This window comes from Aplidium turbinatum, chromosome 12 (genome assembly GCF_918807975.1).
Source record: "Aplidium turbinatum chromosome 12, kaAplTurb1.1, whole genome shotgun sequence".
Taxonomy (NCBI): Eukaryota; Metazoa; Chordata; class Ascidiacea; order Aplousobranchia; family Polyclinidae; genus Aplidium; species Aplidium turbinatum.
Genome location: NC_137483.1, coordinates 8887563 through 9002367, shown reverse-complemented (window position 1 = coordinate 9002367; position 114805 = coordinate 8887563). Strand labels below are relative to the sequence as shown.

General features: G+C 38.0%; 10 protein-coding genes and 1 pseudogene across 15 annotated transcripts; 5 read left to right on the top strand and 6 right to left on the bottom strand.

Annotated features, from left to right (window-relative positions):
* The first annotated feature begins 1420 nt into the window (after positions 1–1420).
* On the top strand, positions 1421–5670 carry LOC145781107 (uncharacterized protein K12H4.2-like). Its single transcript, XM_082592863.1, has 6 exons — positions 1421–1699; positions 2053–2195; positions 2447–2742; positions 4394–4533; positions 4963–5117; positions 5197–5670. The coding sequence occupies exons 2-6, from the start codon at positions 2167–2169 to the stop codon at positions 5447–5449; spliced, it is 873 nt and encodes a 290-aa protein (XP_082448989.1). The 5' UTR covers positions 1421–1699; positions 2053–2166; the 3' UTR covers positions 5450–5670.
* A 904-nt stretch (positions 5671–6574) lies between these two features.
* On the bottom strand, positions 6575–18159 carry LOC145780766 (mitochondrial carnitine/acylcarnitine carrier protein-like). The gene is made up of 8 exons (XM_082592394.1): positions 17997–18159; positions 17659–17751; positions 17214–17350; positions 16872–17080; positions 15114–15186; positions 8228–8337; positions 8033–8154; positions 6575–7585 (listed from the first exon to the last, which is right to left on the bottom strand). Exons 1-8 carry the CDS (start codon positions 18096–18098, stop codon positions 7526–7528), a joined length of 906 nt encoding a protein of 301 aa, XP_082448520.1. The 5' UTR covers positions 18099–18159; the 3' UTR covers positions 6575–7525.
* Positions 18160–21314: 3155 nt separating this feature from the next.
* LOC145781300 (ER degradation-enhancing alpha-mannosidase-like protein 2) lies at positions 21315–34174 on the bottom strand. Of its 2 annotated transcripts, XM_082593077.1 has the most exons (11): positions 34098–34174; positions 33528–33678; positions 31604–31709; positions 31178–31303; positions 30674–30885; positions 24755–24896; positions 24326–24450; positions 24065–24209; positions 23572–23693; positions 23326–23497; positions 21315–23014 (listed from the first exon to the last, which is right to left on the bottom strand). In XM_082593077.1, exons 1-11 carry the CDS (start codon positions 34163–34165, stop codon positions 22710–22712), a joined length of 1674 nt encoding a protein of 557 aa, XP_082449203.1. In that variant the 5' UTR covers positions 34166–34174; the 3' UTR covers positions 21315–22709. The 2 variants fall into 2 exon arrangements, with proteins under 2 accessions (XP_082449203.1, XP_082449204.1); XM_082593078.1 differs by lacking the exon at positions 33528–33678 and having other exon boundaries at positions 21317–23014; positions 34098–34151.
* Positions 34175–34177: 3 nt separating this feature from the next.
* On the bottom strand, positions 34178–36509 carry LOC145781301 (polymerase delta-interacting protein 2 pseudogene; annotated as a pseudogene).
* Positions 36510–39178: 2669 nt separating this feature from the next.
* Positions 39179–46520, bottom strand: LOC145781302 (uncharacterized). Of its 2 annotated transcripts, XM_082593079.1 has the most exons (6): positions 46378–46520; positions 46063–46168; positions 45627–45824; positions 43734–43823; positions 41571–41720; positions 39179–40423 (listed from the first exon to the last, which is right to left on the bottom strand). In XM_082593079.1, the coding sequence occupies exons 1-6, from the start codon at positions 46449–46451 to the stop codon at positions 40388–40390; spliced, it is 654 nt and encodes a 217-aa protein (XP_082449205.1). In that variant the 5' UTR covers positions 46452–46520; the 3' UTR covers positions 39179–40387. The 2 variants fall into 2 exon arrangements, with proteins under 2 accessions (XP_082449205.1, XP_082449206.1); XM_082593080.1 differs by lacking the exon at positions 43734–43823.
* Positions 46521–49564: 3044 nt separating this feature from the next.
* Positions 49565–50133, top strand: LOC145780868 (small ribosomal subunit protein eS17-like). The gene has a single exon (XM_082592518.1). It carries the CDS (start codon positions 49623–49625, stop codon positions 50040–50042), a length of 420 nt encoding a protein of 139 aa, XP_082448644.1. The 5' UTR covers positions 49565–49622; the 3' UTR covers positions 50043–50133.
* Positions 50134–50543: 410 nt separating this feature from the next.
* On the bottom strand, positions 50544–52370 carry LOC145780561 (protein FAM200C-like). Its single transcript, XM_082592187.1, has 2 exons — positions 51842–52370; positions 50544–50650 (listed from the first exon to the last, which is right to left on the bottom strand). Exons 1-2 carry the CDS (start codon positions 52368–52370, stop codon positions 50544–50546), a joined length of 636 nt encoding a protein of 211 aa, XP_082448313.1.
* Positions 52371–60646: 8276 nt separating this feature from the next.
* LOC145780560 (guanine nucleotide exchange factor MSS4-like) lies at positions 60647–61033 on the top strand. Its single transcript, XM_082592186.1, has one exon. It carries the CDS (start codon positions 60647–60649, stop codon positions 61031–61033), a length of 387 nt encoding a protein of 128 aa, XP_082448312.1.
* Positions 61034–70308: 9275 nt separating this feature from the next.
* LOC145780798 (ubiquitin carboxyl-terminal hydrolase 11-like) lies at positions 70309–85452 on the top strand. Of its 2 annotated transcripts, XM_082592438.1 has the most exons (21): positions 70309–70336; positions 70754–70889; positions 71108–71246; positions 71934–72052; positions 72816–72925; positions 74596–74776; positions 75104–75201; positions 75433–75879; positions 76744–76864; positions 77152–77236; positions 77553–77685; positions 77977–78158; positions 78365–78461; positions 78903–79021; positions 79478–79584; positions 80083–80206; positions 80869–81038; positions 81695–81812; positions 82244–82399; positions 83033–83135; positions 83550–85452. In XM_082592438.1, exons 1-21 carry the CDS (start codon positions 70309–70311, stop codon positions 83726–83728), a joined length of 2952 nt encoding a protein of 983 aa, XP_082448564.1. In that variant the 3' UTR covers positions 83729–85452. The 2 variants fall into 2 exon arrangements, with proteins under 2 accessions (XP_082448564.1, XP_082448565.1); XM_082592439.1 differs by lacking the exon at positions 70309–70336 and having other exon boundaries at positions 70578–70889; positions 78900–79021.
* A 296-nt stretch (positions 85453–85748) lies between these two features.
* On the bottom strand, positions 85749–91273 carry LOC145781069 (monocarboxylate transporter 7-like). Of its 3 annotated transcripts, none has more exons than XM_082592805.1 (8): positions 91053–91273; positions 89823–89966; positions 88831–89006; positions 88092–88219; positions 87410–87606; positions 86971–87098; positions 86602–86830; positions 85749–85965 (listed from the first exon to the last, which is right to left on the bottom strand). In XM_082592805.1, the coding sequence occupies exons 1-8, from the start codon at positions 91255–91257 to the stop codon at positions 85832–85834; spliced, it is 1341 nt and encodes a 446-aa protein (XP_082448931.1). In that variant the 5' UTR covers positions 91258–91273; the 3' UTR covers positions 85749–85831. The 3 variants fall into 3 exon arrangements, with proteins under 3 accessions (XP_082448931.1, XP_082448932.1, XP_082448933.1); XM_082592806.1 differs by having other exon boundaries at positions 86971–87095; XM_082592807.1 differs by having other exon boundaries at positions 89823–90040; positions 91053–91176.
* Positions 91274–93090: 1817 nt separating this feature from the next.
* Positions 93091–96550, top strand: LOC145780558 (uncharacterized). Its single transcript, XM_082592185.1, has 2 exons — positions 93091–95555; positions 96331–96550. Exons 1-2 carry the CDS (start codon positions 93091–93093, stop codon positions 96548–96550), a joined length of 2685 nt encoding a protein of 894 aa, XP_082448311.1.
* Positions 96551–114805: the final 18255 nt, after the last annotated feature.

The window sequence follows — 114805 nt, the reverse complement described above, 5'->3', positions numbered from 1 at the left end:
AACTGGTACAGTGAGCTACAGAAGACAATTAGTAAATGTAACATAGAGCATATTTGAAGAATACTTCTTTGGAAAGAAAGTTGAAAAGTTACCAGAAAGCTGTTTTTCTTAACAAAGCCTTTGCGGTAGACTAAATGTACAGCAAGTATACGGGTAGTTGAATTAACAAGTAACCATAAGCATGCAGTGAGTATCCAGGCCTGATGCTGACAGCGCAATGCAGGTTAACATAACAAGATTTATTAAACTACTATCGATGCCAATTGTTATTTTACGATAAACAGAGATTGTTTACGATAAACAATAGCCCTTCTATTGTCATACGTAATAAAAGCCTTCATATCCCCTTCTTTAGATATCCCTGGTTTTAATAACGGTTAATAACCGGTACTGTTAATCAACTGAGTAGGCCTAGTTGTTTTAGACCTTATTTTACACTGTATAGTGTAAATATAGCCAAATAATCGTGTTGCCAGATAAGGAATTCTGTCCTAATTTAAGAAAAGTTTAAAGCTGATGAAAACAAAAACTTGCATTTTGGAATTTTTTTTTAGTTCTGGGTAAAGATCAGTTCAGTTTATTGTTTTGCAGGCGATAAACAAACAAAAAGTACATACGGTACAAATTGAGTGTTTATCAGCACAACAGGATGGCAACGAAAGACCTGTAAGGTCATCTATGTCAGCTGCCACCCAGATCAAAACCCTAACCTTATTCCTAAGTCTAACCCTTACCTTATTCCTAAGTCTAACCCTTACCTTAACCCTTCCTAACTTTAATCGTAACTCTGGCAACACCTGATCGTAACCATGGCAACAAGTGGGTAAAAATAGTCACTTTGTTAATGTAAAAGTAAGTCGAAGTACGGTTAAAATCGGGAAGAAACTTACAGTAAAAAATGTGGTAATCTGAGGACAAATGTGGTAATACAAGTGGTAATCTAGCTTTGTGAAAGTGGAAGCACTGCTCATTGTAACTAGTTTAGAGTTAGTAGGCTACAGTAGTTCACACAATCTTTGGTTATAATTAGCTTTCAATAGTTCAGTGAATGCAATGAAGAGAATAGTTCAGTGAATGCAATGTCGCTGCAGCAATCCTCTCAATGGTCTATAAACACTTTTAACAATTAACAAACAGGAGCTGTGTTTGAAGATTGATCTGTATTTTTTTGGCCCATGGAGCTGTTTCATGTCGAATAGTTTCATGGGGGACTGGGTCAAGTCCTTAACTTTTAAAGCTACTCTAGTACCCTGGCCTAGCTTAAGTGTTCACTGTCATTAAAATTTTTCAGCTATGGCTAGAATATGAGCAGTTGAAGGATGGGCTTTATACTTGGCTAGCGACCCACAAAACAATTAACACTGGTTTAAGAAAGGTTATACCTATGATATCTTTAGACAGCTCTAGTTTAAGCAATATTACTAGTATCTTTAAGCAGTATTACTAGCATCTTATGACAAATAAACATGCTGAGCTATCTTGTACTTGAAACTCAATCAATGCATTTTTTTTATAACTACAGAGAGGTATTTCACATGGCAAGTGGAGATATTGCTGGTGATTGGAAGTTTGCTGTTCAAATTCCATTTTTATGTGAAAGACATGCTACTATCGTTTGTAATTCTTTAAGAATTGACAAAGAACCACGAAAATCAGAAGTATCTCGAACTTTTACTCTTGAAGGAAATACTTTGAAAATGTAAGTTGATGTGAATGTATGAATTGAAAGATGCTGTTTGTGTCCAAATAAACTTCTGTATTATTTTCTTGGGTTCTGTTATTTATTTCCATGTTTTTTCTCATACTTTGTGCATATATCCGTAAACGTTGAATCAATGCAAAAATAATAGATTTTGCTGTCTGGGATTGGAGCATTCTTTATTTAATATTAGAATATTCACAATGTCCTTGTTGGGAGATAGATGGGCATGTACTAGAACTTTAGAATGGAGATGAATATTGTGATAAGATGTAACCGTTGACTGCTTGATGTAGAAAATATGCAAACTTTGATATAATGCTCATTACCGGTACTCCTGCTTATTATTTTAGAAGCTGGGTTGCAACAGAAGCAAGGATTTTGAGAGTGTCTGTCAATTCTTTGTTCGATCTTCTTTCTCTCGTACTTGATACCATTGACCAATTTGACCCCGAAGCAACACAACAATGAATGTTTTATTGCAAAGTTTCATGCAGTGAGTTTTTTCGACTTGCGTGGTACCTTTTCAATTCAATTTATTTTTCTTTGTCAGATTGCAAAAGAAAAGTTACCTGTTTTGAACTACAGTGTTGAGTATAGTTTTGCGTTGGGAGACTATTATTGATTATAATTTTTTTTTGTTTAATGACAGCAAAATAAGGTTTTTATTTGGTTGTTGCATCATTTCAAATTTAATCTAGTTGCATTTTCACACTGTATATATATAAAATGTTTCACGTTTTGTAGGCTTGAAAGGAATCATGTCAGAAAGATGATCACTGCTGCTTCATTGGTCAGACAATTTGCATCAACTCAAGTGAACGCACGTGATATCTTTTTACATGGAAACAAAGTGCTACCCGAAAAACCTCACTGCACATTGTGTCTAAACGAACACTTGCCACAAAATATACACTACAGATCCAATTATTTTTTGTCTTATCGCCATTACAGTGACGCTACTGACACGACAGAACCAATCTCTTCCAAAATACAACATGGTTCCCAAGAAGAAATTGCCTCAAAAGTTCATTTTAAAAAAGGTAAACAATGCATTAGGTCCAAATATACTCAGTGCTGTAGACAGAGCTATTGTCAACGCATTGTGCTTGGTCTGCTACTATTCGGAGAAATCCCAATTCAGAGACAGCCTTTTTTGGAGAAACCTTTTGGAGATTTCGAAAATCTCACAGCGGCATATGTCTATTCAAAGGAATTCGCTTATTAGCTAGTGGTTATCGAATAAAGTTTCAACGAAAATTTGTCAACTGAAGTTGCTAAATAGGCTAGATATCGCTACAGCATATGCGCAGAAGATATCAGCTAATTTACATCTACTTCATTAAAACAATATCTTTCTTGTTCGCATGGGTAATGGGTGGGTCTGCTACTATTTGGTGAGTTCCTAACCTCTAACCCCTAACCCTAAAATGGCAATGATAATTAGGCTACGGTACCCGATAATTTAAAAAAAAATGAAAAAATCATCGAATAGGGATCGGACTCACCGAAACGGGTCATTCCGGTAATGGGTATGTGAAGGTAAACACAAAAACTGCTTATCCGAATGATCCCTACAAATTTTCTAAACAAACAGATACCGTCGCTGGATTTAAGAAACCGAATCGGTTTTCTCCAAAAAAGGTTGTTTCCGCATTGGGATTTCTCCAAATCGGCTTCTCCGAAACAGGCCATTCCGCATTATGCTTAATGTTACGAGCATAAGTGAAGACTTAATATGCAATGTGAGCTGTGTAGTTAAAGATTTAAATCAAATGGATGGGAAAGCAAGAAAGTCAATCTATACATACACCTAGCATTGCATTTAGTGGTCGTGCCAAAACATGGCCGTCTGATTTTGGGAGATGCTGAACCGACTTCCTTTTAACCATTTAGTACAGTGGTTCTTAAACTGGGATGTGAAGATTCTCCAAAGGGGTCGCGAAGGTGGTAGGCTGTTGCACTGTACGCCATGAACAGAAATGTTGGCACCACCTAACCCTGTGTCACAATTATATACTGGAAATGTGAGGGAGTTTTGATTGTACTTTCCAGCGCTTATTTATGGGGTTGTTGTTTATCCATTATTCCGTAAGAACGGCTGTTTGTTACGTATTTTGGTGTGAATTTTTTTCTTTGCACTTACAAGTGTAAACACACAAGCTCGGAATTAAACTGGGAACCTGACATACAATGTGCAGTTGTGCACTGTCTTTAACTTAGCCACGAGTTAAACCGCTGGCTTTGAAAAAGCAGCTACATTCTTCACATTAATGCGAAGAAAAGTAGATTGTGATCCACTTAGTCTTTTGATTTACCGGATGAATAATGGAAAATAAACTTTGCTTTAAAATCCAAAACATGTAAAATTTATGTTGTTTAACTTTTATTTATAACTTTAACGAAAAAAGGGGGCACAAAGTTTTACCAGTGACGTACAAGGTGGCGCAGCCAAAAAAGTTTAAGAACCCCTTATCTAGCAGGTTCAGGTTTTGAGCAGATTCCAACTGAACGATTGGCAACTGCAAGCAATCGCTTTGTTTTCATTCAACACAGGACTAAAAATGAATTTTTCTGCCAAAATGTTATTGTTGTGGAGTGTGGACTCGCTTTGTCAACCGAAATGGCAGTAAAGATGAACCACAAAATCTCAAAACATCTTTTTACTTTAAAATTACTTCTCAATGTTTTTAGGAATTTTGTCTCTGGAAGATATCCGTCAATTTCTTATCGATGAAAATGGACGTGATGTGGTTGTCATCAACCTGTCAGAAGACCTCAACTACGTCACCTACTTCATTATTGTAACAGCTAATTCAAGCAGACATTTAGTTGTAAGTTGACAGAAAAACTTCGGTATATCAATAACAGAAATACGATATATCTAATAACCAACCTGATATGAATGCGGATTTTTATTGTTAATTCTGCAGTGCATTCTACTAACTCCCATGATCAATTACTAACTCCGAATCGTAGAGCCACTATAGGTTAAAGCTAACCTGGTTCCACCAATCATAGTTTGCTTACAAATGTACACATTTTGATGAAACGATGATGAACTACTTTAGGAATGCAGGGTTAGCAGTAAGCTTGCATCCCTGTTAAAAATATTCTGTTATAGCTGTAAAAGTATCAGCTAACAGTGAGGGTTGACTTTATGTGTATTAACATTTTGAGGCCAGATTGTGAGACTTGTATTCCTACATATTTCAGCTATGTATTTCTGAGCCAATGTGCCAAACTCTTTATTTGTATTTCAGCACATGGCTGAATCTCTCAATCGCTTATACAAGCAACAGAAACTACCGACAGATCCTTTCACACGAATCGAAGGCAAAGGCTTTGCGAAAGATTGGCAGTGCATTGACTTAGGAAACTCAGTGGTCCACTTTATGCTGGAAGAACCGAGAGAGAAGTAAATGATTTCGTCTGTTGTATTTAATCACTATTTATTTCGTATCACGTATTCTTTTCAATAAACATTTTATTTGCAGGTATCAGTTGGAACGACTTTGGCTTTTGGGTCCTGACTACGATGACTTGCTGAAAAATACTCCCAGTCTGGAAGAAATGTTGCAACGTGTCTCAGACAAAGGTCTTTTTCTTCTTTCTGACAAAGATGATGCGAGTTTTGTGGATGATACTGAAATTGTGAATCCATGGGAAATGGATTATGATAAGGACTCAAACGAAAAAGAGAAATCTAAAAAGTCATGGGACGATGACGAAGATGCTTACATCATTTAATGCAATTACTTTTCTCCAAACTAACACTCAAGTGTAGACCACACGTATTTACTATTTACGGAAAGATGCAGAACTTTACAAATGTGATTTGCTATTTGCTAGCTCCTATTGTTATGAACACTTACAATGGAACTTGTGGCAGTGACCAGCTATCGTAGCATTGCCATTATTTTTTTACACGCACGCAATCATTTTCCAATAAATGAGTCCTCACCACCTGACAGTATGCTTGGCTTCGTAAAGAAATGTGCCGGATTGGAAGTTCGAGTAGAAAGAAGCAGTGCCTCCAGCCTCACTGTACATTGTACAACCTGTTATTCATGGTGCCCGGTAAGTTAAGAGCTTGTCACGCATTTTGGTCGATCGATTTCTTTTAGTAAATATCGTTGCCTCTCCTTTTTTCTTTGTCGGTACAGGCCACAGATTCGTGGTGGAAATCTTCATATTTTTATGGTAGTTAAATCCCCGTAGTTTCGCATACTTGCAGAGGCTCTGAACCAGTGATGCAGACCCGGTCACTGAGTTTGACATAGTGAAGTTTCCGATGGTTGAAGTGTTGTTGTCTGTGAATTATTCCATCAGCTAGATGCAGATGAATGGAGAGCAGACGTTGAAATGTGTTGCTCAAGCGCACAACCTGAGAGTCGAACCAACGCTGCTTGAACTTAGTTTGCAAAGTCAGGTGCTGTACCGACTGCACCATCGGGCAGCATTGTGGCACGACACTTAAAAATTTCTTGATTTAAAATTATCGAAATGACGTTTCATCGAAGACTTAGCCTATGGGGGGGAAATAGTTTTACGTAGCCTACATTGCCCATAGTTCTTAGTGGATTTAACACGAAATTCCGTTTCAATTAAAGTTCTTGTTTCGATAAACTGTAGCAGGCCCAAGTGCCACACACAATCATGGCAGCCCTCTAGAGAAATTATAAAAAAACAAAGATATTCAATCTGTATAATCCGGACTCTACGTCAGTAGGCTTGCAACTTAGGAGGAACGATTTGGTTTGTCTAAAGCAGGGGGGTGCAACTGTTTTCATCTGAAAACCACATACACATATCTGGATTAGACCATGGGAAACACCTTCATTTTACACATACGTTGTCTATCAGCGATTGGCATGAAATTCATATAATCTTGCTTTATTCTTCAGCTTGCGAATGTTTAATGCTGCAAATTTGGCATTCTAAAAGGTATATAAATAATTCAAATAGCTCGATAAAAATTTGCTACCAACTTACGCATAGTGTGACAAAATGAACTCTGCTTTGTACACTTTTGAAGTGCTAAAGCACGACAATAAAATTATTTGTTTATTTCAAATGCAGCATCATTAAGTGGGTTTCCTTCATACTCTCAACAACATTAAAACTTTTCAGTCATTTCAGTGTATTATACAGCGGATCCATTATGCCGCACAGTAAAACGTACAGGTATAACTGACTTTCTGATGCACTTCACCTCTGCAAAAAGCATGATTAAAGCTTTCTACAGACACATGGTTAACAATTAATCTTTAAAAAGAGCAATAATGTAATTCAGAGACGTACGGTGACCATTTTTATAGGTAAGCCTATTCACTTTTTTCCAACAGGCTTTAAACACAGACTAGGTTTGTCGTTTGCTCAATAGCTATTCGGATCATATCAAAATAAACTGATGTGATGTAAAAAGTCACTGTGCAAATCAAGCATGTGTTTGTCAGTTTTTAAATTTTGTAAATACCCAAAAAAGTGGTCACCGTAAGCCAATGACATAATTCCGTTTCTGATAACACCATTTCACTGGACACCAGTGAACACTATGCTTTGTATATTAACTAGTACAAACAGCACTGTTTTCTGTGATCAAGCTTCCATAGATCAAGACAAAAACGTAGTGTTCAAGCGGACGAACATGAATTACATCGCACCAGCGCACCAAAGATCCTGTGATGGCACAATTCTCGTGCCAAAATTTACCTAGTTATGAAAAATTGCATACCAAAGGGAAAACACATCGTTAAAAGTATAATAATCATTGATAAAAAGTCATAAATTATTCCCAAAATTCTAACTTTAATGCGAAACATCTCATGGAGGAAGAACGTAGTTCAAAGTCTTCATGGCAGCTTCAAATCCGAGAAAACAGCACTGCGAAAAAAGCGATTTAGTTTTGAAAGTAACATTATTATCAATATTTGCTTGCCTTTCTCCAGCCCCCTCATCACGGTTGTGACACCCCCAAAGAAGGTTTTATAATATCTGGACAGCCCCCCAACGATGAATCTAACGTATTGTATAATGTATCGTATGCACGAGAATTTCAAATCATCGTACAAAGGTTTCTTTCTCGCCGTATAAGCATGAAAGTCTCTTAGCATGTGTTTCAATGAAAAGTGTATTTCTACATCACTAAACGATTACAGTATGTCTAAATCAGCCTCCAGCAAAGCACTCCAAAATTATGACCAATAAACCATACAAAAGGCTGCTTCAAAGAAAAATTGGCACGTTAGCTTGTCAGCCATAACTAGACTAATGAAACATGTTGCCCGAGTTAGGAAAGAATAGAAAAGTAAGATGTATATCAAAACTTACGGCATTTGCTGGGAACGCTCTCAACATGACAGGCACAAATCCTTTGTACATCCCTCTCACGCCTTCTGTTTTCATGACATCCGAAAAAACATCTCTTATTCCATTAAACTTGCCTTCGGGAGCTGAAAGAAATCTCTGTTAATAAAGTATAGAACGGTTTTGTATCTGCAGAAGTTTACTACGAACGGTCTTCACCTGTTTGAAATCTCGACTTCAAAACATCAGGCGGTATGGCCACGGCCCAGTTGAATATCCCTGCCATGCCACCAGCAAACAAAACTCTTCCGATGCTCAATTTCGATGGACTGAAAAAAAAACAACATTAAAAAAGTCTGTTTATGTTTAATGATATGACGAGTATATAAACATTGCAGCACAAGTATCGCTCATACCACCGACCAGTGAACACTGTAGGGTGGAGCATGGCCAACTAGAGATGCGGCCTGATTTGTCACATTTTGCAGATTTTGATTACAGCTACTGCTAGTGCTTGACTGACATTTTTTGAGATGTTTTTACTTTTTGCGGTTTCCTAATGACAAAAAACTTTTTTGTTGCCTTGGGGAAGCAGTAGCAAATGAGAAAAGGTAAGTTGAAATACGCAAAATCAGACTGTTATTGAAAATTAACAGTCTGACTAAAATTTACAAAATCAAATTTTCTTTGTTTTTCAACATCTGAGGATGTTAAAACCTATTGTGTCATCTGGGAAAAAGAATAAAGAAAGCGTAAAAATCTAATTTTTACAAAAATTTATTTAAACGTTCGCCAAAAGTTAGAAAAACCTGGAAATTTCTGCAAAATGTGACAAATCAGGCCATATCTTTAGGTGGCCATGGGTGGAGTGAATTTCACTTAATGTTTTGGATTTTGATTTAAGGTGTTGTAATGTTGTCTTTGGGCCTAAAAAACAACCTCAAACATAATTTTGGTTCTCCTACCCCTAAATTGACCGTCCTACCTGAGATCAAAGGTCACGCGAGGTCAAAATTGCTCTATCTCCACTTCTACTGGAGCTAGAAATCTGTTTAATGGCTTAAAAGATTCAGAAGACCCATGTTTCTATCTGTTCTAAGAGAACTTTTTCTTCTATTGCTAGTAGAATTTGAGTAAACAGCTCAAATGTAGTTTTTGTGGTATTTTTGCATATACAACATTATAGTTAACGAACTGCAACAGCCAAAATAGTAAATTTCAGCAATTGGTTGGATTGTTGTTTGAGAATAAGTGTATTGAACATCGAAATATTCTTATCAGTAGCATTGATGAGGAACTGAAGTTTGAACTAAATATGAAATTAATGTTTTGATGCATTTAAGATGACATTTTAATGGTTGAAACTTGAAAGGCATGAAATTATTGAGAGAGAGATACATTTTTTGCCAACAAGTCACACTGCGTACAATAATAATTATTACACAAACAATCAAAATTTAAATTGAGCATGAACTAACCAGCAACAACAGGAAGGCTGCGAAGGGACCACCGACAGGTCTTCAAGTCAAGCAGCACCTAATGAAAATCCCATTGCTTGAAAATGAAAATCCAATTGCGCTTTTAAACACTCAAAAAATGTCACAAAACATTTCGCCTCCCTTATATTTAGGTCCTGGCTATGCCCCTGGTAACTATAATGAAAAAAACAAGTGGTTTTTATGCAATCGTATTCAATGTAAAATTGCTTTTTGGTGTTGAAAGAGGGCATCAACTTCCATGATTTGATCTTTTTCCGGATCACACCATCCCGTCTTTCGAACCTAGCCACATGCATGGAAGCTTTTGTTACGAGCTTCACATGACGCTCTACAGCTTGATTGTGGCATGGGTGATCATTAGGGTGTACCTTAAAAAAAAAAGTTTGATAATTTATGCTCTCACCCCCTACATTTGTGCCATTTGACCTAAAAACAATGTCTGTTAAATTTGAGACAGATCCATTGATATTTAGAGGTCAACCTGGGACTTTGTAATTTTATACTGGGTCATTCCATGCCAAGCGTTCTAGACCTATCAGTTTGACCCTCTTCGATTTTGCTTAAACTTGGTTAAAATGTTATTTGGCATGATTTAGCCATGCATTACAAATTTTAGCTCAGTATCTATTATAGTTTTGAAAATGTGATGCTTTAAAGTTTTAGGTAACCCCTAAACTTTTCCACATTCGGTTTTTTGGATCATTTTCAATTAACCATATCTTTTTCTCCAAAGGTTATATAAAATTTAATTTTTGTAAAATGATTCACTTTTAGCAATATTACATGATGACATTGTCAAAATACAATTAATTTGCAGCATAATGGAGTAATCAAGCCTCAAAGTAGCTCTTTTCTTCACCAAAAGCAAATTTTGTGCCATATTTGGAAGTCTGTAACTTTTTTATGAAAAGTAGGATGGTTATTATATTTATCATGTATGCTCTTTCCCTACCAGGCAACGACTTCACTAAGTTTGATAAGTAACATTATATTTGTTAGAAGGTTACAATGCATCAAATTGTGCACCCCAAGCAATAAAGCCAAAATAACGCCATCTTGTGGTATAAAAATACCCCTGTAAAAAGTGTTTACAAAATAAACTGTTTAACCATTTGAAGAACATTAGCTAAGGAACTTGAGTACAAAGTTTTGACTTTGTCACTCAACTATAATATCATTATACAGGGTGACACAAAAAAAACGTTCATCAGTAAAAATCAAATAACTTCCAAAATTTTATTTAGATTAACCCAAAAATTCAGCTACATTAGGTTAAGTATATGTAGCAGACATCTCCAAAGTTTCAAGTCTATACCACAAAAACTCTTTGTTTAACTGGTGCTCAAAAAATGTGCTCTAAATGAGCTCCCCGTTGCTGCAAGCACATTTGGATCCGGCGGGCAAAGTTCTCGATGACCCTCCCACATTCTTCCCTTGGGATTGCTTTTATTGTTGCTGTAATTGCTGCCTTTAGATCAGGAATAGTCTGGGGGTTGTTGCCATACACTCTATCCTTAAGGTAGCCCCACAGATAAAAATATGGGGCGTTCAAGTCCGGTGAATACGGCGACCACTCCGGGTCACACCTGCGGCTGATCAGTCGGTCAGGAAAGCGCTGCTGTAGCCATGCCAATGATTGGTTTGAGGTGCGGGGGGTGGCACCATCCTTCTGGAACCACTGGAGGTCCCTGACGGTGGTTCCAGCAGGATGGTGCCACCCTCCACACATCAAACCAATCATTGGCATGGCTACAGCAGCGTTTTCCTGACCGACTGATCAGCCGCAGGTGTGACCCGGAGTGGTCGCCGTATTCACCGGACTTGAACGCTCCAGATGTTTATCTGTGGGGCTACCTTAAGGATAGGGTGTATGGCAACAACCCCCAGACTATTCCTGATCTAAAGGCAGCAATTACAGCAACAATAAAAGCAATCCCAAGGGAAGAATGTGGGAGGGTCATCGAGAACTTTGCCCGCCGGATCCAAATGTGCTTGCAGCAACGGGGAGCTCATTTAGAGCACATTTTTTGAGCGCCAGTTAAACAAAGAGTTTTTGTGGTATAGACTTGAAACTTTGGAGATGTCTGCTACATATACTTAACCTAATGTAGCTGAATTTTTGTGTTAATCTAAATAAATTTTTGGAAGTTATTCGATTTTTACTGATGAACGTTTTTTTTTGTGTCACCCTGTATATATATCAACTGTACTATAATATCATGAATTGTACAAAGTAAATTGTGACAATACAATTAATATGCACAAAATTCTTGGCAAAGAATGATTTTTAAAAACTAAATTTAACCTTACGGTGTTTGCCTGTTATCGCCCCACCACATTTGCTTTTTGACTACTCCGGCTCGAACCTCCTACATAGGGTTAGGAAGCAGATATGTAAAAAAACGTTAGAACAATCTATTGAGGTAGATGAGCAATGGGTATATAACAGCAAACGAGTATGTTGACCGCCTCCCAGTTCTTGTTTCTGGTAGAAGAGATTTTCACCTCCATTTTCACTTAAGGAGCTGAAAATAAGGCTTTTTTGCTTGGGGTGCACAATTTGATGCATTGTAACCTTCTAACAAATATAATGTTACTTATCAAACTTGGTGAAGTTGTTGCCTGGTAGGGAAAGAGCATACATGATAAATATAATAACCATCCTACTTTTCATAAAAAAGTTACAGACTTCCAAATATGGCACAAAATTTGTTTTTGGTGAAGAAAAGAGCTACTTTGAGGCTTGATTACTCCATTATGCTGCAAATTAATTGTATTTTGACAATGTCATCAATCATCATGTAATATTGCTAAAAGTGAATCATTTTACAAAAATTAAACTTTATATAATACAGTAGAACTCGGTTAATCCGGATTCGGTTAATCCGGATCTTCGCCTAATCCGGATGAAACTGGAAGTACAAATGATTTGTAATCTTTTTCTTGAGAAACGGCTTCGGATTATCCGGATTATTTAATCCGGATCTTCGCCTATTCCGGACAAAAGTTGCGCTTTCTCTATCGCTTTATCCGGATTTTCCCGACAGTTTTGCCATTTTATGCTAAAACGTAACGTGGCTTATTGCGAGAAATTTCTTATCTATCGTTCCGCTAATGTGACGCAACAAATTATTGCGGATTTCTTCTTTTCATGAACAGTAATCCCTCCTAACGCAAAATTCGTGCGCAAATGCTCAAACTCGTACTGTAACTTGAAAAGATGTCGGTGGAATTTTCGGCGGTATGTCGGTGATGTTTTTCCAATAGAAGACTTTGTTTGATTTTTTGTAAGTTTTCCAAAGAAACTTGTCTTCTGTAACTGTTTTCAAAAGTTTTGAGTGACTACAGATTATTCCGACACGCATGTCTTAAGATATAACTTTTGCCAGTGTGTTCTTGCGTTAGACGCAGAGTCTACAAATATATTCGTTTTACATGCATACTGCATTTCAAAAGAATTCTATCGCTAACGTGGTGATCGCGCGTCTCGGAATTGGCAGATGACCACACTAATGCGTTCAATTTCGGTGATTTTTACCGATACCCTTCTATCTAGGTAACGTCAGGCTTGATAGAACCGTCATCGGTTAATCCGGATCTTCGCCTAATCCAGATGGAATCGCCGGTCAAATCGAATCCGGATTAACCGAGTTCTACTGTATAACCTTCGGAGAAAAAGATATGGTTAATTGAAAATGATCCAAAAAACCGAATGTGGAAAAGTTTAGGGGGTACCTAAAACTTTAAAGCATCACATTTTCAAAACTATAATAGATACTGAGCTAAAATTTGTAATGCATGGCTAAATCATGCCAAATAACATTTTAACCAAGTTTAAGCAAAATCGAAGAGGGTCAAACTGATAGGTCTAGGACGCTTGGCATGGAATGACCCAGTATAAAAATTCAAAGTCCCAGGTTGACCTCTAAATATCAATGGATCTGTCTCAAATTTAACAGACATTGTTTTTAGGTCAAATGGCACAAATGTAGGGGGTGAGAGCATAAATTATCAAACTTTTTTTTTTTAAGGTACACCCTAGACTGATCAAGTTCAAGCTTGTTTGTTTTGAAATTTTGTATTGCATCATCATTTATGACTTTGGTTGTGGGTAGTTCTATGACATGAATTTCATTAAAATTTACCATGTTGTGGTAGAACTCGGCGTTGATATTGATCTCTGGTGTGATGAATTTTCGAACAGTTACTGTGCTCTCTGCAATAGATTTCGCCTTTGCACATTCATCATCTGGGGTCATTTCAACATATCTTTGCTTCTGCGTAGCGATAGCACAAATATTGACAGCTTGCGATCGAATTGTATCATCATCGTCAGCCATCATCGAAAGAAGAATGTTTTCGGGGTGAGCTGAGAAGCCATTACGTATCAAAGTTTTTGATGCAATGTCTCTTGCTTGCTTCTAGGGAAATTGGTTGATTCGTTTGAGCATGCGAAAATAGTTGACAGCTACTTTATTTATTTTAGAGTTTAGCTTGACATCAAACCAACTTAGGAAGTAGACTTTTAAACAAAATTCTACCAGAATTCTCAAATTTTTGCTCGGCTTTATTTGGGAAGTGTAGCATCATGCGACATGCAAGTGTCAACCATCTTGCATGTGACAAGCCACCTACTTAATTCAAACTGTGCTAAGTCATTCTCAAGTTTTCCAGATATGACAGCCAAACAAAATTGGTATGCATAAAATTGATCGGAACTCAAACTTTCCATAACTTCTTTTGGCAATTGAGGAAATTCAATAGAAGATAATGGCTTAAACTTAACCACATGCCAATCAGACACTAAACCATTTAGCTCTTTGCCAATTGGGCCTGAAAACGAGTCGGAGTTTAAAGAGACTCCATCCAAGTGCTTAAAGACATTCCTGAGAGGTAGTTCGTTGGTATGCAGGAGACAGATTGCGAGGGTCTTTGCAGCAACTCTTCTAATGTGGCAATGCTGCAATAGTGTTTACCTGTCACAATTGTTGTTTCATCTGAGCCTATAATTGACAAATTGTTTTGCAGGTCGGTATTTTCCAGTGCTTTGTGGATAGCTTTGTGATGCTCAAATAACAATCCAACCAATTGCTGAATTTTACTATTTTGGCTATTGAAGTTCGTTGACTATAATGTTGTATAAGCAAAAATACCACAAAAACTATATTATTGCTGTTTAGTCAAATTCTACTAGCAATAGAAGAAAAAGTTCTCTTAGAACAGATAGAAATATGGGTCTTCTGAATCTTTTAAGCCATTAAACAGATTTCTAGCACCAGTAGAAGTGGAGATAGAGCAATTTTGACCTCGCGTGACCTTTGACCTCAGGTAGGAGGGTCAATTTAAAGGTAGAAAAACCAAAATTATGTTTGGGGTTGTTTTTTAGGCCCAAAGACAACATTACAACACCTTAAATCAAAATCCAAAACATTAAGTGAAATTCACTCCACCCTAGACTGAACAGTGAACACAATAAGTAAACTTAATGGTGAGATCCAATTATGACAATCATGAGGCTGAAACAAGTACCACGGTAATTTCTTACTGCACTTGGCTGCCAAACACAGTAATACATCGTATAACATTGAGTGCTACATCAACCTTACTCTTGTCCAGGTGGGGTCAAAGCATTCTTTATCCATTCATAACTTGCAAAGTACATTCCACTGGCCGGTACATCTGCAAAACAAATTTCAACAGAAATGATTGCAAAAATGCTAAATCACATATTTTTATAGTAACATCAAAAAGAAGTTTACTTACACAAATGTTGTGCTCATAGGCTCATACAGACTGCAGGTAAATACCCACAGAAAAAATCCTCCTTGATAAATATTACCCAGGATAAAATACATCTGATAAAAAAATGAAACTACAGGTATTTTGGTGCAAGAAAAGTAAAATTTGGTTCAACTTAGTACTCAGATGAATTTTTTATGAAAGTCGGGGTACACCAAGGATCGGTGCTGTCACCTCTTATATTTGCTATCATGGTTGATGTTGTGACTGAAGGGATAAGGGAGGGGTTGCTGAGCGAAACATTGTATGCGGATGACCTGGTCTTGACCAGTGATAGCATGGAGATTGGAGGGACTAGAAAAAAGGTTTGCGAAAAGGAAGCATTTGAGACAAAGGATATGAAGGTAAATCTAGAAAAAAACGAGTGATAGTGAGTGGAGCAGAAGGTATAGTTGTATAGACCAAAGTCGACCTATGCGCAATATGTGGAAAAAAAAATGATAAGAAATTCGATGCAATGTAGTAAAGTACCGGTAAGTGGGTACATGCAAGCTGTGCCAATGCAAGGAGAGCTACAGCAAGACTAGCAAATTGTTTTGTTTGTAGGAAATGTGACAAAGGAAAAGATTTAGTTGAGGATTGCAAAGAAAGTTTCTGTTATAAAATTGATCAGTGACTAACTTCTGTTATTTGGGTGATTAAATAAAAGAAGGCGGTGGATGCAAAGCTAGGGATTGTAGATCATAGGGACGCGAAACTTCATCCGCTTTTGGCTTATCCGCAACACTAGAAGGGTTACGTTTTTTTCTAATTTACAAAATATTTTACTTTTTATGGGTTATGTAAGAACAGTTAAGTTGGTTTTAAAGCAATTTAAGGTTTTTAGTTGAAAGCAAGCCTGCATTAAAGCGTAAAAAAAATGTCAAATTGGCAATTGACCCTTCTAATGTTGAAGAAACAACGGAGTTGCGCATCCCGTAATGTACCATCCCTAGCAAAGCAGCTGTGACAAGAAGGACAAGGCTGGGTTGGGAAAAGTTCAGGGAATGTGGAGATAAGTTATACGAAAAAAAGTTTTGTCAACAATGAAAGGGAAAGTCAATCAGAGTTGTGTGCGGTCTGCAATATTGTATGACAGCAAAACATGGATATTAAGAGATAGTGAACTGGCTATTGTGAAAAGAACGAAAAGGGCAATGATGAGAGCAATGTGTGCAGTAAAAACCAAAAAAAAAGACTGAAGAATCGATGGACATACTAAAGATGAGGGAGATTATTGGACTTGCCAGGGCAAACAGAGTAAGATGGCATGGACATTTACTAAGAAGGGAGAAAGTTTTCTTCGAAAGGTATTGACTTTGAAGGTAGATGGGAAGAGGAAATGGGGACGTCCAAAAAGAACATGAAACAAAACAGGTGAAGAATGAAGCAAAAAAAGTCAGACTAAAGGTAGATGCGATAGATAGAATGAAAAGGAAAATAAGAGTGAAGACAATTGCTGCAAGGAAAAAAATCGACCACCGCCACTAGTGGGGACATAACCGAATTTGAATGATAATAGTGGGGGGAAATAATTTCCAGGTGGATTTTCACCAGGACAGATTTTTGCTGATTTCCATTCTTACCTCTACATAGTGTCAAAATTGTTCCTCTGTATATGCTTCGAATGCCACCCTGCCTGTACAGTTTCTTGGCACAATCGACAGGTCCATTATATAACTTTTCACCAGCTCCTTTCTGGATTTGCAGCAAGCATTTTATTCGTTCTCCTGGAGCCATGATCACCGTGGTAAGGATCCCGGATATTCCTCCAGCAACGAACAACTCAAAAAGGCTAAATATGTACTTTTTTCACTAATGAATCTAGATAAAAAGGATTAACAAATCGTAGCCTATGTGAAGTAAATAAGCATGGTAGTTTAGCATGATCAGAAAATATTTTTGATATAACACATTGGTCAACTTACGAAAGTTTTCCATCTTTGTCTGTTTTAATTTCTCGTACAAGATTCTTTCCTACTCCAAATCCAAAAAAGCTCAATGCAAAAATCGGAGCAACACCTGTTATTGGGGCTGCCATGCCCTTATATAGCCCTCGTACGCCCTGTTATTTCATAAACAAAAAGTGAAACTTTTTTGCAAAACTCTACTATACAATTTGAATAGTATATAACAATCGCAAATTCACAACAACTAAAACTATTTTACCTCAACATTTTGGACTGTTAAATTTACTCTGATTCAGTAATTTTGAACCATCAATTGCAACCTACATTATGCTACACACTCCAGTCTTGTTTTTTGCATCAAAGTTACTTCCTCAATCGGCTTAAATTGTCACAATGAGGTAAAGCACTCTACAAACCCTTCGGGCTCAGCATCACAATACTACAACTTCTCTTTTAGATGTACCTCATGTCTTATTGTTTTGGTAAAGCAATCCCAAGTTCCTGTAAACAATGGGGGTTGGCCAGCAGCAGGGGCAGGCATGGTTTGAAGGCGAACCTGGATTAATGTAAATTTGAAATACGGGTAAGATATGAAATGCATTAAAAAACATTCTCTGTTAGTGCAGGTCAGCTTGTTTGGCAAATTTAATCATATATACATTTACAAACACAACATTTAGTTTACTTCAGATAAAAACATAAGCTGCTTTCAAACATACAAAAAAGCCAATTCAAATTTCAATTATAGCTTTTGATTTCTCCATACACAGTTTCAGTTACAACTACAACAACTTAGCATACCTTTATAGTGTCAAGAGGATGCCCACTGGCAACTGCACAAATTCCACCAAATCCTCCAGAAACAAAATCTCTCCACATGCTTCCTTTTTTCACTTCTCCCATTATTACAATAATTTAAAAATTATTTCTTATAAAAGTGATAATTAGGTAACTTTTGCTATAAATCGCATCACAAAACATATATTAGTCAGAAAACACGTTTGATATTCTCAACAGATAAAACTCAAGTTCAGCTAAAAGCATCAGTGATCAGAAGTCAAAACCAATCCAACCACTTTTTATTTGAAGTTATCTGGTGCGTTGTGATTACTATTGTTAACACTAATTCACTTTCTATAACATGAGACACTCTTCCGGAATAAAGCAAGCTAAACTATCACAAGATGTTACAGGTGATAATCTGCTTTTATAGCCACATTTTGTTTACCAGATTCGACTAGCTACTTTAGAGCAGGGTTTCCCAAACTTGTTTGGGCCATGGACCACTATTTGTGAATCTGTTTATTTGCGGACCCCCAATTCCAATACAAAGGTAAAAATGAATAAAACCGAATTTTGTTTTCTTAAAAAACTGACATCAGTGGGACGGATGGGATTGCTTCTTATTGCATGAGTCATCAATTCTGGGAGTTATTGTGAAAGGCAGACTCATAAGTTAGGGTCCACGGAAAGTCTGAACCTGTAGGCGATTTTGTCTTCATGTTGGTAAGAGCTGAAAATCACACATGTAGATCGTGGCAAAAGGCAATACAATTTTAGTTGCCTTTTGCGATAGCAATAGGTATTCCTCCACAACACTCAACCAGAAAGATGCAATAGCTGTTTGATTGAAACTAAGCATTAAAGTTCGACGAGATGATAATTCGTCGAATTTTTTTTCTTCGCGTTCTGACAGATCAGTCTTTGTAACAACAAAAGGGTTTAAAATCCAGTCAAAATTCTCATATGTCTCTTTTAAAAAGTACTTCTTGAAATGTGCAGAAAGCAATTCCAAATGTTGTATAACGTCAGAGAAAATCAACTCTGTATTAATTAAGAACTGCGGCAATTATCTTTGACAGGGTACGTAGGCTACTGTACAACGTATATGTGTGACTTGTTAATTTCTTGTCATATCGCCACGGACCACCTGTGCAGTCGTCGCGGACCACCAATGGTCCGCAGACCACAGATTGGGAAACCCTGCTTTAGAGGGTTAGATCAGATAATGACTACCGGTCTAAACTTGCTAGAACACAGAAATATGTTGCTATAAAATAACTAAACATGCGAAACTGATCTTCATAGCTTTAAAGCAAGAATAATTAAAAACAACCAAATGCTTAGTCTGCTCTAAAAGTAAAATCTTACAAACCCCAGGTTTAAGGTTTGAGTGTAGTGGACCAGTAAATTGTAAAACAATGCCAGGTGTGAGAATAAAGGTGACTTATGAACATGGTTAGGGCTGGAAGTGAAACCTTGACAAAATAATTAGTTTAACATAGAGACAATAAAATACCTGGACGACTTGCTTTACTAATTTTTCTTGCAAGTGGACATCTGGAGGGTTACTACGAAAATAAAAAACTAGCAGAGCTACAAAATATTTTCTTTGCTTTTACATAGCTACATTCTCAGCAAAAAAACTGCTAGGTTTTGCATGAAATTTTGGGTGCTAGAAACATCTTTCTAATAGAACATCATTAGAACCTCAGTGTGAAGCTACTTCTTGATACCACTGTAGCATGAAGTTTACCATTGCATTATTATGGCCTAAATAATATTAAAAAAAACATGCTGTCACATTTCCATACATTTATTCTAGCAATGCACACTTTGAGCATACAGTACATGTCACATAAGCTGATCCTCCTGGGTAAGCGACATATAGCAGTAGATCTCACGCTGTAGTTGCACCAAATTTTGTTATAACATTATGACCTTCCTGTTGTCCACCTTTTTTTACAGCAAAAAATCACCTACTTCAACCATTCCTAGTTTGACATAAAAAACTGCAAATGCAATCTCTTAGTTGTAGACTTTGAGTCTTGAAGCTTACCAACACAATATTGGAAAAAAAAACTCTTTTGATTAAATTATTGCAATACAATCTTCAGGGTGCAGTAGCACAATCCGCCCAAAAGCGAAAACTGAAACATAGTACTACAGTAACATAAACTCAAACAACATGACCAAGCCATTCTAGAAGCATAGAAATGAGAAGCGACCTTTTTTGGAATGGACTTTGCTCCCTGTTTCTATTTCACACTGATTGACTGTCACGAATGGCTGGGCACTGGGCAGCTGAAACTTTTCAGGCGAAAATGTGGGTGCAAGAATTTACAAACGTGCAGTAGCCTGGCTGCCTCGCCTTGATTACAACGCAAAAGCATGGCAGAAGTCAGATTAAAATCACTCACATTGTACAGTAATAAATTTATTCTCTGCGGCACACATGCTATGCGAAAATAGCGACAACCTTCGAAGGTGTAATAAGTCATGTGAATAGCCCTATACCTTTCTGCAGCCCCACCTGTACGAAATTACGTTTGATAAGATTAACCAAACGCATTCAAACAAACTATATTATGTAAGATCGACGCTGACTGCTATTAAAGTTGGCTGCCATAAAATTGAGCCAAGCAAAAATCCTCAAGCCTTTTCATTGCGCTATGCCTATAAGCAGCCGAGTGGTTGTGAGAAGATACTGTATCTCAAAACGAAGAGTTAACCAAGTGAATTAGTGAGGCAATTTTTATGAAAAAAACATGTTTTGGATAGGCAAATAATTTTAATACCTTGGCTGGAAAAGTTTTTTTCCATTGTGGTTGCCTTTCAAGGCGCGTTGATCAAGACCCAGCGAGAGAGCAAATTTTCACACATTGCGAAAATAGCATTGAATTTGAAATTAGCCTACTAACTGTTGGACAAGCATTTTCTAATCTTAGAGCAAAATAGTGATGTTAATGTGATTTTTTCCAATGTTGCAATAGCCTAAAATTGCATAGATTAGTCAATCTCTTTGGTGGATTTTGCACATTAATAAAATGTTGGAAAAACTTCAACCCGGAGGATAAATAGGCCTATGCTCTCGGCCAAAGCACTGCTTAGCAGCCCATTTACGTTTTGTCAAGCAAAGCATGATCTAAAAACTTTTTTTGCAGCCTAAATCTTAAAAAAACAGAAAAGCTTCACGAGTCATCCCTGGGCGACACCAAGAACTTTAGTATTTTTCGTGTTGTCAAAAATAAATATAACTGAACCGAACACTAAACATAGAAATTCTAGAGTAGCCTACGTAGGCCTACTTGCAAAACACTGGGCTGGGCTACTGCCGCGCAACGTTTGAACAGCTATGTGTAAATCCCGGTGTGGTAAAATAGTGAAGCAGATCACTTGGGCTGTCGGACGTGAATTTATTTGCTTCACTTCCACAAATTTGCAATTAGCGTGAAGACGAGATATAGGTAAATATGGTTACCCTCAATAACGGAGACAACACTGCAACATAGCCGACTACAGATATAGGCACACCACCTTTCATGACAACCTATTGGCCACAACTTTAATAAACTGTGCATAGAATTTAATCTCACCAACATTGCACATGAATTTGAGTTGAAAAGATCGGGATAATCTACAAAAATCTTGCAATAAACAACAAAAATTGAAAAGATGTTTTAAGATCATTTCCAAAGTGATGATGCTTTCCCGCGCATCTATATAAGTTTCGGATCGAAAACGCTCAAAGTTCGATATGAATTTCCTTTCGATATGAAAACACAATGTGAATTTAACTGCACCGTTAACTGAACAGTAGACATACTCCCTTAAACAAAGCACAAATTGGAGCAATAAAAGTTATTTTTGGCGCACCACTTTACGTTGCCTTTCAAAGGTTACATAAGAATGCTTAGCTATAGCTAAGTTGAATTTTCCAGTTCCCCCACAACAAATAAATTAATCTCGTACCACCAAGATTTATTTCCGACAATAATGATTAAAAACAACTAAGTAGGCTAATGAAGATCGTCCCAGCGATAATACAAAGCAGTAATTGTTATGAAGTAACTCAACATGATGGTGTAAAAACATGTCTTTCGTAAACCAGGTCTAGTCTAAAGAAAACAGAATACGCGCCACCCAAGACAAATAAGGTGAGCTAGATGGAAAAGTTTTGACACTACATTTCCTTCACAGTGTTTAATCGAACATACATCTTACATTGAGAACATTTTTTCTAAAGTTTAATTTTGTAGGTTGTATGTAGATTTGAACCAATGACACGGACAAGATTATCCAGGTTGACAAAGTAAACTTCCCACTTGTTGACGTTCCCAACAACAAATCAGTCGTTTTGTCATTGATTTAACGTAAGCAGACGTTGAATTAATGTAAAAAACGCTGAATTGCTGTCTACACTCTACATGGTAACAAACTTTAAATTATTTCATTCATTGAAAAGAAAAACAGTCTTTAAAATAATACAACTTTGGTACTTTTGGTGTTCTGTTAAACAATACGCTCCTAAACGCCCATCCTCAACCGACTTTGCATTACCAGGTGATCATCGATCACAGCATGGCTTCAACGTTTGTAGCGTAGCATAATTTCAACAAATTCTCACTTCAAGACAATCTTCGTTTGTCAATAAATGAAAAAGAAATAACAGACCTCTAGGCGATAAGTGTCACATTTATAACGATGGTCACCGGTCAGCTTGTCTACGCCATTTCAGTCGTCAACGAATATTTGACCATACTTAGTCAGTCTCATGTGGAACGGTTGGGCGCGACAACTTAATTCACTTGTGTCTCTTGTTTTATTAAAAATCGTATTTTCATCTCTTGGTATGTGTTCGTGATAAGGTCCTGGGTTCAAATCCCGAGTCCGGTGGTTGATTTTAAATAGATCTTCTATTTTGTAGTTTCTCAGCAAGCTGTAGATTTCCGAATGTTCCTGCTGTCTTTTCATCGTATGGCAACAGTGCAGTGCACTAACATCTATTGGATGGGCTTCTGTGTTGAAAATATACCCTCCTGCAAGAAATAGCTTCGCTTTATTTGAGGCTGTACATTTATCGCTACAGCTGATGGATAAATGCATTTTCCATTTTCAGGAAATTCATGTTTCCATTTACGACGAATACATTTTTTACAGAATCGATGATCTTTCACAGCACACGACACTTTTTATATCAGAATTTTTCAGCTATATGCAAGTCAAGACAAAAGTCACTCATGCTCATAAATTAATTTAACCCTCCAATAACATACTTCATAAGACCACTGATTTTGATTATTAGTTGTGAGATATTTATTATAAACTGAAAGATGAAAACCACCCTGACCTCCACCAAGCAAACATTCCTTTCCGTCCGAGAACTTTCTCAAGGTAGCGCCCTTCATTGAGGTCAGCAAAGGATTGTCCGGGTCGAACAAAAGATAGAGGTATTTGATAGTTTCAGCGAGGAAGAAGGACTCCATACGGTTATCCAAAGTGTGATCTTGAAGATTTTTCACCTGCCAACAAGAGAGCATTATCGCTTCATCAGCTGTCGTTTTGAATTCAAACATCTGCAGAGTTTTGCACTCACGGTGGCGTATCCACATTCCGTTTTTGACACGGTGTCTATTGCACGCAGAGCAGATCGTCCGAAAACTAGCAGAGACGGGTCCTTTGTGGCGCGGTACAAATACATTGTGCTTTCTATCAACTCTGCGAAAAACAAAAATCAATCATTTCTACGAAAGATAAAAGTCTCTCTATATATAAATATCACAAATCACTTTCAGCAATCTTTGGGAGAATTTCACCGCAAAACAAGCGCAACTTTTACCGGAAACGCAATATCTTCACATGTACTTTGGTGTAATGTTCTACTTGCAATCAAGCTGGAATGCCAATAATTAAAACTATGGCCGTGTGGTCGACGGGTCCGTGCGTTTCCATAAATCGGACCTTAAATCAGCTGAATATCTTTAGTTTAACTCTACAGCCAGAATGACAGCAACTAAATATTTTTCATTAGGTATAATAGATTAGATATACACTTTTGCATTGCTCGACCGATTGTGAAAACTATCTACCTGGTCTTAAAGGATATCCTTCTCGCTTTTCAAAAGGCAGAGCGTGGGTGACACTGTATATCTCTGGCGTGCCGCCGTACTTTCTCCAAACGGAATAGTAATTGAGGATCGTTTTATAAGCTTCTTCAGTCTCACCATACAACGTCTGTGAAATCAGACGCGCTAATTGAATTAAGACTAGTACTTTTAAAAAAAGTGTAAGTAAAAATACATTTCTCCAGAAACTAAATCGAAGCAACGATCACTGAAAACTATGCTTACTTGTAGCCCAGGCCAGAATGCATCCAATGACTGATGTACAGGCATAGTGATAGCTCCAGACTTCATGTTGGCCCAGAAATACCAATCCCCTTGCTTCAGGTGTTTGTTTATAGGTTCAAGGTAATCTGAATAATGTCAAACCATTGCATTAAATTATGAAAAATATAATTGTGAAACGAACAAATTTCGTTGAAAATAGAGTTTTGGACAAACGAGTGAACCCGGTAATAGAAACGTTACAATCGACGATTTGATCTCATGGCACATTGTGACTCAGTTATGCTCAAATAGAGCGATGATGCGATAATGATAATATTAGCAATGTCTCCTAGGTAGTAGGTAATCAATAACCGATAAAGCAACTTTTTCAATTTTTCTAAGTTTCGATTAGCTTTCTAATTACCACGTAGTTCACAACCGTATTATCACCTTTGAACATTTTCATCAGCTCAGGCATGTTCAACAATATCGCCCCTTTCACTAAGTATTCAAAGTAGGAGTCCACTCCTGCACCGATGCCCGCATCGAGCGCCGTCCACTTCCCAGTCGAAACGTCGATGTGGTTTCCTAACTGATGAAAATTCAGGTAATTTGTTGTAATAAAACAGGTATTTTTAGCCAACATTTCTCAGGCATTGTTCAAGAGAGTGAAGCAACGGGACGGACAATAACGCAATCAAATGTTTGGTATGACCTACTTGTCTAACATTGGTTAATTTTTATAAGTGATTGTATGAGGCAAGGAAAATTGGACATGATTTCATCATCTATATTCGGTATTCCCCCTCTTCAGTGGATGAGACCTAGCATTTGTCCACGCTAGAAGGGGTCCGTCAGCTTTTGCAGCCCTTTCGCCATGCTTCTCGGTTGTTGGGATTGATTCTATCCAGATTGCTTACACTCATGTCTTTTCTCACAAATTCTAGCCATCTCTTTTTTGTAATACAATTTGGGTAGAGAGGTAACTCTTTTGCACCATAAACAGACATAACTCAGCAACAACACTACATTTAACATTATAAAACAAAAAAAACAAAAAGCGAACGTTTTCGGCTAGTCATAGAGCCCTTTTCAAGCCTATAAGAAAAAATACATATTAAAAGAAATGCCAAAGAATCATATAGTATCACAGCAAAAATATGGTCAAATCTAAACATTTAAGAAACTGTCTCGCTCACACAAAATGACAACTGAAAATTACACAGCACAACGGGTCAAGTATTTGAGAAGTAAAAACTAATTAATTGTTCAGAAAAGGAATCAGGCAGAATTACGCAAGATTGACAGAAGCACAACACGAGATAGTGGCACAAACAAAGAAAATGCGAGAAGCACAAGACGTGATCAGGCCTCGAAATTCGTTTTTGTTGACGGCGGACAAACGTGTCCGGTCTGAGCAGCTATCTCGGCGGACAAATTAAGTCTCACGGCGGACACACCAGTTTTAACGTCGATCGTCATACTTAATCCCTTTATCTTGATAAATCTTCGCCATTTGAGAATCATAGCTACGGTTTAGGCTTTTTAAAATTTCAGCAAAGTTACTCTGAAAGGCTTTCATCAGACCAACAACGTGCGCTTGACGCCGTGTAGCTACTAAATATGATGATGATGATTGTTAAAAATTTGAATTCTATGGACTTTTTGTGTCTGATGCAAATAAATAATAAAAAAATAATACGCCGCATAACTGATTAACTTCCGCCGAACGAGGTCGTGTGGCTTCTTGCGTCACAATGCTCTGGGCACGAGTCGGAAAACTCTAACGCGTAACGCTACTATTTTCTGATGTGCAAAGTTTCACTATAGGCTTTTTTCTTTAGGTTTATTTTTACATGTTATGTGAGCGAAAGTGACGAAAAGAATAAACAAAACATTAGAAAAAGCACAATTATTTTTCCCCTCTCCATGATGCGGTCGCCTTTTCAAAATAGTATCAGTATTCCACGAGACCACGGCAGGCTCGGAGTTATAATCAGCGCAATCAAGGCCATCCAAACATATGCTTATGATGAGAGCTTCCATAGCATCGATCTTCAAAGACGTGCGCCAATCTCCACGAGATCAGTGCTTGTCGTTAAGATACGTGATACCGAGATCTATTCCGTGTCTTTTCTCCAGACCGGCTAGTTGAGGGAAAAACGTAAATGCGAGCTCTTCTTTAGCGATGAAATATGCGATTTCAAACAACCTCTTTTGATTTTTTTCGTTGTCACTCATATTGTTGATGGCCTTGATGATCGGAAATTGATGGCTTGGGGTAAACGATATGTTGTGATCTTGGACAAAGCTAATCCTTACATTCGTTGTTCATTTAATATATGCGTCTATCACCACTAAATTTCCTAGTAGTAGGTTCATCGCCCTCATTCTCACTTTCAGAATTTTCCCTGGGCCTTTTCTTTCTTACTGTAATACCAACACTTAAGTTTTGCTGCATCTTGCTGTAGTAGCCTACTCTTATAATCTAACTTTGTAACCAACCTTGCCTTATCAATATTACTCGGAGATCAAAGCCAGACATTGTGACGTAAGACTTGAACTAAGTTGCGCGTGATTAGTGTAGAAGTACCGGTACTCCCATCGATTCTTAGCAAAAAATTCACCTTTGTTACGCTGATTCAATGTCATCAATCGTTAAAGCAACGTAAAATTCGAAAGTTTTTCTGCTTGAATGGAAGCTAAAAGATACAGTATTAACTTTTTCTAGATGCGCGCTTGGAATGCGATAATTTCGCATTCCCAGCGCAAATTATATTCTTGCAACAGTTGTTCGTGCTATGCAATGACGATTTGTATCGCTAGTTTCTGCGATATTTCTCGGCGGACAAATATGACCGATCTAGAGGGTACTTCCCGCGGACATCACATGCTGTGACGGCGGACATGTCCGCCGTGTCCGCCGTGAATTTCGAGGCCTGCGTGATAATTCAATCAAAAACTGTTAAAAGATAAGAAGCTCCGCCAGCAAATAATTGCCTGTTGAGCCCTGGGTTTAAAGATTTGATGATCAATGCCTCGTGAATCTTGGTATCGAACTCGGACAAACACTTACGAACAATTTTGAACGACTGCAATGACGGTTTATTGTTTGAGCACGATTGGCAGTTTCTAATATGGTCTTTAATTGCACTGTTTTTATTAAAATTAGCTAAAGTCAAATGCTCTCCCACTCTAGTCACCAAATGTCGCGTGGTCATACCAATGTATGACGATCTCGCATCATGCGAGCAAGTGAACTAATAAACGACGTTTGAATGATGATGATGATGGCGTATGAGCGATCTTTCCAGGCTAGATTGGAGGGCAGGAAATCTTCAGCCACTCAGCAGTCGCGTCGTCCAGGACCCTCAGACTATGCGCACCGTGTGGAGGCCGGTGGGTTAGGCAGTGGTGGATGACATGGTATGCGGTCTGTTCCGTGGCACCACACTCGTATTCTGATGAAGGAGCCAGGCCCCACTTGTGCATGTCCGAACGAAAGCGGCCGACGCCAGTTCGCAGGCGGTTAAGCCTGACTCACGCAAGCCTTGTGAAGGACATCCCTGGTGGATGGGGATCGGCATCGGGTATGAAGTCACGGAGCGTGGAGGTGTGATTTTGCCACTCCGTGTTCCACATGTGGTTCGTCCAGTGTGCCGCACTTAAACCAAGTTCTTCTGCGTTCTTAAGGAGTTGTTGTGCGGCAGGCACAAAGGGGCGTCTTGATTTCAGCCGCTGCTTTATAGGTGGTGGTCTCTTGAATGTTGCATGGAGGAGATGGTCCGGGTCCAGAGCGCGGCGAGCGAGAGAAATCGTGGCTCCTTTACGGCGTAGCTCAGCGGATTGAATGCCTGCTAGGATGGGTAGGTAGTCCGTTGGAGTGGGACGCAGGCATCCAGTCACAGTACGCAGTGCGTCGTTGATGGCGGTACCAATCTGGTGGGTGTGAGAACTACGACACCAGACCGGCGCGCAGTACTCAGCGGTGGAATGAACAAGGGCTAGGGTAGCTGTACGAAGAGTTTTAGCACCAGCTCCCCAGCTGGAACCCGCCAATCGCCTCAAAAGTGCAACGCGTGTAGATAGTTTTTTGCGCAGTGACTTCAAGTGCCGGCGGTACGTGAGTGACCTGTCCAGGGTTATGCCGAGGTATGTAGGTTCGGCACAGTAGGGCAGGCGTTCCCCATCAATCTTGATGTTTATCTCACGCTGTGCCTCCCGGTTGTTAAGGTGGAAGGCCGCCGACACTGTCTTTGCTCAGCAGTCCTGCACACTGTCCTGCACTCTGCAGGAAACTGACAGTCAGTGGAGAGGAACCTCAGCCAAGACATGCAAACACTATCAGCATACCTCCAGAAACGAAAGCTACAGCTCAGCAAGTCAAAGACAGTGTCGGCGGCCTTCCACCTTAACAAACGACGTTTGAGCATAAGCGGAAAGGAGTTTTAGACTTCAACTGAAAATAATAACCTGCTTTAAATGTTTTATAAACGGGAAAAATCTTAACGTTAAACTTCAAGGCAATAAATCTGGACAAACTTGTGGCAAAACGTTTGGATTCCTTACCAACAAACGGGATTGTTAGAAAGTTTTTGAAATCAGGCTCCTCAACTAGAGACGTAGTGGAGACTGAATTCAAAAACCCCCTAAGAACCTTATTGAAAAACCAAGTCGGATAATGATTAGCACCAAAGTACGAGCGTAATTTATTAATTTCATTATTGAAACAGTCATTGTTCGAGCAAATGTCTCAGGCTCGCGAGATAAGGCACTTGATCAAAGCAGATTTGTAATTTGACGGGCAAACAGCGCTGAAATTAAGAAAAAGATTAGTGTTTGTCGGTTTACGCTAGACCCAAGTATCAAACCCATTACCATTTATCTTAATTTCTACATCCAAAAAAGGTATAGTCTCCGTGGCTTTTTCTACAGTAAATTTATGTTTTGATGTTGCGTATTGAGTACTTCAAGAAACTGTGAACAAGAATTATCGTTATCAAATATGGCAAAAATGTCGTCAATATAACGTAAGTAAAGTTGGGAAAGAATTGAGAAGTATTTTTAGAAAAAATCTTATTTTCGAGGTGGGCAAGAAAAAAATTGGCAAGAGTGGGACCGAGAGGCAAACCCATAGCCACTCCGTCAATTTGCTTGTACATATTTATCTTTGTATAGAAACATGCCCTCTGTGGCTGAATGCATCAATTTGATAAAAATGTCTTTTTTGATGAGCGGGTGATTTGGCTGGTCTTCTGCAAATATGTAATCCGCGATAATGTTGATGGTTTCTTTTAAAGGGACCTTGAAGTTTAACGTTAAGATCGTGCTCAAACAATAAACCGTCATTGCAGTCGTTCAAAATTGTTCGTAAGTGTTTGTCCGAGTTCGACACCAAGATTCACGAGGCATTGATCATCAAATCTTTAAACCCAGGGCTCAACAGGCAATTATTTGCTGGCGGATCTTCTTATCTTTTAACAGTTTTTGATTGAATTATCACGTCTTGTGCTTCTCGCGTTTTCTTTGTTTGTGCCACTATCTCGTGTTGTGCTTCTGTTAATCTTGCGTAATTCTGCCTGATTCCTTTTCTGAACAATTAATTAATTTTTACTTCTCAAATACTTGACCCGTTGTGCTGTGTAATTTTCAGTTGTCATTTTGTGTGAGCGAGACAGTTTCTTAAGTGTTTAGATTTGACCATATTTTTGCTGTGATACTATAATGATTCTTTAGCATTTCTTTTAATATGTATTTTTTCTTATAGGCTTGAAAAGGGCTGTATGACTAGCCGAAAACGTTCGCTTTTTGTTTTATAATGTTAAATGTAGTGTTGTTGCTGAGTTATGTCTGTTTATCTCTTTTTTAGAAAATCTTATTCAGAAACAAACATTCAGAATCAAACATTATCAGAAAGGAAGATTTCGAAAATCTCTGTCTAAGCGGCCGCCTTCTCGGGAAACGTGCTCGTGGCAGACAAAGAACAACATTTATATCCAATTTCAATACATCAATCAGCCAACCAAGAACACTTTGGGACACTGCGCGACAAAGGGAACACTGGAAAAATTTACGAACTGAGCATCTAGTTCATCAAAGGCCGCATCGGCTATGATACTGTTGATGATGATCTCTTTTTTGGTAACCCATTTTTCTTTCCCTGGACAGAAGTCTCTTTTGCCATTACTGCAGCCTTGTCATGTCATAACTTGGATGTTTGTAAAGAAAAGTCAGCACGCTGGTGTAGTTCGGTCATGTTCTAGGTTTTGGTTTACCAAAAGCAAATGCCGCCCCGCGGAAACTAAAGTCATCCCAAAGTTGTCGCATCTTAGCACTTTCAAGTTTCAATCCAACCTTATGCATACCTACCAAGCCGATGCTGGAACGGGAGTTATGTAACGCTCGCATCGCTCTCATTGCCACGCCCTCGAAGCTTTGATCACCGGTTAGCCTTGAAAGTGTGGCGAACTCTACTATGAACGTTCCGACGCCAGCAGTGCAGGTGATTGGTGTTTCGTTCGGGTCTACTCCGTGAATCAAGTTCACTGTTCCGTAAGGCATTCCAGTAGCGGTATCAAACGCTGGAAGCAGAAAGAAAGTTAAAGCAAGCAAGTTTAATTTTACTTTTCGACAGTTTCTGCTAATACGCATATACGTACCTGCTAATACGTACCGTACGCAGGATAAAGTCTACTTTATAATACTCGAGAAAGTTATTAATTTACAAGAAATAAAACCACAATTTTTGTGCAGTAGATTTAAATTGACTTATTAAAGAGATTGAAAAGTTATGTAGGCTAAAAACTTGACAATTGATTGAAGAATTCTCTAATTAAACTGTAGAAATTACCTTCTCCTGTTGGCAAAGCTTACCTGGTAGCAGCCTACGTGCTAAGTCGACAGCAAGCCTCAACAAAGGCCCATCACAAGGCCAAGCTGGCTCGACCGTCATGCCAGCTTGATTCGACATCAGATGGGCGGAAAGTAAGCCACCGACAACTAAAATGAAACAAAAAGATATCACTGTGAAGCTTTAACAAAAATTAAACAGAGGTCATTGCTGCGTTAAGAATATGACAAAAAGGCTATGCACGATAGGCTATTAATTAAAGATCATAACTTTATTTTTGATTACTTTGAAACATAAAGCTCATTTTGTGAAAATGAATCTGATAAATCTGTAAAGAAATAGTATAATAATAACAACAGAAATCAAAACTATCGAAGAAAGCACAATCGAAAGTAAAATGTTACCGACTTGATCGTATGTTTGATAAAAAAAAGTTGTTCAACTCCAACCTCTTATATTGCTTTCGAAAACAGAGACATTTAAATTCATGTTGAAGTCCAAGTTGTCAATAAGAACTTCAGCTACTCTTCGAAACTCGCTGTAGTTTCCAAGTACCTGAACAATTTGAAAAAAAAACAGCTCAGGGAAAAAAGACTACTTTGTTGGGTTGAGCCACAAACCAACGAAATCAAGCAACAAAGAAAATCAAAAAGCAGTAACACTTTCGAGGGTATTAGCTCTTATCAATGCTTGAAAAACAGATTTACAGTCAGAGATGGGCGTGATCTTGATCTTGAAGATCACTTTTTTTTGGTGATCTTGATCTAAGATCACTTTTTTTCGTGTGATCTTGGTCTTGAAGAACAATAAGATCAAGATCACTTTAAAAGTGAAGTTTACTTTCTAGATAGAGGCTTTTTTTTGAACTCGTATTGTACAAAGTAGTTAGTGGCAACTACTAACATTAAGCCACTGTTAATATGATATGTGTCCAACAAAAGACGATTTAAAGTCTCCATCTAATCTGGTCAGTGTTGTTATTTCAAAATTGAAAAAGTTTTCTGTGTTGGTCATAATAAAGAAGTCAACTTCCGTGTACTTTATGTTGACGGATAATAAAAATGATTTCACTTTGTTCACAAATTCCATGTGTGAATTTTAAAGAAATGCTTGCTTTCTTTGACCCAATTTTAGATGTTTCAAAAGTCTAGAATGGCGGTGTCAAAAAATCTGGACTCTAGCCGACTTTGGTCATGCAAAGTGGTTTATTGTAGGTGAGCAAATCAACCAGACCAAGACTTGTTTAAGGTCTGAGTATGAAGCGGTTTGTTTGACCGTAAACCTCTAAACTTTTTTGATAGCAGACAACAGTAGCAAGGTTGCCAGATGGATAAACGGTGTAATAAACATTGACATAATACAGTGAAAGTTAAAACTACTTAGTAACACGTATAAAAACTCCCACATGAACCAGACAAAAATTTGGTAAAAAATGATGCAGTTTAAAGTTTATTTTTATTCATTTATTATAAATAAAAAGTATAAAACTAATTGCAAATTTTGCGACTTTTTTAGTAGCCCACTACTGTAATTAACCTCGGCCTTGGGTGTGACGTTGCGATTCTATGCAAACTACGTCAACAATTGATAGGCCAAATAGCAAGTCACTAACTTATTACAATTCTTAGGCCAGCGATCGAGTAGTTAAAAGTAAAAGTTAGCAATACCAACTATTATACCCAGGTTAATTGCTTATAGTAATTATTTTTTGCAACATCATTGATCAAAAACTTCTTTTTTTTTCAAGTACACAAAAAGTGATCTTGAAAGTGATCTTGATCTTCAAGATTACGATCTTGATCTTCAAGATCACATAGTTTGGTGATCTTGATCTTCAAGATCACCAATACTGGTGATCTTGCCCATCTCTGTTTACAGTACACTACTCTGAAATAGATGCTAGAGAATAAATTACATAACAAACATTTTTAACAAATAAAGAGGTTTTCCTGGAAAACAAATGCCTAACTGAGCCCTCTGGTATATTATCGTACTTAAACATTAATTTAGCAACTTTTACTTTGTATAATACAAAGTAAATACAAATTGTATTTATATGTTTTTTCAGTCTGTATATATGCCAAATAATTAAATGTGTTGTTCATTCAAGGGCTGCATTTCAGGATATTCACAGCATGACACACAGGCATGGTTTATATGGATTGTTACATTGGTGTAAGATTGCATTGTATACTGCATAAGATAGGGCTTGAAGAGCCTAGGATTATGCTTCTGCTAAAACAGTGATAGCCATGATAAAATTTGGTGACCTTGTGTAATAAAACTTGGTTGTTGTTGAAAAGTGTGGACACCTTAACTTTGTTGTACTTGTTTCATATCAATTGGACAAGTTATAAAAATACTTTATCTTACCGCAAGCGTATCAAGTGCATCCACTAATGTCAGCGAATAGCTCCCCCAGGTGTTGACCCCATCACAGGTCAAAGGTCGCAGTTCATCATAGGGGTATGCATTATTGAGATAGCCATTATATGCATGATAAAACATCTTCTTTACATGATCTCTAGTAGTACAAAGCAATGGTTGCAAAGTACAAGGAGTTATCAATAATTTACAAACTCACTTTAGAACATTGCAGCATAATTTATACGAATGGAGCTTCTTCTACTTCAATAAACTTGTCTATATAAATTTATGGTTAGCCAGGTCAGGGTTGGTGAAGAACTTAAAAATCAAAGCTGTAAACTAATGTAGTAGACGCCCAATAACGTCCATTTCACTAGAAAATTTCATTTTGTGATGTGAAATTGTTATTCTGTACTGTGCTACTAACAATAATTTATCACAAACTGATATATCGAATATAGATTTCATCATCATCATCAGGTTTTGGTTTTTCATGTGCAGGTTTTGCGAGGCAGTTCCACACTCGTAGGCCCCACTCTTTTGTAAAATGAAATATCACAAATTAATGTCACTTACTTTTCTTTTTCATGATCTGCATTCACAGACAAAGTGTACATTAGAACAAACAGTGTGAAGTAATACATGATATTGCAAGATTCTGGAAAAACAATATTGCAGCATGTAACAATATTCAGCTGGACTTGAAGTTCTGCTGTGCAACAGCAATGGCATTACCTTTTTCATAATGCAATAACTTGCATACAATTATACCAGAACAATCTTCGAGAAAGTTTAATGCATTCTTATGAAACTGAAACATGGATGCTAAAAGAGGCAACAGTGAAATACAACCCAAAAACTGTTTTTGTACCAAACAGACATAAATAATCTTAATAACCACATGTTACAAGTAAAACACGTATTAAAAAATTTCAAAGGATGCAGTTTTTTTTCTTGAAAATTTTTTACCAGTTGGCCTATGTGCATTCTAAAATCTAGCTTGTTTAACATGTTGAATATGATAAAAAGTTGTTGCAACCATCAGTGGGAGTGCAAAATCGACTTTTATGTTCATGATTTGGTTAATGCGCATTCTTGTGTTGAAATGATAATTGTTTACTTGAAAATATGTTTCAATAAAAAAATTTTGAACAATACACAAAATTACAAATTTCTAGTGTGATTAATTACCCTTAATCAATATTTCACTGGTACCATAAAAACAAGAAAACTAAAACTTGTACAACCACCAGTTTGTAGTAAATTCAAGCTACTCATCCAAATGAGAGTAGTACATACAAACAGTAGCAAACAACATTCCACAAATAGCACTATTGGACAAAGTTTTTTATTTATTTCTGCAAGCAGTAGGCTATAACGCAATCAACACAAACATAATTGATGTGAAAACTGTTGTGACAAGAAATAAACAAACAGAGGTACCAAAGCAAATGGCCAAAATCAAATATATTTGCAAAAGAGTTGTCTTCCAAACAAACCTGCATTAAAGCGTGAACTGAAAAATAGCTACAATTACGTTGAAACAATCATACATATAATTCATTGTACATTCTGACAAAGCAAGACAAACCCATGTGATTAATATCTTTGAGGCCTTATGCTTATAGCAGTTGATACATTGTATAAAAACAAGAATGTTATCAATACTCACAAATATCAATTTTAAAAGCAGTAAGGACAATTCAAACGTACTGCTTAAAAGCACCTACTTGTCTAATGTCTATTAGTGTACTTTCATGCTAGTTTAGATTTAAAGTGAATACTTTTGTAGAATAAATTGCCATTTGTTGTGAAAATAATGCTTTCCTCAACCTTTGCCTATTTAACACATAACTGATATTAAATCTTTGTTAGTCAGCAAAAAGGTCAAGTGGTAATTATATCACAAGCATTTAACACTATTCACTAACAGATGAAGTGTCTGGGTCTGTTGAAGTTTTACTTTCAAGGGAAAAAGCAGGAATTCTTACATCAAATTGTTCACCATCCTCCCTTTCCAAACGAAAGGTTCCCCACATTTGACCTGATGACGTTGGCAAAGACAATGGTCGACTTGATACTTGGAAAGCAGGTTGTTCGCTGCTTAAAATTGGCTCTCTTCCCATAACTCCAAGTCCTCTCCTTGTGCTTACTGTGCCATTGGTTATGATACGCCAATATGATTCTCGTAAATGTGCATTGGTGCCACACAAATTTTCTATTCTTACACAATATCTCCACCAGTATTCGCTTGGTTTGACTCTGTTTGGTGATTGATCAGCTCCAAGAAAAAAAGGTATTGCTGTTACTCTGATATTGTCTGTTGTTTCCCTGTGCACGTTACTTAATTCTAAACAAACTTGGTTCTTTTTTTGCCAATTATTAAAAGTTTCAGTAGCTTGAAGCATTTGCTTATTGCCACGGTTTTCTAAAAATTTTTCATACAAGTCATGATGCAACGGAACTTCTTCACAAGACAAGTAAGGAATTATATCTTCATGAGAGACATAGTCAATGCCCGGAATTGTGTAAAACAAAGGCCGATTTTCACTTTTTGGGTTGGTTAAAAAAGTTACTGCCTCACTTGAGTGACAAGTAAGGTTTGCACTGTCCCTTGAATCAACTAAGACTTGGTAGTAAGTTTCCATCTTTGGAACGGATTTCTTTGCTGCTCCTTCATCGTCTTGTTTAACAAAATTAGTTAAATCTTGATTTCTTTCGTAAATATGAGCTGGCCATGAATGTAAAATAATTCCCCTATATGCAAACACTCTATGCAAGAATGTTTGGCCTATTTCATATGTGCAATCTTGTTTGCTTTCCTTCAATACACCCACATGCTCAAGCTTTGTTTTACTGCTTAAACTTTTATTAAAACTGAGAGAAATACTAGTCCATGGAATGTTAACAAGCAGTCCAGTTTTACATGAACAAACACTAACAACACTTTTTAATTTAAACCCTAGCGTGTTCATGTCTTATGATGTCATTTCTGTAAAAACAATTTAAATCATGTGTCCGTATCTACTGTATTAGGGTATTGTGGGTGCAACCTATTTCTCAATCTTTTCAGGGTATGAAGTGTTCTGGGGACAAAATAGGTTGCATACGGGTATTGTCACCTCGCAAGGTCTTTCTTATGACCTTGGTGATCTCGTAAAGTCTTTTGCTTCCTTCCTTTCTCATTTCACTATGTAATATACCAATGTATTGTCATGATATCTTGAGAAAATATAAACCAGTTGTTGTTGTCAAACTCAATGATGATGAATTACCGTACTTCAGCTTTAATTCTACACATCACACACAGGTCTTAAACTATTGTGGTTTTTCTACCGTTTCCTTGATTTTGTATTCATACTCTATTTTAATAGCATCAGTGCTGTTGCATTCTCACAAAGAAAAATAAAACTGAATTGAAGTATGACAAAATAAAAGGTTTTTCTCTCTCTCTCTCAAAGTAGCTTCAGAGGCTACTGTCTTAACAATTCATCTCATCTTGCTATATCAAAGATGACAGATACTCAAGTTACCATATAACAAATTTTTCTCTTCAACTTTGTTTCAGAAGTTTATCATTATCAGTGGAATGCATTTCTTGTTAATTCTTATCAATGAATCTCCCCATTCTTACATTTTCGCACATGGACAGTACAGTGACAGTCTTGGGTCTGCTTTTCCAATACGATGCGTTTTTCCAAAATAAATGAAGAAATTAGTTGGCAACCCTAGTAAGTTCTGAAACACAATAATTCTGGACTTCTCGAATCTCGATCACCGACTGACTATGCGCACTGCGCAGTGGTTCTCAAACTTTTTCAGCTTGTGGCACATTAGAAAAAATATAAAACGCACGCGGCACACTTACAAAAGAAGAAAAGTTGCTTTAAAAAAAATTATTTGCACGTGTCAATGCGATGGATGTGCTTGTTTATACCAATATTAGCTTCGACTGAAACGAGGATGCATTGTTGACAAACATATACCAGAATTTCATCGTCAATTTCAAGCAGTCTCTCTCGTTTACAGCTTTTAATTTCAGTCAACAGAAAGTGAGAAAAGCCATGTTTACATAGCCATGAAGATGCAAATGGCAATATAATTTTGCTTGCTTTTGCACGGGCCACGGATCATGAAATAGAATTTGAAAGCAGACAGCCAAAACGCATCCAAGTTTTTTTGTGGAAACAGCGTTTGGAAAAATGGGTCGTTTCGTAAATCATTGAGCTGTTCTTCTTCTGCAGAAAGATTGCTTGATTCATTGCTTCCAAATAGTGAGAAGTAATGTTAGCAATAGCTAACATAGCAACCCAATAGTGACGTGGCAATTACCCTGCTGAATCGGCAATGCCATAATTGGTTTCATCGTCACATGTGCTTATTTATCATCTATTGAAGGAGTTAAAACGCTTTTAAGTCGCATGCTTGTCTGAATGGCTTATTTTAAATATTTATACAGTTCTTTTCCAAAATTTCAAAAAGATTCGCGGCACACTTGAGAATCTGTGGCGGCACACTAGTGTGCCGCGGCACACAGTTTGAGAATCACTGGACTATGGGCTTGCAGTGTGGACTTGTCGATGGGAAATTTCTGTTGAGTTACAGATTGTTGAAGTGGGGTTGTATTTAAATTAGCCACAACTGTTGCAGTAGCATTGACAGGGAGAGCCCAGAGGGTAATTTTGGACCTGGGTGATTTTAAGGGCACAAACTTTTGTGAAGTAAGGAAATGACGAAATGTTAACATGTATCAGTCTGAAGAAAATGATGGGAAGACATCTGGACTTTTTTGTTTGATGTAGCCTATTGTTCGCGGTTACAGCCTCTAGGCTACGCATCCATTATACGCAAGTTTTTAGTTACATTATACGCAAGTTCTTTATTTTTGTTTGTATCATTTTGTTTTTTAATTTCTTTTCTACCCAAAATTTTTCTGAAGGTGTTGGGACCGTGCCAAACTTTTTTTCAACTTAATAACTTACTTCGGTCACAAGCACGTTTTAACGTTCGCGTTTACCTTTTTCTCGACCTTTGCTATGTAGACGTGTATTGTTTTTGCTTTGATGGTCAGAAATAAAAACAAATGAACATTCATAGGCTACTATAGCCAGGAGCCTAGCTTAGCTACTTTGAATTTACCAAGATTTCTGGACTCGTCGAATAGAATATCATGCGTTTGGTCTGCAGAACAAAACTAGGCCATACAGTATTGTGGTAACATTTACATTAGAGTTTTATATCCTAATTGATTTAGTTAACTCATCTGCCTGCCTGATTAACAAATTCTAAGTTAGCGAATTTGACTATCTGACTCCTAATCTCTTTTCACATAAATTATTTGTTGTTCGAACTATGTTTTTACATTCATCAGAAATTGTTCATACAATTTTGTAGGTATAGCCCTACCAAAATGAATTGAAGAATTCGTGTATATGGAGAAACAGCATCATAAATTAATACATTTTAGAAGTTCAATTATTATTTATTAACACACAAAATACGAATTTTATTTAACGTTCTCTTTCTATGTAGCCTCTCGCCTCTCCTTCTGAAGGCAGAATGCGAGCCCCTTTAGTCTATGGTCTGCTCCCTTTTCGTATTTAGCCTGTATCTCGGGATCAGCGGTCACATGAAAATTTACCGAAGGTTAAGGAAATGAAAACTTATTTTAAGTAATAATGGGTCGCTGCAGTATTACTTAGCTTTAGAAACAAACCGAAACTTTGCATCTAAACGTAATTTATTTCAAACAGCCACCACTGTCCTATTTGTTTGTCACCATCAGGCGTGCTTCTTGTTCGAGGCCGTAAGCAGACACATTTATAATGCAAGACAAAAACATCGAGAGCATAAAACATGCAAAGTAAATTTAGTTGATGATGCATGAATACGATCATGTAGTCCTTATTCAATCCTTCATTTAGCCGAACCAAACTATAACATCGTTACATTGTAACATGGAATTATACTTGTAGGCCGTAGCTCATGCAAAGGAACGATTCTAAGATACAAAGACCGAAACTGCTGAATATGACATGAAAAGTGGCCAAAATGGCCATGAAACCGCTAATGTGGCTCTAAAATTCGTGCCCTGTGCAACAATTTTAAACACAGCCCAAGCCCAATTGGTTCAAAAATGAACTTAAAAGTATATAAAAAAAAGTTTGATAGGCTGGTGACATATCATGGCAGCAGGTTTTTGGGCCTCTCTTTTGTATAAAACCTCTCAATAAATCGTAAAATATGAAAAGACCAATGACAGTTGTAAACAAACTTTGGTCAAAAGCGACACGTGTAAACTATAAGCGTGCAAAGATACCACCAGCCATCGGCAGTATTGACAGGCTATTTTTGTACGATACAAAAATCTAGAAAACGTAGACCTACACAGTCCAAACGGAATACAAAAAATGGTTCTCAAAACCGAAAGCATACGCTCGTAAGTTAAGACACAAAATTCAGCAGCACTATGAAAACAAATTGAAAAATTGCGATAATATTTAATGAATTAATATGTCTGAAAGTTTTCAATTGTTCCGTGATAAAGTGTTCATAGTATTCCAACACGTTTTAATAGGCCTACTGTCACACGTCCACCAACGCATGTAGTGCCACATCGCATATTGTGAAGCTCCATCATTCGCGCTTTTCAAACAGAGAAACATTCTTTTAATCTTAACAGTGTAAGATAGGAAACAAGTGGTCTACTGTACTTTGCTTGCGGTAAACAAGCCAGCAAGGACATGGGAATACAAAGATATTCTTTCCAGGAACAGAAAACAATTAAAATCGCCTCCAGGAACGGGAAGGATTGTTCTTATTCTGAGAGCATCGTGAGTTTCTTAAACTTCATCCACAACGAAAGGTTAAGAGAACTCGATTTGTGGATCAATAGTCCCTTCCTGAATTGTCGTAAAACGTAATCAATGTTTAGGATCAGGATGATATAGCAATGAATTGCTATAAAAAATTCAACTAATCAGTTGCATAAGGAATCAGTTCAGTAGGCCATAGCCCTAAGGGTCGTAGGCAGTTCTCTATAGATCAGCATTCTGTTCAGTGTTCATACATGAGTGAAATCAAGAGCTATAGTCGAAGGGGCGCCGCTCCGCAATCGACGACGTGCCTTTAAGTGTCTTTGCCAAAGACACAGCCACATGCTCTTGAGCGGTGTCGAACCGGCGCCCTTTCGAACGTAAAATTATGATTGAACCATGGCTCTAACCGCTCGGCTAGGAATCAACACTAGATAAAGAATCAACACAATCAAAAAGTCACATTATATATAAAATTTAATTATTTAATACAGCTTCGGTAGAGAGTTTGTCTTGTTGAACCGTAGGCATACGAAGCCGAGCAACGTTATCAAGTTTAACATATTAAAGATTATTATATTTACAAAAAACACAAAACTACGTAACAATTAAATATCGAACGTTTTCGACATCACACGATGTCCTCTTCACATCATGTGATCTGTTCAACACCTTTTGATGCAGTTACCTTTGATTCTCGCAGAACTTATATCGTTGAGTTTGAGCTAGTCAGAAGTACTGTGCAGTTTTTGTTTTTTTTTCTGTTTATAGCTATAATAACCATTGTATTTTATTCAGATGTAGTAAAAATTGTATGTATGTTATTCCTGAAGAGGACATCGTGTGATGTCGAAAACGTTCGATATTTAATTGTTGCGTAGTTTTGTGGTAAATATAATAATCTTTAATTATTTAAATATAAAAATTTTAAATGAAAGTTCTGTAAGGTTAAAAACAATTTAATTTTACACTGGGGCGTTACCATACAAATGCAGTTACTTGATAAGCTGGCATGCTTCTGAACACTGATGTACTCAACTCTGAAATTTACGAAACAATAGTGTTCATATGTCTGAACGTTTTTAGAAGCATTTCGTGTTTGGTGTGATATGCATAATGGTATCTGTGTTTACAGTGCAAGCAATGAAAAAATGAGGCAAGTCAAACAGTTTCATCCTGGAATAGATCGAGACTCACTGCTGCTGGGCTCATGACCTAGATAAAGTTCACATACCTGTGTCGAAAATACGTTTCCAGCATCATCTGACGCTACGAGCATGTCAGAAAATTGTGTCGGTGTGAATGGGTTGACTAAATCGACACCGCCTGTGACGTCACTCCTGTGGGGATCGACAAAAGCGGCAACTTTTTCTTCTTTTAACGTCTGCGAACAATATCACATAAAAATATCACATATCACAAATATTTATCTATCCGAATCATAGACTCCGTAAGTAAAGGGCTGGAATGTTGCGATCTCGGGGTTTGTAACTTGAGTCTGAAGGATTAACTTGAGTTCTGGGCTGAAATGACTTCTAGAGAAGCTAGAAACACAATCTTGGATTCCATATTAGGGTTTTTGAGGATGGCGAGTTCAATAGTGTTACTTTCAAAACCATCTGTGGTCATTTTCAAGGTCAAAATATTTTATTTTAAGGTCAAATTACAGAATTTTGGTCATTTTTGCCCATTTTTGCTTCTAAATCGTAAAGCAAAACTGTTTGAATAAAGTCTGTGACGAAATATGCTATTACATAAACATCATATGTATTTCTCAACACTATAGCTATTATCTAAAGGAGTCTATGATTACAATATAGTACACAAATTAACAATATATAACAAGATGACACCATAATAGACAATGTCTATCACTAGTTGGAAAGCTTTTCTTGCCTCCTGAGGCATCCCAAAGACTTTTCTTTGTCACTTACGTTGAGGACATAAGCTTTCAATAGAATGTTAGCTAAAGTAGGACAAGCAGCATTATTAATAGCTAAAGGTGCATCTACAAATGATAACAACTCAGCAAAATGAAACCGGCAACGCATTTCAGTCTTGTCATGCAAATTACAGCTATGATTTCAGTAAATTGTTACGCCACAAAAGCTTGGAACCGCAATGTTTTGAAATCACCAAAATATTTCCAAAATAAATAAAAAGAACTTCAAAGAACTTACGCAGTGTAGAGAAAATATCTTACACAATAGATGCAGTAGGTGCACAATATCATATTTCGTCACAGACTTCTTTCAAACAGTTTTGCTTTACGATTTAGACGCAAAAATGGGCAAAAATGACCAAAATTCTGTAATTTGACCTTAAAATATAATATTTTGACTTTGATAATGACCTCAGACGGTGTTGAAAGTAACACTATTGAACTAGCCATCCTCAAAAACCCTAATATGGAATCCAAGATGGTGTTTCTAGCTTCTCTAGAAGTCATTTTAGCCCGGACTCAAGTTGATCATTCAGACTCAATTTACAAACCCCGAGCATGGAAGGTTCCAGTCCTTTACTTAAGGAGTCTATGATCCGAATACACACAAGTCGGTTGTTTAGCAGCTTTACTTTTAAATTAGAAAAGCTGTTTTGGGGTACAGTACTGTATTTACTTGATTGTAAACCATGGGTTTTTGTCATCAGTTGAGCGGCTTGCATTTAGGGGCAGCTTTTATTTTATTCGGTGAAGAAAGTTTGGATTGGATGCAATACTAAACATAAGCAACCATACCGATCGGTTTATACTTCGCAATTTTTTAATTACGCTATCGTTGTCTTATTTAATAAGTCAATGATAGCTAAGCGTAGCATGGCAAAGTTGTAAATCAGCCAGCATAGATGCTCAAACAAAGGACAAGCATTCAGCAACTGTGTGATTAAAAGATAAGTTTGATTAAGATGCGCTGAAGGGACAATTCAGATCAAAGAAACGTGTAGACATTGCAAGGACAACGGAATGGATGTAAAATCTAGGATAAAAGTGCACATTATAGGAGCAGTTTACAAATGGTGGCTGCCGTAATCAATTTTTAACATTATCACATGCGGCTTACAAACAAGTAATTACGATATGCAATGAACAAATACAATGAATATATACAATTACAAATGGCAGGTTTATTTTCTTTTAAAGCAGACAGGTACACAGGGTCCAAAAAAGCTGATGCAGTTTTTTGACATCACAGACAATTTAGAGAGCCTAATTTAATGATTTTATTTAACAAGTTTTACTTTTTTAGCAATGTTTATTTGCTGCGATAGTGCAAAAACTTCAGAATCTGATGGTCTGCCCCACATATTCTCATACACTGTTTAACTGCGCTATTCTAGTCTTCGTTATTTAAGCCTGTGATCTGTCTAACTTCAAGACAAACAGTGATCCTAGTCCTACCTGTTGTATTTCTGCTGATGCTTTCTTGAACTGTTCAACCTGTGCTTGCTGAGCTTCTGCATATGGTTTTATAGTGCCATGTACACACAACTAAAAGCATAATGTACATTGTGCAAAGTTTCTAATATGATATTTTTGGCATTTTTTATTTAGTGCTGTACTGTAGCACTTTCTTCATTTAGCAGAGCACGTCTTTTAGGTGCAGACAGTTAGGCCCTGCCAAATAGGTGCGCACATTGTGGCATCAGGATATTTTGGTGCAGTGCACTGTGGCGCCCGGTCATTTAGGTACTATTCCAAGTAAAGTAAATTTCATTAGATGCTTGATGGTAATACTGCAGACGTACACAAGATTCTCTCAGGGGGAGGGACATTCAAAATGCTTTTATTTATTTATTGTTTAATTACAATCTTCATCCTTACAACTTGTGCGCCTGTTCAAACAAAAGAGCTTGCTAAGTGGGTTCTTGGCTGGACTTGCATAATCAGCAGAGGTGGGCACCCGCTACTTTTAAAGTAGCGCCCTACCTGCCACCACTACTTGGACCAAAATAGCGCGGTAAAAAGAAGCGCGCTACCCGGACCAAAGTAGTGTACGCTACCGCTACTTTTGTCTAAAATGACAGTAGGAAACACTCTTCAAGTCCCTAGTGACGCAAAAATGACCCTGAAAACGAATGTTATCATTCGTTTACAGATTACACTGTCATTTTAACGTCGTTATAGAATACACAATTACACATTCTAAGCGAAATTTATTGTTACGCATCTTTCAAAAACACGAGCAATGAGCATTTCAAAATGAGAGTCACTAAGTCCTGCCCGCTTTGGCTTAAGCACATCTTTTCCAACAGAGAAAAGTCTCTCTACCGCAGCACTGGAAGGAATGGGGTGTTTTATTTAATGAACAGATGTTTTAACTCGGTATTCGAATAGCTCAAGGACTGGCTCCTGTCCAAAAGAAAGGCGTGCACAATTGCTGTTTCCTTCTGCACCGACATTTCATGGGAACATTATCGATTTCATACCTTGATCGCAGGATCGCAGCTCCACACCAGAAAACGAGATTCCCAAAAGACCAAAACTTTGCAACCAAACCGATTATATAGCTGCACGTATTTTTTTCACTTTAATTTAAAAAGTAGCGGGAGTGCAACTGAAAAAAGTAGCGCCTCTCCCGCTACTTTGGAAAAAAATAGGGCCGTTACTGCAGCCTCTACTCCAACTAAAAAGTAGCGCCGCTACTGCTACTTTTACAAAAAAGGTAGCGCCGCTACAAAAGTAGCGCGCTACTGCCCACCTCTGATAATCAGGCACTGCACAGTGTACACTGGTAAGTTTCAAACTCAAATTCACTTTGTAACACAGCGGGGGAGAACTGCAATAATCAAGTATTTCTGATAAATGATTATAAGTGTAATTTGACACACCAAATCGCACCTAAATAACCAGGCGCCACACCTAAATATCCTGACGCCACAGTGTGCGCACCTATTTGGCAGGCACCTAACTGTCTGCACCTAAAAGACATGGACCCTCATTTAGTGCTGTAGGCTACTATACATTTGTACCAACTTATTTGGTAAGACAGGATCTTAATCAAAAACATTTACGGTACTAGCAAAAACAATGTCACGAAAAAAGCAAACTTAGTAAAAACTGATAAAAACTTTGGTTAACTGTATCACTATAACTCAAGATGTATGATAAAGCAGAAAATTTCTGACAACATCGTACTACCAATATAGTTCAGTATTAAAAATATGGTGATAAATTTAAAATTTGAACAGCTGCTTTGCTGTAGTTATAAAATAATTACCATAAAAAGCATACCTGAACTTATTTTATTATTTAAAGAAACCAAAACAAACAGTTATAATACTTTTTACTCACATCTCTATACTTTTGTAGGTAAATTTTTAAAGGCTCAATATATGGATCAAAACCTAAAGTTGCCATAGCAAAAAGGACATCTTCTCCATTAATTGTTTTTCTCTTTTCCTGAGCACATCTTTCGGACGCTTCAGATGTGATAAAGCTGATGAATTCGGATACACATTCTTGAACACATTCTTTGGCATCTTTAGCAATCTAAAATATAAACACAAAAATATGGAATGAAATGGTCATGAAAACACATAAATAACATAAAACAATATATATAAATTAGAAATAAGTTGAAATATCTTAATTTCAGCAATTTACAGTTTCATTTACAAGGTGTATGTATGTGCAATGCAATTTACTGCAGCATTATGGTAAAACCTTAAGTTGTTCATATTCTGATTACAATGAAAAAGAATAATCAGCGATTTATCTTGAAAACAACCTTTCCACTTTGAGGAACAGCATTCTTCATAATTCGGGCAACATTCGCAATGGGAAGATAAATGTCTTGTTCACGAAATGGACATTTTGATTGTTCTGAAGTTACCCTAAAAATTGGAAACGTAGCTCGATTGAAGCATACCCATTATCTCATGAAACCACAAAATTCATACACTTACTAAATCAAAATCTCAATGCTTATTGAATTAAGGTAAAAGAGAATCAGGTAGGCTACAGAACCATATTTCAATAAACCTTGCTTTCAAGCATTGAATATTTAATTGAACTCCACCAAAACATATTTGATCTACTGCACCTTTGCTCTGTGGATTCATCATCCTCTGGCTCACCTAGGACAGGCATAAAATGCTGATCAAAATTACCTTCCATGATCACAATATAGAAGTGTTAACCACAGTAGCCTACACCAGCAAGAGATTGAATCCAATGCACTAGACTGAGCCTAAAAACAAAAGATAATCATTTATTGGGCTCATGCTTTAATTACAGCAAATCTGCCTGACATTTTTGTTTGTTTGTTTGTTTTGTTTTTCATATCTTTACCCTGCATTGCGGGAAAGCGGACTTGAGCGCTATGCATCGGTGTACGCCTTCTGACGTACACCTGACCCACGCTGCAGCCGACGGCAATGTCTGTTTCCGGTTGTCTACTCTACTTATTACTGAAATTTAGTACTACCCATTACTCGAAATCGATCACTGGGTAGAGGCAATTATCGTAAAGTTTCTTGCCCAGAGAAACAACAGCAAGTGCGGGTGGCTGGAGTCGAACATGCAGGCTCTCGACTGCGAGCCCAACGCGCTAACCACTGGGCAACTGCTGCCGACAAGGTTACATGAACTGCTACACTGACTAGATGACCACTTATGGTCTTTGGCTACTATCCTGGTTTGGCATTGTTTTAAGCATTTTATTCACTCTGCTTGGTTGTTACATGATGCTATTGAAACAAAATAAAATTGACTTTGCTATGAGGGTAACCCATAGCCTACCTCAGCCTCTTCTTGATTCCTGAATTAGATTGTAGTGCAGAGTTGCCAACCTGTAGTCACCAAAAAAAGCCAGACCTAATCACAAAAAAGCCATAAAAAAGCCAGTAGAAAATGAAAAGTTAATGAATAGGTAATGAAAAGACAAGCAACTAGAAAATTTTATAATTTCGGCTTCAAAACGACGTTCGGTAGGACACTACATTCACTACAACCAAATATAAGGTAGAAATTACTGTTCCGATTGACGCTGACTGAATTTTTTTTTCTAAAAAAAGTCGGGAAAAATAAAATTAATCCAAAAAAGTTCCAAAATTATGTTGGCTTTTTATTAATTTGACAAAAAATCGATGAAACATGAAAAAAAGCCAGAAAAAGCCTAATTTTTCTGGCTTTTTTTATTTGAAAAAAATAAGCCAAGGGAGTTGAAAAACAGCCAGATTCTCAAAATCTGGCTTCAAAAAAGCCAAATTGGCAACCTTGTTGTAGGGTTGCCATATTTTTAAAGTGAAATATTGTTTATTCTATGAACCTCAATTCTTCTTTGGTTGAAGCATAGACCGAAGCCTTTACTCCGACGGAAAAAGCTCAATCGCAGCAGTTTCGCATACTTGTCAAGTCTTTGAACCACTGACGCAGGCCCAGTCACCGAGTTTGTTGTTGTTGAAGTGTCAAATGATGTTGGCGGGGAGTTGCACCACTCACTTAGCGTCGCTGAATGGAGAGCAGTCCTTATATTGCGTTGCTCAAGCGTACACTCCCAGAGTCGAACCAGCGTCGCTTGGTTTTGAAATTTCTTTGTTCATGAAGTTACGCACTAACAAAGCGAGTAATTTTTTTTATCTTGTAGGCCTACCTCACCTGGTAAACAAAACGAGTTCGTATCCGAAAACCATGGAAAGGGCAATTTTAACCACAATTTTAACCAATTGTCCACATTTTCAGGGACTGGAAAACATTTTTAACTTTCACACTACCAGACTAATCCCTTAACCGTGGACATCGATATAATGGCATCTGACACTGGACTGGAAGCCAGACGCTGCAAAGCAAGATGAGGTCTGAAAAATATTGCCAAATTGGCAGTTTATGGTGTTACAACCAGAGCAAATTTAGGAAATTTGGTGTTTTTTTAATAGATTTTCAGGTTAAAATTGGCATGGCGTTGCCGCGTTGGTCGCAACACCTTATGCTATGGCATTGGCAATAATAATGCTGTGGGAAAAATCAGCTCCAAATGCAATATTACGAAAAGCGTTATCAGGATTTTTAAACAGCGATAACTTTTGGTCTAGAAGTTGAAATTTCATTTTGTAGCCTATGTTTAATTGATTTCAGCAACATGGTCCTGTGTTTTGCATACTAGACAGGTTAGGTAACCACTACTTGGATTAGCCCCATGAAGAAGTCAGTCGTGTTTGATTGATGAAACGTCGCAATAAAAGCAGATTGTCACTTTATACATCTTGATCTTGTGATAGTTCCAGTTGCACCAGTAGAACGCATCATGTTATTGAACTAAATCAAATATAGTTATTACTATCTGAAGCCTTTACAAATTGTTTCACCTAACGGATCATCAAAAGGTCTAATTCAAATAGAATCTACTCTCCAACTTTCCAAGATTCTATTTGAATAAGACCTTCTGATGATCCGTTAGGTAAAACAATTTGTAAAGGCTTCAGATAGTAATAACTATATTTGATTTATTTCGCTCTGCTTTGCCTTTTTGCTTGGCGTTGAGCACTTTTTGTAGTATTAATAGTTTTAATTGTTTTAATGTTATTGAACTAAATGCCTGGTGAACAGCCTCATCCAATTTTCAGCTGTAACTTACAATGCACGGTTTTTACTTTTTTTTTAATCTACTTGTTTGTTTATATGTAGCGCTATTGAAACAAAATAAATTGACTTGACTTTAAGAAATAATGTCACAAACCCCAACACTTTTTTTAAATTAATGACAAAAACATTTCTTTGTCAATAAGTGGCGCTGTTAAATGCTATGTTGCCAGATGAGGAATTTTCACAACAAATCTAAGAAAAAATTTAAATTTTATTTTGTTGCTAAACTTGATTGTTTTAATTACGGCACCGAATTCATTCGTTTGGTTAAACCTTTATACATGGATCCTAATAAATTTATGATCTGCAGTTCTCCCAACATCGAGAAGCCTGAATTGAGGTTTAAGAAACATTAAAAGCACTTGATAACTCAATTTAAAAAAACTTTAGAATTTTAAAGACAAAAAATTTGATTAAAGTAATTTTGATTTCCCGTAGAAATAGCAAAAACGAAAACCTGATACAAAGAAAGCGCAAGACTTCAAAAACAATTTTTTATTAGTAATTACTTTAAAAAATAAAAAATTAATTAGTAAAACAAGAAGACTTTTTTTTTAAATCATCTGCGATGAAAAAGCGTTGGTAAAGTGTAATCACGCTTTTTGGCAACACCGAATCCACGAGTTTCTCAACTTGAGATTGATATTTATTTCTTTTGATTTCGAAGTGTTGTTGTCTAATTTATTGTGTTGTTGTTCTGCCAAAATGGGACGTGTGCGAACCAAAACTGTTAAAAAAGCTGCTCGAGTGATAATAGAAAAATATTATATGAAACTTACTCTAGATTTTCACACTAATAAAAGAGTTTGTGAAGAAATAGCAATCATACCAAGCAAAAAATTGAGAAATCAAATTGCTGGCTTTGTCACTCACTTAATGAAACGTATTCGTGTTGGCCCTGTTCGTGGAATTTCCATCAAGTTGCAAGAAGAAGAACGAGAGAGAAGAGATAACTATGTTCCTGATGTTTCTGCCCTTGATCAAGATATCATTGAGGTTGATGCATCTACAAAGGAGATGCTTAAGGTGCTTGACTTTGGAAACATTCAAGGTTTGCAGCTGATGCAGTCTGGAAGCAACTTTGGTAACCAGAAAAGAGTAACAGGATATGCAGGACAACGCTAAATCATTTGTTAATGTTTAAACAATGAACATTGCGATGAAGTTTTCTTTTATCTCTATGTCGTTGTTGCCCAGCAATAAATGTTATACCACATGATGGTTTCTTTCTGTACATTTTACAGGTAGCAATTCAGCACGTAGTCATAACTCATAAATTGTAGTATTTAGTTGCTTGCTACTTCAAAAGCATGACAGTTGTTTTTCTATGGTTTCTATACTTAATCTTGGAACTGCCTTTATTCTCACTTCAAGTGACGTCACCAGTGCAGATTGCTGTCCTCCACATCACTCTGTCAGCAGCATCTTCCTTTTTTCCTCCCGCTATTTCCATATTTTCTGTCACACAATTTCTCCATCTTCCTCGCTTTCTTAAATCCAACTTTCAATTGTCTTATTTTTTCCCAGCACAATCTGTCTCTCCTTATTGCACAACCTAACTATTTAAACCATGTCTCTCTCAGCTTGTCTTCCTACTCTCCAACTTGCATTCATTCTTTGATGATTTCATTTCTTACTCTGTCCTTTTTTGTTAACTCCAGAGACCATAGCAACATTTTCGTATCTGTCGCTTGCATTCTCTCTTGTGTTTTTGTCAGGGCTGCGGCTGCCGCCTACATTGCATTGATGGTCTTATTGTTTTATAAAGTTTTTCATCACTTTTTTGTCACACATGACTTCTGTTATTTTCTTCTGTGCTCCTCATCCTGCACAGCATTTCTTTGCACTTCTCTGTTGATTGTTCTATTCTAATAAAGTGACAAACCAAGGTAATTGACTTCTGATAGCCTATTTGTTTCATCGTTTTTCCTTGCAATAGTATTTCAGTCTCATTATTCTCTATTGACCTCTGGAGTTGGATTTATTCTGTCTTTTACCTGCTTATTTTTATGCCTTTGTTTTCTATCACTGCTTTTTGAGGAAAAAGTAAATTTTTTTTAATTTTTCTCTCGTGTTTTTCCTTTTGAATTCAATTTTTGTAAACTGTATCTTGTTTTGGAGGCACAGAATCTTATTGGTACAGTGTGATAGGAGTAGGACCAACAAACCTTCTCAATGGCCTTGTATCTGAAAGTTTTATTTTTTGTTAAATGTTTGATTTTCAGGTCATTTTTTGTGGAGACTAAAATAGTTTTCCATAAAAAAGATATAAAATCAATTATTACTTTTGATGTCCTAGCATCACAATCGTTTACAAGTTTGTAAAGCAGTTTACCTGCCAAAAAAAAAGATGTTGATAAAAATTATATCCGTTAGTCCCTTCCTAGTTGAAGTTTGTTCCCAGATCGCTACATCAAAAATTTTATGCTTCAAATTTTTTTAGTGTTTGTTTCACCACCCTAAGCAAATTCGTTTTTTTAAGGTGTTAATAAATCTCAGAAATCGTATTTCAGGGGTTCTTGAACTTTTTGAGCCGCACCCCCTTTTGACGTGCCATCCAAACTTGCGCCCCACCAAACTACAATGACTAGGTTACAGGAATTTATATTTAGCTTTCATCAATGTGAGGGATGTAATTGTTTTTCGGAAACCAAAAGTTTAATTCGAGGCTTTGTAGCTGATAATGCCTCAGATCTGCTTCACAATCAATAAGTTTGTTTCGATGTTTTGTTTTTATGTTCAAAAGTGTAGAAAAGCCACTTTCGTACAGATAAGTGGACGAAAACGGAAGAAGTGTGCGTATCGCCACGCTACCCACTCCCTTGTATACGTGCAAATATTTAACCCAAAAATCAGTGGCATTGCTTCATAATCGTCTTTTGCAGTGGAGTTACACTTTATTTCCAAGAATTCCTCTTGCAAACCATCGGGAAGAATGTCTTCGTTAACACGAAAGGGATTTCTTGTCATCTTCCATTCTGGAAGGTCGGTGTCACTCAAGTCTGGGAAATAGCGTTCGAATTCTTGTGTCAAAAGCTGAAGGTGAGCCTCCACTTCAGCCTTAAGCTCACCTTCCAGTTCAAGTTGCTTTTTGTCAAGTGCAGTATCTAGGTTGGGAAATGAAGCTGCATTTCCTATTTGTATTCGGCGGTGCCGCCGCAACCCCAGCTTTGCCACAAATGCTCGAATGGAATCATAGCTATTAATCCGGTTAGTATTTCTGCCCTGCAAGAGCAGATTTAAGTTATTGAGGGCCTCGAAAATGTCCACGAGGTATGCCAACTCCAGCTGAAACTTCTCTGATGAAAATGGTAGAAGGAGATCTTGCTTCCCATGAGCTTCCAAAAATAGCATCAGTTCATCTCTCATTTCATACACGCGGGCTAACATATTACCTTTCGATAACCAACGAACAGATGCATGGAAGAGGAGAGTCTCATGGTTCAAATCCATATCCTTGCACAGCTTGGTAAACAGTCTCGTATTGACAGCACTGGTTTTGACGAAGTTGACGGCTCGTATGATTACTGTAAGCTCTGGTAAGACTACAACCTAGCGGCACTAGACTAAATTAAACTATTTCATTACGACCCCTAAATTTCATTACGCGACGTTTAGTCACATAGTTTGACATCGCTCGCGCCCCCCTTGTGAACCTTTCGCGTCCCCCAGTTTAAGAATCGCTGGTATAGCGTAAAGTGCATCGCCCAACGTCGTCTTTAAAAATGTCACTTGCAAGACTTTTACTGTCCACCTATTCTTCAAGCAAAAAGGTTTTAAAAAACGACTGAATAAAAACAAATTTCTAGAAATGCAAACGTTTGCAAGAAAATATTGAACTCTTTCGACTCAACAGATTTGCGTAAGCATACGTTCTTGGGTGTAAACTTGTGATGTTATGATATAACGTAGGGTTATTTTATGCAGGGCCGTGGAGCCAAGCGCTTTTAAAGGAGCTGGAGCCACAAAAAATGTAGGCTAACAGCTCCGGCTTCAATTTCGGCTAAGAAATTCAAGAGTTAGTGCATTGGTTCCCAACCTTTTTGACCTTGCGGCACCCTATCAAAGAGATAAATAGTTTGCGGCACCCTGGCAAAACTGGATCAATTTTATGAGGTTTCTGTATTAAAAATAACTGTATAAAATAACACAGAATGAGTTGTACGAATAGCGTACGTAAATAAATGTACACTATTTATTCAAAAGTCAGTGTGAAATTTGGGCTTGATTTGGCACAAAGTCGCTTAATATCTGGGGGCACATTCGATAAAGCCACCCGCATTTCTTCCTCGACTATAAGCAGTCGCTTTCGTTGTTTAGTTTTTATGTTCGATAATACGAAAAACCCACTCTCACATAGGTATGACGTGGAAAACTGCAGCAAAAGCACAATAGCTTTCTTTCCAACGCAAGGATGTTCATTTTGAATTTTTATCCAGAACTCGTTGAGATGCATCTGCTTGTGCATAAGCTTAAAATTTCCATCGTTACGAATGTCAATTAATTCTTCTCTTTATTTAAGATTTAAAACAATATGAGAGTCTATCTTGACAAGCTGGAAAAATACTTCTCAATTTTTTCTTCCAATGATTTTAGGTGCTGAGATATTAATGATACAACTTCTTTGTTCTTCATTTTAGAGATATGTGAAAGCATGTCAAAGTTTCCGTTCTCCACTTTTAAGGACCACATTTGCAGTTTTTCTCTCAGTGCTTTCATTTTATCGTTTGAAGTTAAGAGAGTTTCATTTTTGCCATTTACGTTATTTAAATGGTCGAAGATATCTAATGAATTCGCTAATTTGAAGACCCAATCGTGCGCCGTGAAACGCAAAATAAAATCATGAAACCTGGCAATAATGCTACGTTTCAAACGTTTTTAAGAAAAGAACAGTAACGAGTCAAAATCTTTTTCACGCTGTTTTTCCTGGGCGAGAAAACAAAGGCATACCGCGGAATATCTATTTACAGCCAGTGGCTTCCCCACTAAGCAACTCTCCTGGGGTTCCTGAGACACTGGGGGTATTCCATGGGGAGCACAAGTTACAAATACGGACAGGAGCAAACGCAAACAATGCAACTCTACTCGAATGCCCTGACCTAAAAGGAAGGTGCTCCGCACAGGATAATGCCTAGCCCTAGTAATAACGTGCTCAAGATCACGCGGCGCTGGTTCGACTATCGAGGTGTGCGCTTAAGCACGCATTTCAGGACTGCTCTCCATTCAGCGGCACTTAGTGAATGGGATAATTCTCCGGCAAGAACATTTCAACAATTGGAAACTTCACTCTGCCAACCTCGGCAGCCGGCCCTGCGTCAAGAGCCTCTGCATTCTACAAGAATGCAAAACTATCAGGAGTAACCAATCAAGGCTTTGTCAGTCCGAGAATAAAGATTCAAAACCAACCAACGTGACTACTACCACCTCTAGGCCCACGCATAAAGCCCACAGGCTATAAATTTGCACAACACTTCAACAATCGGATAAATTCACTCTGCCAATCTCGGTAACCGGCTCTGCGTCAAGAGCCTTTACAAGTTGGCTATGCGAAACTACCAAGAATAACCTATCAAGGCTTTGTCAGTCCGAGGATAAAGATTCAAAACCAACCAACGTGACTACTACCACCTCTAGGCCCACGCATAAAGCCCACAGGCTATAAATTTGCACAACACTTCAACAATCGGATAAATTCACTCTGCCAATCTCGGTAACCGGCTCTGCGTCAAGAGCCTTTACAAGTTGGCTATGCGAAACTACCAAGAATAACCTATCAAGGCTTTGTCAGTCCGAGGATAAAGATTCAAAACCAACCAAACATAGGCGTAGCCAGGGGGGGGGGGGCGGCGAAAGGGGCCATGGCCCCCCCCAAATTTTTAAAGATTGGACTCCGAAGTTGAGCCCTTTGTTGAAAATATAATAAAATTTGTAGAAATTTATAACGTTTTCCAAGACATCTGGCTATTAACACCCCCAAGGATTGATTTTAGACACACAGAAAAACACCAATAAATTTTGCAAATTGTAGGCTAAATCGCGCAAATTTTACGCGATTTACGTTTCTTTTAACTAATTTGTGGATCAATTTCAGAATGGCTTACTCTGTTGGGTTTTTGTGTAGTTATTGAGTTTTTGTATAGCTGAGTTTTTGGTGTTCTCTAATTTTAGCCGCAGTTTTTGCCCGTTTGTGTGTAAAGAGCTATCTTTAATAAGTTAATAGCTGTTATTCTGCTAATAAATTTCATTCAAATATTACCATAAAGTGTTTCCAGAAAGCGCTATAATCCATTATTTGAGTGTAAATTTGCAAACATTTTCCGGGGGAGCATGCCCCCAGACCCCCTAGAATACGCGTGCCTTCGGCACGCTCTAACCCCCACCACTTTTATTGCTTCCCTTGATCAACCCACCAGGATACGCCAATGCACATCAGGTGGCGATGGTTTAATCAAACACTTTGTCGTTCTCATCATTTTCATCAAATATTTGGCCCCCCCAAAAATTTTTTCTGGCTACGCCACTGCAACCAAAGCTCCTATTGGGGTTTTCACCAAGGGGATAACCATTGATTGTTTGAATCTTTATTCTCGGACTAGGAAAGCTTCTCGGAGAAAATAATTCTGGCAGTTTCGCATAGCCTATGTCGAGGTTTAGCCTACAGTACTTAGACCCACTGACGCAGATTCCGATCACTGAGATAAACAGAGTGAAGTTTCCGTTGGTTGTTAAAAGTATTGTCTGTAAATTCGTCCATCCACTTGGTGCAGCTAAATGAAGAGCAGTCCTAGAAATGCATTGCCCATTCGCACAGAGTCGAACCAGCGCCGCTTGATCTTATAGGCTATAGCTTCTTTGTTCACGAAGTCAGTCGCTCAATTTACCGAGCTATTGGGGCGGACTTATTTGGAACCATGGCGACCTATATTTTATAAATAAATTTAAGAGGTCTTGTCAAAGTGCAAACCTATATAGCTATGACTGGAAACTGATGCAATTTTGATTTCGCACTCTACAGTAGGTTAAAACACTTTTTTTTCTCTTTGAAATGATAGTTATGAAAAAATAAATCGCTAAATCACACTAATGTTCCCAGATGCTTTTCGGATTTCCCACCTTTGTGCCAAAATCCAGTTTAATATTTGCATGACAACAGTGATCCAAAATGTGGACAAAGACTGGATTTATCAATTAGGCTATCACTCAAACTATCAACATTTATAACGATGTGGATACAACACACAGATTGAAACAGATTAAGGAGATAATTTATCACCCTTCAACAATTTTGAAAATGATTATCGTTTCATTTGACTGCAGCATGGCCTAGTCGAGCTGAAGCATTTGAGCTTGAACCAAGGAATTGAGTGACACACCCATTTAACTCAAATTATCACAAAACATTAGTTGCACACGGAGGTTTGTATTTGTTGGGAATTTTTTTAATGAAATGAATTTTAATGAAAAACAACCAGATTTTGTAGAACGGTATTAGACCAATGCAAGGCCTTATTTATCGCTTCTAAAATCTCAGTTAGTTGGCCCACAACTCTGTTTAGAAGCCCACCCATATTCATACTGGTTGTGATTAGCAAATGGAAAATGGGCGTTTTTCCCATTTGTTTTCAATTCGAAAAAAAATTCGAATCCACTCCCCCTCCCCCCCCCCGTGAGAAAATCCTATGTACGCCACTGCACGCGTGTGATCCCAAACAAAGAAAGGGTTATTATCAACCAATGGTTCATTTTCAGTGATAGTAGGCCTATATGTTCAAAATATGCAAGTTGTATATGCAGCGCAAAAATGACGCAAGAATTAATTAGAATTAATGCTGTGGGCTAAATGTTAATTTTGTGTGAGAGCATTGTGTTCAATGTCACACACTGCGCTAAAAGCAAATGGATGCTCCATGTGTAGCCTACGTGTCGCTGTGATTTTAACCTGTTTTCGTCAGCGTGGTTCGTCAGTTTGCCCAATTTGTCACTTTTTTTCTAATCCTTTGAGGTGACGAACTAGGCAAACTATACTTTATAGGCTACATATTTTTTCATCAAAAGAATACCAGAAGGGGGCTCGGCTCGATAACCTTGCGTTTTTTTCGAGACCTTCTGGTGCGATGTCTTGTATGTGTGTAGGCTTTGTTTTGTTTGTCTGTTGTTTTGTCTACATTGCTGTTTTTGCGCACCAAAATAAACTTTCTGACTATCTAAATTTGGACAAATTTTATTCAACTTGATTTGATTGGGAGACTCTCAAAGTAAAAAGTTCAGGAAGCTTGTCACTTTTGTGTGTTGTAAAATTCAAAATCGCCTTTGTTATAGCTTACTTGCAAGTGTTGATTGTAGGCCTAGACCTATTTTTACAACCTTCAAAGTAAAAGTTTTATTTTTTCTGTTTCTTTTCTAGGTTTGGTGGCTGTGCATTTTTAGGATAATGTCTTCCAAATAGTGTTTTATCGATGCATCTTTTAAACCTTTCGGTTTTGTCATCTCTTCTTTTTGTTTGTGTCAAATTCGTGTGTTTGCTTTATCGTTCTCTACATGTGCGCCCCAGCAACAAAAAATCGATTGAATTGAATGTGAATACTGAAAAGTTGGTGTTTATCAGGACAATTAACGTTTCTAGCACTAGTTGCAACGTTCTTCTGAAAAAAGTAAAAGTAAAGGCAAAGACAAACAGGAATTGCATGTGGCATTGAAAACACATATTTAAATCTATGATTTAATTCTTGTTAATATTTTGGCAACACTGTAATTACTGTTGCCAGATGCAGATTGTTTCTCCAAATTGTGAAAGTTGGTGAGAAAAAAATAACTTTATTTGGCCATCAGATTCTATGATAGCATGGTCCACAATAAACTTAAATCACAATAAAATACAATTTATAAACATAGATAAACGCATAAGTACTCTTAGTGTTGAATAACTCAATCTGATTAGCTTGGAGCAGCGAAAATCCATTTAGCCATTTTGAGCAATGAAAACAACAAAATAAAACCAACATTAAAAAATTTAGTGTTTTACGATAAGTATTGGTGTTGGTGTTTTACGATAAGTACTTCTCACTCTTTTTTTAGAGTTTTGTGGAATCTCAACGTTATAAAAAAAAATTCAAGCTTCAACAACAAAATGCCGAGTCACCGTTCAAGCACTTTTTGCCGAATAAAAAACAACACAAAACAGAAAAGTCACAGTTTAAAATTATTTACTTTTTTTAAAGGTATTGCAGATTCCGTGGACTATACACTGCAAAGCACTTGAAAAAAAACTTAAAAATTTACACTGAAATGGCTAAGTCTTAAAGTTTCACATAGTTTGTGTGGCAACTCTGAATAAAAGTACCTTTTCTCGAAAGGGATTACTGACGAAAATTTCCGAAAGATGAGATTAAATTTAGAAACCAATTTTTCTGCATTTACCAGGGATATTTTTTTAAAATCGAGTTTAATTTTTGTTTCATTGAATTATCTAAATCTATTTTCAAGTCAAGTGAGCAAAAAAAAGATGCGGTTGTCGTGCAAGGCCGTGTGTCGTGATGTCGTGCAAGGCCTGGTGCGTTGCGCTTGAAATGCGCCCTTACGACCATCAGCACTCTTGATAACGCACCATGGCCGATCTTCATAGCAACTGTCCATACAAATCTTCAATATATCAGCTAAAGCTATATAGGCTAATAAAGTTATAGCCTATATATATATGTATATTTGTTTTGTTTATTTGTTTTTAGTGTTTTTTTGTAGTGTTTTTTAGTTTATTTGTTTTTATTTTTTTTATTTTCCCTTTATATCTTAAATTTTTCTGAAGGTGTTGCGACCGTGCCAAATTTTTTTCAACTCAATAACTTACTTCGATCACAAGCACGTATTAACGTTCGCGTTTTGTCGCTTTTACCATTTTTTCGACCTTTTCTATGTTGACGTGTATTGTTTTGATATGATGGTCAGAAATAAAAACAACTGAACTGAACTGGTTACGGTACGCTGATAAGATGCAATAATTGATTTGATCTTTATTCTGGACTGGGAAAGCTTCTTTGAGAGCTTAATCCTGACGCAGTCTTGCATACTTGTAGTCGTAGAGGCTTTGAACAACTGACACAAGCCCGGTCACTGATATTGACAGAGGAAAGTTTCCGCTTGTTGTTAAAGTTGCCCCGATAGCTCAATTGGTTAACGCGTCACTTCTGGAACGAAGAAACTTCAAGATCAATAGCGGCGCTGGTTTAACTCTTGGGGTGTGCACTTGAACAACGCACGTTAAGGACTGCTCTCCATTCAGCGGCATCTAATGGATGGAATAATTTCCCGGCAACAAGACTACAACAATCGGAAACTTCACTCTGTCAATCTCGGTGACCGGGCCTGCGTCAGTGATTTAAAGCCTCTACAAGTACGCGAAACTGCCAGGATTAAGCTCTGCAAGAAGCTTTTCCAGTCCGAGGATAAAGATTCAATCAATCAAAGTGTTGTTGGCTGGGAATTATTCCATTCATTTTGTGTTGCTGAATGGATGCAACCTAATTCGTACCGTCAGTTCGTACCTTGAAAAGATCAAGAGAAAAATTTTTAAAAAAGCCGAAGTCGCTGATCGCAGTTTCCGCAAACATTTTTAAATTTTCCGCAAAGAAACAAAAACTCTTAGGATCATTACCAGAAATTTTAAAATGTTGGCAGAAACTCCGATCAATCCTAACCCTAACTCTTTTAAAATGTTTGCGGAAACACCAATCAATCCTAACCCTAAACCCTAACCCTTTTAAAATGTTTGCGGAAACTACAATCAGCGACTTTGGCAAACTCTTAGGATCATTACCGGAAATTTTAAAATGTTTGCGGAAACTGCGGAAAAACGGAAACTGCGATCAGCGACTTCGGGGCTTTGTTCTATTTTTTTCTCTCGATCTTTTCAGTTTGTTTGTTTTCGGAAACATCCTAACCCTAACCCTTTTAAAATGTTTGCGGAAACTACTATCAGCGACTTCGGTAAACTCTTAGGATCATTACCGGAAATTTTGAAATGTTTGCGGAAAAACGGAAACTGCGATCAGCGATGTTCTATTTTTTTCTCTTGATCTTTTCAGTTTGTTTGTTTGCAGATACCGATACCTAACCGATACTTCGATACCCCAACTCTTTAAAAATGTTTGCGGAAACTGCGATCAGCGACTTCAACTTTTTTTAATTTTTTCTCTCGATCTTTTCAAAGTAAGAACTGACGGTACGAATTGTTCATGGTACGAATTAGATTGCACCCTTGCTGAATAGAGAGCAGTCCTGAAATGAACTGCTCAAGCGCTTACCCTAAGTCAAGCCAGCGCCACTTGAAATTGAGCCAGGCGCGTAACCACTGAGTTAAATTATTGCTTTGAGTGAATTTTTTGATGTTCGCTGGCCACAAAAACTTCTTAAGGATGTACAGCGTCTGTTGTCATGCTTTATTAGATCTTAAAAATGAAATGTTTGCGCCAACAGCAAAAAAAAAAAAAATTTGAAAATGGGCTCAAGAAATATGATAGTTAAAACAAGTAGCCTAATCTGTTTCAGAATTTTCTTGTTGTCGGAAGCATTGGTTATTTAAGAATTAAGACCTGAATTTTCATACTGTTTTTGTAGAGTACTAATTTATTGTGTGCTTGATTAATATTCATTTATTTAAAATAAGGTTATTACCTATTTCAATTATACTGCTGCAGATATTAAGAACACCAACTTGAATTTGCAAAATATTAACAATGTCAGATTCTTCAGAAGCTTTATCAGCTACACCTGAAAAGAACAGTGGAAAAATCCAGTGTCAATTTTGTGGCTCTGTCATTCTCCTTCAAAATAGTGCTACTTTGGTGGAAGTGTGTGAAGGAATATTGCTGCCGCCAATGAAATCGTCGGATCAAGAGGCAGAAAAAACTTTTAAATTCTGGACAGTATCAGACATGTTCGACTTTGAAAATGTTGGATTTTGCAATACTGTTGATGACATCAAATATTTAGCTTGTGCTGATTGTGATATTGGCCCTATTGGAGCTCATTTCTTAAATGATAAAAAAAAATTCTATGTGGCACCATCACGTGTTAAGCACTCTATTTCCAATCAAGAACAAACTGTAAGCAAGCAGACTTGACACAGTTATCATGAATGGATGTTAAATCTTCATAAAGTTATAACAGAGAAGAAGAAAATAGTTGACTGCTAATATCAAAAAAATGTTTAAAGCAATGCAGATCATGTACTTACATAAATATATTATTTTGTTCACGTTTGTTTGGTTATATTCAAAAAAACTTATTGTTCATAGGAAACCAAATAACCAGGTTTGCCAAAAGAATATAAGAAGTAATTAGCTCCTTACTCTTTTTGAACATTTGTTGTATCATACTGTATAAAAAATTGCATGCTTTTTGCTTTAGAAACATTGGTTGTTATGTCAATGTGCTTGGTAAATGTGGATTTTGATAGATGTATTATTCTTTAATCTCTTGTCTTCTAGTTGTGCTTGTTACTGAATTTGTTGTGATGTTTTACACCACACTGTAATAGGCCTACTGATGGAATTCTCTTAACTACGGCAGGCCTCGAAATTCACGGCGGACACCGCGGACATGTCCGCCGTCACAGCATGTGATGTCCGCAGGAAGTACCATCTAGATCGGTCATATTTGTCCGCCGAGAAATAACACAAGAACTAGCGATACAAATCGTCATTGCACAGCACGAACATTGTTCCGAGAATATAATTTCCCGCGCATTCTAGCGCGCATCTAGAAAATGTGAATACTGTATCCCTTAGCTTTCGTTCATGGAGGAAAACTTTCGATATTTACGTTGCTTCAACGATTGAATCAGCGTAACAAAGGTGAATTCTTCGTAAAGAAGCGATGGGAGTAAGGGCACTTCTACACTCATCACGCGCAACTTAGTTCAAGTTTTACGTCACAATGTCTGACTTTGATCTCCGAGTAATATTGATAAGGCAAGGTTGGTTACAAAATTAGATTATACGAGTAGGCTATTACAGCCAGATGCAGCAAAACTTGTTAAGTTTTGGTATTACAGTAAGAAAGAAAAAGCCCATTGAAAATTCACTTTCGCTCAAACATGGCACGCAAAAATAAACTTAAAGAAAAGAGCCTCTAAAATTTTGCACAGCAGAAAATAGTAGCGTTAGTATATAAGCTTTCCGGCTCGTGCCCAGAGCATTGTGACGCAAGAAGCCACACGACCTCGTTCGGTAGCAGTTAATCAGTTATGCAACGTATTGAGCAGCTACACGGCGCTTTGACTCTTCAAGCGCACGCCGTTGGTCTGATGAAAGCCTTTCAGAGTGACTTAGCTGAAATTTTTAAAAGCCTTCAAAACCGTAGCTATACCGTAGTTCTCAAGTGGCGAAGAATTATCAAGATAAAGTGATTAAGCATGATGATCGACGCTAAAACTGGTGTGTCCGCCGAGATAGCTGCTCAGACCGGACACGTTTGTCCGCCGTCAACAAAAACGAATTTCGAGGCCTGTACGGTATGTACATCAGGCCTCGAAATTTGTACTTTTTTCTGGCGGTCAAGCATGTCCTACCGGACTGGCACTTTCAGCAGACATTTAATATCTCAACCGGACATATTGACATATTTCTATCAGTATCAGCATGAATAAGGTCGCCACATTCGTCTAAGCACGTGCGGAACCCAGCTGAGACTTGCTTCTCTGTGATGTTTCTTTTTAACAAACGATCAACGTAACGCAATAATCCTCATTGTTAAACTTAGAATGCATATTGCCTATCCTGCCGAAAAGTTCAGACAACTTTATTTCAAGGCAACATTGCAAGGCGTTGAAATGATGTAAAAATGGCTGTTTTTGCCATCAGCTCGTTAACCACGCCACTCTAATGTGATTTTTAAAGCAATTGCCTGTACTATTATTGCTTCAGCTCCGTATTTGTTCGCATTAAACAAACAATTGTAACAATTCAGATTTAAAATATAATTTTGCTGCATTAGCTCTATTTTTGTCAAGAATTTTGCGGCGGCCATTTATGACCGACCAATGAGTCGGCTACGGCAGACATTCGAGGTCATTCCGGAGGTCATGACCGCCAGATATTTTGAGGCCTGTACATTTTTGTTCTTCACCGAACACTCCATCTGAAAAAATCTATAGCCTAAGCAAGTTGAATTATGGAAAATAAGCTTACTTGACGAGAACTTGATTTAATGCTAAGGCATTTGTTGTTGTGTTTTCCAATATTTGTTTTTATTGCACAACAGTGAGTTTCAATCTAATAGGAGTCAACTTTTCTCGTTAAGGTCTTCTTCAGCAGTCAGCTTTGAATTGGTGTTATCATACAGCAATAATTGTGTTTCAAATCTGTAAATTTCAATTTACACTAACTGCGTAACTTATGAGCTGGTAGTTAAGAGAGAAACATTTCATTATGAGACATGTTTGTATTTCACATTGTTGTACCTTACAATTATTGAAGTTGTCCTTGTTACATTGTTCTGATAGTAGCTTGGAGTTTTTAGATAAACTTGATTCAACACGTTGAGTTTTGGCAAAAGTGCTTTTTGCAATTAAGCTTGTGTATTTCAGTGTTTAAATCTGATTTGATAAACTCAACTGAGACTAAAGTTGAACCATGGAAGTTGACAAATTGCAGGTATTTATAGATTGTTTGGTTGTAATTGTAAGTTTTTATCCAATTGTTAAAAATTTAATTATCTTCAAACAATTATAATAATTGAGTGTCTTGCTTAAACACAGTTCAAGGCGATGATTGGTGTTGAATTTATGCTCCTTGAAGCACCTTAAAAATATTTTCAACCACCCAGTCATGTAGTTGACATAGTGTTGGGCGATATTGAAAAAAACAAAACGATACGATATTTGAAAAAATATTCGATATCTCGATACTTTTCGATATTTTTGTACTAATTAAGAAAGGAGTTTCTCAGTCTTCGAAATTAGTGTCGGCAATTGCCGAGGTGATTGCCGACACAGATGCATGAATGGCACATTAGCGTTGGCAATAAAAATGCCGAGGCCACAAGAGCGCTTGTAAGGCGGAATGGCTCGTTTCGGTGAGTCCGATTCGGTGAGTCCGATCCCTTAACGGGGGATTTTTTCAATTTTTTTTTTTAAATTATTGGGTACCGTAGCCTAATTATCATTGCCGTTTTAGGGTTAGGGTTTTGGGGTTAGGGTTAGGGGTTAGAGGTTAGGAACTCACCGAATAGTAGCAGACCCCTTGTAAGGTTAGGGTTAGACATTCCTCTCAGTCGTTATACCACAGCCATAGATTTGCTCCTTAGTCAACACCCTGAGAGCTTTGCGAAAGAGGCGTATGGATGGGTATCAAAGCACAAAAGCGGCAAAACGTGGACGCTTCATTGTGAACAGCGAAGACAGTGTAGATTTACAGCCAAGTGATGAGCCTCTTGATGTGTTCGATTCCAGTGATGACACGACAACCTCATCCTCCAATACAGCGTCTGATGATTCCGATTCTGACATCTAGTTCTTCATCAAACAGACTTTGTGTTGCTCGCAGTACCGGTATCCCAACTGTGCCGAAATTATGTTAGTGCATACCTAAATCGAGGCAATCTTCTCGCAGGGAGCGATTAATTTGTTACCGGTACTTGGTTGAGCAATTAACGTTATTTTATGATAATTCAACGTCGCTAGATGTCGAATTAATGTAAAACAAACGTAAATTTCTTATTGGGCATTGTTGTTACGCAATATAACCACCATAACCAGTCGAGAAAATTAAATCGATTTGTGCTGACTCGAACGTTGAATCAACCCAAAATTGACTTACTTTTCTTCCCCGTGAGTTATTCAACGTGAATTACCATAACAGCGTGCGTATCGGTTGCTCGCTTTATCGCTACTTTTGGTATTATTACATCACAACAAATCAAACAGTGCGGTCGTGATAGACTACTCTAGCATATTTTTTGCTCTCGTTTTCCATGTTCGGTACAATTTTTTTCGCAATAAACGTTCACAGCAATTGCCGAGGCAATTTCAACTTTTGCCGTTTGGCTTTGGCAACGTTTTTGTAGAATTTTGCAGTTACGAGTTATCGAACAATATTGAAAAGATATCGTATCGTATCGAAAATTCGATATATTGCCCAACACTAAGTTGACATAGAAACAGAAAGAGTTCATTTTCAAACTCACAGTTTATACTCATGATCAACTGTGTATTGTGGTCCAGTGGTTTTCATCAGCACTACAAGATTTTCAAATTAAACGATGAATGCTATTAATAATACAAAAAATGCTCAATGCCAAACAAAAAAGCCAAGCAGAGCAAGTTACATCAAATTCAGCTACTATTTTCTAACAACCTCCACAGCCTGTTTCACCCTTTACTGTGGGTCATCCGAATGTCCTTACTCCTTATTCAAACAAAATCAACTTGTGTAGAATATATACTGTACAATAATTATACATCAGGGTGGCTCTTATTTGGCAAAAAATGAAAAAAAATTTGAATTTTGTTTGGGACACCTTTTTAAAAGGTGAGGTTGTCAGAAAAAATAACTCTTGCAAAAAAATTTTGAATTTGAAATTGATTTAGAGGTGGTCCTCCCCCCTAAATTTTGCGCCCTCCTCCAAAAGCATATCTCAAAAACTGCTTGAGCTAGAGATATGGTTTTTGTGTCAAAAGATTGCAGAAAGCATGATTTCCTATCTGCTTTCTGAACAGTGATTGCGTCTTTCTTGAGTAGAAAAGCAGTTATTTAGAAGGAAATAAGTATTCTTAAACTTTTATATATTCATACATAGCAAAAATGCCCGTTTTTTGTCATATTCCTTGGAGAAACTCCTGCATCTTTCAAGCATCAGGTGCTATGCATCGCACTTGTTGGATGGCGAAGGCGATTTATGCAAAAAGCTTGGTCTGAATTTATGGTATCTGTCCGAAGAAATGGTTGGACTAGCCTTGTTTGACTCTCGATTGTCTGTGGAAAGTAAAAAGCTAATGGTGGCAACCTTGTTAGATAAAACAGCAGAACGTCCACCAAGGAGACCAAGCATCAAAGTAGATGCGTTTCTTAGCAACAAGGGTCTACAATAGGGTGGCTCATTTTCCTTGATGTTCTTTAAAATTTTTGTCAGTTTGGAATAATGTTCCATTTTGCTCACTGATATTTGTAAACCAAAAATTTTTGTTGGGTTTTGACCTTTGACCCTGGTTCACCCTAGGAGAAATTCTGAATTTTTCTGAAAAATTACTAAATTTCGAAGTGGTTTAGCAGTATCTGAAGAGAGGATTTCTCAAAATTTGACCACGTGATTTTGACGTCACTACCTCTGTTAACTTCCACGTGGAACATCTTCACCCTACTCCAAGTCTGAGAGTCACTAATAGTGCATGCTTTTAGTGTCATTTTAGTTGATTTTACAACCTTTTCGCAGTCAGTGAATTTATAACATAGACCAACAAAAAAAATTTGTCACAAAAGATGAGAGTCATTTTAGAGTATTTCAGAGCCCCTGATTCCGAAAATGCACTTAGTTTTTTCGAATTGGCTCTAGTTTTCGAGATATTCGACAATGAAAATATTTTTGAAATCGTTTCTCAAAAGCTTTCAATTGGCAAATTACTTATTTTCAGCCCTGTTTACCATTATGATGTCATAATTGCACTTGTCTAGTTCAATTAGTTCATATTGCACGAAAGTTCAAAACGCAAGCAAAGGTTGAAATGAACTGTGTTTAACGTTAGGGAGACATAAATACTCAATGAAAACAGTTGTGAATCAGTAGGCCTACATCACAAGAAAAATATCCCGAAAGTCATGTGTTTATGAATGCAGCTTTATATTGAAAAGGTAGGCCTACTGAAATGGATACTTGTACAAATGAAGTTTTATTCCAAGCCTTTGCTAAGGCCAAGTCTTTGCTGCAAGAAGTTTTTTTCTGGTCTATATAGGCTAAATAAATGGCATATAGGCTAATAAAATATGCCTTTGACAAGTAGGATGCTGTACAAACAACCCAGATATATTTTGCTGCACGAGGCAACGCAGAGGACCAACACATTCTGCGATAGATGCAGCGCTATATAAAAACAAGCATTATTATTATTACTTTGACATGAAGCTGGGTGATCAAGATAAGTCCTGGGTTCCTCCTAAAGTATGCAAACATTGCACTCAAACCCGTTCCTTGGCTCAAGGCTAAGAAGTTCAGAGTGCCATGGCATAAAGACAGCCGTGGAATCACCATGAAAATTGATATTTCTGCACGGTGAGGATGTTCGAAGGAAGTTGGAACATCATGTTTACATGGAGTGTGCAAGGGAGTCATTGCATGGACGTTGCTATTTCTGTTTTTTGTTTGCCCTCTCTAGTTTCAAGTGGTGATTTGCTTGAAACAATAGGAAAACGGGCATGACTGAGAGTAACCTCAATACCTTCAGTAATGTTTTGGAGCAAGGTCAAGTTTTTTTCTCAAAACCATTTCTACCACCTACTGTAGGCTAGTAGTTAAAGATTTAGTTATCAAAAGTGGTAGCTGCAATCTTGGCTCCTCATCTCGATCAACATGGCATTCTTGACTCCAAGGCCAAGATTACGTTCTTCCGCAGCAAGAATAAAATTCTAAGTAGCTACTTTATTGAAGAACATAACTTTGTATTCTGTAATTATATAAATGGCCTTCGTACCTTGATGGGGTGTTGCTCAGTAGGCTAATCATAATAAAGAGTTGCGTTTGTTCATCGATAGCTTTGTTTTGTGTATTTGTCTAGTTTGTTAAGCAAAACAATGTATGCATTTTGTTTGTACTTAATAGCTTACTTAGTAAGTCTGAGACTGTTGAAATCAACAAATATATTAATGCAAAACGCAAGTTATATATTCTACATCTTGTATCCTCAGGCTTACTTCACATCATATTTTGATTGTTACTAGGCCAGTAAACGTTAAATAGCTGTTTGTTTGGGTTGTAATCAACGTGATTGGTTCCAAATAGCGTTTATACAACTCAGAAATGTGCCTGGGATTACTTCCAGTTTTGTCTATGTAGTAAACGACACGACGTTAAATCTATAGGGGCTCAAAATTGCGAAAAAAATATTTTTGCTGTAACTCAAAAACTAAAGCCAATTCAAGAAAACTTAGTGCATTTTTAAAATCAGGGGCCTCGAAATACCTTAAAATGACTCTCACATGTCTATAAAAAAAGTTTTGTTGGCCTGTGAAAATCGATAAACATCGTCATATGATTCAAGAAACTGAAAGCAGTAGATATTTACTACGTGAAGAGTGCACAAAGAAAATTATATCTGAAATGTGGTAGAATTCAACATTTTGAGAGTAATACATGTGTCAGTGTTCATGGAGTTGCTAATTAAACCACTTTGCTTGCTACAAGTTTGTGTTACTGCCTCTTATTGTGTCCATTAAGATGCTAGAGTGCATTAGAAGATAGCAGGTGAGCAATTTCAGGGATAAGTGAAAATTCGATATTTTGAAAAAATTCAAACCAGGTGAACCAGGGTCAAACGTTAATATTTTTTTGTGAAATTTGGTGTAGGAGATACATTTACCAAAAGGAACAATATTCCAAACTGACGAAAAATTTAAAAGAAAAAAATTTTTTTTTCGAGATTTTGCGCCAGCCTAGTCTACAACAGTATTGCACCTCTAATTCAAAATGGCTTCTTCAGCTGTTGGGTAAAGATGAAGCAATAATTATACTTTCAAAAGATCATTGCGAAGGACACATGGCGAAGGGACTTTCAGCAGTCAATGACAGAGCAGAGAGAGGAGTTGCTCTAAGTCTAATCCAGGATTTTAACAAACTCTTAACTGAAGATGAGTACCAACTTCAGTTTCTTTTGCAAGTTGTTACTGAACACAGGAAATTGTTTCCAAATTACAACAAGAACAATATTGTCGATTCTTCTTCTTCGTTTAAACCTTCTTTGTCACTCCAGGGGTTGAGGGGCTCTGCCTTTTACCACCCTTGGGCAGTGGCGAGGCGATTTAGATGTTTGAGCAGGTGTCGAGCAGCAATTGCATTGATTCGTTATCCAGTTCAAGCAGACCACGCACACCATTTGGCGCAGTTACAGATGGTGTAGTCTGTGGTTTGTTCCTCTTTGCCACACTCACAGATTGCGGATGGAGCCATCCCCCATTTGTGCATGTTGGAGCGGAATTGTCCGACACCAGTAGCCAACGCAGGCGGTTGAGCTGCACCCAGGCCTTCCTTGGCAAATTATGCATTCCGGTTGGATGGGGGCTGGTGTCGGAGATACTAACTTTAGAGTCTTGAGGAGTTCTTCTTCCACTCTGAGCTCCATTTGCTGTCCTCCCAGGTAGCCGCGCTGATGGATTGGTCTTCACTCTTCAGCGGTTTTCATCAGGAGTTGTGCGTCACATACAAATGGGTGTCTCGATTTCAGTTGCCGGGGATGCTCGATTGCTCGCTCACAGACTCGTAGAGACTTGAGTGGAGCAAGTGGTTGGGGTTCGTAGTGCAGCAAGAAAGAGGCAGGATGGCTTCTTTGCGACGAAACTCAGCTGGTTAGTCTCCTGCAAGGACAGAGAAATTGTCCGATGGTGTAGGTTGCAGACATCCTGTCACGATACGCAAGGCAATATGTAAAATATTGTCGATAATATCGCTTCTCGCAGTACTGACCAGAATCACATTTCGAAATGAATATCGTTACCAGTGTTTCCTCTAAGGTACAAAAATTAAGAAAGAAAAAACAAATGTTGTAGACATGTTTCGTGGTCACAAAAAAGGTTGTAAAATCAAGATTTGGACAAATGCATTTTTTCTAAATAACTGCTTTTCTACTTAAGATAAATGCATTCAATGTTCAGAAAGCAGATTAAAAACCATGTTTATTTACTGCATCTTTTAACACAAAAACCGTATCTCTAGCTCAAGTGGTTTTTGAGATATGCAGATTTGGTATTTTGAGGGAGGGCACAGAACTTTAGGGGGGGAGGGCCACCCCTAAATCAACTTTAAATTTAAAAAAAAATGCAGGAGTTATTTTTTCTGACAACCTCACCATTTGAAAGGGTGTCCCAAGCAAAATTCAAAAACTCAATTTTAACAGCCACCCTAGTGTAGATGCTGTGTCTTGTGCAAGCATTTAACTTCTTGAAACCATGAATGACTGTGATGAAAGATTTTTTTTGTCATGTTATGTATATGCAGAAATGTGTTGCATCGTGTCACTAATTAACAGCCTTCGTGTGTTAGTGTTCCAGAAAGGACTAAACGTTGTTATATATTCTGTATGCAGGAACAGCCATGCTCATCAAAAGAACCTGACGATAATGATTTGGATTTTAACAATCCTTGCTCTTCTACATGTGACGATACCACATTCATCGGACCGGTTCAGCTGCCTTCAATGGAAGTGGAGCCTTTTATAGCTCAAGGTAATTCAAGTCATTATTCAGTATTCAGCAATGCATCCTTTGTCAAACTGAGTCATGCTAAATGGTATAGGTAAATGAACAGGAAAGAATGACTCAATGAAAGGCAGATGTGCCCACTTCTAAACCGGTTTAAAATTAAGCAGATGCTTTTGGTAAGATTTGTTGGTAAAGATTAAAGGCTTTTAGTTTTGTTTTTGATAGGTTACAGGTAATTGAATGTTTTTTTTTTACTGAAATGCTGGCATTTATAAAAATCTATTTGCATTATCTAAAATGTAGTTCACAAATTTTGCTTTCCAGTAAAAAAAAATTGAATCTCTTTTTTGTCTGATTGGAAAATTTGTTGTTTACACAGTCTTGATCTTTGTTTAAATGCAAGCTTGAGCAATTTATGTTCTATTGATATTTACTCTTTAGATGTCCCTTCCACTGATTCCCAATCTGGGGTGTGCGGTCTGTACAATTTAGGAAATACCTGTTACATGAACAGCACTCTCCAGTGCTTACTGCACGATGCAGATTTGAGGGAACAGTTCTCATGCAGCTATAAAAGGTTTGGCGCTTGTCCGCACGGCGCCTTCTTTACAAATGATTGGATTTAATTATTGAATTCAATTTTTCAGCACTAGTTTAGCAGAAAATGAAATAATAACTCGTTTTGTTTAATGTTTTGTCTCAAGGGGTGACAGTAACGTTGAATTAATGTAAAACTGTGTTGCTTTATTTGGTCATTCGGGCTCACTTTGATATATCTAGTTGTGCTGTTTCTAGATCTAAAGAAGACGATTTGCTTCAAGAATTTGCCGATCTCTGCAGCAAGTACTGGAGTGGTCAGTGGACATTAATTGTACCAAGGAAGTTCAAAAAAGCAATTGGAGTAACTCACACGCAATTTGATGGTTGTGGGCAGGTTTGTGTTTCTATCATTGCAATTGCCGAACGTTTTTTAGATGTTCTCATTACAGTTGCGCCATTCTGATGTTCAAAAGAATTCTCTTACAACATAATTGACCACGTGCTTTGTGTCCTATTTTTCTATGATACATTGCAAAATCTTATCGAAATCTTGAATCTACAACGTACCAGCTCAGTGGCGGAGTAGTGATCGGTAACAAAATTTGCCATTTTCCATCGTTTTAACGTCTGCTGGAGTTAAAACAATTCAGAATGACAACCTTTGCTATCTGGGTGAGGTAGCCTACTTTTGTTCTTTGTTTTGTTTGTGGATCCCAAGCGTGCTTTGGAATTCAAAGCCAATCCAAGAACAATACGAGAATTTCACGCTGTTTTGTATCGGAACGTTTACGTGAGAGCGTCATGCGTGAGTGTATGAAAAAATTGCGCGTGGCAGTGCGCATTCATTGGAGTGTAAATAACAAATAATTTTGATTATAAAATTTTCAATTCTAAGTAGTAATTAAAACTTTGGTTTCTTGGCAATTAGACAAACTCCATTGCTCCTTTAACAATTGTTTCCAAGCACCTACGACCTACTTATAATACAGCAACGAAATGAAACAGCAAACCTCAGGAACATTTCAGGTCTCAATTGGCTGTGTAGAAAATTTAGCCCATGGAAATGTTTTATTTTTAACAGCATGATGGACAGGAGTTTCTTGCTCTCTTTCTTGCATCCTTGCATCAAGAATTGAAACTTGAACAACAATGTTCAGCAAATAATGTCAGCACTGGGATATCGCCGTCCGAAGAAAAAAAGTAAGTCCAAACGGTGTGAAATCATTGCAGTGTGTAATAAGTGTTTTATTTCGCAAAAAAATAGTCACAGTGTGTGCAAAAGATGTCCTCTGTGCTAAATTCTTTAACAATTATTTTTATGCCATGCCTGCTCCAGGCTTGGACATCCATGCACGGTTCTTTACATTTATCCAGATGTTTGACTGGAGGAAAAATTGTTTTGCTTTTAATATGAAAGTGATCCTTGATGTTATAGAGAAAAATGTAAAACTGTTTTCTAAAGCAATAGATTGAAAAGGACATTTGTGAACATTGGTTTTTCGTTTTTCTTTAATTATTTATCGGTGAAACTCTGTTTGTTTTTAAAATGATAATATTTTTAACGTAATTTTTGCCCCGAAAATTAGTATTGCACAGACAAATCTCTAATTTGCTCTAGAAGGCCTGTTGTCACATTGCCCTGAGAAACAATTTATTATTTCTTTCATTGCTTAACCTTGTCCGTGCACGTACGTTTTGTGTAACCATGCGCCCATGCTTTGGCTGGTGGCACTGGCAGGACATCCATTAATTGTTGGATTTTGACCTCAATAATTATCAGTGAAGTATTGCTTGTTCTGCACTGTTACATCATCACAAACCAGTAAATTTTCTTTAACAACATTCACAGCTTTGTCAAACCTTTCTTTTGTATCAGACTGCCATCACGGTATGCGAACAAATAGTTGCATGTACTGAGTTCGAATAAAAATTGTTGAATTAAATTTGAAACCAACATCAACAGTTCAAAGCGGAAGCGAGCCGGAAGCAATGTGGACAACAACACTCCAAACAACAAGAGAATCGATTCCTCTACTATCAACAACCATTATCTAACTCTCACCTCATTTATAGGTTAGTCCATTGATTTCTCAAATGTTTTTATAATACTTTTTTATACATAGGAAACAACCCAGACTATTTACACGTGGGTCTACGCCTTTTAGGTGCAAACAGTTAAGTGCCTGCCAAATAGGTGCGCGCATTGTGACGTCAGGATATTTAGGTGCGGAGCACTGTGGCACCTGGTCATTTAGGTGCTATTCTGCGTGTCAAATTACACTCATCGTTCAAATTCCTTTGTTCAAGAATCTTTTATCATTTTGTTTGTGACAAATACAAAGTATATGTAAATGAGTAACCGTGCTGTTGCAAACTAACAAAGATCGTCAAAGCCATCTGAGTGTAGTAGGCCAATCTTATACATAAATTGCTGGTTATAATTAGCAGATGGGCGTTTTTTTAATTCGTTTCGATGCGAAAAGCATTTCGAATGCTTTCGAGAAAATCTTGCATACGCCGCGGTCTGCAGTATTTCCATTAAGCACCTAATGAAATAGACTTTACTGGGAATAGCACCTAAACGACCGTGCGCCACAGTGCGCCCACCTAAATATCCTGACGCCACAGTGTGCACACCTATTTGGCAGGCGCCTAACTGTTTGCACCTAAAAGACGTGCTCCGTTTACACGCCACGTTACGTTTGCACGTCACGTTAGTTACGTCACCAGGTTAAGGTCACCGTCAGTCTCTATGAATCTTGACGTCACGAGAAGCTGAGCCAATGATGTGTGTCGTTTTGCAAGATTGTACCTGATTGGTGTCTTCCATTTTATCACTACTTATATTTCTCACTGCCCGGTGCCCGTACATATTTGTTTCAAGATAAGCGACAGGCCGAGTATATTACCGTTTATCATTCAGTTCATGGCACTGTCACACGTGAATTTTAAGACTTGTAATGTTCCATTACCTAATAATTAAAAACAATCGTCATGTAACGTATATGTAGCTGGATGATCACTGACCTATCACATTACTGCGTTGATAAATACAGGCAGGCGAGCCAACCGCGACCAGAACATGGTGAATCATTAATCTCATGGGAAGTTTTTGTTTTTAAAATATCACACATGACACTGGTGATGCTGAAACGACGTGAAAAAGCTAACTTTTGCCGGCTGGCTTGGAATTTGGTGTAGACGCCTTAATGCAGTGGATTTTAATCTTTTTCCTTGCTGACACCACCTTAAAATCACCAACCATTTCATGCACCACCTCCTAGAATGACTGAAACATAGTAGTTATGTTGTACATTCTACAACATAAAAGGTTAGAATTTTGTACTAGCGCAGCTTTTTACATTATTTTGCAACTAACTTTAATAATTATAATTTAGCATGGCCACATAATCCCTGAGAATAGGTTTCGCATCCCCTAAGTGATGCGTGTACCTCATCTATTGGCTGCGTGATCAAGTGGCGACTGGTGAGGGTGTGTGGCCGACCGACGACCGAAAGGACGTTAGTTCGGAACCCGGCGAAAGCACGTGGCTATGTCCTGGCTAGACGCTTCGCACCAAGCTTCAAAATGTTCAGTGGCCCCGAAGATTGCCTTCTTTGCTTTTACTGCTCTCTAAATCTTCAATCATCATTCATAAGCTTGACACGACAACTGTACTTTCGTGCTTTTATCTGCAAGCAACATAAACAACTGAATATTTTCAACATATTTTTTCCTTCAGGCAAAGAAAAAAAGACGGCCAATGTCAATGTGCTGAACACCGACACAGAATGTGACGAGGAAATCACGACCGATCATAGCAACAAGTTTCCTCAAACCGGACCTCGTCTCAACTCTGATGTGCTTGACAACGATATTGAAATGAATAACCAGCCAAGACAGAGACACAAGTCTGCAGAAGGGTACGGTTTGCCATGAATGGTCTTTGCAAAAATCGAGACTTATAGCGTTTAGGACTTGTTGTCACTCAGCCTGATAAGCAGGTGATATCCTCACTTTGTGGTGAGCTGATAACGGCTAAGACACAACGAAGCCTCGTGTAATGAGTTGACCTTGTGCGATAACGGATGTGACGTTTTGATGTTGTACGGCAACGAATGTGACGGTGTGCTACAACCCATGTCGTGTTGTGCGGCAATGACTGTGACGGTTTAACGCAGAATAAATGAGTTGTTTACACTTTACAGTTCCTTGCAAAGTGGTTTTAAATTGATAGCAATTGGTTTCAGAGCACATTTCGTTGATCAAATAAAAGATTTGAAACTCCGACAACTAAAAGAACCAAACTGCAAACAGACGAATGTCATCGCCGACATCAAGCGTCATGGTGGGTGCTTGTCTTTGAACAGGGAGAATATTCTGGTTCATGAAATAATTTTTACAGAAAATAAACTTATGTTTTAAGTTGTTTTGCAATTTTTGAGGTATGCCCTAATGTAGATCTGACGATGCATTGAAATAGTTTTTAGCTGAACTATGTAGCGGAGAAAATAGTTTCTGTACTTTATCTACACATTACACTGACTGCGGAAAAACATTTATGTTTCTGCTTTTAAAGGCTTGGACGAAAAATCCCATTTGCTCGGTGGCGCTGCAGAAGGGGACCTCAAGTTGCTAAACGATTCTAGCCTTGTTAAAGGGGCCATGCTTCAGAATGAGGACATGTCCGTCTTTAGCGCTGCAGTTCTCGACTCGTCTGTGCAGAATCTCATGTCGGGCAAATTCAGCGATGACGTGTCAAAAAAGATCGACGCCGAATCATCGCAACTTCTGCGCTTCGAGCAAGATTTGTCGGACGCCAAAGTTCTGTTTGAAAACCTCAACTCGGATCCGTTTATACCAAAAAAGATATTCTCTCTGAACCAGGATGAGTGTGGCTCAGTTTCGTTCACAAAGCAAAACTTTGAAGAGGAAAAAGGCGACATTTTAACCTGTTCCAACGACACATTTAGTTGTCTTTCCCAAGGTGACGCTTCTGGTCAACTGAAAGCTGTTGAAGACAAAGGTTCGTGATGTTCTTTTACGTCATGATCATTTTGTTTCATAACGTTGACCTCACGAGTTTATCCTAGCCACAAAAATTTGCTTTTTTACATCATTTCAACATTTGACGATGTTGAAACTATGTAAAAAGTGCATGTTTCTTAGCTGTGTCAACAGCGTGAAGTGATCTTCACTACAATGTAATTCAATACAATACTACAATAATTCGCAACTGTCAATCGGAGTTTGAAACTAAAATTCATGAGGCACTCCAAATAAAGCAGCACAACCCCAGGCTCAACAAACAATTATTCGCTGGAGGGGCATCTTTTTTGTTGAATTTGTATTAGCTTACGTTTATTTTATGTTATGTTGTCCGCTCACTATCTCGTCTCATGACCACACTCCCGCATAATTATGACAGATTGCTACCACCTTTTGTGTTTGTTCGTCAGTTGTTGCTTGTACGCAGGTCAGTGCAGTTTTATTGAATTTCAGTCATTTATTATTAACATTTCACGAATAATTGTTTTGTTTAGATGAATTAAGATATTTTCCTGAAGAGGGCAGAAAGTTTTGCCGAAAACGTTCGAAATTATGTATCTATTTCATTTCTGTATTAATTTTGAATTATGCAATTCAATGTTATTAAGTTGTTATCGATTGTCTGTCTATGGTTTTTAAAAAGTACCTCTCTACCAAAGCTATACAATGTAAACGTAATCCAAAAAGTTCTTTAATGGTTCATAAAGGCAAGTTTTTATGATAAACTTCCCATAGTTTTATCGCTCTAACATTTTTATTAATTCAATGTCTTCTGATGTTTGATATCCTGAAGCATTTTAAAATATTAGACCAGCACAATTGCAAACGATTGCATTGATAGACCCACCTGGTGACAAACTCAACAATGAACTGAGCGAAGACAGAGGAGCCTGCTTGAAGCGGATGTCTCCCGAACTGATGAACATCAACGAGGACCCACAGGACCATGCCAGCAACATCAGGTTCCTCCCTAGCCTGCAAATCAGTTCTTTTTTTACATTGATTCAACGTCTACAGACGTTAAATCAATGTAAAAAGGACTTATTTGCTGGCTGGGGCTACGTTCTTGTAGCACTTTGCCACGTCTACAATAATGGTATTGAGAGTTGGCCGTGGACACTGGACAGGTTTTTTAAACTAATTGTTGTGGTAACATAGAAACTAGCTCCATAGTTGTGCATGTTTTGCGTTTCCCGAGGGCTGAGAGCTGATACATGTTCATTTTTTCAATGTTTATTTTTCTTCTTAGGGGAGACATTTGTGGCGGTTCCTTCGACACTAGCACATCAGTTGCGGATAAAATGTGGCTTGACTACACCTCTCAAAATAAATCGGTGAGTTCACCCATTCTAGATACTCGTCCTTACAAAATATTTTTTCATTAAACTTGTTTTTAATGTTTTTATCGTCATCTTCCTGTGCTTTGGAAAACCCAAGCGTAATTTAATAGTGTCATTAATTAGATAAAATTTCTTTACAATGAAGATAGGTACTAGCTGAAGATACTAGCTTATTATAGCGCACTCTCTTCAATGCTACTTTCCCTTTAATATCTTGTAGCTATGACGTATAACATTGACTTCCATTGATTATGTTTATATTCATTACATTCTTTTCAATTGACGCTGAACTCTCCTTTACACCTACCAGATAATTGTGGACAACCTGCAGGGGCAATTGGAAAGCACGGTCGTGTGCTGCAAGTGTTCCCATAAATCAACGATATACGAGCCATTCATGTACTTGTCTGTTCCAATCCCTCACGCATTGCAGCGTTCTTTCAGTAAGTTCAAGTATGACGTCGATACATGACGGTTTATGTCATATGGCGTGAAATCGTGTCTTTGAAGGTATCGGAAAGTAAAAAGTTTAGTCATTCATCAGGACTTTTTATTTTATGCAATAACTGCAATTTCATCCCGCTCATCCCATAGATTTTTATAAACTAAAGCAAAAAAATGCGATCGAGGGTACGAAATAATTGTCAGAATTTTCGAAACGTCAGTGAATAATTTACATTCTACGACTGCAAACATAATGACGCACACCGCCACTTTCGTTTCGTGTTTTCTAGCGATTCGTCTCGTCCCGTTAGTCGGGACGCCCACGCAGCATTTCGTTTATGCCCCGAAAGTCGGCCGTGTGCAAGATCTGCGGGATGCACTGGCGGCAAAGTTGATAGAAGATAACGCGGTTGTTGATTTGTCTACCTTCTGCTTCTGTGAAGTGAAAGACCGCAGTATACTAAAAGTGTTGGTAAGTAAAGTACCATACAACTTTGAAACAAAAACGTTACTAATCCTGCACTGGTTGAATGATGAAATCTTTCTGTCTTATTTCAGCTTTATTAGTAGGTTATTTTTGTCTTGTTTCAGCTTTTGTTTATTGCTTCACACATCATAATCAAGAGTAGCATCCTTGTAGGTCATAAACATTTTGCACACACTGTCTTTACAACGCAGGACCACACTATTATGTTGAAGAGCGTAAACACGACTACTCGAGAGCTGCAAGCGATTGAATATTTAAACGAAGTTTCCGAAGAAAAAATGCACCAAGGTGAGACAACTGAGACATGTATTCCAAATTCTTCTGATTAAAACACGTCATATCTGACACTATACTGATTCCGTTCCGTTTATAGTACGAAATTGATCTCGTCACTTTATACATACTCGAAACACGTGTCTATCGCTGTCCATTCTTGCTTCACTTAACTGCCGGGAAACACGTTTTGGTGCATTAGTGCATGAATCCTCTCCTGTTGTATTCTTGGATTCGTGCGGGTTCCCACAACCTCTGGAGTATTTTTCGTCGACTGCTTGACAGAGTGGTGAAGGCATTTGACCGACAATCTTACGGCTCTTGGTTCAAATCCCAGCAAGAGCACGGCGTTGCGTTTTTGCAAGACATGGCGTGCCAGGTTGAGAGCAGTTGGTTCCATGACTGAGCAAGCTGACTCAATGTAGATACTTTTCTCAAACCAACGTATCACAGCAGATGAAGCGAAAAGTTCTTGGAACAGCTGCTGCATTTGCCTCGAAGACTTATCAGATCCTGAACTACTAAGACACGCCACCGACGCCTGCTCCATCCTCATATGCCAAGCTTGCCTGCAGGTCAGTTGCCGTTGTTCTTGGCCAGTGCATGGCCAAACCTCTGTTGATTCTTGATTTATTTAAGTTATTTCTCATCTTTAACATGAATGAGACGAAACAGAAAACACCAGTTACAGTAAGCGGAGCCCAAGCACACCAATGAACGGAAAATTTAGCAAAAAATGCAATGTTCGGTATGAGTAGTAGAGGTACGTGTATGTAGGAACTTGAATATTGGAATATGAAGAAAAAAACGCACAATGTAACCTTTCAAAATAAAACTCGGTCATTGAACTTTTCATTAAAAATTTTCTTTCAATTTATCAACGATCCAAAAGAATGCGATAAAAAATAATCCAACCAAAAAGCAGAGTGTACCACAATAAACTAGTAAATTCAAGTGTCAAGTGTAGCTTTGTCAGTGCATATCATGCTTGTTTACAATGTAATGTTGTTTGACGTTTGTTTCTCTTGCAGACCTCCACTCAGCATTATGGCATTGACAGCTTCACATGCCCCATGTGCCACAGCAAGTGTTCGCCTGCCACCGACTTCGTACAACTAGCCAGCTCGAATCAAAATCGGTAAGTTGATTGGAAGATCTTATTTATTTGATCTTCTTCGCTCACCGAACAGCGTACAAAAAGTTAAACATTGATTGTTGTTTTGCGCTTGCCCGTTTGATTTGCTCATGCTGAGTATATTTGCCACTTTCTTGTGATAACAGCTATTTTTTTATTTGTTTGTCGTCTAAAGCATAATTGCTTTCATTTTGAACTTAATCGGTATGGCCCACGTGCTCAACTCATTCGCTATTCAATGGAACCTGATGTAAATCTTTGAATTAAAATCCACTAAATATGACTGACTTATCTAACAAATTGATTTTTCTGAACCTAGTGCTTATCAAACAGTTTTACAGACCATATTCAATAAGACAGTCTGCTTCTCATACAGAGTCGTATGTTGTTAACTCAGCGTGCATACGGGATACTGTTTGCCGTTGTGAAGTTGTAAATTGCTCAAACTGTTTCCTTCATACATTTCATGCTTGCTTCTGTTAACCTGTGTTTGTGCAACAGAGACGTGGTGGTATCCCTGAGCTTCGTCCATCAAAGCAAGGACAGCGAGTTCGTTGCCCCAGCCCGCGTGCTGCGCACATCGACAACACTGCCCGGGAATCGATTACACGGTTACGTTCGCCAGGTAGTTTGATTCGGTTCAGAACATCGGCATGTGAGATTATGGTGTTTAGTTTTAGAGGAACGTAATAGCCCTGTTGTGTCGGCTGCATAGCCGAGCGGTGAGAGCCATTGTTCAACGTTCGAAAGACCGCCGGTTCGACATCGCTCACAGCATTTGGCTGTCTCTTTGGCAAAGACATTTAAAGGCACGGGGTCGATTGCGGAGTGGCGCTACTTTGACTACAGTCCTTGATTTCTCATGTATGAACAGTACGCTGCTCTAGAGGGAAATGCCTACGACCCTTCTTAGAGCTATGGCCTACTGAATTGATCTGAATTGCCGTGTTTCTGTAGTGACTGCCAAGGATTCTTTGCGTCACTGGTAGCAGTATCCAAATTGCTGTGATGGTTTTGCTTCAACTCTCGCATAATTGTTTTTTCTAAATGGATTTTACTGAAAGTTTCTGCGCAGCCAGTGTTTGAAAAGATCAAGTAGTTCCAGCGGTCACAATTCTAGGTCTCTATTGCAGGCCTCATTTAGAAATCTGTTTCAACGACGCAGTTTATATTTGTTGCTGTTGGTACAACTGTATTGTAGATTTTCAAAACACATGGGGCTATTCAAGTGATTGAATGATGCCCGACTTTTCTGTTTTAATTTAATGGTTTGAAATATCGTTTCAGTTTATCCCTTCTTCCCTTTTGGAACATTCTGATTATCAACTCACGTTTACGACGCTTGATGGCGCCACATGTTCTCGTTGTGACGTCACGTCGAAGTGCACGGGTTGCTTCATGGTATCCCAGGACGACGATGACGTCACGTTGCAACCAGGAGACAACTTATGTGTGAGGTGAGGCGGGGAGATGTATCTTGGACGGAGCTTTTTATGAATAGTTTGATTTGATCTGCTCTCGCGATGAGCGAATGCGAGCAAATTTTGCTTAGCTTCGTTTTCAGATAATTTGAGCCATCTTCGGACAAAAGAGGTTTCGATAAAGAACTTTCCGGTTTCGACATTTTGTTTGTGTTTGTACGCATGTTATGTGCTTGGTGTTGAACGTTGAGGACAACGGGGTGAAAAGTTGGAGGAAAAAATAACGTTGTAGCATCGTTGCTTTGCTTGTCTTCATTTTTCAAAGCTTGTAAGGTTTGTGATTTTGTAAGCGGAAAGGCTGCAAGGGAGACCAAACACAAGCAGGTTCAATTTATTTTGTCGTATCCGATTTGATGCCGGGTGGTTTAAACATTTAAGTTAAGTGGATGGGAAGGCGAGAAATCAAATGTTCACACCCACCCTCAAGCAGGTCGTTATATATCTCGCCAGGGACTCTCACTACCAGGCTACACAGCTGATCAACTTGCTTAATAATAGCATGGGTTGAACCGAGTACTATGATGCAAAATTACGAAACAGTGGGTGGGTTTGTTTTCCTGGGATACGAAAAAATGGCGATGATGGCATTTGTTGCAACGGTTTCTTTCTTAATCATGTCGTCTTCCATGCAGATTTCCACTTGCGGTTGCGACGCAGCGAACTGTACACGAAGCTTCTTTTAATGAGCCAGAAGAAGCCGAAACGTGTGTCACTTTGGAAATGTGTTTGAACTCCTTCACTAAGAATGAGGTCAGTTCGTATACCAGCTCCATCCCTGCTACAAAGCTGTGGCTATAGATAAATTTTCAATTGTACGCCAATTAGACAAATCGACAGCAAAGTTAACTTTTTGCTGCTGTTTGGTTCAGAATTTTTTACGTGTTCGAAGTTCGGGCATGGTAAGTTGATTTAATTAGTTTTTTCATTTAGTTAACTTTCTAATGTCCGTATTGTAACCAAACGATTATTATCAACAAATCATATGTAAAAAGTGTTATTGTGCTGTCCAATACCGTAGAAGAATGCATACTTTTCACAATATTACCAGCTTGAAAAAGTAGCTCTTTTTACATCGTTTCAACGTCACCTGACGTAAAAACACAACTTTTTGCTTACTTCTCGCTGAGGAACGGATGCTCAGGAGGACATATTTTCTCAACGATTCAATCAAATTCCCACAGATTCTGGACAGCAGGAACCCCTGGTACTGCCCGTCGTGCGAATGTCACCAGATCGCTGAGAAGCGGCTGCGGATTTGTAAGTGGCCGAGCACTCTCATCGTCTACATAAAGCGCTTCCTCTACCACAGCAAGACCGCTGTCAAGGTTGATGATGAGGTATGTACCATGACTACTTTGACTGTGTGTTTTCTTAGTGAGGTTCAAACATGTACATTTGCATTCGTGCTCACTTTTAAAGTCGAAAATACAGCTCACACGGTTTTTTCTTTCATACAAACGTATTTTAAGGTTGAAACTCCGCGTAGTAAGATAAGTTTTCGATCACATTTGCTTGAAGTCAGATGATTAACATCGAAAATCACACTTTTTGTCTTGCCTTTGACAGGTTGACACACCAGTCAGAGTTGCCAGATGCTTATTAATGAATTTTTCCAAAACCATTCCAACATTTCCCAAGTTACATGCGATTATCCCCAATTTCAATTGTACTCAAGTATATGATTTCGAATAAAAGTTTTCACCTTTTACAGGACGATGCTTTTGGTAAAATACTACAAGATGAAGCAAAACGTACCTTTTCCACTAACTCTACACAACTTTTGTAAAATAGACAAATCTGGCATTATACAATATGCTACTTATTCGGTTACATTCCCAGACACCAAAATCCGTCATTTTTTTTTTACATTGATTCAACGTCTAAACCAATGTAAAAAACGACTGATTTTGGTGTCTGGGTTAGCGTCCACCACCACACCAGCAATTGAAATTGATCTCTGTCGTTTCCAGGTTATGTTTCCAGTTGAAGGGTTTCGACCAGGACCCATTGCCGGTACAGAAGCGATCCATTCGAAGCTTTACGATTTGAATTCTTGTGTTTCTCACTACGGCGGTAAGTTGATGGACTTGAGGAAACCGGTGTATGCTTTGCGTCGCTGCAACGTCGGTTACTTTAAACGAACACATACCAATGTGCAATTTTTACCAAATTTAGATACTGATGAAGTTATTTCAACGTTGAAATTCATTCATTGAGTTGAAAACATACGACTTCAGACACGTCAAAATCCTCTGGACTTTACAACACAATAACACTAAAATCCTACTACAACATCTTAATCAGCAAACGTTCCCATTTTTACATCGATTTAATGTCTAGCGGCGTTAAGCCGACGTAAAAATGGCAACTTGAGTAGTTGACATATCCCAGACAGCAAAACCCGTTTTTATATTTACATTGATTCAACGTCTGCATTCCATTTTTGCTTTCTGGGATGCTAATATTCATTGGAAATATATTTTCCAGGAGTATATTCCGGACACTACACGTCATGCTGCAAGCATCCGGACAATGGGAAATGGCACCTTTACAACGACGAGAATGTCTCGGCTCATGAGCCATCATCCAAGGACGCTGCAGCAGTCTACATCCTCTTTTACAAGGAGAGAGAGTCAAATGTCACGAAAAATCATCTCAGAAGCTGATGACAATCAAGCTCTGATGTCTTCATAGGAAATGTTTTTTTTTATTTCGATTGATCGCGGTTTGACATCTGCAACCATCATAGGAAATGGCCTGTTTTGAATGGAGCCATATTGCAACCCTTTCTTTGATCTCTCTTTTTTTTGCTTTAACTTTACAGTAGATGCACGACCAAGACAGGCGAGAAAGTTGTATTTAGCACTTTTTCTTAAAAAAGTTCACTTCAACTTTTGGGTGTGTTTTAAAGTCGAACAGATCTTTTTCTGCAAATTTTCTGAAATTATTTCTATCTATCGTTCAGTGTTACGCTTCTGGCCTATCGCCATAAAGATTTTGACTCTTCGATATAGGCTTGTGTTTTCTTTTTGTGTTGTTTTGTTTTTGATTAAACTCTTTCCTTGCGACCAAATCACTCATAAGTTGAATGTGTTGTTTTTCTTTTATTCGTGGTGCCCTGTTCTGTTGTTTTAAACTTTAAAGCATTGGCCTGCACACTCGATGCTGCCATTGTACTTTGCCAGGTGTACTGAAGCCTTCTAGTTAAATCTATTGCGAAATTGGACTACGTAGTTAAATTTATAGAAAAAGTTTCTGAAAATCTTCTTACCGCGCACATTTTCATTACTTGCCTCGCACACAAAAGCAGTTGCTCTTTAACGAGTTTATAAAAATCCTGGCATCCCCAATTTTTTCAAACCAATGGTGTTGCAGATTTTTTCTAACGTTTCTCCAACTAGGGGGTCGGCATTGTGCCTCGAAAAAAGGATGTTCCTATACAAAGCTTGTTGGAGATGAGAAGAAAGATAAATGGCGTCACATGATATTTCAGCAGTCCTAAAATCTACATGAAGTAGGTAGTCAATACTGTGAAGTTCGTTATTCACGTTTGAAAGATGTAGACCTACAACTTGTGCTGTTATTTTTTCGACTTGGTGATCTATCTCCTGGCTGTAAGCACGTTTTATTTTTGTGACTCGCCACTTAGCACATTTGTTGTTACCTGGCCAGTAAATAAGTTTTATTTTTGGCATTGAGTCAACGCCGCAAAGGTTGAATCAGTGTTGAAAAGACTGGCCATGGCCGTTTAATGACTGGCCTCGCATTGTTCATTGTGAGGCAAAATTGAATGGAGCTCCCATCTTTTCGTATATGCAAAGGCAATTACAAGATGAACTGAATCTCTTTTCAATCGATCCTGACTTTAAATGATGTTATGGCCTTGACTTTACGAATATGCAACTGGCATCCACAACTGTGAGCCATACCATCAAAACACGTTGTATGAACGTAAAAACGCGATTTCTTGTATAACTGTATCGTAAAATTTCACCCAGCCAGCAAATCAGTCCTTTTTTTCTACATTGATTCAACATCTGCAGACGCAAATGCAAAAAAGGATTGATTTTTCTGACTGGGTTTGTTCTCAGAGAGAGTTTTTCAAACTGAAAGACCTTTATGTACGCCCCATCACAGGACTTGAAACTCCCGTCCGGAAATGCTTGTTGTTTAACATTAAGGCAAATCTCTATGTTGATCTCATTCTTTTTACGACCATTGTCTGCCTGCTGTTATGAAACCGTGAGAGATTTTTTGTTGTAGCCTATTTGGGTGAAACCTAGTAGTCTACATTTCTTTACGTTGAAATGGAGTCACGCATTTTTGTGAAGCATTTTCTTCGATACAGTATTGTCAATGCAACATCAAATTTAACAAAAAAGTTGCTCTGCTTAGTTGTGATTTTTTTTTCACTCGCTTGTGTGATTGTGTCGTTAGGCATGAAAGCTCTTATGTGGTGGACTGGTGGTTTTCATTTCGTTTTATTCTCCATAAAGCAAACTTATCCATTACTAGGCTACTTACTATTACTAGGTCTTCGCGCACAGCAGTTTCTCCATACAATTCCTGTAAAAATTTGGAAACTGCCAGGATTGAGCGCTAAAAAAGCTTTCCCAGTCCGAAGACAAAACTTACCACAATCAACTATGATAGACTCCTAAACAAGATCAAGCATTGGTGTAACACTGGTTGACGAAGTTTTATTTGACAGTAAACTCCCAGTACAGCATTGCACGGAAAAGTAAAATCATAACGTAACCCCCACAGCATCAGCTAGCGTCAAGTTTCTTTTCACTTCTTGATCGTAATAAGAGAGGAATTTGCAAAACAGCTCCGCAGCCTGCCAGTGCAGCTCCAATGTATAACGCAACGGTAAGACTCCCCATTTGATCGATTGCGAGACCTGCAAAAAATTTAAACTCATGATAAGCCTGCTTTTAAATGTCACCGACGTTGTAACTTCACGAGCTAGTTTGTCGTTGATTCCAAATACCGGTACTGTGGTCAGGTGTTTTTCTGGTGATTGCGATATGTTTCAGTCAACAATAACCTTCAGTTTGTGTTTGGCTTAAAAACTTCGGGTCAATATTGAAATAACTGCCAGATCTAATAACATTCCGACCAAAACGCCTCCTTTTACAAAAGCTCAAGATCTAGCCTCATGTAGGTCTGAGTGAAGATAAATCTCAGTTAATGTTTCTGACAGAAATTCTGTTGCTGCATTGGAGTAGATAATTTGCAGAACTGTAAAAACTAATTACCAGCAGCATGTCCAAACTTGAGCACTTAACTACAACAATAGTCACTGTGTTTGAGAACTTTGTCCTTTAGTAAGTCAGGATATGCAAAGCTATCAGAATGAACTTGGGATAAACTAAGTTACTTTTCTTTATTAAAAAAAACTAAGTTTTACGCTCAATGTGTGTAAAAGTTTGATAAATTTCGAAATTAAGCACCTTATCAACCACAAAAATGTCTATTGTCATGACGAATGAAACAAGATCGTTCAAAAAGTTCTATTTAATCACAAAAGCCTTGCCTGTGAGAACTTGTCCTCCAGACATGAACAAATATCCAACTGTGCAAAGATATCCATTAACGTAATGGTACATTTCTATCGGAAACACGTCTCTAATCATCACAATGTAATCACCCAGGATTCCACCTCCTATCAAGCCCACCAGCACACAGAGTAACATCAGCGATACATAACTTGACGCAAAGGCAGTAGCGAAAAGAACTATAGCAAGAAAAGTGTTGCTGATTGCCTGAACAATACATCAACAGTTAGTGAAGATCATATCATTGAAGTAGCTAGAAAAAAATTAGGGGTGAAAAAGCAACTTTCTGTAGACCTACGTTTTACTGAAAGAACCATTGGAATTATTAAATTTTAGTAGAAAACTACCACTTCGACGAATCTCAACTGTTTTGGAAGTCGAGAGTAAACAAATCCGTGGAAGAGCTTTGAGATCCCATCACCAACTGACAGGCCACAAATTAATGCTGCGGCGTTGATTTCGCTTATTCCAACTTCTGTGCAATAAAATGTTAGTATTTATATTAAAGTAAGAAATATTAGCTAATAATATGGCTTAAAAGTTTTTTTTATTGCAATTTTCAATCAATTTCCGTTTACCATTTCAACATTGTTTATCAATAGTAGGCTCCCTTATTTTATCCAATAAGTTGAGTTATGCCAATCGACATGCAAAGGTATCTCGTATTAGGAGTTTGATCTTGTTTTTAGGTATAAAAAGAAGACTTTCTTTTGAATTGCTGCATATAGAAAAGTATTTTTAAAATTAACTGCTTCAAACAATATATTTTGCTGTGATATATTTCACCTTTTGTTGCAAAAGGAATAACATAGGATGCGATGGCAAAATAGGTTGTAAAATATGCGCCGTGAGAGAGCGACAGAGTCCAAAACGGCAGGGACGCGATCAAACGCAAATTCAAGAAAGAGCTTGCTTGAGACATCTTGCGACGACCCCACTGACTCAAAGAAGGTTTCCTGTCCAAACTGGAAGGTTGATCAAATCTGCAATGGGTTTTGCTATTAGATTAAATGCAATTAACCGTTGTGGCTGCGCCTGCCAGTCAAGTATGGGTCTTTACCAGCAAGCCTGTGAATGATGAACATTAAAAATCTTTGTGTAAAAGAACTGCCATATCTGTAGCTGGAGTTATGAATCATTGTTTTCAGACTTGGCAGATTAGATCAAACTTTGTTTCAAGGCGATCAAACCCACAAACGTGGTCTTGCAAGGTGGCAAGTTGTCATTTTCACATCGTTGCAACGTTTGCAAGTGGCTGCTTGTAGGCTAGGTTAAGTGTGCTAACTTGCGTGAACTTCGCATCAATTATAAATACAGTTTGAACATTTTTTTATGCTTTGTTAAACGCTGTGTTGATCTAAAAAATTTGCGTTTTGTCAAGTTGAACTGATTGATGTTGAGCATGGAGAAGGAAGTTCCCTCGTTAATCGACAAGAGACACTTGACGTCACACGATCCTCTTCCTTACCTTGCATCAAATTGACAGTTTTCTACATCACAAGCTGCAGCCTCTGCGAAGTTATTTTCATCGGAAAGAAGATCTGGAAGAAGAGTTGCTCCTCCTACCATCATGTTCAGCATCAAACCAGACAAAATCTAACCAAAAGTAAAAATGTCACAATAACAAGAAAACGTGAAAGCTTGGATTTGTTTTTCTCAAATGTTCAGCTTTTTTCAAATGTAGGTTGGTGCATGTCGCTACAAATGTTAAATGATTGGTTTACTCTACTATCTGTCGCACTAGCTTGTCGAAAGAAACTTATTTTGACAGGTATATTTTGAAGTCCTTACGCGTTTTTTATTGTTGGTGCAATGTCTGAATAAAACAACAGAGTTTTCAATTTTGCTTTTTTACAGTAATTCATTAAATCTTTATTTGCTTCTTTGGAAAGCTTAATGGCGGATTGGGAATATGGCCTTTTAATTTATGGTTCTGCATATTCCTCTACCCAGCAGTTAGTTAGGGCTGTTCAAACAAAAATATTTCCAAGTTCCAAAATGTATTACTTTGGCGCAAAGTTTCTTGAATTAGCTTCACTTCGATAAACAAGCAATTTCGGTTCGTTGCAAACTTAAAATGAAAATCACTTTGCTAATTAAGGATCTAATGAGCGCCCAGCAAAAAGTGGGCTTACATCGAGGTTATTCGTAAGGCCTGGTCTTGGACGTCACTATTATAGCGACGTCCACGGCCTGGCTCAGCCTACCTGCAAAGCCCCTCTCCACCCGTAGCTGTCAATCAAAACCTGAAAAAGTGGGCAAGTGGCAAAAGGTCCAATTGCTCCACCCAAGCATATCATCTGTGAGAGATAGGTTGCAGTTTTATCCGAAAACTTTGAGGCCAAAAACAAATATGTATGGAAGCATGGCGGTATGCAGAGCCCTTTTTAAGAATAATAAAGGAATTGAGTGAGTTTTAAATATTTTCATGCCTTAGGTCTACCTGAAACGACGTCTGAAATATATCTAAATAAAAAAAATTGAATAAAATAAGCCTTATTACAATATCTTATCTTCTAAATTTTAATAGAAGGCCTACTGTGGTTTCTGCAAAAAGTTATGACCGGAGTTATGAGCCTACTCCACTATGCGTATGTATTAAAGGTAGGCACTTTAACATACTGACCACGAACCACCCGATGTATCATTGTCCGTCCAATTTTAACCATTCCAGCATTCAGCCAGAGATTTGAATATTACTTTGAACTGCTTTTAATAATTAAAGAAGAAAAAAGATAAATAACAGTGATGGGAAGTTGCGTTTTTCCTTTGTTCCGAGAAACACAACCTTAATTACCTCATGAACAGCGTAGCTTCTGATTGGTTGATGGTTAGTGGTTGAATTCAATATGTTAAGTGCCTACCCGTATTAAAAGCTCCCTTCTTCTGTGTTTTCAAAAAATATTGTAAGTCGATGCCAATGATGTAAAATGCATGAAAATTATAAGTATAAGGCCGAATATGACCCAATCTTCTTAATCCCACATGCAAACCCAATCTGAATTCTGAAAATTCCAGCTCTACTTGACAATTTTAGCAGAAATCATTTCAGATCGCAGACTGCAAATCGGCTCCTGTTTGCAATTTTTTTGTTGTCTTGAAAAGTTACAAGACTTTTTTGACCAAAACAATTTTTTTTTATGTTGATGGAAACCTATTTGTATGAAGTTTTTGTACCTGAAAACTGAAGAAATCGTACCTGGAATAAAACCGACACACAAAGTAAGAATAGTTAAGTTGTTTGCGAATGAGGCCAAAAACACAGACAAGGAACCGAAAAAGCTCAGGGCCATCACTGTTTTTCTGTAGCCGAAGCATTTCAACAAAGTGGGAGTGATCATAGCTGTGATGATACATAAATCAGTTCAATCAAAGCAGAGTTTCACCCGGTCATCTTTGAGTGTCATTTTAGTGAAACTGCAATATAAAACAACAGAATATCGCGTGCAGAAAAGCAAGAGAAATACAGTATTATAAAAAAACAATGTTTGAAGTCAAGATAACGTGGCATCTCATGTAGTGTTATTGGATTTGTTTTTCAGTTTAAAAATTTCAATATTATAAAGTCAGCAAAACTGTAAATGCGTAGTCTATATTATAATGTAGTGTGGGAATTAGAAACTTAGGAACGGAGATTTGTTTTTTCGTTTTGAAATGATTTTAAACTACAAGACTAAAACTATACTAAAAGTGTATGTCTACGTACAGTAACATAAATATTCATAATCAACAGCAAACTAATAAACCAGTGCTGTGGAAAATAGCCATGTTTGTTCGGTTTGCTCACTTGGATATTATTTTTACACAAAATTTTACACGTTGAGTCATACGAGTCTAAAACACGATCACTCAGCCACCGGACGCAAAATATTACTGAACGTTCTCATCCTAAGTCTAGCACGGAAAAAATTTACTTTGCTGGAAATAAAAAAAAAAACTGTGTCGAGACGAAGTAAAACGTTTCGTAACATGTTTGTGTTAGACACTTGTAAACTTACAAAACTTGGCAAATAGTTTCTTTTAGATTGTACAAAGAAACGAAATGGCTTTTCTTCTGAAACATAATCAAGACCGACAATTTCACATAGAAACAAGATGGTATATATTCGAGCAGTCCCAATTAAAGACGATATATATTCGAGCAATCCCAATTACCAGTCACAGGGCAGTTGAAGGTGTCGTTTGGACCCTGTACAGACGTGATGCCCTCTTGAAAACAAGACACTTCAGTGAGTCAGGATATGCAAAGCTATAGGCCTAGGACATAAGCATAAGACACCAACAAACACGCGGCGTTTTCCTTCCATTCCCAGGAACCTAAAGTAAAATCACCTTGGTACCAGGCCCAAACGCACTCCCAACGCCCCCTGTCGACTACTGAGTTACTGACCAAGCTTATTAGTTTTACTACAGCATGCCGTTTGCTTACAAACTATTCCACTTCCGATAAACGCCAATGCGTTTAGTTGAGATACTCCAGCATAGTTGCTTTCAAAATGCTGCATAACTGGTTCATAGAATACAACATAGCAACGCCCAATGCTAGACCACAACACGTAAGAATAAAGTCCTCCCACGGCGATTTTCCATTTGCTTGCACGTGGTTTAGCTCCAGTTACTAAATTGCGCACCATTATAACATTGCCTACCAATGCCTAAAAATACGAATAGTCTATGAAGTAAAATATAAATTAGCTTCTGAGGTTTTCCATTTCAAGTTTTGGAATTTAAGCTCTAGCAATATGGGGCCACGCAAACCCATATTAGGTTTAACTATTCGTGTGAGTATAGCAGTCTCGCAACGTAAGGAGTTCTGCCATGCAGACTCTCCATCTTCTTTTGGCCTTCTTGCTTTCATTTCCCAACTTCCAAATTGTCTCATTCTTTTTCCGACACTATTTTCATTTCTCAGTATAAACCTAACGTGTTTCAACCACCTAAGTTTAAGACGTAGGCTATTTCTTTTAGCTTTCCGACTTACAGTAGTTTTTTTGATAATTTCATTTCTTACTCGGTCCTGCTTTGTCAGATCTAGCGACCATCGCAGGAATTTTATTTTAGCTTCTTATATTTTTCCTTCATATTTTCGTGAAGGCTACCGTCTGCTTCCCATACCTCGCTGGTCGTATTATCGCTTCACAGAGTTTATCCTTCAGCTTTCATTCGAAGACAGTTCTGAAACTCCTGATTTAGTCCCTTTTTTTAAATCTCATCTACTAAAATATGTTTTGTCAAATCAGTTCCTAGATTACAATCCTATTCGATAAGAGTAGGTTGGCTATCTGAGCTAGAAGTTACTGTTTTTACAGTAGCCTATTACAACATTTGGCGATGATGAATTCGTGTGGGCTGAAAGGTCGTTCAACCAATTGACACCTAAAAATTTTGCATTCATCCAATCGCTACACGCTCCAATGCAAATGTGTAACTTTTTTTTAACAGCTCCTGAATAAACACTACTCAAATGGTGAAATGCAAGCAGAGTAGGCCTACCTTTTTGCAGCTGCAATCCTGCTAAAGTTTTATGAACAATCTCAACATAACTTCGCATCAGTTTAAACACGTTTCAGCGTTTCCAGTTATTATTATGCCATTGGAACTATTGCTACTTGCATCGACAGGAAACCTTTTGTTTGGTTACATCACGATTGCATAGCACATCGCGAAACTACGTGTTAAATGTTTACAGTGCTGCCATAACTTGATCCTTGCAAGTTAATAGCAGCCTAAAATTTAAAAAACAATACAAACTATAAATAAATAAAGCGAAATAATACAAAACCGCAACAAGGATATAATCTGTTGCGATGAGACGAATGGTTGGATACAAATAGATTTTTTAGCACTTTGAGTAGGCCTACTAGTAGGGGACGTTGTGTGCTTTCGTGATTTTTTCGTGTTCAAAGTGATAAAGTTCAAAATTATAATAAATAAACAAAGAAAATTTTAAACATTTTCACGATTTTACTCAAAACAACTAAAACTCTTCAATCTATGTTACAATTAATAGCGTTTGCAATTGCATATGACACTATAAATTCGATACGAATAACTAATATATGTGATTCTCCAATATATTGATAAGCACTGGCTGCAGATATACATTTTGCCCCAAACAACAGGAAGCGGATACAGAGTGAGTTTAGCTCGGAGGCGGAGCGGACGCGGAGCCTGAAAATCCAGACTTCGATCATCTCTGCTACAAACACTAAGTTGCTACAGACCTGTGTTGGCAAACCTTTGGAAGTTAGTAGCCTGCTTTCCTTCCAAATCTATTTCATTTCGTTTATTACTTTCTCACAGGTATTCTGGCAAATGGGGTGGGAAAAGACGATAACCTTCTCGCGGTTCACCCTGTCAGTACTGATTTTTCAGGAAGCTAATCATCGTCTAGGCTTGCGGGCTGACAGCCGCATAAACACCGAGTGGGTGGTAAAAGGATAAACCCTCGGCCCACCTTCGGAAAGATGTCTAACTTTCAACAAGCACCTTCAAGGCCCAGCACTATACCATGGGAAATCACCATCGGCACATGGAATGTACGAGGCCTTAATGCTGAAACCAAAAAGCAAACTCTGGGCAAAGACTGCCAAAGCTACAATATTGACCTCTTATGCATTCAAGAAACCAAAATCAAGGACCACCAAGAAGTCAACCTACAAACAGGGCACAAACTTGTCCTGCTGCAACAAAACAAATCAGTTCATTATGGCTTGGGATTTATTATTGGCCAAACACTGATCAACCATGTTGTGAACTATAAGTACGTTAGCGACAGAATTGCAACTATGAACCTCGCTATTCCAACTCGAAATGGTAGTCTAACAAAAATGCGGCTGATCAACGCCTATGGACCAACCTCTGAAAGAGCAGCAGAAACACCAGAAAATCTTGAAAATTTCTACGCAGAACTTCACACTGCTAGCACCACCCCCGCTAACTGGCTTACTTTTATATGTGGCGACATGAACTCCAAACTCGGAAAGCTTACCCAAGATGACATTGACACGGGCCTAAACGCATGCCTGGGCAGTTACGGCACTGGCCAACGCAATCTGAACGGTAATGCACTCATGGATTTCCTTTCTGCCAATGGTTACTTTGCCAGCAACACTGCCTTTCAACACCCAAGCAGACACCGCACTACCTGGACGGGATTTATCAAAGATCCAAACAACCCCAACTTAAGTAAGCCTATTTACAACCAAATTGACTACGTCATCTGTCAACAGAAAGCACGCCCTCTACTACAAAACGCAAGGTTTTTTGCAGGCACGGACCTAAACTCTGACCACAAGCTTGTTTCCACGAAACTAAGAATTGATAAAATTCATTTAATTCACAAACGCCATCCAAAGAAATCCAAGCAACAGAGAATCAACATCCATCGTCTGAAAAATGATCGAAAGACCCAGCAATCATATAGGAAAATTCTGAAGAATATGTTGAGCGAATTAGACCGCAACGATGATCCAAACACAGCTATAAACCATCTACTTGACTGCATGAAAGTTTCAGCCATAAAAGCTGCCGGCATCACCAGAAGCAACCCACCACAACATACGTTTGATCAACAAGTAGCAGATCTGTCCAAACAGCAAAAAGCTTTAAGGCTACAAATTTATCAAAGCACAAACAACATGGAACGCTCTAATCTCCGAAAGAAACGTACAAACATCCTACACAGCATATCCAAAAGATTAAAGGAGGTTGCAATAGAGAAAGCCAACTCTTTGGCAGAAGAAATATCCGCATCTGAAGACAGCAGTAAAATGTTTCAAGCAGCAAAACTACTTAAAGCGAGAAAGCCTCCTACCCCCATCATGATTCAAGATGTCAATGGCAGTTTTGTGCTCTCAGACAAAAGCAAAGTAGAGATTGTAAGAAAATGGTTTCAGCAACAATTTACAGATTCAGATGATGAACCAATACAACCATTCACCGGAGAAGCAAGACCCTTGCAAACACCAATAACCACTGAGGAAGTGTCTGCAGCAATTTCTTCTTTGAAAAACCGTCGTGCTGCTGGCCCTGATAACGTCAACAACGAACTCTTCAAATTCTCCAAAGACATAACCTCCGGTTTAATATCACAGACTATTAATGAATCTTTCAAACAACACAAACCAGTATACACCATCGGCGAAGGCATACTAATTGCTATACCAAAACCCAAGAAACCAAAAGGACCACCAGCTAATCTTCGACCCATTGTGCTCCTCAATAGCATCAGAAAAATCCTCTCCATCATCATTTTGCATCGGATTAGAGACAAAATTGACAGCTTCACTGGACCCTTCCAAAGCGGTTTCAAACGTGGCAGAAGCTGTGCTGACATTGTCTGGGCACAACGTATGCTCGTTTCAGTGGTAATGGCTAGAAAATGGGACTTCCACAAAATGGGAATAGATATGTCCAAAGCCTTTGACACCATCAAACGCAAAAAAATCCTTCAAATTTTAGACCAAGCTGGCTGTGATGAAGATGAACTGCGACTAACCCACACCCTGCTAGCTGGCACGAAACTGTATGTGCGCATTAACAACGAAATGTCCGCAAACTTTGAGACTACCATCGGTTCCCCTCAAGGAGACAGCCTCTCCCCAATACTCTTCACCTGCTACCTATCTGCAGCATTGAGCTCAGTGCGAGAGCAGTCCTCCAGACCAAACCCCCCTATATCTGACACATGCATGCCTTTGGAAATGGAGTATGCAGACGATGTTGAGTTTCTGGATGAGGAAAGACAGCCACTTGATATGCTACAATCTATTGCTACAAAGAACCTGAAAAACTACAATCTTTTCATGAATGAGACTAAAACTGAATTCACCCACATATTTCTTGCAGATACAAATGAAACTGATACTGATAGCCTACCGATTCGAGGAAACGAAAAATGGCGTACACACAAACTATTGGGATCATTATTGTGCAGCACTGCCGATGTCAAATCCCGCTGCAATTTAGGCAATGTCGCTTTCAGATCACACTGGAAACTATGGAGCAAGAGATCGAGAATCCCATTACAGTTGCGACTAAGATTGTACAACGCGTACTGCATCCCAATTATGATCTACAACTGTAATAGCTGGTCTGTTACCAAAGGAAGTCTTGAAAGATTGGATGCCTGTCATCGAAGACATTTACGTGTCATAACTGGTCATACTTGGCCAAACAGTCTTATCTCGAACAAAAATCTCTACAAAATATGCAACAGTGAACCATTGTCTTGCAAGATCTCCACCATGAGATGGAACATGTTTGGACACATTCTGAGACTTCACCAGGACTCACCTCCCCAGAAAGCCCTTGAATTTGCAATAATTGGCAGCAAAAAGTACCAAGGCCGAACCGGACGTCACCGTACCAATTCATTACAACTGCTGAGATCTGACATCAGAAAAGCTGGCCTGGGATCCCTGCTCAGCACACCACATCTCCATCGATTGCAAAACATCGCAAAGGACAAAACAGAATGGAGATCCTATCAACCTTGTTGACAGACTGATCGAAGCCAGCGGATGCCGAACGATTTGGCTACACTGGCGGCGGAGACAGTTACAATAATAATAATTCTGGCAAATCGGACCGTCTTGCTGAAAACCAGTGATGGGTAGTGCAGCCGGCCCCGCCGATGAAGACACGGTGTTCCGCAAGAATCATGCCTTTCACCTTTACTGTTTAACATGTACATTGTACATCAGTGACATGCCAAAAATTACGTCACTCCAGGACGGCTATGCTGGTGACCTGGCACTACTCTATTCTGATAACTACTGGCATGTGGTAGAGGAAGCCGTCACAGACGACATCGCCCAAATCACAGACTATCTGAGGTTGTGGAGGTTGAAATTGAGCCTGGAAAAGACTACCGTTACACCTGTGCGACATGAAACCCACGCGCCACTTATCGGTGCTTCTTAATGGAAACTCTCTACCACACAACCCATGCCCACTTAAGTTCGATCGGCAATTGACCTATAAACAACACGCTGAAGCCCTCCATGCTAAGCTATCAGCACGCAACAACTTGCTGAGATGCTTAGCTGGACCATCCTGGGGTGCTAGTACCTCCACACTCCGTACAAGTGTTATTGTACTGGTTTACAGCTCCTTTTAATATGCTTCTCCGCTTGGTGCCGCAGCGTACACACTAGCAAAATTGACATTGCCCTTAACACCACCATGAAAATAATTACCGGTTGCCTACTTCCAACTCCCACTGACTTTCTGCCTGTACTATCAGGCATTGCCCCAGCTAGACTCTGTAGAGAAAACCATGTACAGTAGGGGAGATGTGGGACCTAGGAACATGGTGGGACCTATGAACCATGGCGTTATTTGGCCACCGAGTGGATAAAAAAATTTGTAATTGCAGTGGTAAAATCGCGATTTGATTTCTTGCTGCCATGTGCGTTTTGGTCAGATTTGGTTCACTGTTTTGTCTTTCGTGCTCAAAAGTTACTTTTCAAGAAAAAAAGTAAAATTTTTCATTTAAATTTTTTTAAAGTTTCGAAAAGCAGGTATATTTTTCGAAAGAGTTTGTTGATTACGCTATAGCCTATACTCGGGATAGTAGCAGTGAATAGATGACAAGATAAAGTCAGAAACTTTAAAGAACCCCACGAATTCTGAGAAGGAGTTCATGATTCCCACATGAGTGGTTCATAGGTCCCACATCTCCCCTGCATAGGTTGGTTTTACAGGCTATGTCAAGGGATAACCACCTCCTCAACCAGATGGTCCTAAAACCGCATCTCCAAAGTCCCAGCGCTTGAAATCTCGACAACTTTTTTCCGCCATGCTGCTGCTATCTGCAACTCCAACTTCCACATTTCCGAAGTTTGGAATAGCGAATGAACAGAAGTTGCGAGACCAGTTCAATTCACGATCCTTCCCAATATCAATGCTCCATCAGGAGCAGAACTAACTCGGAAGGAATAGGTGAAGTTCAATCGCTTGCGAACTGGGGTGGGCCGTTTCAACAGCAACATGTTCCAATGGAGCCTCGCCGACTTACCATCTTGTGCATGTGGCTCAAACTTTCAGACTGCATACCACATTTCTCTACTAATTTCCTGTACACCGACCCAAGGATAGACATGTAGACCTAACAACACTCGATGAATACGCAATCCATTAGCTGCCGCGCCTGAACACAAAAACGTGACCTGCGGCGGCCTCAAACGCAAAAAGTTTATTACTTTGGTGGATTCCTGCATTAATTAATACAAAAAAGTACTATCATTCCAAAGTACGCATTTAAAGGCAATATACTGGATAAGCAGTGGATAAGCAGAGGCAATAGACAGATAAGCAGTGGCTTCGGCAAATGTTCTAGGCTAGAATTCTGAATGTACAATGAAGCATTTAACCTGCCAAGTAGGCAATTTGAATAGCCTACTGATCTCGATAAATATTTAATGATGAATGAAGCCTAACTAAGTTTTCAACATCGATCATTGTCTAAACGAGGAATTAATTCACGAACCAGGCGTGCTAGATCCTGTGTGTGTGCGTCCAATAAACAATAATATCTTGCTCACAGACAAGACTACAAACATTTTCTATTTTGATGAAAATCTGCACAGCCATAGTATTTAAAGTGCTCTGACTTTCCGCAAGTCTCACCGCAAAGTGTGCTTGAGGCTGAACTGACCTTGTTTTTAGCTCTCTCAAGCTGAACGAGTTTTATGCTTCAACAACACTAGGTAGAAAAATTTGTATTTTTTACGTTGATTCAATGCAATCAAGATCTATTTCTCCTGTTATGAAGCGACAAAAGATCAATAAACATGGCGCAGAGTTGAGCAGGTGTTTTTGTGTAATAAACGACAAAAGATGTGCTTCAGACTTCAGAGTATTGCTCACTGATTCTCATTTCCAAGTTGTTCCAGTCATTGACAAGGCCAATGAGAGGGGGCACGGAGGGTACGGCGTACCCTTGAGGACCCAGGCCTGTGTTTGTTGGGGGGCCCAAAATTGTGGTTTTATAGTTTACGCGCAAACAGTTTTGGTTAAAACAATCCTAAACGACTGATTTCAAGCATAAAAGTTGTTATTCTTTCGTCCTGGGGGGGGGGGGGCGTAATCTAGCAAAAAGGGCCCAGAAATGTAATCCTGTGCTTTGCGAGCAAATTAGTGGCCCAAAGTGGTAATTTAATGCTTTCCGTGCAAAAATGTTCTGTTAAAAGCACCCTAAATTAAACCATAAAAGTTAGTTATTCTCCTGTCCGGGGGGGGGGCATAGTGTAGTAAAAGCAGGTTTGAGTAAAACCCGGGCAAAAAGCCCGGGTGCTTTTTTGTTTTGTTTTTTTAAAACTATTTGACAAAGGTAGTTTCACACTTATTTCACTTCAAAATGAATTTCGGAGTTAGAGCAAGAGCCGGAGAATACTTTCAGAGCAGGACCGGAGCCGGAGTAAAAAAAAAGTGACTTCTCTCGTTCACCTCTGCTAGTGCTGGGCTTGGACATGTGGTGAATGCAAAAGTCAATGAAGAGAGGTTAGGATTGGTCAGATGATTAACTTGATTATGTTTTAACAAGATGTTATGTTTGAGCCTTAGTAGAGAGCTTGGCTTGTACCAGATACATATAATAACACTCAGTACGGTAACGTTAACGGATCATTAAACACACAAGAAAACATGAAAAAACTACTAAATCCAACGTTTTCGACACCACATTGTGTCCTCTTCAGTAATAATTATACGCTACATCTAAGAGAAATAAAAAAATGAATTTAAAAGTTTTACATTAAAGATGTACAAGCGACACTGTAGTGTATTGAAATGTGATTATTATGTTATGCTTATGACCGGTTACCAGATTATCTTTTGGCAACCCTGGCAAGTATCCCGGAAGGACATACTGTTGTCAGTAATTAATCAAAGTAGAAGTGCATGTTATTTCTGTATATAATACACCAGTAAACAGACAGAATATGACATTTGGCGACGAGGAAAATATTTAAATCTGTAGCCTATTAGTTCAAGAGGTCCAAGCAGACAGTGAATTGTTCTTATCGTGTTGTCCAAACTACTAGTGAGCATCATGAATGGAGCTGCAGTTACCTGTGAGGTGTCAGCTGTATTACCCTTTGATGTCAATGGTGATGCACAAAACCAGGGACAACGTTGGAAGCGATGGAAACGGGCGTTTTCATTGTATATCACTGGAAAAGGTGTCACCAGTGATGAACAAAAACAGGCTCTGCTGCTGCACACTGCTGGTGTGGATGTGCAAGAAATTTATTTTTCTTTGGTTCCAGACAATGAAGGTAAAACTCTTCAAGAGACTTTAACATTGTTGGATGATCATTTTCTTCCTAAGGCTAATGTACCTTTTGAACGCCATGTTTTTAGGCAATTGATGCAAAAACATGATGAGCCGGTGAACAAATTTTTTTGCAGACTGCGACAACAGGCAGCTATGTGTGAATTTGGTGATTCATTGGATACCCAACTTCGTGATCAAGTAATTGATAAATGTCATTCCAATCATTTACGACGAAAGTTTTTGGAAAAAGGAGATGTGCAGTTAAATGATATATTAGCTATTGCTAGAGCACATGAAGCAGTTAATTCACAGGTTAAGATGATGGAAAGAAAATCATTAGAACCAAGCATGCAGCATGAAGTAAATTCAGTTCCTATACAAAGAAAGAGTAACATTAAGTCAAAACAGGGAAAAGACACACAAGAGTGTTTTGCATGTGGATTATTTGGTCATTTCAAACTTGACAGGCAGTGCCCTGCAAGAGGGAAGAAGTGCCACAAATGTGGAAATCTGGGACATTTTCAAAAGAAATGCAGATCAAAAGTAAGGAATACAACACAGTTTTATTGACAAAGAAATGCAAAATCTAAAACCTTTTTAAAATCTAATGCCAATCAAATAGATAATTCAGGATTGGGTGAAAATGAATTTGGAGCATCAACTAATGTCTTTTCAATGAAAAGTTCAACACATGGGCTGTGCAGTGTAAGTTTAAACATTGGTGGTGTGTCGGTGGGAGACATGTTAGTTGATTCCGGTGCATCATGCAACATTGTGAACAAGCAAACTTGGGAATGGCTGAAGACATGTAATATTAATGCAACAACAAGGAAATCTGCTAAAACATTGTACGCGTATGGAAGTAAGAAGCCAATTCCAACATTAGGAACATTTACGGCAAAAGTTGAATCAAAAGTTACACAAAAAGTATGTGTTGCTGACTTTGTTGTAGCAGATACCGATGGACACAGACTATTGGGCAAAGACACTGCAGAGACTTTAGGTTTGTTGCATGTTGGTCCAATACATGTAAATGGTGTTAAATCTGGTGCTAATAATGTTGAACCTCAAGTTGATAATGACATTGTGTCTAAGTATGATGGTTTATTTACTGGTGTGGGCTTGTTAAAAGATTATGAGTTAAAATTGCATATTGATGATTCTCTTAAGCCAGTAGCTCAACCTGTTCGAAGAGTACCATTTCCGCTAAGAGAAAAGGTAAATGTAAAGTTAAATGAATTGCTGGATGCTGATATTATAGAAGAAGTCCCAGAAGGACCATCAAGTTGGATCTCTCCATTGGTAGTCATACCTAAGAGTGATGGTGACATTCGCATTTGTGTTGATATGCGACAAGCCAATCAGGCTATAGTTAGAGAGAGACATCCAATTCCCACTGTTGAAGAACTGTTGTATCAACTCAATGGTAGTACTGTTTTCAGTAAGTTGGATTTAAAATGGGGCTTTCATCAAATAATGTTGGATGAAACGAGCCGCCATATTACAACATTTGTTACACATCGAGGTCTATACAGATATAAAAGGCTAATGTTTGGACTGAGTTCTGCTCCTGAAAAATATCAGAAAATTATTTGGGATTTATTGAAGAACTGCGATGGTGTTGCTAACATTGCAGATGACATTGTCATTTATGGAAAAGACAGGACAGAACATGACAGTCGATTACATGTGGTACTGGAAAAGTTGTTAAAATCTGGATTGACTTTGAATAAAACAAAATGTCAGTTTAGAATGTCAAAGCTTACATTTTTTGGACATGACTTGCACCAACAAGGGGTAAGTCCCAGTGCAGAGAAAATTGCAGCTATTCAAAAAGCACAACCTCCAACTTCAGCTAGTGAAGTCAGATCATTCATGGGTCTTGTTCAGTTTTCAGCTAAGTTTATCCCAAATTTAGCAACCATTGCAAGGCCTATACTAGACTTGACCAAAAAGACTGCAAAGTTTCAATGGCATAAAGCACACCAAGATGCATTTTTGAAATTAAAAGCAGCGATCACAAAGGCTCATACATTGGCATATTACCGGAATGACTGTAAGACAAGAATTGTGACAGATGCATCTCCAGTTGGTCTAGGTGCTGTGTTGACACAGTTACAAGATGGAATGTGGAGAGTCATTTCTTATGCATCTCGAAGTTTGTCAGATGTGGAAAAGAAGTACAGCCAAACGGAAAAAGAAGCTCTAGGGTTGGTTTGGTCTTGTGAAAGATTCAATTTGTATGTATTTGGAAGACATTTTGAACTTGAAACAGATCATAAGCCCCTGCAATACATTTACACGAAGAAATCAAGACCATCAGCAAGAATAGAACGCTGGGTATTGCGTTTACAATCGTTTGATTTTAGTGTTATCTATCGTCCAGGGAAAACTAACATTGCTGATGCATTGTCAAGGCTAAATAAAGAGCCCTATGAAGAAAGCAGAGATTTAAAAGAACCTTATGATTATGTGAGATCTATTGTTCTTCAAAGTATGCCAGTCGCTTTATCTACAGAAGAACTTGAACAAGAATCAGCTGCTGATCCACAATTGTCAGAAATTAGGGACTATATTCATTCAGGAAATTGGTCCAAGTGTACAGACACAAGCTTTTTGCATGTAAAAAATGAACTGTGTACATATGGAAACTTGTTGCTCAGAGGGACAAGACTCGTTATACCTGCTACATTGCGTGAAAAAGTGCTCAATTTGGCACACGAGGGTCACCAAGGCATTGTCAAGACAAAGAATCGATTACGCACAAAGGTGTGGTGGCCAAAGATCGATGCTGATGCAGAAAAGATGTGTAAACTTTGTCACGGATGTCAAGTCACCAGCGACTTTTGCAGACCAGAACCAATTGCTCGGGTATTGCCACCAAGTGGGCCTTGGCAAGATTGTGCGGCAGATATTCTTGGTCCATTACCAAGTGGTGAGAACATTTTAGTAGTGGTAGATTACTTTAGTCGTTTTTACGAAATTGCAATCTTGAAATCAATCACAAGCGAAAAATTGATTCAAGCGATTCTGCCCATGTTTTCAAGGTTTGGAGTACCTTACTCATTGCGAACTGATAATGGTCCACAATTTGTATCGAATAATTTTGAGAATTTTCTAGAAGAATATGGAGTAATACACCGCAAAACAACACCATTATGGCCTCAAGCAAACGGTGAGGTGGAACGACAAAATCGAACATTGTTAAAGGCAATCAAAGTTGCTCAAGTTGAAAAGAAACATTGGCGTTATGAGATTAACAAATTTCTAATGGCATATCGTTCAACTCCGCAAGTTTCTACAGGTTCTACTCCTTATTATATGATGTTTCGCAGAGAAATGAAGTCTAAATTACCTGAACTGTGCCGAGAACCTCAGATCTTTGATGAAGGGATTCGAGACAGAGACTGGAAGGGTAAAATAGACGGTAAACTATATACTGACTTTAAGCGACGTGCTGTCGACTCAGATATTCGGGTTGGAGATGAAGTTTTGGTTAAAAGTCAAAAATCAAATAAACTTTCTGCAAATTTTGATAGCGCTACCCAACAGGTAGTTAGGAAGGAAAGGGGGGAAGTGACAGTACAAAACAATGAAGGGGTTCAATTGACACGAAATTCGTCGTTTTTTAAGAAATTGAACACCTGTGATGAAAATGTAAACTCACCTCCTACTGACATGACCGTGAACGCTGATTTGAATGAGTCCTCAATACCTGTACGTACTCGTCCGACACGTAATGTCAGTAAACCTGCTCGCTTTAACGATTATGTAACTTGAAGTGACTAGAATGCAGACTTGTATGCCTATGATTCCTTTTGTTCTTTCGTTATAAAGACTAGCTCTGGAACGCATGTCTATTTGTTTAAACGTCATGTCAATTGAGTGGTAATCTATTTAATTGTTCGCAACTACAATTTCAAGATCAAAGTGTGAAAAGTAGAAGCAAACGTATTAGGCTAATCATGATCTTTGGAGTATGGCTATATTGCTTTTAACAGTAAATGTTGGTACTTAAAGTTAATCTGTGTATACCATAGATTGCATGAATGATGCTTACGTAAACGAAATCTAATGATGATGCGTCGTTTGGTTCAAGTGCTCATGGTTTTCATCACCTGTTATGATCATTTAATGTAAAATAGGTTTTTATCGAAAGAAGTAGGCCTAATGCCTTTGAAAACTACGTTTTAATCCGAGAAGGAAGGGATGTAGTGTATTGAAATGTGATTATTATGTTATGCTTATGACCGGTTACCAGATTATCTTTTGGCAACCCTGGCAAGTATTCCGGAAGGACATTCTGTTGTCAGTAATTAATCAAAGTAGAAGTGCATGTTATTTCTGTATATAATACACCAGTAAACAGACAGAATATGACAGACACTTCTCAACAGCACCATCAACAACTGACACACGAATTCAATGCAGGATACACAAATTGGCGAGGGACAGATCACATGATATGCACAACACAAAATAATAGTTTTATTGCAGCCTGATACTATTCTTGCGCACAGATGTCCAATTTTGCAGTAAAATTTTGTGTGGTGTGCAATACGCCTAAGCAAACATTACACTTTTTGCCCAAGACAAAGGGGGCCCGGAGTGACTCTTCGTACCCCTAGTGAAAATTTTTCTCGGAGGCCCTGGTCATTGATCTAATGTTGCGCGGCTCCTTAACGTCTAACGCCATTGTGGCTGTTCACCTTGACCTTGTCAATATGCTTGCAATTGAAATATCATACACGAACAGATTGTGACATTTGGCTTCGATCACCGTTTTTGTTTTTGGGTTTGTAATCAGCGTTTTTGGGCTTGTAATTTTACATGCAACATTTATATGTTTTTCTTTCCATTTTGCAAAATTTTCTCGCTCGCTTTGCTCGCCGAATCATATTTTATTTACCTAACCAGCTACCTTGGGCATGCATGGTTTCAGAAGTGGATTAAAGAAGTAACACATTTTTTGTGTCCCACAAAAACTAACAAAATAATGTAATATTCAGAAGTAAACACTACTCACTCAAACAGCCTAGTTAATAGGCTATAAGCCTAAAGTGAAATGTGCCGTGAAAATACAGTAGGTAAAGCGAAGGATACCTCAGATAAACTTTCAAAGTTCTAGCCTGCTGAAAGACTACATCATACTTCATCAACTATTATAGGCTATAGCCATGGCCACCTGGAGATGCGGCCTGATTTGTCACATTTTGCAGATTTTGATTACAGCTACTGCTAGTGCTTGACTGAGATTTTTTGAGATGTTTTTACTTTTTGCGGTTTCCTAAGGACATAAAACTTTTTTGTTGCCTTGGAGAAGCAATAGAAAATGAGAAAAAGTAAGTTGAAAAACGCTGAATCAGACTGTTATTGAAAAATTAACAGTCTGACTAAAATCTTCGAATTAAAATTTTCTTTGTTTTTCAACATGTGAGGATGTTAAAACCTATTGTGTCATCTGGGAAAAACAGTAAAGAAACCATAAAAATCTAATTTTTATAAAAATTTATTTAAACTTTCGCCCAAAGTTAGAAAAACCTGGAAATTTCTGCAAAATGTGACAAATCAGGCCGTATCTTTAGGTGGCCATGCTATAGCCTACAAATTTTTTCGTGGTTGTGAATGAATTTTTTTTTTTGAAACGGTAGGCTTACTTAAATTTTAAACCAAACCTTCTACCCAAATCCCATTGTAATTTGATGAACTTGGTTAGCCTGCATACAAAGCGATGTAGGCTATGGTCTACATGCAAAGTGTGGATCTTGAAGAAAAAAAACATCATTGTGCCAAAAATGGCTAAAAAGCAAGATTACATTTGTCGAAAATTTTCGCCGAGCAAGCCCCCCGGCCCCCACACCCACTATCTACCTTTCCTTTTTCGGACATTAAGTTCTGCATTGTTCATTCATTTTATAAATTTTGCTTTGTGATAATTCTGGTCTTTTCACAACTTTTTTTTCAGGTCCGCTACTGCATTGTCGACATATTTACTACTTTTGTTTCTAAAAAACCTTAGAGTTGCATACTTTTATTGAAACGATAAATGCGAATGTTTTCCTAACATTTGAAAGAGTTTGTGACCGTAACATAACACTTTCTTGTCCTATTTTTAAGAGCCATCACTGAACATATAGGGACCCACTAATGTATTTCTGGGAGAGGGGGCAAGATGGTGCTCACTCTGCGCTACATAAACCTGCAACTCAGACTTCAACATCAACTACGTTACTAGATACTACAACATACACGGGAACATAAGCTTGCGACATGAACGTCCACATGACTTCGGTGCTGAGTCGATTGGTCTTAGTGTTGCGGCAATTCCAATTCTGTCGGGGAAGCGTAGTTAAAAGCGACCAACTGTGATGTCATAGAAAACGCGTGAAGCATAATACGAGACACAGGTACAAGTTTAAAAAGGAAATAAAGCAATCACGCCTAAAGCAATGACGCCTAAAAGCACAGAAACTCAACACACAGCAGCCTCAAGCCAAACAAAAAAGCCGCGTTAAAGAGCGACCAACTGACTTCAACACCATTTGTCATAGCACAATATGTCTAGGGAACTGTGTTCCAAAAGCTATACTAGTGCAGTTCGCTAGTACCACAGCGAACTCGCAGCATCAGGCTAAAACAAGTCGTTAATATCTACATGGTGATTTAAAAGGAAAGTTCCCACAAAAAATTAAATCTTAAAGGCACGGTTCCAATACATTACAATTGATACAGCCATAGTGCTAAACTACTCTACAGTCTTACAAAATCATAACGGATGTTAGTCTACTTAATCACACTGTTGATTTTTTCCTAACAATAATTATTTCTCATTTTTATATCTACTTTAATTGATATCGTTACAACAATTTGAAGGTTCACTCTTCTTTAAACTAAATATTTAATTTTGAATGTTTTTGTAGCCTAATTTTCGAAAATTTTAATAGAACACAAACAAAACCAACATGTTGGTATGTTTGTTGACAACTCAAGAGCATAGGCTACCCTTTGCAATTAGTCTTTGTGATATCTCGAAATCTTCCCTGTCACATAGATAGATACATAACCAAGTTGTTTAATTCCCATAAGGACAAAGATATAATCATACCTTGATCTATTTCGTGTCGAAATGATGTCAGATATCAAAGACAGTTTTGTATGCAGTGGATGTATCCTACTCTATTATGCCAGAGAAAGACATTCTGCAAAGCAGTTTGTTTAGACAAAGATACTGTTTATCACAAAAAATAACCAAAGTTGTTGCGCACCATAATGTAAGGTTTTAGCATATGATTTGTATTCAGGACAAAAATTGGAATAAAGCGGCAATCAAATCAACTCAAACAGAAAAGTGTCAATCCATTTGCATACAAAATCAATGTCAGATTGTCAGTGGGAACTTTGCTACTGTTACGCTGCCAGTATAGCCTATGTGACTGTGAGGAATACGAGATATCAAAGAAGTTTCTAAAACACTTAGCTCTGTTTCGGCATCCAGGCGATTTTTTTGCTTTGTTATTAAAGCTAGAGATGAAAAAGAATTGTCGTTTCTAAATACCTAGTTGAAACAATTACCATCAAATCGATTGTTTTGAAAGTTAGGCACGATTTCGTTTGCAAGGGATAACCAGAAGTGTGACAATAATGTTTTTCGAATCTGGACTGCAAAGTAGAAGCACAACATATTGTAATTCAATCAGACTTTCTTTTTCATGATGGTTAAGGTCGCGCATGTGTTGACATCATCGATGCATGGATGGTTTATTTAAAAATTTCCATGTCGAGGATCTTCATGTTACGAAAAATGATCGTCAAAATTGTTAGTCAACTCTTTCAAGTGTTGACTCACAAATGCTCAGCACCTCTTTTTACTTTTTTCACCACTCCATTTCACCAGCATTTTGCACAGAAAATCGGCTTGTCTTCATTCCATTCCGAAGCGCTATTTTCCGCATAGTCTTTGAAAAACAAGATATTTGCTTTCTTAAATTCCGGTTCTGGCAAATTTCCATTGCAGGCCTGACTTTATCCCGGAACTTCAAATTTATCTAATTCCAAATTTTCGTCTCCAACGATTTTGAAATTTTTCAAAATCAAGGACAAAATTCCCTTTTTGGTTATATATTTCTGTGTTTCAAAACTTGTTGAAAACTACACGCAAATTTATCACACTCACAAAAACATTATCAACGGCACAGAATTAGATTAACAAATTCAAAAAGTTCACCTTTATTACCAAACAATTTTACGTGGAGATATGCCAGTTTTACAGCTGTGCATGTTTCACAGTGCGATCACAATTTTACAATATGCTAATGACTCCACATTAAAATAAGCTTTGCAGAAAGTAAGATCTTCTGCGGACCGGCAAAAAAAAATTACACGGACCGGTGGTTGAGAACCACTGCACTAAACGATATAAAGTTTTATTTTTTTACAAAAAAAACACGCCTGCTAAAAGTTTGCCAAACAATTGTCACGAGCAAATCTCACCAAACTGATTTGCATGAATATTGTTGGTCGACCTAAGGTCATGTCGTTGTGAACAATTGAAATGATTTCTTGATATGGAATAGGCTACTTTGAGGCTAACTCTTACTTCTGAAAGTACAGAGCTTACACTTTTACTAAATCAGCAGGAGACAAGAATTAACTTTCTCTCTTGCAAACTTAACAGAAACGACTGTTGTCTTCGACGCATACAGTTCCCCAGAAAGCAGCCACTTTCGTATGAATTTTCATGAAGACTGACCAGAAGCAAAACCCATCGGTGGTGATTTGATGTAAAACTTTTTGCTCTCAGCTGGAATTAATTAAATGAAAGCAGGTCTTAATGATTTTTTTTTTGCTAACGGCTACCTACTCCAGACCCAATCGAAAGCTGAAAGTAGGTAGCCTGATAGACTCAAACTATTGTCTCGTGCTACTGCAGCGAAGTGAGGCAGCTGGGACATTTCCCATAACTTAATAGGTCTATGTTTGTTCTTTATGAGCTGCTGTGAATGCAAGGGGAGAATACCCAAATAATATCAAAAAATTATGAATAGCGGTAAGATTGAGCTAGATCGACACAAATTAACGATTCTGATGTCACGCAATGCTTAAAAATTACTGGTTTAGTGGCATTAACATAGAATACGGCATATATCGGGAAAGAATTTTGCATGTTCATTTTAAAAATAGGCTATATAAATTTACCTGCGGTATAACTGTTGGTCTACTGCTCCTAGAGCAGCTGCCTTTCATTAAAAGCGACATGCAAGTCATCTACAGTCTACACAACACATATATTTGATATATATGTTGTGTCATATATTTGATACATACCTTAGCAAAGTTTTCATATTCAATCTAATTTTAGATTTTCTACAAAACTCAACAAAGTGACTAACAAAACTTTTCTGTTTTTGTGAACCAACCCAGCAAACTGTCCACTTGAAGCGGTTGACTGTCTCGTATCATTAGTAAAAGCCTTGCTACTTAATGCAACAACCAGTTTACCAGCCTCATTTTTTAATCATAAATCGATTTTGCTATCACAGCATCCTCAGTAGGCTATGATCATATCAAGAGCCTACAAATGCCAACAATGTCAAGAGCTCAACAAAGTGGTATGGCTTACCTATGTTCAGTGATGGGCATTATCGGCGATAATTTATCGGCGATAAATTTTTATCGCTTATCGTTATCGCTTAATTATTTTTTCAGTTATCGTTATCGCCAAAGGCAATATTTAATTATCGCCGATAATTGATCGCCGATAAATTTTATTTCAGATCAACACACAAGTGGAAAGAACACGAAAAGTAATATTTTTACTAGCCACCTAGTTCATGAAACTAAAATTAAAACCAGTTCTTCTTCAGTGCCTGAAGTGTGTGTGCACAGGTCGTTGTCATGGGAGGGGCACGCCCCCTGCAGCGACGGCCCTGACAACACAATAATTTTTAGAGTTGCAAATTGCAATGCAATGAAATGCATGCAACAATTCTCTTGTTGTTTTGCTGCAATCGGCAATCGCGAGTGAATTTTACACTTAAAATGTAAGCGCACAGGCGGTACAGATTCCTTTGAAGCAAAGCGAAAGAAATTGGCAAGTGGTTTATGAAAGTGTCGCAATACGAGGCCGTTTTTACATCGGAAACATGGTCTTTCGCGCCACCATCACTGAAACAAGTCATTGCAGAATATGATATTGCTTGAAGCATTTGACATGCAGACCGACATCACACTTTTTGCATCTTGTAGTAGTTTTTGCATGACAATAGGCGCATCGAGTTGCGTGGTAAAATTATGCTAAATACAGTATAACCTTTCTCATTTAGCCTACCTATGCTGCATAGCCGAGTGGTGAGAGCGCTGGAACGGCAATCGAAAGGGCAGGACACTTAAAGGCATGCCTGAAGGTGGACATGAAGATTGGCTTCCTTGCCTTTCCGTCCACTTAATCTAAATCTTCAACCACCGGGCGTAAGCCTGGATACGACGACGATTTACCTATGCGACATAGCCAACGCTGAATCAAATATTTTTATTCCCACTAATAATACAGTGCCTATATTGTAATTGTTATCTCAACAACTCAGCGTTCTGCCATTGCTTTAATGATGGTGTTCACAAAGAAAACAGAAAAATTTATCTGAAATTATCAGTAAATTACGATAATTAGGCTATGTTATTGTTCTTGAACAAACACGACTAATTTGACAAGCTTGATGGATTTCACAGTATGCACATTTTTACTACCAATAACGCTTAAGATTACTGATAAATTTTCAAGCATTTTGCGTTTTTTGGAATTTTTTCAATTATATTGCTGACTTTGCTGTAAACAGCCCGTAGAAAGCAAAATACAAAGTTTGGAATTTTTTATGGTATTTTCATTTGATTTAATTATTTTGCCTACTGCACGTAAGCGGCAGTGTAACTCAATTGGTAAAAGCATCCAACTGGTATCTGAAGGTATAATTATAAGCACGGCGGTTACCTCAGTGATTTGATTCTGGATCAAGAGGTTGAAGATTCGATACCTACTGCCGCTGTTGCGATTCTATTCATGCACAACTTACAAAAATTTTTGTCCCTTTACAGTAAGTTACATTATGTTCGATTTTTCGTCATGTTGATGAAAACAGTTCGTGCTGCATGGGGTGGGGCAGCGCTAATCAAGAAAAAAAAATTATGGTTATCGGACATTATCGGCGATAATTTATCGTTTATCGTTATATCGCTTAACTTTTTTTTGATTTATCGTTATCGCTTTAGGCATTTTTTGTTTATCGATTATCGTTATCGCTTAACTGAAAAATGAGTTATCGCGCCCAACACTGCCTATGTTATACACTTCATTAGTTCGAGATAAATACTATAGGTGTCGAGTTGTTTGAACGATTGCAGCTTTTGTTTTACATCTTTTATTATCAAGGTTTAATATCCGGAAAGGAAATTTGAACCAATCGTCCATATGTCGTCACTCTATCGCATTTCTTTGTTCTTTTTTCATGACATTTTAAGCCAAAGCAAAATATTACCGTAAAATGACATTGAAAACTGTCTTTTCAAGTGCCGTCATATCCATGACCATGTGATAGGTCTGTACCGACTGCGGTTTCGCATATCTACATTTTTGTGTCATATTGTACAGTGCAGTCCAGTACCCTCACGTATTCAACGTTTAACCTTTAAGTTTAGTTTATTAACATTGTGATTTTGGTATCACTGGCCACATTTTAGCAAATCTCAATGACTCTGCCATTCTGACGTCACAATCGCTTAACCTGATATAAATTGATTCGCATGCCCTAAAACAGGGCTTCCCAAACTTTTTTGCTCGCGACCCCTTTTAATCTCCTAAAATTTTCCGAGGCCCTTTACGGCTAAGAGGATAAACAATGCTAAATGTACGTTTGTGATATTTATTGAAAGGTTTAATTTAAACGAAAACTAAAAACAAGCTATCCGTACTCGAAGCCTACTACTTTCCTACTTGTAGCCTGCTGGAAACAAAACCAAAAAGTGAACATACTGCATTTATTCAGTGTGATGGGTGCGGCTGCTCTCTGCTACAAAGCAAGTCTAGCCATCGCTCGATGTTTGTCAATGCTGGTCTCAAGGCAGCTTCAATGTATTTTACGCTAGAACGGTATTTTATCAACTTTGAAAACACTGACACGCACATACGTGGAGATTAACGGCAGGAGTGCGGTTACTGCTAAGCCATATAATGGTGAATATTCCGCTCTAACGTTCGGCTAAGCCAAAAAGTATAAAACTTTTTTCCAGAAAATTCAAGCCACAACTTAAAGTCAAAAGATAGATCTACAAATTTTTCCTGAGATTTGAAAGAGAGGTGCTCGGTACTTTGTTTTTGCATTGCAAATGGGTTTTAGATCCAATCTAAATTGGTTTTGTCCAACTCTAGAAGAAAATACTTTTTAAACAGTCTTGACAAGCGTCGATAACCAGAGGCTTAATAAAGCTTGATTCCACGCCATTGTTAACCAAAAACTTTTCAGTAGGCCTAAATGAGAATATTTCAAATGAATCATTTTCAATCTTTTGTTTGTTTGTAGATGATGAACACTCCAACTTTAGATTTCAATTAAAAAACATAAATGTTTTCTTCTAGGAAGGACAAATTAAATTCGTACCCCTTTTCCAAGCAAACCTGACTAATAGCATGATTCGAAATGCCTTCACAAAAACGGCGGACAAAGTCTAAACTTTTTTCCGTTGGAAAAATCACGAATTAATTTTTTAACACGACTAACTTTTTAAAGCATTGGTTTTGAAATCCACGTTTACAATGCAGCAAAGAGGGTTTTAAACTTCTATTCCATATTTCACTACATAAATTTACAAAATACGGGTAGCCTATTGAGTGCACAACGTTATTAATAAAGTTAATAACTTTCACAGCATCTTGCACAGAAGTGTTAATATGCAGTGCTTTGTGTAAAATTTGTGTAGCCTACTTTCTGCGACCCCCGAAGTTCGTTACGCGACCCCTTGAGGGGTCGCGACCCCCACTTTGGGAAGCCCTGCCCTAAAAGGCAACAACTGAGTTGCTACCCGGTTGCAACTTTACAAAAGATACCATGAAAAATCCCCTGTGCTGAAACTTAATCTGACCATATATCCAATAATCAATAATCTGACCAACCAAAGCGGCGTTGATTGGTGGAGCATGACATTTTGTTTACCAGTGAAACCAATGAAGCGTGATGATGTTTTTCGTAAATTGTGTCTCCTGTTCATTGCGACTTGCGATGCTGTTTTGTTTGACAAATTTTAGCGTACTTGAGTTGTTAATATAAAGCAGGGGTTCCCAACCTTTTTACACCGTTGGCTCCCTTTGAAAATTTTGAAAAATCAATGGCCCCTCTATTTTTTTCAACCTTTGGAAAAAATTAAGAAACGTCATCTTGTATTATTATTTTTGAAACAACCGGAAATTAAAGACCATTTCTTAAAGATTAAGGCAAAATGTACTAGTGTTTTTATTAAATTTTAATTTATTTTTTTTGTTATATAGTGTTGGATTGGACTCAGAGATGATAAATTAAAAAAATTATTATTTTTCAATTTTTTCCATGGCCCCCTTGAAAAAGGCTCATGGCCCACTAGGAGGCCATGGCCCCCAGGTTGGGAACTCCTGATATAAAGGATTGTAAAGTATGGCAATCGTTTTCTTTGCCGGTGAATAATTTCTAAGAGAATTTTGTTTTGAATTTAGCGTATTACTGAGGCAAGTTGTTGCTGACCAAACAGTTTAAGAACTGACCTATTAGGCTACAAATTAAAATCAATAACTAGGTACTGCACTAATAGGTTATAATTCAAATTCATGTTATTGTAAGTTGTTTATAAAAATTGGTTGTTTCCAAATAGTAGTTTGCTAACAACAGCAACTCAGTTGCCGATAAAGCTTCTAGTTTACAAGGGACAGTGTTGGGCGCGATAACTCATTTTTCAGTTAAGCGATAACGATGATCGATACACGAAAAATGCCTAAAGCGATACCGATTAACGATAATCGATAAACGAAAAATGCCTAAAGCGATACCGATAATCGATAAATCAAAAAAAAGTTAAGCGATATAACGATAAACGATAAATTATCGCCGATAATGTCCGATAACCATAATTTTTTTTCCTTGTATAGCGCTGCCCCATCCCATGCAGCACGAACTGTTTTCATCAACATGACGAAAGTCGAACATAATATACTGTAAAGGGACAAAAATTTTTGTAAGTTATTCATGAATAGAATCGCAACAGCGGCAGTAGGTATCGAATCTTCAACCTCTTGATCCAGAATCAAACCACTGAGGTAACCGCCGTGCTTATAATTATACCTTCAGATACCAGTTGGATGCTTTTGTCAATTGAGTTACACTGCCGCTTACGTGCAGTAGGCAAAATAATTAAATCAAATGAAAATACCATAAAAAATTCCAAACTTTTCATTTTGCTTTCTGCTTAAAGGGCTGTTTACAGCAAAGTTAGCAATGATTGAAAAAATTCCAAAAAATGGAAAATCAAACGAAATTTATATCGCACCAACAATATTGGATTTTTCAAAGTTAAAATTAGCCATTTAATGCCAAAAACTCCCTGATAAACTCCCTGAGCTTCGGATCCTCGAATTCCACTGAATGAGTTTGCAGCGCTTTTCCAGTTCTCTAACTGAATTTTAAATGATTTTTCATTCAAATTCACTAGGCTATTATTTGTTACGTTTTTGTCTCTGTGGCCTCTCCTTATAAACTGATTTCTTATTATGTTGATTAGTTATTTGTTAACTATGATTTGCAAAATTACCATTCAGCATTCATAATATTGTTGCCCCACGAAAACTTATGTCGTTTATTATGTGACCGGCTTTTTTATGACTTGTTCAT

Excerpts from the sequence above, each read along its gene's own strand:
- LOC145781107 (XM_082592863.1), top strand. The coding sequence starts at position 2,167 with ATGAATGTTTTATTGCAAAGTTTCATGCA. Across the intron at positions 4,534-4,962 it reads ATTCAAGCAGACATTTAGTT|CACATGGCTGAATCTCTCAA; the intron begins GTAAGTTGACAG and ends TTTGTATTTCAG. Across the intron at positions 5,118-5,196 it reads CTGGAAGAACCGAGAGAGAA|GTATCAGTTGGAACGACTTT; the intron begins GTAAATGATTTC and ends TTTTATTTGCAG.
- LOC145780766 (XM_082592394.1), bottom strand. The coding sequence starts at position 18,098 with ATGGGAGAAGTGAAAAAAGGAAGCATGTGGAGAGATTTTGTTTCTGGA. Across the intron at positions 17,081-17,213 it reads GACAAAGATGGAAAACTTTC|CCTTTTTGAGTTGTTCGTTG; the intron begins GTAAGTTGACCA and ends GTACATATTTAG. Across the intron at positions 8,155-8,227 it reads GAAGTCGAGATTTCAAACAG|CTCCCGAAGGCAAGTTTAAT; the intron begins GTGAAGACCGTT and ends GATTTCTTTCAG.
- LOC145781300 (XM_082593077.1), bottom strand. The coding sequence starts at position 34,165 with ATGTATTACTTCACACTGTTTGTTCTAATGTACACTTTGTCTGTGAAT. Across the intron at positions 24,897-30,673 it reads CCCGTTCCAGCATCGGCTTG|TTAGGAAACCACATCGACGT; the intron begins GTAGGTATGCAT and ends AATTTTCATCAG. Across the intron at positions 23,498-23,571 it reads CGGAATGTGGATACGCCACC|GTGAAAAATCTTCAAGATCA; the intron begins GTGAGTGCAAAA and ends TCTTGTTGGCAG.
- LOC145781302 (XM_082593079.1), bottom strand. The coding sequence starts at position 46,451 with ATGGAAGGTAATTTTGATCAGCATTTTATGCCTGTCCTAGGTGAGCCA. Across the intron at positions 45,825-46,062 it reads CTGTTCCTCAAAGTGGAAAG|ATTGCTAAAGATGCCAAAGA; the intron begins GTTGTTTTCAAG and ends TTTATATTTTAG. Across the intron at positions 40,424-41,570 it reads GAAACGTATTTTCGACACAG|GAAGGGACTATTGATCCACA; the intron begins GTATGTGAACTT and ends ACGACAATTCAG.
- LOC145780868 (XM_082592518.1), top strand. The coding sequence starts at position 49,623 with ATGGGACGTGTGCGAACCAAAACTGTTAAAAAAGCTGCTCGAGTGATA.
- LOC145780561 (XM_082592187.1), bottom strand. The coding sequence starts at position 52,370 with ATGGATTTGAACCATGAGACTCTCCTCTTCCATGCATCTGTTCGTTGG. Across the intron at positions 50,651-51,841 it reads CGAAGACATTCTTCCCGATG|GCGGCAGCCGCAGCCCTGAC; the intron begins GTTTGCAAGAGG and ends AATGCAATGTAG.
- LOC145780560 (XM_082592186.1), top strand. The coding sequence starts at position 60,647 with ATGTCAGATTCTTCAGAAGCTTTATCAGCTACACCTGAAAAGAACAGT.
- LOC145780798 (XM_082592438.1), top strand. The coding sequence starts at position 70,309 with ATGGAAGTGGAGCCTTTTATAGCTCAAG. Across the intron at positions 77,237-77,552 it reads ACACCTCTCAAAATAAATCG|ATAATTGTGGACAACCTGCA; the intron begins GTGAGTTCACCC and ends TACACCTACCAG. Across the intron at positions 77,686-77,976 it reads CGCATTGCAGCGTTCTTTCA|CGATTCGTCTCGTCCCGTTA; the intron begins GTAAGTTCAAGT and ends CGTGTTTTCTAG.
- LOC145781069 (XM_082592805.1), bottom strand. The coding sequence starts at position 91,257 with ATGGTGCGCAATTTAGTAACTGGAGCTAAACCACGTGCAAGCAAATGG. Across the intron at positions 89,007-89,822 it reads GTGTGTCGGTTTTATTCCAG|GGCTCTGCATACCGCCATGC; the intron begins GTACGATTTCTT and ends ATTCTTAAAAAG. Across the intron at positions 88,220-88,830 it reads GGTGGAGAGGGGCTTTGCAG|ATTTTGTCTGGTTTGATGCT; the intron begins GTAGGCTGAGCC and ends ACTTTTGGTTAG.
- LOC145780558 (XM_082592185.1), top strand. The coding sequence starts at position 93,091 with ATGTCTAACTTTCAACAAGCACCTTCAAGGCCCAGCACTATACCATGG. Across the intron at positions 95,556-96,330 it reads AAACTATTGGGATCATTATT|TGACATGCCAAAAATTACGT; the intron begins GTGCAGCACTGC and ends ATTGTACATCAG.